Genomic DNA, 144,179 nt, shown 5'->3' with positions numbered 1-144,179 from the left:
TCAGCAGTGCTTTGCAAACATTACACGGAAAATTCCAGAACTAAATAATTCTCAGACTTTCAGTTGACTACTCTCGGAGCCACACGGCGGAGTCTTATGAAGTCTTGATTCGTGCCTCACAGGAAGGAATCAACCCCCATACGGTGTACCCTACTCTCTCTGCCGCTCATCCATCACTTAGCGGTCTCTCTCATCATATAGACCGTCAAAGAGCACAGTACCCTTTGGTGGTAACTTAATGCGGCGTCATACTTGGGACTACGCCATCTAGTGGCGGGATGAGTGCAGCACTGGAAGGAGGAAGGGAAAAGGAGGAGAAACAGAGAGCACATGTGTTTTCGTTTATTACCTTTATATTTAATCTAAGTGCGCACGCCACGCGTGCGTGTGAGTGCACAGCGGGGGGGGGGAGCACGTGTGCCGCAGCACACAGGTGGAGATCAGAGGATAACTTTGTGGAGCTGGTTCTCTCCTTCCATCTTCCCAGGATCTAATTCAAGTCACCTGACTTAGGAAGCAAGTCCCTTTACCTGCCATCCCTTTATCTGATGACCCATCTGGCCGGTTCTTGTTTGTTTTAAAATGCTATTTATTATTGCGTGAGTAGGCATGATGTGTGTGTGGGTGCACAGGCCACAATGAGGACCTAGAGGTCAGAGGACAACTTGCCAAGAGTCATTTCTTTCTCCCACTTTTACAGGACACCTGGGGATTGAACTCGGGTTGCCAGGCTGGCCTCGAGCTCACAGAGACCCACCTGCCTCTGCCTCCTGAGTGCTTGGATTAAAAGCTCACGCCACCACTGGGCAGGAGGATCTCTGTGAGTTCAAGGACAGCCTGGGTATATTCTGCCCTGCCATAGGCCAAAGCAGCTTTATTCATTAACCAATAAAAATGACACATAAACATAAGGACATCCCACATCAAAACACCACCAGATACAAAAGTGTCAGAGCTTTATGACATAGGGGTCACTGTGTGTGGATAGGAAACTCTGTGTCCCTCCTGGTGCTGTTCTGTGCTTCTGTCTCTTATATTTTTTTATACCTCTGTTCCTTTTGCTTAATAATTCTAATCCTCAGGTTCCTGCCCTGGGACGTAGGAGTTACGTCGAAGCTGGACTTCGACAGATGTCAGACCAACGTGGTGCCTTCGACAGATAACACGCAATGTTTGGCTTAGGATGCACAGCAGAAAACACATGGACGTGGGGCCAGCGATACAGGAGAAAATGTGAAGAACCCTGCCAAGCGGATATTACACCACAGGTATGGAGGTGAGAATTAAGTGCCCGATAGTTGTCAATAATAGACAATGAAAGATAATAAGGAAGAAAGGCGGGGGTGATTTATAGGGAGTAAAATTGTATATAGCTGTAGATTCGGGACATTTACTTGGGTATACTTGATAAACAGAGGGCCTGGGGTGGAGCAGAAACAAATGCAGAGATATTTAGAGTTTGTAGATAATATTAGGCTCCCTCCTCCGCACTGACTACAGACAACTCCAGCTGCAGGACTTGGAGAGGTCAAGGTGTGGCCTCACCTGTGCCACAGCGAGGGCTGCTGAGTGGGCAGGGCAATGAAGGAAGCTCAGCCCAGCAACGACCTGGATTGCCACTGAGAGTATGGCTGCCCACACACGCGTGCTATAGCCAGCTGAGCCTGGCCCGTGCTGTGCCTGCCGTGGAACCAGGAACGGTGGGAAACAGGAAAGTTTGGAGGGCTGTGCGTCGCGCAGCCAGCACCCAAAGCAGGGAATGGCTAGAGGCTATAGACCCGTGAGCCCAGGAGCCTATAGGGGTAGATCAATAACTTTTAACAGAGGAGAGAAAGCAGAAATTCTCCTAATTTTGTGATTACAAGATTTAAAATAAGAAAGCAGGGAGAGTAAAAACAGCGTGGCTCTACCCGCCTGCGCGGCAGTCTCAGAGCCCCCCCCTACGCCCCCGCAATGGTGAGCACCTGGAAATCTGACCTAACTTCGCCATCCGGTCCAGGTCTATGACGGGACCGCCGAGAATAGTCTGCACCTGGGCACAGGTGCAGGAAATGAGGGACCAGAGCCTCCTGGTCCCAAGTCCCCAGTGGGACAAAACCACGTGGCGTGAGAATGACTTGCACCCCACCCTACTCCCAGATTCAGCTGCATCCTGGTACCCAGCCTAACAAACAGGCTGCAGAGAAAGAACCTGCAAGCAGTCAAGTGTCTGTCGCAATGCAAATACCTCGACCCAGGTGTCTGTGGAAACCCATCAGCTCCGGAGACTGATGGCTTGGATTTGTTTGTATTGTTTTCTTGTTTTCCGAGACAGGGTTTCTCTGTGTAGCTTAGGAGCCTCTCCTGGGACTTGCCCCGTAGACCAGGCTGACCTCAAGCTCTCAGAGATCCACTTGCCTGCCTCTGCCTCCTGAGTGCTGGGATTAAAGGCGTGCACCACCATCACCCGGCTATGGCTTGGGTTCTTAAAAAAAAGCAATGACCCAAATTCCACCAGAAAGCTTACGGAAGCTGCCAGACAAGTACTGGCGCAGGAGGAACACGCAATACAAAAACATCAGGTATATTATATTAATTATGGTCAATCTTGGCAAGCATGTATATTACCTACAATGTTCCCTCCCAGAGCAGTATTACGGCAAAACAGTCTGTTTCTATGGCAACACCTTCTCATTTCACCAGTCGAGGTATTAAACCCTTATTTTGAAGCAGTAGCTTGCTTGGTACAGAAGAGCAGGATGGTGATATTTTGACAGAGAACCCAATGTGATCAATGTTTCTTAGACTAAGCCACAGATCGATTATTTCAAAATAGTGATTCTTGAGCAATTGCCTCTGCTCAATTTGAAGGCCAGATTAATAATCTTGCCCCAGCTGATCGATTGCTGCAATTCACACAACTATATCCCTTTATTTTCCCTAAAGTTGTATTGAAGGACCCCTTGAAGGATGCTATGTTCATTTTTACGGATGGTTCGTCCCATCGACGAGCAGAGCAAGTTGTGAATGGTAAGGGACCATCTAGAGCAAACAGAACTAGCCTCAGGTCAGATGGTTGAGCTGTAACTGTGGCTGTGGTATTCCAGCTTTTTGCCACGTTTCTTAATGACCTCTGCACAAACTGGAGAAGCCACTAAGCGTGTGATAACTCGTTGCTTAATGCGCTTTTCATATTTGGGATTTCATGGGAACCCCAAAATTGTAAAGACGGACAATGGGTCCGGATATATTAGTAAAGCATTTCAGCAATTTCGTTCCCAGTGGAACACTGAACATAAAACCGGCTTTTCTTACAATCCTCAAAGACAAGGAATTGGGGAGCGTGCCCATGGCTCCTTGAAATCACAATTTCAAAAGACAAAATCAGGACTTATACCCTCGATCACCACTAATGCCTTAAATCATGTCCTTTTTACTCTAAATTTCTTGCATATGGATGCCCGTGAGCAATCTGCCATAGGCAGATTTTGGCATGACGGCACCAAGGTGACCTTCGCTAAAGCAAGGTGGAGAGACCCTTGCACTGAGTTATGGAAAGGACCCTGTATTAATTTGGGGTCCAGGATTTGTCCGTGTTTTTTCACAGGAGGGCGGCGAAGCACAGTGGTTTCCAGAACGTCTGGTCCGATACGTACAACAGAAGGATGCCAGCCCCGATGACATCGTAGAAGGGTCAGAGTGAGGTTCCTGACTCTGGCTTCCTGACTGTCTTCATGCCATCATGCTGCAGAAGGAAGGAAGATCGTGGTGATGAATGGGGATTCCTAGCTTCTTGGTGAGCCCACTGCACAACTTTCAGACCCTAGTGAGTCCTGTTGACCTCAAAGTCGGTTCACAAACACTGACTGCATGTTTGACAGTTTACCCATATTCTATCTTGGGACACAGAACTCATTTTGCTAGTATGGTATCCAATCTGCTGTTGAAATCAAGGACCTGAGAACTGAGATCTCAGAAAATTTCCTCTCGGGGGAAAGAGGCGTGTTGAGGCAATGGAACACTACTGTGGAGGCAAAGAGGGACTGAAGCCCCCTTCAGAAATGATGAGGAATGGCCTAAGGGCTTTTGCTGCTGCTCAGAGACCAGGACGGTTCAGACTTATCTTTGACAGTTAAAAGCAGCAATGCAGTTGGACTACAGGCGAGAAAAAAGACTCACAGCCCAGCCAACACAGAAAGTACCTCTTGTCTTTGGTTAGGATGGATTTAAGAGAATTGTGATTTGACAAATTGTATGTTTACGCTAAAATTATGGTATTGACCTGTTAGTGTTTGTAGTTTATTATGAAGACGTTACTGATTAGAACAAGATTAGAACTTGTGTGAGAAAAATTTGGTATGGTAAGTCCTAAAAAGGCAATCCTCTCTCTGGTCTTCCTCCACTCCGTCATTAGGAGATATTGTAGCCATAGGAGTAAATGTGTCCAAAGCATTATCTGCTTACATGTGATTAACTCTCTTGACAGAAAATTGGCTCAAAGATGCACAGCGCCTAGAGATGCTTCCTCCCTTAACCCTTTCCTCTCAGAGGCTGGTAGTCAGAGATGGGTAAGATCTCCCCGGCCCCAGGCAACCTAAGACAGGACATACATGACTGTATCAGAGTGTGTGTACCAATGACAGGTAAGTCTGGAAAATGAGAAAACGACTCCACCATCATTTGTCCTATAGCAGAAGCACAGGCTTTATTAAATAAAATTAAAAGGGAGGACTATGTGGGGGCTGACAGTCGTGAGCCTGTTCCACCTTGACTGGAGGCCAGAGAGTCTGAGCTTACTTTTTCTCTCTCAAAGTTGCTGGCAACAGGTGTGGCTACAAATGAGAGATTCTGACCTAGGGCGTGGTTAATTAGTATTTTGGGTGTAGAGGTGGATCCACTCCACCTGGACCAAAGTTGGAAAATTCAAGTCTCTTCCTTATAGCATGATAATGAAATCTGTTGCATCCCCTCCTCCTTTGGAGTGAAGTATATAAGCATGCGGAAAATAAACGAGGCAGACTCAGTCCCTCCCCGAGCTGTTGTGTTTCTTATTTCTCTCACATCTATCACTGTTCCTTTTGCTTAATAATTCTAATCTTCATGCTCCTACCCTGGAACGTACAAGTTAAGTCAAGGCTGGTCTTCGACAAAACACCACACACGTAGGGGTCAGTGCTTTGTGATGGAGGCTCCACAGGGCATGTGTGAACAGGAAACCCTATTGCATAAACGGGGTCAGTGCCAACTCAGCTTTGGGCTGCTGCCCACCCCCACCTGAGAGCTCCCCTCCCCCCAGAGCAGCTGATGAGGACATGCAGATTAATGTGATGACATTTACTGTTTTTTTTTAAATATGTGCAAGAGGTAACACATAATGTTTTATGTGTCAGTTTATCAGCGTCAGAACTCTGGATGCTTCTGTGATAGGCTTTTTCTTCTATTGCTGATGATATTAATATCCACATCCAAATGGATGCTCTCCAAACTTCTGGTGGACCTCACACAAAATCTCTTGACGATCTGAAGAGAACAGAGCCCCTGAGCAAGAAGGAACTCTGCCAACAGACTGACTGCCTTTGACCTTTAACCCATAGTTCTTCCCCGGGTCTCTGCTAGATTTCTGCTTTTCAAAGCTGCCACGATGCTGTGAGCCAAATATCTATCTCACCACTCCCAGCTATACACACATGTGCACACACACATGCATGCCCACACACTCTCTCCTGGCTACATGCACACACACTTGTGCATACATGCACACACATGTATACACACATGCACACCCTCCCCTGGCTACATACATGCACACACACATACACACTTTCTCCTGGCTACACACACACAGACATGCCTTCCTCTGGCTACACACACACAGACACACATGTATACACACATGCGCACACACACACACCCTCCCCTGGCTACACACACACACAGACACACACATACGCCCTACATACACCCCATTGCTTCTGTTTCTCTTAGACCCTTGTACAATCTGTTACATGAGAATGAATAGACAGACAGACAGATGGACGGACAGACAGGGAGGCAGAACCCTCTAGCGTACAGAGACTTTGCCAAAGATGCAGAGATCAAAAGCAACACCTGCCTCATCTGTGCATTAAATCACCTAAGACATGAGCAGAACTCCTAGCTCACTGTTCGTGGAGAGCCAGCATTAAAAACAAGCGGGCTTGGCTCCCATCAGGGGCACTCCCACTGGGGCTGCCTCTCTGCCTTTGGGTTGTTGTTGTTGTTGTTTATTTGTTTGTTTTTTGAGACATACGCTTACTATGTAGACTGGGCTACAGAGTTGCCCTTTCCTCTGCCTCTGAGTGACTAAAAACCCGTGCCACCATACCTGGCTGCCTTTGTTCTTCCTTCGTGCCCTGAACACCCACGACCACATGAAGGGAGCTGTTCACTGCAAGCCCCGTCGCTCTACTATTCCAGCCTGTGCTCCTGGGCCATCTTGAGAGGGCAGCTCCACCTCTGTACAGGTCGTGGCTCAGGGGAATCTCCAGTGTCCTTAGCTCCCCTGTCCCCAGGGCTGCACAAGTGTCCTAGTGACTGCAGAGCCACTTAGGGTGAATCCAGTGGAATAGGAAATAAGTTGGAGGTGGTGGCACACATTCAGGAGATGGGGGCAGGGGGATCCTGAACTTGAGGCTAGCCTGAGGAAAAAGGCAAGCTGCTGTCTGAGAAAATAAATCAGGGCAGAGAGCTGCAGTAAGCAACGGTGCTTGCTGCCAAGGCTGACAACCTGAACTTAGCACTTAGGAACCTGTATGGTGAAAGGCAACAACCAACTCCCTCAAATTGTCCTCTGACCTCCACACTTATCCTACGGAATTCATTAGAACACACGTGTGCGTGCGCATACATGCATACACACGATATTTGAAAATAAAAAAACAACAAATACATAGCAGGAAATTCTGTTGTGCCCTGCCCTGCCTGAATGAAGCCATTCTGATATCTCCCTCCCCATCCCCAGGACTAAATTAGAGACCCCAGGGCTTCTGCATGGTGCCAAAATGAAATTCATAGAGAATCTCACCTCCACACACGTACGGTTTTAAACAAATCAATAAAATGTCCTCGCTGTAATGCGAAGGAAGAATAAAAGTAATTTGGAGTGAAAATAACAGTAATTTAGAATAAAACGATCCCCACACATTCAATCATCCCACAAATGTTTATGAGCGCCTTCTGCCAAGTACGGTGGTGTCAAGCAGCAAACAAAGCCAGCAGAAAGGAGGTGCTCACACAGCCCAAGGGTGGGGCAAAGTGCAGGCCATACCTGTCTGGACGTCCTAAAAAAATAACTAGGTGCCTGTGTCTCATTGAATTGATGACTCCCATAAACACTTACTAGCGTTGGTGGGTCAGGCTTGGTTCTCTGTGTCCCCAGGGTGAACGACCACTTCCCTGTGGAATTGTCCTGGACCGTTGTGAGGAGCTGTGGGCAGGCCTGCTTTTCATCCCGCCCAGCTCCCACACGACTAGCTTAGCCCCAGAAATAATAACACACAAGTTGTATTCATTTAAACACTGCCTGGCCCATTATCTCTAGAGAGTTAGTTACTGACTAACTCTCATATCTTGATATTAACCCATTTCTAATAATCTCGTGGTAGCACCACGAGGTAGTGGCTTACCGGAAAAGATTCAGCATGTCTGACCTGGTGGCTGGCTCCATGGCGTCTGCCTCATTGCCCTCTTCCCAGCATTCTGTTCTGTTTACTCCACCTACCTAATTTTCTGTCCTATCAAAGGGCCAAGGCAGTCTCTTTATTAACCAATGAAAATAACACAATAGACAGATAACCCTCCTCCATCATTTCCCCTTTTTCTGCTTAAACAAAAAAGAAAGGCTTTCATTTTAACATAGTAAAATTACATATAACAAAACAGTTATCAAGCAAGAATTATAATTACAGTATTTATATCTATTTTATCTTTTATCATCATTAAGGAAAACTATAACTATAACCAACCATTCTTCAACTCCATCAAAGACTTCAGAAGAATATAATATTACCTAAGCAAATAAGAAATAAACAACTTCCAAAACTCTAGAAATGACGGAGACATCTTGCTGCCTGAACAGTCACCCAAAGTTCCTCTGTATCGCTGGGGCACCCATCTTTGGCCTTCAGGCCCATAGTATCCAGCAGACATTTCCACAAAGCAGGAAATTTCAAAGGCAGTTCAGTTACTATCTGCTGTGTCCTGCAGAATGTCTCACATACTCTTTCATGAATCAGGAACCCCAAAAGATCATCTCACCTTTAGGCAAGTTCAGCAATCCTCTCTCTGCGGGTTCTCTGTGTCCAGTTTATACAACAGTCCAGGCAAGAGCAGTTTCTTGCCAAAAATGGCTATCAAACTCCATAAGGAGCCTCTTCGATGCCCATCTTCCTCTTGAAGTAGATTGGTGCTGCCAGGATCAGACTTGTCTCATTGTCATGAAAAGTCCTAAGTTATTAAAACATTAAATGCCATGTTCTGTAGTCTTTGAAAGATATGAAGAATGTCTCTCTGAAATATATCTATGCACATCTAGAAAATCAAACTAACATTACTACAAGCTTGACTATTATCGATGATTATCCATTAACAACCTATATTTTTAATTATACATTGCATTTTTAAATGAACTATACAATCACAATACATCAATCAAGATCAGAAATATATACACATATAACAAAATTGACCTTAAAATCCATACCAATGCAAATTATTTATATCTATATCATATCCCCCTTTTAATGTAAAAGAACATTTATAAACAATATTTGGGAATATGGGCGTAGTTATTTCTCTCCAAACTTCTTCCTGCTGTATAGGGGCACTGTTAATCAGGTCTTTCATGGTATAAACTGTGTTAGATTCATCTCAGTTGGCAGTTGAGCAAAGTAGTTTCTTGAGGGTGTTCATAGCAACCTTTCAGGAGGATGGGGTCTATCATACCATATTGGGATAGAAGCAATCCACAGGGTCTCATCCTCTGTGAAAACAAAAGAAGAACTTTTCCAAAGCATCATAACCTTAGATACAAATTTTGAAGTCAAGGTATTTTTAAAATACCTATGTTGGGTTAGTTCAGCAGCATTTATAAACAAAAGTCCTTTAGCAGCTGTTGCTCCTTCCTCAGCATTCAAACAATTTAAAGAGAGCATAATAGCATACAATAACAAGATTCTCTGTGTATTTTCCATCTTTATGTGGCTTTATTTCAACCTCTATTTCTTTTATTTTTACTTTTAACTTTTGACTTTTTGAGATAGGTTCTCTGTATATATCTTTGTCCTAGAATAACTCTGTAGACCAGGCTGTCCTTGAACTCACAGAGATCCTTCTGTCTCTGCCTCCCCCTGTACTGGGTTCAAAGGTGTTTGCTACCGTACCTTGAACTCACAGAAATCCACGTGTCTCTGCTTCCCCAGTGCTAGGATTAAAGGTGTGTGCTACCACACCTTGAAGTCACAGAGGTCAACTACCTCTGTCCCTTAAAGTCTCAGAGGTCAACATACTTCTGCCTCCCAGGCATTGGGATTAAAGGTGTGTTTTACCACACCCAACTACTCTCTTTCTTCCCTTTTTACCCTAAGAACTTTAACCTTTAACCTGCATGTGTTTTTAACACATAGTAAACCATTTAGAGGTTTTTTTTCATCTTTGAATCTCTCTTTACTTCTGACCCCACAAGTCAAAAACCCGTGACTTTGACGGCTAGATCTAGCCCATTCCTTAGATTTCCAGCCCCATGGCAGAGGTACTGCAGGAGCCATTTTTATTACCACAACTCTGTGGTGTTTCAAGGTCCCTGCTGGCAAGCAAGCTGCAGCATTCTGCTCACAGACCACACTCAGACTGCCTGCCTGAAAGAGTCAGAGTTTGCCCTGGCAGGACAGCCCAGAAAGCCAGCATTTTAAAATGGCACAGCTTTTTTCCTGATATGGCTGAAAACCGAAAAGCATGCGTTCAGCTTTTCATCAACACCGTTTAAGTATTTCATGACAGGACCTCTTAATGAGCTGCAGGGGTTTGCAGCTAAAGCTGAGTCAGGAAGCCTCTCTTAGACGAGAGCCTTGCTTGCCTCTAGCAAGCAGAGCAGACCCGAGAAATTGCTGCCACCAAGAAGCCATGCTTTACTCTATTCTTTTCCAAGCTTTCTCAGGCTTTCTGTGGATTCAGTTATCCACGTGGGTGCCATATGTTGTGAGGAGCTGTGGGCAGGCCTGCTTTTTATCCCGCCCGGCTCCCACATGACTAGCTTAGCCCCAGAAATAATAACACACAAGTTGTATTCATTTAAACACTGCCTGGCCCATTATCTCTAGAGAGTTAGTTACTGACTAACTCTTATATCTTGATTAACCCATTTCTAATAATCTGTGTAGCACCACGAGGTGGTGGCTTACCGGAAAAGATTCAGCATGTCTGACCTGGTGGCTGGCTCCATGGCGTCTGCCTCATTGCCCTCTTCCCAGCATTCTGTTCTGTTTACTCCACCTACCTAATTTTCTGTCCTATCAAAGGGCCAAGGCAGTCTCTTTATTAACCAATGAAAATAACACAATAGACAGATCACCCTCCTCCATCACTGGACAAGACCGCAGGGGACATCCGAGGAAGGAAGCTTTCAGGAACTGCCTGAGAGACTGGAGGAGCTGGCAGAATGTGGGGACCTGAGCATGAAAATGAGGATTGTCACACGCCTTCAACAAATGGAGGGAGAGAGAGCAAGAGAGGTGTCAGCCAGGGCAGGCCGGCTTCCCTAGCTGTCTCCGAAGATGCCATAACACCCTCTGGATCTCAGGACTCCTGAAGCAGACTGGAAGCCACTCCCAGGCTTCTTCTTATCCCCTCCCACCTCATCCACATTCACTCTAGGCTGGCTTTTCTCCCTCTCTCCCCCTCTCTCCCCCTCTCTCTCCTCTCTCATATTCTTTGCCCAGATATTTCCACGGACTTACCCTCACCTCACATTTGTGCTGATAACACACCTCAGAGAAGACAGCCGTGTCCACGGTCCCAATGCCCCTGCCCATCCCACTTCACCCGTACCCCTCGTCTGATCTCCTTGATGACACCCTCTGTGTTGTTCCCGCTTCTCCTGCTCTGGGTATAACTGAACAGGACTTCTGTCTGCATCTAGGGCACTACCTGAGGCGCAGGAAGCCCTCAATGGGTGTTTTATTGTTTTATTATTGTTGTGATGCTTTAGGTTTGTTTGTTTGTTTGTGGAGACAGAGCTTCACCTAGCCCAGGCTAGACGCAAACTTTCTGTGGAGCCCAGGCTGGACTTGAACTCCTAATCCTTCAGTCTCCGGCTCTCAAGTGCTAGATTACACCCAATAATATAGCAGTTGAAGATGTCATCATTTTTTTTTTTAATCTATAGCATCCTAGGACCAGTGTATGCAGGCGGTGGCATACGTCTGACCCCGGACGCTTATTCCACAATGCTGTGACGAGATCTTCAAGTCTGCCACAGCAGAAGTAGGAGGTATTCAGGAAGCATCCCCCTGGGAAGTGGAGCACCAATAATAAAACCTCAGAGTCAGAAAAACAAAACTTGAAGGTCAGAAAAACAAAACATCCAGCCACTGGCTCTTACCTCTACCTCAACCTGAAATGGCGATCCTGCTTCCAGGAATCTCAGAATGAGACTGAGCCTGAGAGCTGTCTCCTCCCGTTTTATATTCCTCTCTAGTGCTGGATTAAGGGTGTGCACCACCACCGCTCTGTTTCTATGGTAAACTGGCGTGGCTCCTGGGATTAAAGGTGTGTGTCACCACTGCCTGGTCTGCAAGGCTGACCAGCGCAGCTGTCTTACTCTCTGATCTCCAGGCAAGCTTTCTTTATTAAAATACAAATGAAATGCCACTACAGGGAAGTGAGCAGTTTAAACGTTTTCTAGTGCACGCTGGACATAAGGAACAATGGCCTTTGTCCGGGCGTAGGTTCCCAGGAACAGAAGCCCTTGCCTGCTCTACCTGGGCTCCTAGCAGGGGGGCAAACACCGTCAAGCACCTCCTGTTTACTCTCCTTGTGATACATTTTGATACAAATGTGCAAATGTGTTACTAATGACACCAGAGCCACCTCAGCTAAGGGATAACATTTTTTTCTTTTAGTCCTAGTAATTAAAACATGGCAACCGCTCGTCATTAAAATGGGGAAACAGATAAATAGCGGCGGTAATCATCCCATTTTTCTCTTCAGAGAAAACAGCAATGCTGGATGTGGTCGTTTTCAATAACTATAGAAAATAACTAATTATTGCCAGAACTACTCATTAGGAATCTCTGTTCCCGCTCTCCCTGCTGCAAACACATCCATTGTTTAAAACGATCACGAGGAAGGGCGAAGGAAATGTCTCATTACCCGCTGACGGGCACCGCTGGCAAGGAGAGATGAAGATGCTGGGGCTCCTGAGAAACTGGGCATCTCAGGACAGCTTGTGACAGGTCACAGAAGCTGGTCTCACCCAGTGAGGAAGAAATGAAACGAACAAGGCGAGAAGAATGTGTTTTGGTGTGTTTCAGTGTCAGTGTGACAGTCACAGGCGGCTATAGCTTTGGAGAGCTAATTAAGAACCTGGTAAAAGCAGAGGGTGGATGGATTCCGTCCCCTTGGCCACAGAGGTTGTTTTTTTTTTTTTTTTTTTTTTCACGTCTAATCTTGGCTGAACCACGCTTCACAGAAAGAATGCTGCCCCTAATGGAAAATAAATTCCTCTGGATTCTGATAGAGCCATTTAAGGCTCCCTCCTCAGTCCCTGAAGCATTTAAATGCTTTAAAGCTCACACACTCATCCTCATTCTGCTAGGAAGCCAAGTCAGGCCTGGGAGTGCTTATCTCTGTCCAGACTCCTAGGACCATGCGGAGCTGCCCTCCTCCCTAGCCAGGACTAAGCTCCTGGAGAGAAGGGATGTGGAGACCAGGAACAAGAAATGGGCGCTTACAAGCTCCGCAGGAGAGCCCCTAACACCATCCAGGGTGCTATAACCTACTCAGCACATGTAACCTCAGTCCCTCCGTGGTCTTTCTTTCTGATCTGAACAAGACACACTTCAGACCGACAATCCCCGATTGAAAATGCTTGGGACCAGAGGAGTTTCTGGCTTTGGACATGTTCAGATCTTGAAGCATTTGCATGTACAAATGAGACATCTTGGGGCTGGGAGTGAAGAACAAACATGAAATTCATGCATATTCTACACATACTATCCACATAGCCAGAAGGCAATTTTATACAATATTTTTTAATAATCTGGACCATGAAATAAAGTGTTGGGGTGCAGAAGTTTTTATTTGCATCATGATATTAACATGTGAACAGCTTTGGATTTGGGGTCAGGGATGCTTAACTTGTATCAACCATGGGGAAAGACAATCAAGTAACTGTAGAGATCCATGTCCAAATCCGGGCTCTGACTCGTGTTTGGATGAGTCCCCCTCACTCTCTGGTCAAACTGTTCACTGAGAGATATGGTGGTTCACAGTGGGGTGCTGGTCCACAGTATGTGGAGGGTCACAAGGGCAACCTTGATGCTCACAATAACTAGGGGTGCCAGCATTTCCAGACCCTGATGGGGGCACTGATGTCTTCCCAAGCTCAGGCAGCCCCTGCAGTACACACTGTCCATTTTCCCTGCAACTCAGACATTTCACGCGTGTACTTGTGCCCATGTGACCCTCCAAAGTCACTGCACTTTCAGCTCTGCTCATCTTTGGCCAAGAAGTATTTCTCTCAAGTCATGGGCCGGGTGGGGTGTGGAAGAAATCTACGCAAAAGATTAAAGTAAAAATGTTGCAGGCGTGGCGGTGGTGCACACCTGTAATCCCAGCACTCAGGAAGCAAAGGCAGGAGGACCTCTGTGAGTTCAAGGCCAACCTAGTATACAAAGCAAGTACCAGGCCAATCAGGGCTATGCAATGAGGCCCTAACACACACACACACACACACACACACACGCACGCACGCACGCACGCACGCATACACGTATGCACACATACTCTCTCACACATGCACACACATGTGCATGCACACACTCCAACATGCATGCACATACACACACACTTTCTCGCCACATGCACATATGCACATGAATGCACATGCACGCAAGCACACACACACTCTCTCTCTTTCTCTCTCACACACACATACACACACTCTTCCACAAGTTCTTGACTATGTACCACATGCCTGTTTGTAGGCTGGCTTTGGGCTACTAACAGAGCCAGGCAGCATGGGACTCATGGCCCTGTGCATTGAAATTAGTGTTTCTAGAACATACAGACATTAATATCATACCACCTTGAAGTTCAAAACCTACCTATAGGGGCTGGAGAAATGGCTCAGTGGTTAAGAGTATAGGCTGCTTTTCTAGAGGAAAAAAATTTTTGAAATGTATGCCCTGGCGATGCTGCAACATACATGGGCAGCCCATATATGGCAGTTCTGCTGAACTTGTCCATATTGGGTTTTAAGGTCTAAGTTGATGAGGATGACTGACCAGGTCTCTCCCTCACTCTTCTCGAGGACCTGGGTTCAATTCCTAGTGCTCACATGGTGGCTACAACCGTCCTCAACTCAAATCCCGGGGGATATGACACCCTCTTCTGATCCCTGTGGGCGCTGCATGCATGTGGTACACAGACCTATAGATGTTGATATATAAGCCTGCTTGTCTCAGTAAGAACAAGCAGTAAGTGGTGGGTGCCAGGCACTAACCCAACACTCTGGACTCAGACAGAGCTCAGGAGTAGCAGGGGTTAAACAAGCACACGGATGGGTGTCCTGGCCACAGAGGAGTAAACCCAGGAATGCAAGTCTGCGTCCAACTGCCAGCACCACGCAGCGTGCTAGACTGGAGATGACGCTGCACCTGTGTGATGTCATGTCAAGGAGCCCATGTGTCACCGCTTCTGCCTAATTCCTACACTACTGGAAACATTTTTGGTGAGGCTTCCATTTGTTTTAACAGGCAGGCTCTCAGTGGGTAAGCCAAGGCTAGCTCCAAACTCTCCACCCTCCTGCCCCTGCTGGGGTTACAGGTGTAGGCAACAGGTCTGGCTACTTGATGCTTTTCTTTAGCCTATTTGCAATCGTTAAGCCAGTCTTTATCCTAAGTGATCTTTAAAAACCAAAAAGAGTAGGAGGTGGTTTGTGGGTTTTAATGCCGTTGTTATTTCAAAATGTCAGCTGTTGAAATCCTCTCTCCCACAAATGTTGAAATCCTGACTCCTACTAGCTCCCATTAAATGGCGATAGGTTATGACTTTGGGAGGAAATAGGGCCATGAGAGTCCCAGGAATGAGACTGGTACCTGTATTGGCTTCTTTTCTCGTTCTTGTGATTTAATACCCAACAGACGCAGCTGGGTATAATTTGCTTCACAGTTTCCGCACGTGCCATTCGTGATGGTGGGGAACGCAGGGCAACTGAGCCTGTGGGGCCTGAGGCACGGCTTATTTACAAATTGGCAGTTTAGGAGCTCAGGAAGCAGAGTTCAGAAGCAGTGTTGGTTAAAACCCTCCCTAGCGGATCACCAGCCAAGTTTCCCACCCAAAAGCTCCATAATCTCCCTAAACAGCACTCCTAGCTTGGAGTCAAGTGTTCGGACACATGAACCTGTGGAAGGGAATTTCACATTCAAACTTTTAATCAAGCCCTCCAAGAACTCAGGCTGGAGAGATGGCTCAGAGGTTAAGAGCACTGGCTGCTCTTTCCAGAGGTCCTGAGTTCAATTCCCAGCAATCACATGGTGGCTCACAACCATCTGTAATGGGATCTGATGCCCTCCTCTGGCCTGCAGGGATACGTTCAAGCAGAAAACTGTGGACATAATAACAAATGGAGGAGGAGGAGGAGGAGAAAGAAAGAGGAAGAGGGAGAAGGAGGAGGAAGGGGGAGGAAAAAAAGGAGAAAGAGGAAGAAGGAGGAAAAAGGAGAAGGAAGAAAAAGAAGAAAGAAAGAAAGAAAGAAAGAGGAGGAAGAGGAAGAAGGAGGAAGAAGAGGAAGAAGGAGGAGGAAGAGGAAGAAGGAGCCCAAGAACTCTCCAGTCTTGTTCCCATCCCACTATGTGAGGTGCCAGAAGAGGGCACCGAGCATCTGGTCCCTTCCAGGTTACTGCCTGACCTCACACTTGAGCATCCCAGAACGAAGAGAAGCTTTATTTGTTATAGCATAAACAATACAATATCACCACAACGACCTGAAAACGACCCTGAAGCAGGGGGTGATCATCAGACTAACCTTAAATTCCCTCCACTTTCTAATGAGGATTTCTAAGAGAACCAGATGCCAACTTTACAGCCTAGGCAAGCTAGGGCGCGGCAGGGAAAATGAATTCATTTCCCAATGCCTCCTGGTCTCATGAGCTGTGCTTGGTGTTGCCAATACACTGACCAATCTATTTAAAACTCGAGAAGTTCCGGGCAGGGCGGTGGCAGCCCACATGCCTTTAATCCCCAGCACTTGGGAGGGAGAAGCAGGCAGATCTCTGTGAGTTCAAGGCCAGCCTGGTGTACAGAGTTCCAGAATAGGCTCCAAAGCTACAGATACCCTGTCTCGAAAAACCAGAAACAAGCAAGCAAGCAAACAAACAAACCAAAACCTCCAGAAGCAGAGATGGTGCTGAAAGCCCTCATGTATTATCACAAGAGGAAGAAAAGAACTACCGCTACTTGAACCCAGACTGAAAGAAGCATGTATGTACAGCATGGGGTTTTCACTTCCTTAAACGTACTTATTTTTCCCACTAAGTTGTCTACTAGAGGTATCATAGCATAAGAGACTCTACCTTTGGAATGGATTTATTCACACCAGAAGGGCCATCAACTACTAATAGTTTTTCTTACTATTCTTGCTCAGTTAGTAAATCAGGGGAAAGAGGACCTGATGTCAACAATTACATGGATTTGGTCCTTGCTGTTTTATATTACTCTTAATGAACAACCAGTGTTTTAAGAGCCTTACAGAACTCTATGGATTTTCAAATTCCGTTTGCATATTACTGTGGAAGGATAGGAAATCGTTATCCAGCTGGTAAACTATGGAGTTTTCTCACAAGAACTGAATTCGTGATTACAAAAATGGCCCAACCTTTACCCATCTCACAGGCAGATACTTATTCTATTGGTGGCTTATCTAAGGGTGTAGGAGGGATTCATGGCTCAGATATCATCAGTCTATTAATAACTTCTTTCTCCTCAGGCCGATAGGTGGAACTGGTTACAGTCAGTTACAATTAGTTCAAAACCCTTAAATATTGTTTTGGATTCTACTTAGGTTGTGGGATTATTTCCAGCAACAGACTCATACTCAAACACACGCTAACCTCCCTGGTTTCGTGGCAGAAGGAAATAAGCCAGCTGTGCATTAGCCTGCCCTGTTTTTACTCCCCAGAAGAAAACCGGGAAGGGATACGCATCTGTCATTGCAGATGGACCCACTGAAACATATGGGCTCCCCTTTGGCTCCTCCTGCCCCAGGCCATCAAAGACAATGGGGGAGGGCGAGGAGGGAGCAGAACTCACCAGAAAGATAGCAAACTTCCAACTAAAGGGCAAAGGGAGTCAGGTCTGCCCATGGGGCCACGTCACCTCCCTGTGCACCAAGCAGGGAGTTATTCTATAAAACACATGGCGATCTACGTCACCTGGGAATCTCTTTTCTGGCGAAGCTAGCTGCTTTGACCCATCATCTGCTGCGAGTGCCTCTAAAAGCATCTATTGATCTTACGTTTCTCATCATCCTTTGACTTGTGCATTTGCAGGGCACGCCTCTGAACACGTCTGTTGGTCTGGCGTTCCCCATCCTCTTGTGACCTGAGCACCTGCAGTGGGTGCCGTTGAGCACTTGCATCCACCTTACTCATCCTACTTCGCCTCGACTCGTAGATTGGGTGGACCCAGCTCCTGCTGTCTTTATTAATGACTTGTTTATGACTGGACCTCGGGACCATAATGGATTCATTCATTCGTCAGGAGAATTTTCATTCATCTGCTTTTAATTTTAATATATCCTGGGGATTTGAATCACTTCCCATTTGCATGGGATGTCATAACATTTGTATTTCTATTACAAGGAAAATACGGGCTCTAGATTTTTTCTGATCAATATAATAATGTAATCAATGGCACTGAACATCATGTGATTCTGCTCTTGGTGGTGGAGGATTACACACAATGCTTGTGCTGTTCTAAAGTTATTCATTATATTAATAATTTGCTTGTTTATAAAATACTCACACATCAAATGACAATTAGATTTATCTATGACTTCTCAAATCAAAACAACTCTGGATACCCTGTACTTAAAAAATAAAAAAGGGGAGATGTCAGAACACGGTCCATCTAATGGAGTCACGTAAGAAAACTCCAAGAAACCAAGGTAAGAAACTTGTGACCTCCGTTTCTTCAAAAACACAGAACTGTTCTTGGAATGTGCTTTTGTGCCCCTCCCTGGTGTAGCAGATAGGAGTGAGTTTACTTCAGATCATTCGTTACAACTGGCTATTGTTATTTGTTTGTGTGCCTCTATGGGAAAACATGCTTTTGGCCCATGCAGCTTGTGTGTGGCTTGTCCACCACGTGCAGCTTGCCCTGTGATCCTGAACTTTATTCAGGGGACTCCTTTGGCCCTCAGAGGATAAACTGACAGATGTGCTGAATAAAGTTGGCTAAGGCCTGAGACTTTAGCCAGCCTCCTTTATCAGCTCCAATCTCCCCACACCCAAAGTATCTCTCCGATCTCCCTGCATCTAAAGTGTCTCTCAGATCTACTTTCTTTTTTTGCTGTCATGATAAACATGACAGAAAAACTTTGGGAGGAGAGAGTTTGTGTCATCTTCCAGCTTCCAGCCTGTCACTGAGGGTAGCTGAGGCAGGAGCTTTTACCAAGAAATTACGCAAGAGCGCTGGCTCCCAGGATTCCATTCAGCTTCTTTTTTGATATGGCCAGCTGGTACCACCCACAATGGCTGGGCCACTGTCACTAACAAGCAATCAAGAAAACGTCCCACAGACCAATGGGGGGGGGGGAGGCAATTCCTCTATCAGGTTTCTCTCTTTCCATCTATTGACAACCAAGATGGACCATGACACTGCCTGCCCCTGGATTCTCTCCATCACCTGAGAGGTGAGAAACAAAACAGTCAAGCATCCCATTGTTCAAAATCCATTCATGTGATACTTACTATCTTAGGGCTGGGACATGAGGTTGGTCACTGGTCTGGAGGGAAGGCACGCGAGCTGAGGCGGTCTATCACACCCCAGGAATTTCTCCTGGGTGAAGTGGAGGCTGTCAGTGTCCTGGCCTAGGTGACACAGGAGTAGGCAAAGCTGAGATCCAAACTCAGGTCAGACCAGCCTGGCATCCACCCGTTCACCCCCTCTGGCCAGGGTTCCCATGCGCCGTTAGGAGTTCACCAGCGCTCCCCTCAGGCTGGCTACCTGAACACACGCTGAGTGAGCCTGTCTCAAGCTGAGCTCACCTTCTCCTGTATCTCCTGTGGTATACAATGAGCCCATTGGCCATGCCAGGAAACTGGACTATCTCATAGGTTCTGGCTGCAAGGAACAGAAAGTCCAGCTCAAAACGCGGCTGGAACCTTTGGGAAGTGACCCTTTGCCTACTAAATAAGTCTGTAACATCGATTCTAAAACCAGAAATCATGGTGGCTCAACCTCGGATCAAGATCCTGAGCCCGTCTGTCGCTCTTTGACCGCTTGATTGCACCTGTATTAATTTCTTCTCTCCTTGCTGTGACAAGTGCTGTCAAAAGTATGATATTTTTGACATACTTAAGGAAGGATATTCGAGGGTACAGTCTTCCATGGTGAGGAGACGTAACAACAGGGTCATGAGGAACCTGGTCACATTGAAGACGTAACAGCAGACCTACAAGGGCACCTGGTTACATTGAAGATGTAACAGCAGGCCTACAAGGGCACCTGGTTACATTGAAGATGTAACAGCAGACCTACAAGGGCACCTGGTTACATTGAAGATGTAACAGCAGGCCTATAGGGTACTTGGTTACATTGAAGATGTGACAGCAGGGTTATGGGACACCTGGTTGTGTTAAAGACATAACAACATTCCCACCTCAATTATCACCCAAACCAGAAACATCATCATAGACAGTCCCGGGAGGACTTTGTCTCCTACGTGAGTCCAGATCCCCACAAGTAGATGGTATTAACCATCACCACACACTCATGGTCTCAAGATGGCTGCCCTAGCTCCAGGTAGCACAAGCAGATAGCAATGTCCAAGGGTAGAAATGACAGTGTCTGCCCAAAGGCCTCTAAAGAAGAAAGCCCTCCCGAGGTGCCCCCATCATCATCTCTTTCAGTCTCCTGGCCACAACCACACCAAATGTTTGTGCTCAATCAGCCATGGGCAAGGACTTGCCGTGCGATCAGAGCTGCCGGGTGAATTGTGTTTCCTCTGGGGTCGGGTGGAGACCTGCCTGTGCTCTTGGAGCTGGTAACCCAATTCAGGAACTAAGCACAAAATGGTGCCGTCTTGGAATGGAAGCTGAGGTGGGCGACCCGCACTGCATAGCAGCTTCCTCCCGCTTCCTCCCGCTCCTTCCTCCTCGCCCATGGTTTGCAGATCTCGCCTCCTTTGTTTCCTCCGTCTCCACACCTGGGCTACTTACTTCCAAACTTCAGTAAGTTGGAACAGCTTTGCAACAAATTGAGTCCTTCTCGGGTGCCGAAATGACGCATTCTTTCTCTCCAATGGTTAATACTGTCAAATAGATCCCCAAATCTTTCCCTCCTAGATATACCAACCGTCACTTTTATCCCAATTTTTTCGTGCAAACTACTTGTTTAAAAATGAGCTGTCGGAATTTCGTTTCATTGGTGCTGTATCTGATGCTCTTGGTTTCAAGAAAATAATTATACCCAAATTATTATAGAATCTGATTTTTGAAGATGCCTCAATTAACTCTGGTTTAAAGTGTTTCATGGGAGGGAGACCGTGGATGTTGGTAGCTAATTGCCACTTGAAAAATGCAAGAAAGATGCAACCACAAAACAGAAATATGTGCATATCACACACATGAGAAACCAAGCTCGCAGTGCCCTCCCCGCTCACCCCACACCCCATCCCCTGCATTCATCCACTGTCAGAAATGGTGACTTCATTCTTCTAGTTGCCCTGACCAAAAACCCTTGTGTGTTAATTATGAACCGCTGCCTAACAAATCACCCATAATTGAAAATACATGTACCAACTCCTGAATCCTTGAGTGAGAATCTGAATCTGGCTTAGCTGACTCCTCCTTAGGGCTCTCCCAGTCTGCAGTCCGGTACTTAGCGGGTGCCAAGAACACATCTTAAGGCTCACCAGGGCCAGAGCCGCGGCCTCTCAGGACTCACCAGGACCAGAGCCACGGCATCTCAGGGCTCACCAGGGCTAAAGCCGCGGCATCTCACCAGCTGTTGACATGATTTCATCTTTTTATTGGACTAAAGCCTCAGTCCTCCCTGACTGCGGGGCGGGTCGGGGCTGCCCACCCCAGTTCCCTGCCACACAGACCACCCCAAGGCAGCTTGCTCCGTTGACAAGTGCAAGCTTGGATAGAGAGAGGGAGCCCAACAGTGAAGACCATTTGCTGTTCTTCCATAGAAGCCACGTTCAGTTCCCAGCATCCATGCTAGGTGGCTCCCAATCATCCATAATTCCAGTTCCAGGGAATCTGATACCCTCCTCTGCCTCTTCAGGCACCTGAACATGTGTGGCCACACTCACATAGACATAAATAAAAATAAATCTTAGGCAAGAGGAGGGGCTAGCCAAAAAAGTAAGTGAACTTACCACCGAGAAGGTAGGCAGGCCCTGGGCTCGTCATGGGAGTGAGAACTCATAGACTTAGGTAACTGACCAGCCTGCACCATGTCCAGTGAGCGACAAGTTGAATTTGGATAACTGGTTGTTTGTTGTTGTTGTTTGTAAACGTTTATTTATTTTTATTTTATGTGTAGAGTGTTTGGCCCACATGTATGTCTGTGTGCCTCGTGTGTCCAGTGCCGGTGGAGGCCGGAAGACAGCAGCAGGTCCCCTGGAACCAGAGTTACAGATGGTTGTGAGTGCCTGTGGGTGCTGGGAATTGAACCCAGAGCCTCTGGAAGACCAGCTAATGCTCTTCACTGCTGGCCAACTTCTCCCAGTCCTAAAGGGTTCTTCATCTTGCAGTTAGATGCCGTCCTGGGCCCTGGGAATTTGTCAAGCTTGGGTTGCTGTATTTATGAGAATGTAGCAATACTAAGCCACTTTCATGATTCTAAGATAAAAACACACTCCACATTCTCGGCAGCTATGTTTTCAAAATGCCTCCCAGTCTTTGATTTATGGTCAGTTATACAAAGTCACAACATCATTGCCATCGTTCAATCCTTTCTGGCGAGCTCCACAAAGCTCCAGTTACAAATTCCCATTTTACTTTTTTTTTTTTTTTGAGATAGGGTCCCTCTCTGTAGCCCTGTCTGCCCAGAAACCCACTCCGTAGACTAGGCTGGCCTCGAATTCACAGAGATCCTCCTCCCTCCCGAGTGCTGGGATTGATGGCATGTGCCACCACACAGGGTCAGTTACAAAATTTTAAAGTGAGCCCCAGCAGCACCAGAGAGCACCTGAGGGTAGAAAGTCCCCTTCTCAATGACATGGATGACATTAACGGCATGGGCCACTGCTGTCCAGCAATGTGTAAATTCTAACGAACACAGGTTTTATCTGCTTTGTTTATTGCTGTGCCTCATACCTGAGGGAAGGTTTCTCTGTGGGAGAACAGTAGAATACATAGAAATGTTCTCTCTGTCTCTCTCTCTCTCCCTCTTTCTCTCTCTTCTAATACAATGAAGAAACTCTAAGATTTGTGAAGACTCCATAAGCATGGGCTCTACCAGTTCCACAGGGCTCCATGCTGAGTCCATCTTAGGTCTAACCACTCATCCCAACTCCAAAGCCAGAAATTCCCCTTCTGGATCAAGGGTGGTCTCTGACTTAACCTCAGAAACCACACTATCTGGTCCTTGGCTAAAGCTGCAGGGGACACTCTGCCAAGATGCGGGCAGCTCTGAAGACACCGTCCACCAACAGACAGACGCTGGGAAGGATGAACAGCCATGGACAGCAGCCCAGGACAGGAGGAACTAGGTGTGATTCTCTGCCTAATGACCCAAGGCCAAGAGAATCAAGGGGCTCTTTGTGAAAGGAACTAGTCAAATTTTTCCATAGCAGCGGGCCCGGAGCAGACAAAAATGACCCCTCAACTCTGAAGGCTTGCCTTGTTGTGTCTGAGGTTGACCAAGAAGCCAAAAATGTCTCCACTAGCTTAAATCATATTTTAAAACTCCTTGGTAACATAGCTGCATTCTGTTTAATACAAAAACAATGTTTTGTTTGTTTATTTGTTTGGAGATAGCCTACTATGTGCCCTGGGTTATCCTTAAATTTCTTTTAGCTCTTATGTGTGTGTTCGTATGTCTAAGTGTGGGGACGCTCATGCCACAGCACACGTGTGCAGATCAGAAGACCATGCATAGTTCTTTCGTACCAGAAGGATCCTGGGGATCTAACGCAGGTCGCCAGGCTGGGTAGGAAGCTCCTTTATCCTGACTCCCAGTGTAGGGCCTTAAACATTTGATTCTCTGCCTCTACCTCCTAGGCACTGGGATTACAGGCATGTGCCACCGTGCTGAGCCCCAAATGTTTTAAATTCTCTATACAAACTTCCTGAAAATTTCAGCCTCCTTCTCCTTGTCCCTTTCCTCTTTGTCAGTCCGTGATTAGGGAGCAAGAACGCTCAGGGATTTGGGTGAGGTTGGTGAGCGTGTGTTCTACGTAGTGGAGTCGGGACCCAGGGCTCCTTTATCTCTTCAAGCATTTACTTTAGACTTCCTTAAATTCCTCCTTTAGACCTAACTAGGTCTATCATGTGTTATCTGGGGGTACATCTAAAAAGAGAAGTATGGTTCAGATAAATTGACTATGTGATCTCCAGCTCTTCTCGTGGTTTTCAGCTCAGCCCTGCTGGCGTTGGTATTTTTCCAGGTACAGTCACTCCCTGGCCATCCATGGCACTGAGAAGGGGACTTTCTACCCCATGTGCTCTCTGGTGCTGCTGGGGCTCCCTTTATAATTTAGTAGCATTCTGTGTGGTGGTACATGCCACTAATCCAAGCACTCGGGAGGCAGAGGCAGGAGGATCTCTGTAATTCGAGGTCAGCCTGGTCTACGGAGTGAGTTCCAGGACAGCCAAAGCTACACAGAGGGAATGGAAATTTGTAACTGGAACTTTGTGGAGCTCGCCAGAATGGATTGAACGATGGCAATGATGTTGTGACTTTGATAACTGACCATAAATCAAAGACTGGGAGGCATTTTGAAAACATAGCTGCCGAGAATGTGGAGTGTGTTTATATCTTAGAATCATGAAAGTGGCTTAGTATTGCTAAATTCTCATAAATACAGCAACCCAAGCTTGTCAAATTCCCAGGGCCCAGGACGACATCTAACTGCAAGATGAAGAACCCTTTAGGACTGGGAGAAGTTGGCCAGCAGTGAAGAGCATTAGCTGCTCTTCCAGAGGCTCTGGGTTCAATTCCCAGCACCCACAGGCACTCACAACCATCTGTAACTCTGGTTCCAGGGGACCTGCTGCTGTCTTCCGGCCTCCACTGGCACTGGACACACGAGGCACACAGACATACATGTGGGTCAAACATTCTACACATAAAGTAAAAATAAATAAATCTTTTACAAATGGCAACAAACTCAATTAGTTGTCTAAGTTCAACTTGCCATTCACTGAGCACAGCCCTGTCTGGCTATACTTTGGCTGAGGCTGGTGGAGGCTCCATCAAAGCTGGGGTGTACGGGTCACCATCCAAAGAGCAGTTTAGTTGTTTTGCCTGAGTTCGTTTGATGGTGAATTTGAAGGAGAAGGAAGTAAGCTTTAGTTGGTTCTCTTGGGTCAGCTCCTCCCTGATCCTCAGGCTGTTCTTGCTGGGGATTCCAGACTCTTGCCCCAGAGGGTCTTGCACCCCACGGTTCCCCTGGCTGGTTGTGATGCCCTTACTAGGTGAATTAGCAAAAAGGCCAAACTAAAGATCCTGGGAGGCTGGAGTAAACCCTGGTTTGGCTCTGGAAATGAGACCTGGGATGTGTGGGGTTATCTGTCTCTTGGGAACAGGGTCTCACTATGAGCTCCGTATGTAGATCAAGCTGGCCTTGAACTCACATAGATCCATCTGCCTTTGCCCCCTGAGTTCTGAGATCAAAGGCACCTGCGACCATGTCCAGTTAGGAATGTGTTGGTAAGAACTGGCTCTTTCTGGTGGTGCTGCTGATAACTAGAGTTTGCCTATCACAGCTCTAAGAAAATATAACAGGATATGAAAATGAACCCCAAAGGCGGATGCCCAAGGATGAGACACAGACTGTGGACAGGGCAGGTGCAGAAGGCTGTATCTGAGGAGCCTATTCCTAAACAATGGCTCCTTTAAGGAGTTGGTGATTTTGTAAATGCTATTAAGATTCCACGAGAGGGGCTGGGGAATGCAGCTCAGTTGGTGGCGCACTTGCCTCATGTGCACGAAGCCCTGGGTATTATCGCCAGCACTGTAAAAAAAACCAGATGTGGTGGTTTATGCCTGCAATCCCAACACTGGCAAGGTAGAGACAGGAGGATCAGATCAAGGTTATCCTTGGCTATAGGGGAAATTCAAGGCCAGCCTTGGCTACGTGAGACCTTGTCTTTAAAAAAAAAAATATGCCCTCCAAAAAAGAGGAAGGAAGGAAGGAAGGAAGGAAGGAAGGAAGGAAGGAAGGAGGAAGGAAGGAAAAGCCAGGTGATAGTGCACGCCTTTAATCTCAGCACTCAGGGAGGCAGAAGCAGGTGGATCTCTGCGAGTTCGATGCCAGCCTGGTCTACAGCATGAGTTCCAGGACAATTAGGGCTGTTACACAGAGAAACCCTGTCTCGAAAAACCAAAGGAAAAAAAATGTCCTAAGAGATATGGAAAAAGATGCTGTGGGTAGGACTTGGGACGTGATATTTAATCCAAAGTCATTAGAAGATAGAAGAAGTAACTTGGAAGGGTGACGTCTCACCAGAGAGAAACCCAGGGGAGCCACCTCCCCTGAAATCATCTGCTGAAATCACGAGGCACCTTGCCCCGTGCCACCTCTCTCCACAGGCAGCATCCCCTGCATCTGAAGGCTGTGGCCCACAAGGGTAACAGCAACTGCTGGGGAAGCCGCACTCTTAGGAGGTGTAGGGCTTTGTTGGAGGAAGTGTGCCATTGTGGGGGTGAGGGGGGAATGGGCTGTAAGCCTGCCCCAGTTAAATGCTTTCCTTTGTAAGAGTTGCTGTGGTCCTGGTGTCTCTTCACAGCAATGGAAACCCTCACCAAGACAGCCTTCTTCCAGGTAGACCTTGAGAAATAGCAGCCCACTAGATCAGCTGTTCAGAGGCACTGTGTTCTTCAGAAGACGTGAATGACGGAGTCCACTGTGGAACAGCCTCGAGGACAGTTTTTAACCACTCGTAATCCGGGTGGCCTTGTAAAGTGACTCTCTTTCACTTATTAATTGTAATTTTCTAAATATAATTTTAAAAACCCGCGTAATGTTCACACAGCCATCGTCATAATGTGTACAAGTTTATGAGCGTTTTTCTTTCTCTTAGTGCCACTCTGTGAACCGGTCTTCACCTTTTATGACCACTGTATCATTTTAAATAACAGCAGGATTTTACTTTTAATTGGCAACACCATAACTTGCATAGCAAACACTCCTGCTTCTCCCAGGTCTCCTCTGTCGCTGGCTCCGATGGAAATCTTTCTTGTGCCATTTTTAGACACTGACTGCTAAAACCCATTTTCATGTTCTTTCTGGTCCTGTGAACGAGGGAATTTTTTGAGACATCGAGTCCTATGTTTGTTATTGAACCTGCAGGACAGCTGGAGCTCTCTGTTCTCGGACACCAATCAGTCCTGCCCCAGAGCTGTTCAGAAGAGTGCCGGTTACTCCAAACGTGAGTAAGAAATGAACGAATGGCAACACACCTACCGAGCATGTAAGACCATCCTGGGATCCTGCTGTTCCGAGCCTACGGCATACCTACACGGCTGCGTTGCCTACTTCACGTACGGCAGAGAAGCTGACCTCTTTGGGGGAAGCCACTGAACTATTTCAACTATGCAGAAATGTATTTTTAACGTCTCGTTGCAGGCTCTCTCTTCTGCTTCCCGGCGTCTTTTACTCATCCCAGGAAAAAATTCCAGTTAATCATGGTCCATTAAGGATGCAGAGGTGAAAGGAAAAAAAAAAAGTAAGAGGAGGGGGAGAGGGAGCCCTGATCCTCCCTGGGGAAGGAAAATCAGCAAAGTGTAAAAGATCATCTGGGGCTTCTTTTTTTTTTTTTTAAACCGGCTTCATTAATTAACAACACATCGCTGGCATTATTAGCTTTGCCCTTGATTAGATTTGATCAGATTAGTTTGATCACTGCTAGCACACTGGACATTAGTACAAACAATCCTCCTGTCTCATGCTCGTCCTGGCTCGTTCTGAGGAGGGCCGTGGCGGTACTGCTGACGGTGACGAGGGTAGTGGCACTCGTGGCGCTGCTCGGGGTGGCGGTAGTGACAAAGGTAACGGGTGTGGCGGTCATGATGGTGCCTCTGTTGCTGAGAGTGGTGGTGGAGATAACAAGGGTGACAATGAAGACGACACTGAAGGTAGCGTACACATATGGAAACATTGTCACTCTATGCCCCGAGTCCTTCAAATGCATTGACCCACAGTTCCAGCAGTCTGCTCAGTGGGTATTGTCATTCTGAATTTACAGAGTGGAATCTGAGGTTGGAGCGGTTACACAGTTTGGGAGAGACCCTGATGCGGAGGGAACTATCGACTCCCTGACACACCGGGACTGTGGGTTAGGACACTGGCACGTCCATTCGGCCACTTGTCTTGGTCAGGATGGGATGGGACATGGACAGTAGTAACAAGCTTTGGCCCAAGTTCCCGAGCTCCTTCCCTGTTTGTGTGACCAGATTCCTTCAGTTGACAACTGGGGACAGCTGTCCTCCATGCAATGACTGGCTATCCAGGCTGCCTGGTCCCATCTCTGAGAAGCTGTCCATGGTCTCTGCCCCCGAACCCGTCACTGCTTGTGTGTTCCCACCGAAGGAGAGAGGAAGGAATGGGAACTGCTGAAGCCCAAACATGTCTACCACATTACACTCGGGCACCATCCCTTCATCTGCCTATGTTCACGGTTGGCTGTCTCCCTTTTCTCTTTCATTCAGTCTGGGAGTATACTCACACTGAGGGTGAGCTTCCCTCCTACAATGTCTGTTGGAAGTACCTTCAGGTGCCCCTCCAAAGGTCTGCCCCACTTGGAAGTTGATAGCCGAATTAACTGTCACACCACGGTGGGAGTTCACTGTGTCCTTGGTTAAGCTTGGTTATCTCCCCCAAAGCCACACCTCCTATCATAATCTTGGGGGTGTCAAGATTTCATCATCTGAACCAGAAGGGAAAGGAGGCACAGACACTCAGACAACAGAGATCTAAAGACAACAGGACACCGTGCCCTTTCTCAACAGTCTTCCTTTCAGAACTCAAATTTAGAACTAGGTGTTGTGGTGCAGGCCTGGGATCCCAAGACTCAGGCAAATTGGAAGCTGGAGGAAGCCTGGGCTTCAGAATGAGACCTCATGTCAAAACAAGCAAATCTACAGTAAACCAGCAAAACCCGAAGCATTCTGAGCTGCCTGCTGCTAACTATCTAAATGGACTCCTGTTGACTGAGGCTGCTTGTTCGCTCCTGGCTGCCCAGACCACAAAATAATCACACAGAAACTATGCTATTTGCAATACGCTTTGGTCAGTAGCTTAAGTGTATTTCTGGCTGACTCTTATATCTTCAATTAACCCATTTCTATTATTTTATATTTTATCATGAGCCTCGTGGCCTACAGGCAAGGTTCCAGCTGGCAACTCGCGTCTTTCTCCTTTGGTGGCTGGCATGGCTTCTCACTGACTCCATATATGAATATTTCAGCCTAGCTATATTCTGTTAAGCCATTGGCCAAAAATTAAAATTAGCTTCTTTATTAACCAATAAAAGCAACACATATACAGAAGGACTTCCCACACCAGACTCTGACCTTGGGTCTCTCCCAGCATCTCAAGTACCTCTTTGGAGACTTTGGAGACCTGGCTCCTCTTAATATATCTCAACCCACCCCTACCCTACAATTCTCCAGCCCTGGAGTGTCCTTTCCTCCCCTCTTTCCTATATAACTCAGCCATTTTGGCTGTGCAGTCTCTTGGTTCTGCTCCTGGACCTCTCTTTTCCCTCCTGCTCTCTCTCTTCTTCCCTCCCTGACCTCTCATGGCTCAATCTATTCTGCTGGCCACGTTCAGTCTGGACCCTTCCAGATGCTTCTTCTGGCTATTTTCTCCCTCATACTGACAATAAAAAACTCCTCGACCAGCCCTAGAAGCCGCCGTGACCTCATTTTCATTTAAAGCTAGCTGAGGGCCCCCAGAGATGGGCACAGACCAGCCTGAAACTTGAATGTGGTGCCTTGTACGGTAAAAGGTAATGTACTGTCATTGCCAACTTAAGGATACAGAGATGCACAATCATCCTCGATTTCCCAGATGGACCCAAGTTAATAGCGAGGACCCTGACAGGGAGGAAGAGGACCCAGATGGCAGTAGGAGATAGGACAACAGAGCAAAAGGTTGGAGTGGCGCACAAGAGGGGTCGCAAACAGGCAGGGCAAGAGGAGCAACAACCTCTGGAAGCCTAGGGAGGAAGGAGCTGGTGGAATGCAGCCCATGCAGCCCTGACTGAGACCTGCAAAAGAGCTAAACCGGCTGCTTTAAGGCGCTGCGTTGGTGGTGACGTGTCACGGCAGCCCTGGGAAGCACACTTCGACTGCCCCCAGGACATGTGCCAGCTGCCACTGGCTCCTCACGTGGACCTGTGCAAAGTGGAATGGGAGCCTGACCCTGTGGCTGCATTCTGCGTGTGTCTCCTGTACTTGGACAGCGTAAGACATCGGCATAAGGCTACTGCAAAAAACGCTCAAGTGCGCATCTCCTGTGAAGCCGGTACTCACGCCTGCACGCATCTTATGCTGCCTCTACGTGCCTCTTTCTTGTAACCCTGTGCATAAGTTCCCTCCCTAATAAACTCCAGCTGCATCTCCTATGGGCTCATCTGAGAACCTTCTCCGCAAGGCAGCCAGGAATCCCCGGCCCAGAGGTCTCTGAGAACTCCTTGCCACCGCGGGGTTGGAGATGCATCTCTGCCCCATCACTGCTGTTGCAGTGACACTGGTCACGTCTCAAAGGGCTGCTAAAGAATTCTTTCCTTCTCTCATTGTTTATTAATTTACAGGCAGGGTCTCAGGTAGCCCAGGCTGGCCGCTAACTTAATTTATAGCCAGGGAGGCCCTTAAGCTTTGCTACTCCTGCCTCTGCCCCTCCACATTGTGATTGTAGACGTGGATCACCATGACTGCTTTTCTGTGTGCTGCGGACCCAACAGAGGGCCTCCAGCACCCTGAGGAAGTACTCTACCCATTGAGCCACATCGCTAGCCTTTTTTCCTTCCTTCTCTTCCTCCTTCCTTTCCTCCCTTCCTGCAGCAAACGGGATCATAGAATGGTCCCTGACGCACACTGAGTAGGACTGCAGATGGTCCCTGAAGCACATTGCGTAGGACTGCGGACAATTAAGTAAAACCATGGGTCACAAGGGTTGCACACATAAGCTAGGACCCGCTTTTGCTGTGGATGAAGGTTACAGCCATGTTTGTAAGAATCCCAGGCGTACAAACGGAGAGGAGAAAGTGCATATACACTCAGGCTGTTAGCATGTTCACTGCTGGTCTCACGTTCTTGTTTGAGACCACTGTGAAGAGACTGTTGTATGCAGACAAGGCCACAGCCAGTGCAGTCAACTATGATGGAATTCTTCGCTCACAGCCGGTGAGAGTTCAGATTCCTGAGCAAGGAATGTCCCTTTAACTTACCCTGTCTTTCTATCCTGTTTCCATTGTCCTTTTAGGTCACCCTGGGGTCCAGGAACAACAGAGTAAAAGTCCTGGTGACAAGAGACCAAGGCCACACCCAAGTGGGACAGACCACCCCCAAGATGAGCCACAATGGGAAGGCTTAATCTGAGGAGAGATTTTCTCCAGAAGCCAGATCTGTCCCTTTCCCTGATCATTAACAATGGATCTGATGACCCCACTGGACCCGAGCTGAGACAATGCTAGGGAACAGAGGTCAGGACCCAAGTCCCGACTCCTCCTAAAGTTCACCTGGGTTCCCTGAAGATCTGTGGGCCTCGGGCTCTACTCTGGCTGCCCTTCTGCCCTCTGGATGCTGACTAGGTAACTCTGCCTTCACCACCACGCCTTTCTTTAATTAGTGGGTCAGGACAGGCGACTGGGCCCTGCCTACTGAGGAGGCAGAAGTTGGGCTTTTGGGCTGAAACTGTGGGCTACGCTGGGAGGTGAAAGACATACAAGGAATCAGAGCGGTAGCAACACTATATGGATATCTGCCAAGTGCCCAAGTGCACTCCTGCCTGTCTGGACAGGAACCCCACAACTCCATGGAGGAGGCTGGTCTTACCTTCACCTTAGAGTTTTCCTGAAGGAATAGTGCCCCCTGCTGACAGGGCAGTAAACAGTCCAGATGGATTTTTTTTAATGAATTTATGTATTTATTTATTTATTTGGTTTTTCGAGACAGGGTTTCTCTGTGTCATAGCCCTAGCTACCCTGGAACTAGATCTATAGACCAGGCTAGCCTCGAAGTCACAAAGATCCACCTGCCTCTGCCTCCCCAGTGTCGGGATTAAAGGCGTGCGCCACCAACGCCCGGCTCCAGGTAGGATTTTAACATAAGCCAGAATCTGGAGAAGATTCCATATGCATCTTGCCCAAGGCATGCAGCAAATCTGATCAGGGAAGTTGAGGCAGTCAGCTGCAATTCCAGTTGAGTTTTCTCTCCATGGCTGAGCTCCTCATAGCTAAACAACTTGTTATTATCCCTTTTTTTTTTTCTCTTTTTTGAGACAGGGTTTCTCTGTGTAGCAGCTCTGGCTGTACTGGACCTCGCTCTGTAGACCAGGCCAGCCTCGAACTCACAGAGATCCGCCTTCATCTGCCTCCCGAGCTCTGGGGTTAAAGGCTTTCAAGCTGCTTTCAGGACAAGGACACGGTGTTTTTACTCTTGATCTGTTTGCTATTCTCTTTCCTCCCTGTTACTGAGTTGGGGCGGGCAGCCAATCCCTAGCCAGACAGTAGCCTTGAGGTGACTCTGAAATAAACATGCTTGGGTCTGAAAAGGGGCCAGAGGTGCATCTGCACTCCCAAAACTAGCAGCTCAGAGTTCAAACAGCACACGACAGCTTCCCAATACCTGCACTGCCACCCGACCAGAGAGGCAGCGCTCTTCCACGCTGCTGACTTCTTACAGGGTTCCAGCCGGCACCATCTCTCCAGGGTCCTCCCTCTATCTGCAGAGACCAAGCACAAGCTCAGAGCTCGGGAGATTCTTACAGATTCTAGTCTCAACGTGCATCTCACCCAAGGAACAAAACACTCCACAGACCCTTCCAGCTGAACAGAATTGCTCTGAACTGCAGGTGGCAAGTGTATGTCCTGAGGGCCACCTAGTGGTGGTACCCGAGTCCCGGTTATGTAAACCTGGCCTGGACAAAGTCGCCTTACCTGGCCCCAGGACATGTCCAAGATCGCCGAGCCTTGTCATTTCTGTGAAATCCCCCAAGTTTCTGCCTGGATGTCCAGGAGGTGTTCTGGATGGAGGTCCAGACTTACCCCATTTGTGGGGCATCCCCTTGAGAGAGTGGCCAGGCTCTGGGGAGTCGGCATTCACTTTGGTGTGAGGAATAAAGGAGAGAGAAGCTTAGAACACTCTCTGAGAAAACATGTTTGTTGGATAACTTAGAATATGCTTGAAAAATACAATTCATCCTGCGCTGAACTATGAACAGAGCCACGACTGCTACAGAAACTGAATCCCTAATTTAAAAACTCACAGAAATGAAGTCTCCAATTCCAGATGGCTCCACTGGAGAATTTACCAAATGTTGAAAGAGGAGTTGGCCCAATCTCTACACAGTGTCTTTCAGAAAACAGAAGAGGAGGGGGAACTCCCAAGCCGTTTTATAAAGCTAGCATGGGTTCTGATAGTAAAACCGGAGACAGGACAAAGATCCACAGCCAAAGCTCCCTGGTCTCCTCGGACTTTGAAAGTTAATAGGATGGGGCCTGGTTAGTACTTGGATGGAAAGACCCATAGGTCAGCATTCCTCTTGAATATGGATCCAAGCATCCTTAATAAAAATATTACTAAATAAAATTCAGCAATATGAAAAAAAGTCATAATGGGGTTTGTTTCATGGATGCCAGTTGTGGCGGTTGTAATAGGAACGGCCCCCATGGACTTGTATAGGTGTGGCTTTGTGGAAGACAGTGTGACCTTGTTGGAGGCTCTTTGTCACTGGGGGGTGAGCTTTGAGGTTTCCGAAGGCCATGCCAGGCCCAGTGTCTCTCTCTGCCTGGGGATCAGGATGGAGTTCTCAGCCACTGCTCCCATCGTGCCCCCGCTGCAATGACAATGGGCTGACCCTCTGAAACTGTAAACGAGTCCCCAGTTAAAAGCTTTCTTACCAGGGCTGCCTTGGTCGTGGTGTCTCTTCGCAGCAACAGAATACTGACTGAGAAACCCGGAGAGCGGAAAACTTTAAAAGCGGCCCAGTAACCTGCCATACTCACAGCTGAGCTTACAAGAGAGTATATTCATGTGGCTGTGGTGTTGGACACAAGGCGATACCCACTCTGCGTTTTTTAAAGAGCTCTCAGAGCCGGATGTGATGGTCCGTGTCTTTAATTCCAGCACTGGGAGGCAGAGGCAGGCGGATCTCTGTAAGTTTGAGGCCAGCATGGTGGTCTACAGAGTGAGTTCCAGGACAGCCAGGGCTATATACTGAGACTCTGAGCAAAATAATAATTACCAGAAAAATGAGAATAGAGGAACATTTTTTCAATTTCATAAAGAAATATATAGAAGAAAAGTGTTTCAGCCAACATACTTAGTGGAGAAAGGCTAGGGGCTTTCCCCCGTAGATTGTGACGGAAGGAAAGGGCTCACTCTCCCACTCCTGCACGGTACAGTATTTGGGTGGAATGAGGTAAGAAGAATAAAGCTAAGGTGCAGAGACCAGGAGGAAAGGTGTACTCGCAGACAGCAGAGTGTGACTGCAAGCCTCAAAACCACCAAAGCAAACAAACCCCCAACTAACAAGTTTAAGGTCACAGTAGTTGGGTGCGGTGGCGCACACACGCCTTTAACCCCAGCAGCCAGGAGGCAGAGGCAGGTGGATCTCTGTGAGTTCAAGCCAGAGGTCTACAGAACGAGTTCCAGGACAACCAGGGATACGTAGAGAAATCCTACCTCAAAAATTCAAAAACATATAAAATAAAAAACACACACAATAAAAGATGGAAAAATCCAAAAACAAAAGCAACAAAAAACAAAACAAAAAAGAAAAAAGGACACTATGTAAGAATACAATAATCAATTCTGTAGTTAAGCAATGAGCACACTTGAATGCCAAAGTATAAAATACAATATTGCTTGTAATTACACACCAAATTTAAATACTTAGCTATCAACCTATCAACACACAGTTTGTGAGTTTTTTATACCCAGGCTGGTCTCAGATCTCTTACGTAACTGAAGAAGAACTTGAACGTCTGATCCTCCAACCGCTACTTCATGAGCGCTAAGACCACAACCAGTTTACAGGGTGCAGGGATCAAACCCAGGGATCTGTGTACACCAGGCAAGCGGCCCGGTTTCAGCCCTAGCCTGTATACCGATCTCTTATGCTGACAACTATAAAATATTTATGAAAGGAACTCAAGAAGTTATAAATACATAAAGAGACACCCCGTACTTGTGATTGGCAGGTTCATCATAGTAAAGAGGTTGTTTCTCTGTTAAGCTGCCATCAAGAATGCTCAGCTATGAATAAGATTATTCTAAACTTTATATGGAAGGGAAAAAGAGCAGGAATAACTCAGACAACTTCTTGAAAAGAAGAATAAAGCTCAGGAGAAATCTGTCTCCCCACTTCAAGAGTCATTACCAAGTCAAAGTTACCCGAAGTGTGTAGGCTGGCAAAGAAAGAAACTTGGAGATCAATGGGATGGGATAGCAAATCCAGACGGGGACCCAAAAATACACTCAATGAGGGAGGGGGTGTTTGTTTGAGACAGGGTCCTGGCTGGCCTGATACTCACCGTGTAGACTAGGCTGACCTCTAGCTCACAGAGATCTGCCTGCCTATCCCTCACGTGCCGGGATTAAAGGTGAGCACCACCTTTATTTTTGAGAGACACAAATGTAACTCATTAGAGAAAAGAATATCTTGACAATAGATTGTCTGGCTCAGCTGAATATCCGCAGGCACCAAGCAACAACAACCCCAAACCACGCATCTCATCCAAAATTACATCACCCCCAAAGTACAATCTATAAAAAAGAAAATCTGATACACTTGACTTATCAAAACGAAGTACAAGTTTTGCAAAAGATCCCGTTAAGAGATTGAAAAGAGAGCGACAAAAAGTATCTGTAAGCCACATCCCCAACCAAGAGCCATTGTCTCCGTTCCAGCTTCCCTGATAGTTGGGAAGAAACAGAATGACGGGAGAATAATGCAAAGCCACTTGCTACCTGTCCTATAGTGGAAGGTCTCAGAGAAGCAGGGGCAAATGCCGAGCTGCCTACTAGCATAGCAAGGCGACCCTGGCCTCCAGCTTCTCCCAGCGTGGCAAGTACCTGTTGTGGGGTCCTGGCTTCTTTTAGCACTTGTTATTCCCACCCCACCCTAAACCTCTCCAGCCCCTGAGCTGGGCTTCCTTGCCCCCAGCTTCTGGTTCCTATATAACAGCCATCGTGGCTTCGTGATCTCTTGGCTACCCTCTCGGTTCTCCTTGGTCTTTTTTTTTTTTTTTAATGCATACAGCCTCCATGTATGCCTGCACGCCAGAAGAAGGTGCCAGATATCATTACAGATGGTTGTGAGCCACCATGTGGTTGCTGGGAAGTGAACTCAGGACCTCTGGAAGAGCAGCCAGTGCTCTTAACCACTGAGCCATCTCTCCAGCCCCTCTCCTTGGTCTTTTTTCTGTCTTCCTCTCCTCTCGTGGCCTGGGCTATTCTGCTGGCCATGTGCTGTCTGGACTCCTCCGGATGCCTCTGGCTGTGTTCTCCCTCAACCATACTGAGGAGATAGGCTAGACACAGGCTAGACAAAGACTTCCCACTGTAATACACCCCAACCTTTCAGCCCCTGGGTTAACAAGCCGGCTGTATTTTGCGGGGGCAAGAGGGGCGTCTGGGAATCTGGGACTTTCTGTACTAACTCCAGGAAAGTTCCTGGCAAATCAGACATAGTTCGCTGTGCTGGAGGCTCTCGGCTGTGCCATCACTGCTCCCTCCCCAGCTTCCCAGTAGAGGGTAACCTGAAGGGCACCACTGTGTTTACATCACAGCTGTAATGTCAGCCTTGACTGTTAGATGCTCATGAAGTATGTGGAGACAGAAGGAGCAAAGGGAGACCGAGGAGGACGAAAGACGGTGAAGTCAGTGGCAGTCAGCCTGCCTTCAGGATCTCCTAACTACCTCTTCAGTTCAGGAGGGCCCCATGCACAGCACCCTGCGCTGGCTGCCTGCAGTTATACACACATCCTGCGACCGCTTCTGAGGATCGCGTCACACCTAGCTTTTATCCGCAGGGTCTCTCCCAGCACACCAGGAGCAGGCCCTCGGCACGACTGTCTGACACGTCATCCATAAGCCAAGGTGGCAGAGCCCAGACATGAATAGGATGGTTCTGAGCGTGGTCAGCCTCGATTCGACTCCCAGCTGAATGGGTTGCCAGCTGTGTGACCTGGGACAGCTGGTTTGATGTTCTCTACCTCAGAGTCTTCACCTAAAGTGGATTTAGGAATAACAGGAGATCTAATCCCCATTAGAGAGGCTGCAGCTGACTGCACATTCTGGAAGGTAAGCAGACAGAGGTTTCTGACACTCGGAAGGTCAAGAGAGGGTATTCTGGGGTGAGGAAACGACACAGGAGGCTGCAGGTCCCCGCAGTCTATCCCTTACGAATGTCCCCTTTCACGTGTGCCTGCTTGTTTCCACAGAAGCCAGATAGCCCAGTGCCCCTGAAGTCCTCTGGGCACCTACCTACACCCACACTTCTGCATACCTTGTTATTCGACCCGGCCAGGGCTTTCGTGGGGAGGATTCCTGTTCAAGGCTGGGTCCTCAGAGTCCAGGATCCTTCAATAGGCACCCAAATGATTTAAATGGCTATTGGGATGGGTTTAAGTGTTTGGTCCCTGTTGCCCATCAGTACCTAGGCCTGCCTCATAGCCTCGTCTCCAGACCTGTGCTGATTAAGATCCTCCCAGCTATGTTCTTCCTGTGGTTGGGTCACAAAACAGAAAGCAGAATGTTCCTGCACAAAATGGCTCCACTTTTAAGCTCCTCGCCTGTACCATCCTCCCCAGCTCCTCCCCTGTACCACCCTCCCCCAGCTCCTCCCCTGTACCGTCCTCCCCCAGCTCCTCCCCTGTACCACCCTCCCCCAGCTCCTCCCCTGTACCGCCCTCCCCCAGCTCCTCCCCTGTACCGTCCTCCCCCAGCTCCTCCCCTGTACCGCCCTCCCCCAGCTCCTCCCCTGTACCGCCCTCCCCCAGCTCCTCCCCTGTGTCGTCCTCCCCCAGCTCCTCCCCTGTACCGCCCTCCCCCAGCTCCTCCCCTGTACCGCCCTCCTCCAGCTCCTCCCCTGTACCGCCTGCCCCCAGCTCCTCCCCTGTACCGCCCTCCCCCAGCTCCTCCCCTGTACCGCCCTCCCCCAGCTCCTCCCCTGTACCGCCCTCCTCCAGCTCCTCCCCTGTACCGCCCTCCCCCAGCTCCTCCCCTGTACCGTCCTCCCCCAGCTCCTCCCCTGTACCGCCCTCCCCCAGCTCTCCACCTGAGGGACAGTAGCAGAATGGATAACACACTGGATACAAATCCAAACTCATCCGCATCACCATCCTTTGTTTTTAAACGATTTATTTTTTTTTTTATTTTATGTGCGTTAGTGTTTTGTCCGCATGTAAGTCTCTGTGAGGGAGTCAAATCACTTGGAGCTGGATTACAGACAGTTGTGAGCTGCCATGTGGGTGCTAGGAATTGAACCCAAGATTACTAGAAGAGCAGCCCATGCTCTTAACCACTGAGCCATCTCTCCAGCCCCTATCACCACCTTTTCTAGGGAGTTAAAACACCCCCTTTGTCTGCAGACCCACTGAGGTACACAGATTAATTTCCTCTGCTTCAGGTACTCAATAGCCTGAAACACACACAAACACACAGGTGTATACACCACACACACAGAGCATTTACCCACACAACACATATATAGCACATGTGCGCGCACGCGCCACACACACACACACACACAGAGCACAACACATGAAATTAGAAAAAATAAATAAACCAGGCTGTTTCCCAAATGCTTGCAGTGTGGGTTTCTCAAGAGAGGACCCTAGAGAGTCACTCAGCTCCTGCAAGGGACACTGGCTTCGGGGAGGTCGTTGTTTGTATTTTTGGTTGTGAGCCTAGCCTTTAAGGGCTGAGCCATCTCTCCAGCCTGGCTTAGGGGAACAGAGGAGGTGAGTACAGGGTAAGGACAAAGTCCCCTGCTCTGAAGGAAACTGGATCTGTGTCTGAGTCTTGACCTTTGACAGGTTGGGTGACTCCAGTTTGTCCTTTGCGGCTTCGGTAAGGAGCACATAGGAGCCGGAGCTGCAGAGATGACAAAGAATGAAGTCTCAGGGATATTGAGACTGTCCTTGCCTGGTGCTGAAGCCTAGACTACCACAGCTTTCCCTGCCATGCCAGGATGGACCAAGGGAATGCGGAGAGCCAGGGATTTGGATGGAAGGTTAGCCGACAAGAGCTACAATGGCGCTTTTCTCAGTGGCCCAAAATGGTTCGTCTGCCACGGTGGCCTGGGTACTCTGCTTCTTCGTTACCTACGTGAGCGGAGCAAGGGCCAGGTCAGCCCCGCTTGGACCTCCCAGGAGATCTATGTTTGTGTGGCAAAGGAAAGCCTAGACAAATCCAGGGGCAACCAACCAAGGCCCAGGCAGGACACCCACAGCTCCCACAGAAAGCCCACGTCTACTCCAGGATAGTGGCCTCCTGGGAGGGGCAGTGTGGGACTAGGCAAAGGTTGTTTGTGTCAGCCAGAGCAGGGTGCTGGGGCAGAGGAGGCGGCAGGTCCGTGGGGACAGAACAGCGTCTTAGAGAGGCAACCACACAGTCCTATGCTCCACAGTCCCCACAGCCCCGGGGAAGCACACAAAACCCTGGCTGTTAGTCAAGGCTTGGGAGAGGGAAGTGGGAAGAAACAGGGTAGGAAACGGAACCCCCCCCCCCCCGAGCTGCCTAGGGCCGACAGTTTACGGCTTCACCCACAGACTCCAGCAACCAGCCTGCCAGGGCCGCGCCGCACTGAGGGTCCTTTCTGAGCGCAGCTCATGTTTGCCAATAATAACTGCCAAGTAAGGGACGCTTTCCTCTCAGAGGTGGGGAGATGGAAAGTTCCAGAAAGCCCCTATGTAATAGGGCCTTTCACAGCTCACCCATCAGACCCCAGAAAACAGTAAACAACTGGACAGCCACAGGGTCCCCTGCAAGAGAGCCTGCAGCTGGACTCCGGAGCGACGTGTGTTCATGCGCCGACGTGGCTCATAAACGGTGATCACGGAGAACCATCCCTGAGGGTACTGTCGCGGTCTGAAAGGTCCCCACGGAAACTCAGGTAGGGGAAATGACTCAGCAGGAAAAGTTTGCATGCGGGCGTGAGGATGAGGTCCCCAGAACCCACTTAAAAGCCAGGTGCACGTGGCAGTACATGCCCGAGATCCCAGAACTCCCACTGTGATGGGAGGCTGAGGCAGGGGAATTTCAGGAAGCTCAAGGGCATGCTAACTGGCATTCGCAGTGGCAGCTCACAGGAAACCCTGTAGTCAAACAAGGTGGGAGGTGAGCATGAACACCCGAGGTTGTCCTATGACTGTCACATGTGTGCTTCGGTGGACATGCACCATGCATGTGTGGACCAAATTCTTACACATACAGCCACACAAACAATATATGTGCACATATACATATATAGTTATATATATATATACATATATATATTTAAAGGGGGAGGTAACAAAATGGCATGTGTGGGACCTTCACATTTTAATTAATTAATTAATTAGTGTGTGGCAGGAGAGAAGAGACAGTGTGAAGGTCAGAGGACAGTTTGAGGGAGTTAGCCTGGGGTCAGCACTTGGCAGCAGGTGTATTTGCCAGCTGAGCCATCTTTGCCTGTGCCTTGGTAGGACCTTTGAGAGGCAGCTGGGGAGAGGTGGCGAGGGTTCATCCTCAGACACAGGTCATCCAGTCATGGACTAGTGGATTAGTGGCTCCGTGTCCTTGTTCATTTAAGTATCTGTCCTTCTGAAACAAGCTGGTTGGGGGCTGGAAAGACGGCTCAGTAGTTAAGGGCACTGATTGATCTTCCAGAAGTCCTGAGTTCAATTCCCAGCAACCACATGGTGGCTCACAACCATCTGTAATGAGATATGGTGCCCTCTTCTGGCCGGCAGGCAGGCAGAACACTGCATAAATAATAAATAAATCAGGTAGGTGCTAACCATTGCTCCCAGGGCAGACACCAGGGGGCAGGCCATCCATCTCTTGGGCTCAGGAGTCACCAATCCCACAGATGCTTGAAGTCAGCTCCAGTAGGCGACTGAGGGCCTCCTAGGTTACCCTGCACAGGGCTTCCCTCCCTCCCGTGGTCTCTCAGGTGTGCATGACGGCTTCAGTCTCCTGAGCGTGTGTATTTCTGAACTGCCATCTTCCGGTACCCCAAACGCAGCCCCACAGCAAAAGGGGCTCATCTACGAGTGTATGGGAACTGGATCCATCTGACTCAAAAGGCTGAGATCCTACTCTGGAGGCATTTAAAGATCAGGCTGTTGCAATTCTTTATGTTGGGTTTGTGTCACCACCTTCTGAAGCTTTTTAAAAAGTTGAAGGCTTTGGCAAGTGCTGGGCCTTTTGTTCGTGGCACCGAGGAGTGGAGACAACCCAGCCGTCACTGTCTTAGCAGCACTAACGGTGTTCAGAGATGACGTTCACCTCGCTTCCCGTTACCCGCTTCCCCACCTTCTCCCTGGAGGCCCCCGCTGAGCCCTCCCAGACCCTGAGGATTGGAGGGCTGGGCACACAGCAGCCCGTGCCGGGTTGTTCTGCAATTTGCTCAGAATGAAGAATGCGAGCGGATGTTGGAAGGACGACACACAGGCGACAGAAATCGGCGAGAGATGCAGAAAAAAAAAGTCGAAAAGAGGCAGTTGCCGTGGGAACAAGAAAAAGGAGCAACACCATCTATGATATGTCACTGTGTGCTTTTTCAGTCCAGAGAAAAGTGTGAAATTCCTAGATGAGCTTGAGATCGCTGTGAGCGCTGGCTGGCTGGAAGCACGGGTAAGTTCAGGCATCTAAGACGACCCTGACGGGAGAGAGGATGAGATCCGGATGTTGGTACGATGCTTTGCTCTTTCAGCATCCGGCTGAACAAAAGGTGATCCATTTGCTAGCTTGCCAGGTAGCTCACATTTTACAGACGAGGGACCTGAGGCAGAATGAAGCCAGGCGGACTCCAGTTCTGGCAGCTGGGAGTCAAACCTAGGTCAGGATGGCAGCAGGAATTCCCTGTACCCAAAGCTGGCTGGGATAAAACGCTGACCAACACCAACTTGGGGAAAGAGAGGGTTTATTTCAATTTACAGTTCCAGGTAGCAGTCCATCACTGAGGCAAGGCAGGACAGGGACCGCAGAGGAACGCTGGCCACCGACTTGCTGAGTTTGTCTGGTTCAAGGGCCGTCAGCCTGGAGATACCACCCACAGTGGGTTGGACCTCTCCACATCAACCATCTGTCAGAGCAACGCCCCACTGACACACCCACAGGCCAGTCTGATCTGGACGGGTCAATTCTCTAGTTTGTGTTCAGTTGACAATGAAATCTAAGCAGCAAATACCCAGGGGATGGACGGGGGGTGAGGCAGGAGGAGGTGGCTCTCATGCCCAGGCAGCGGTGAGCACCTTCCTGTGTTCTGATGCCTCAAGTCGGGCTCCTGCTCTTCCAGACTACTACCCAGCCTTCACCACCCTCCCTTCCCACCACCTTTTACCTCAAATGCCAGCTATGCCCCCGCTTGTCTGCCTGGGACACTCTCTCCTCGCCTCTGCCCTTCACTACCAACACGGTCCCTGGGCATCCATCCTCCTCCACCCTTTACTACCAACACGGTCCCTGGGCATCCATCCTCCTCCGCCCTTCACTACCAACACGGTCCCTGGGCATCCATCCTCCTCCGCCCTTCACTACCAACACGGTCCCTGGGCATCTTCTTGGGGCTCTGTTCCTTCAGAGTCGCTATGGCTCTTTACAGTGTTTCTTCTTCCTGAGCTCCTGCCCTGGAGGCCTTTCCACCTGTGAACACCCCTCCTGGCTGAGGCTCTGACTCCCGTTCACCCCTCAACTCTTCCTTTCCTGAACTTCTGGCTTGCGTCTGCTTGACACCTTGGCTCACACTGACCCCCGGCTGAGGCTGCCCATAGACCTGCCACGTCTCCTGCAGTTCTCCAAAATGATACCTCCACCTTCTATCCTTTGGACTCTTCAGATGCCAGCGCATGGAGCCACCCTTGGTCCCTTTCCTGAACCAACACAATACCCAATCTTTTTTGTTTTGGTTATGTTTTCTGAGACGGTCTCACCAGCTCGCCTGGAACTCCACGAGTGAACCAAGCAGGCCTCAAATTCATTCACAAGAGGCTGACCTGCCTCGGCCTCTGTGATGTTGGAAGTGGAAGCATGCATCACCACACCTGATGTCAATACCCAACCCTGTCAGCTCTGCTCTCAGGTGACCAGGATGACCGACTCTCCACAGCCAGACAGGTGTCAGCAGCCCTACCCCACCCCCACCCTTGGGGAAGGTCAAATCTATTCCCGAGAGCTCAATGTAGGGCCTCAAGGGCTGCGTGGGGGCCCATCCACAATGGTGAGAGGAATCTTACTGAATCTAATTCAATGTACACACACACACACACACACACACATACACGTGCACACGCACACTTTGTTCTCTGGTAAGGTTATTCACCACGCTCACAACCGTGGAAAGTATAGTGGGTTCCTGACCCGGTTTTCCTCTGCAGCCACCTCCCATGGGTCCTGAAGTTGTACCTACCTGCCAAGACAGTTACGCCAACTTCCAGAGTACCAGGCCTTTGCTGGAAGCTGAAGGCACGGAAGTGAAAGCTCCATGCAGTCACTTAAACAATACCGTGAACCCTGAGAGAAGATGGTGGAGGCTGGGGCAATACACAGCAAGTGACCTTTTAGGGAAGCCAGCAGTGTATTTGGGGACAGAGAGTGGATGGCAAGCCCAGTGACAGAGCTGGGCCTACCTGCATGCCTGAGAGCTCAAGGGTGGTTTAGGAGCAGGGTCTGCTACGGTACGGGAGTGAGGCGGCAGGGGTAGGCCTGTTAGAGCGCCTCAGAATACAGTGGCTGTGAGAGGGCATGACCGCGCAGCCCAGATGCCCGCCTGTCAGAGATGCGGTGTGGGAAGGGGACTGAGACTGGGTTTTGGTGCCACAGGCCTGGCCTCTGTAGCTTGGTGTACCACAAACTGACGACAAAAATCCCAGAAGAAGGGACTCACACCTCCGGTCCAGGTGCTGGGGATCAAGCCATCAAATCACCACCCTCTCGGGGCTGTGGTGTTGAAGCCAGTCAGCATGTCTACCCGTGTCTGGCACATGCTCCAGGGCACGCATGGCGCTGACGGCAGCCTGCATTTGTTCACGGTGAAAAGCAAATACGTTTCGGAAAGGTACTTGCTAAGAACTAACCCCAAATGGGGGCTGCTTCTGCGTAATACCCGGTGCTAAGGGGACACGGTGCGCTGACAAAGGATCTGTGGCAGCACCGGCGTACAAGTCACTGAAACCAGAGACTGCACGTCCAAGGGTGGGGAATGTTGAGCTGGGTGACAGGAGACGCGAGAGAAACCAGCTCTCCCATACATTGTTGTGTGTACCCAGAGCGTGATTCAATGGTGCGGATGGCTTTGCCTCCTGGAAGACCAGGATGGACAGGCCAGTCAGAGCTGGAAGAGGTAACTGAAGGGCCAGCACCCTATAGGGAAACCTCAGCTGAGAGAGTCCAGGCAATAGCATGGCACCCTGGAGGCTTAGTACAAATGTTAGCCTTCTGTAAAAAGCCGTGGGGCCTGCTGGGCCCTCTGCAGCGTCAGAGAAGTCCGACCATCATTCAATAAGAAGGCACACAGTAACACCTTTTACTAGTTCATATTTTTTTTTCCCCAGAAAATTTGTAACAAAAATACATGGAATTGGAATCTGAGTTACAGTACATTGTGCGATTACAGAACATAAACAAGAAGACCATTCCTTCTCGTGGGGGTGGAACATTCCATTTCACTAAGAAAATCACAACATGATTCAGAACAGTTAACCCTACACTGTCGTTCTAGTCTCAGAGACTGGCACACTTGGGAGAAAAAAAATGTTTAAAAATAAATAAATAAAACTGAACAGAATCAACTCCCCTCGGGTCCCCTATCCTTGCTCCTCTTCCTATTGTCTTCACGTGAGCTGATGGGGTGAGGACGTGTGGGAGCCTCGTGGGGCCGGGAAGGTGCTGCTGGCTGAACTCTAGGCAAGCACGGGTTCCCTGAGGCGGCCCAGAGTGAGCTGGGAACACCACTCAGTAACTGCAGGTAGAGTTGGGTAAGAGGTGAGGGCAAGAAAAGAAGCCACAGGACCAGGGCCTGCGGCCTGTGGCTGTTTATAGTGGGAAAGACGGTGTGAACACAGACCTCAGCCTGCGTGTTCACAGTCATGTAACCCAGCAGCTAAAACCACGCTGCGAAAACACCAGCGGCGGTGCTGCCAGAGTTCCACTGGGTTCAAGAGAAAAAGGAAAAACCAATTGGTTTTTCAATGAAAATCCTTCACATCCACCTGTGTTCGATAATAATAATAACTTATGTTATGAACAGCTTCCTCACAAAAGTAATTACCTCAGAAGATTTATGTGCTGTGTCTGGAAAGAGCTGCTTGCCTATGAATGTAGCTCTCAGGGGACAGAAGCTTAAAACCAAATCCACCTCCCAGAAACCCCAAGTTTAAAGCAAATTAAGCGTTCTCCACTGCAGACAACCTCAGTTGGCTCAGACCAACGGACAATAAACCGTATCAAGAAAGATGTTTGTTGTCCATCATCCTGTGCTGGCAAAAATCTACCCTACGGCGAGGGCCACACAATGAAGCTAAGGAGACTAGACAAGTCGCCGCCTCCCTTCCTAAGCAGCTTCAGCGATGTGCGCAGCGGGGGAAGCTTGCAAAAAGTGGACCGAGGTCTCCTTGTTTTGGATGTAAGCCTTACTAAAACAGATGATGCTACACGGGTCAGCAAAACGATCAGTGTATTTTAGTCACAGGGCAATTGCTCTTTCTGGGACAAATGTGTGTGGCTCCCGTAAGCCGGTTCATTCCCCTTCTACACAGTAAGACTGTGGCTAGTCCAAGCCACGCCATGCTATTAGACAAAACTGATTGCTAACATTCCCTATCTCTAGTGTCATTGACCCCATGGGAAAAAAAACGAAAATGAGAATCGACATAAAACAGCTTGAGAAGGAACGTACACAATCTAAGGGAAGGTCGAGCTGGACAGGTCCGACAGCTGATCCGTCACTGCCCACCGCGAGGGCTTGAGGCTGGTGACTTCATGGACGCATCTCCAGGATGCACTGCCGATGTCTGTCTGAGTCCGTCAAGGTAACCCCAGTGTGATGCTGCCACCTCCTACCCACGAGATCCCAGGGACCTGGTGGCCGTAGGACAGCACCTTGTGTAGGTGCCGGGAGCTCAGGCGTCTTCCTGAACTTCACCTGGATGTGGGCAAGTTAACAGGTCTGTAGTCCTGCGGCAGCATCCACACCAGGGCTTAACCTCAGCAGCCAGTCTGGAGGATGTCTCCCCCAGAACGCTTCGTCACCGACAACGTGGTGAATATCTGCAGGAAAGAGGAAGAAGTTTCAAACTTCTGAGCAAAGGAGCCCACACGCAGCACCCTGGGCATTACGACTTAGGTGGCGGTAAAATGAACAGAGTGAGACCGACCCGGATGTCCTCTAGTGCTCCAGAGGACAGAGGAGGAGCTATGTGTGTAACCATTCAGGGTTAGGAGGGACTCACTACCCTTGTTCTTACACACTGGAAAGCTAACCCCAGCTCATACACATCAAAGCCATGGAAGGAACGCAGGCTGCGCAAGGACTCAGCTACCCCACTCTGTCGTGTCTCTTGCTGGTGTCACCCACCCTTTCCCCTGGTTCCCACAGCAGTGCTCCCGCGTCCTGGCCCTGTTCTGTAGCTATCTGCCCACGGCTGAGCTGTGGCGAGACCCTGCAGACCCCGGTCACCTTACAGGCTGCCCCGTCTGATGCACGAACATCACAATAGCCAGAAGCTTTGCCGAGTTCCACCTTAGCTTCCAGGTATTCGGTGCTGATTCTGGGAGCGGCTCCTTGTGGGTACACGGATACACACAATCTCCTGAACTGGACCCCCCAACACACACACCCGCCAATAAATTTACTGTAAGCATAGTGTGCCCACGGCTGAATTCTTCACAGCTCCTCTCAGGCAAACAAGTTTGTCTCACTCTACCCTCTTTTCTTGTGAAGTTCTCGGGGTTCAACCATCAGGCTGGCCCTAATGACTCTGTGATCACAAAAACTATACACTAACGACATGGCAGGCTCTCACTATTTCAGACATTAGCATGAGCCAAGGGGCCAACAGGTTCCAGCCGCCCTGCCCGGCAGACCCTCCTTAAACCAAAGGCCACGGTGCATTTGGAAGTGTCTGGGGGGAGCCAACACGGACTACATGTACCTCGCTAATATTCTGGAACATACTTTCCTGCCAATACCTTCACTGGTTCTCAAAACCTTGGATCTTAAACACTAACCTATTTATTGACCCACTTATCTGAGGCAGGACCTCACTGCTACCCAGACTTATTTGAAGCTCATAGCAGTTCTCCTGCCGGCATTCTGCATACCACGATTCACAGACGAACCATTACTTAGTATAAGGAGAAAAGAGCAAGAAATCAAGGCCATCTTTACATACATGGACCAAAGCAACAGGAATCAATCAAGCAGCCTATGTACAAACGGGGGTTCCTAATCCTTAAAAAGCCCTTGCTCTGGCTTAACCTTTGGGCAGAGACACAGCCATTTCATATAAACCAGCAGCAGCAGAGCGCAACTCCTAAAATACGACTGATCTGCATTCAAAACCAAGGGATTGTAATAGGGAACTCATCTTTGCTAGCAAGAATATGAAATCCCTGAAGTAGGCAATCCCTTTTGTAACGACAGAAAAAGGTCCATTCGCACCGAATTTCACAAGGCTCATTAGCACCCTTACATTCGATGCTGACACTCTGTGCGTCAGCCCAACTGTTTCTGAAAAGGAACACAATTCCTTTGTTTAAAAAATGTGCGTATGGATGAGCACAGGGACAATGTGTGATAATGAAGATGGTGTTAGGATAACGGCACTGTGTACAATGTAAGACGCCATCAGACGAGCGCTTCCCGTTGCCATGGGGTAGAAGAGGAATGAACAAGAGAATACATTTCCACAGACTCTTGGCTCCTGACACCTGCAAGTTTAATTTTGTTTCTTGGGGTGCAGAGAGATGGCAGCAGGCTGTTCAGTTACTGCTCTCCTGCAAGGCAGTCAATGGCCCGGGTGCTGTGGCCACTTCAGAACAATTCACGACAGCTTAGGACAGGCCTCTAATTTACCATCACATCTTCGGTGGACTGACATTTGTGAGATTCAATAAAACGTATTAGGAAAATGAAATTTTAAAAGACATGTAAATTAGCCCTCAATTTAGTATTATTATCTGTCAGATGGCTCCAGTTCCTGAACCCTTCTCTTTATTTCTAGCCCTTTCTCTCATGGGCACAGCAACCATCCCGGGGACCAGACAGGGCCACACTCCAAACACCAAGTGTCTGGACACTGCCTTCAGCAGACATGCCTTTGAGAGGCAAACTTCACTTTTCTAAATCAAGCCCTTTGCCATAAAAAAATTCTGCAGTCGGAAAGCCTTTGATTTGCTAAAATTCTAATTTCTAGTCAAGTAGAGTTCACAGGAAAGGATGATACATCAACAAACAAGCCCTTCCAGGGAAGCTGCTCCTTCTGTGTGGGAAGAACCCAGAGAGAGTGGCCACTGACTCAGCGGGCACAGTGACAAATGGTAGCGTCTAGATGCTTTGCCACGGGCTTTGCCACGGCCTTTCTGTCAGACCCACGCTGGACACTTCCTAGCTTAGCAAACTCTGCTGCAAGCCAAGCTGAAGAGCAAAGACCGCTGACTTCACTGAGAAACAGTTGCTGAATGAGATCACGACTCAGGCTGGGCAACGGTGGGCCAAGTCCTGTGATCTGTCTGTCACCAGGAGATGCTGCCCTCACCCTCCTGAGACGGAGAGAAAGGCTAACACAGGGAGAGCCTGGTGCCTGGCACACAGTAGGCCCTCTTGCCACGTCCAGTCCATGGGACCAACACTTCCACGGTCACTTCCCAACCAGACATCACCATTTGCTCTTTGTAAAAGAGGTATAAATTCTTAACTGCTAAGCCATCTCACCAGCCTGATTTCTGTTTTCTCACATAAGCCTGTTCATGGCACTGTTAATAGACTCTTAACAAACAAAACTCACCAGCACCTTCCGCTGCGGGCAGTCTGTCACTGCACTGATTGAAAGATACGGCCAAAGAGTACTGATCTAAACCAGATGGTGCTAAAACAAGCCTTCATTCCCACTCAGGAGACAGAGGCAGGCCAATTCTGAGTTTGAGGCTAGCCTGGTCTACAGAGTGGGTTGCAGGACAGCCAGGACTATACAGAGAAACCTTGTCCGTCCCCCGCCCCCAAAAAATCAAGCAAACAAATAATATTAATCTAGACTCTTCAGTCTTTCTAACTTTTTGCAGATCAGGCTTTTGGGTTTTGGGTTTTGTTTTAATGGCAAACAGCAGCTTCTGTGACCTGTTTGGAGAACAGGCCAGTAGCTGATGCTTGCCATCAGTCCGGAGCAGAACACATTCCTAATGACAGAAGCTCTGTGTTTTCCTGTGTCTGTGTTTTGGTTTGTTTTAAAGTTGGGGTCTTTAGCCTATGCAGTGTACAAATTCACTATGTAGCTGAGAATGACTGAACTTCTGATTCTCCTGTCTCTACCTAAGGGCTAGGATTACAGGTGTATGCTGCTATGCCCAGGTAAGTGCTGGAACTGAACCAATGGCCTTATGCATGCTGAGGTGAGCACTCTACCCATTACACCCAAGCCTTCTGTGTGTATTGTATGTATGTGTTTGTGTACATGCATGTGTGCGCATGCACACTTGTGTGGAGACCAGAAGTCAACTTCAGGTTGCTTTCCACCTTATATTTTTAGACAGGCTCTCACTGAACCAGCTGCCAGGATCTACCTGCTTCCATTCCCTGAGCCTTTGACAACCTCCCACCCTCCTGAGGTCACAGAGGCAGGCCACCACACCAGAGTGCTCAGGTCCTCTTTTGAGCAAAAGGCACTTGACCCACTGAGCCATTTCCTCACACACACCCCCTTCCGTGTCTTTTCAAAACTGGCTTTCACATGTTCAAAGAGTTCAGGTGTACAAGCACAACTGGAAACAGAAACCAACCAGTTATGAACTGCAGATACAACCACTAGGAATGCACAAACACAGGCCTCCTACGTGTGCACACACACACACACACACATACACACACACACACACACGAGCGTAGCATGCGACTGTGGCACACACCAACACTGCCATTATCAGCCCACATCAAAACCACAGAGTACTTCACTTAACACTCAGCTTATAAACCCTATACGGTAACAGCATTCAAGCTTGGAAAATCGGGGACAGTGAGCGAACACTGACTCCCAGAGGCCAGGACCGGGAAGTTACCACTCTTCCTCTCATTGGCTCAGTGTTTCTAAGCATCACTTCCCAGTATCCTTCTCGGATACCCACAAGTTCAGAGGCCCACACCATCTTCAGCTTCGAGGCTTTTCCAGACAACTAACTAGACAGAAAATAACCACCATGGGAAAACTTTAAGACATTATCATAATAAAAGTCGTGAGGGGTTTTGTTATTGTTTTTTCTTCCTTTGAGACAGGATCTCACTATGTAGCCCTGGTTGGCCTGGAGCTTGCTATGTAGACGAGGATAGCCTTCAACTCACACAGATCTGTCTCTGAGTCTTCACAAACTGTAATTAAGGGGCGTGCTGCCGTGACCATCGGTGAACAAAAGATTTAGGGTCAGCTTCTGTAAGTATTCTAAACAATTTTCTATCTGCAGTCTCTGATCTGTACTAGCAGCTGTAAATATGAAAGAAAAGGAAACCCCAGTCTAGAAGGTGAGCCTTCTGTTGAGGCATTATCAGTAGGAGGAAAGGGAACCCCAGTCTAGAAGGTGAGCCTTCTGTATCAATCACGGCCACACGGTCAGGTACAGAAGCAGCTGAAGGAGAAACACCAGTGACCCGAGGTCTGCCGCTCTGAGTGGCAAACGTGGGCATTTTTCCGGAGCTGGGAAGCGTGCGTGCTCACCTCCGCACAGACAGGGTGGATTCCAATAGTGCTGTCCAGCTGCTGCTTGGTCATTCCACACTTGAGTGCAGCCGCAAAGCCTTGTGTCACCTCCCCAGCGTTTGGACCCAGCACGTGAAAGCCCACGACACGTTCCTAAGATAGAAAATAAAGTGACACGGTTGAGCTGGTCTCCCTTCTCTCCCACAGCCTTTAATCCCAGCAGAGGATTTAATCCCAGGCAGAGGCAGGCGGATCTCTGTGAGTTCAAGGCCAGCCTGGTCTACAAGAGCAAGTTCCAGGGCTGGCTCCAAAGCTACAGAGAAATCCTGTCTCAAACAAAACAAAACCAACAAAAAAAGAAACAGGCCAAGGTCCCTCTGCTGCCAGTCCTGCTAATATGTTCTATATCAGACATATGGAATAAATACCAGAGATGGAGGAGCCTGCCTAAGGCTAAGTCACCTCTGTAGGGACAAACGTGTCTGAATTTCAGTCTGGAACCCAGGTGGCTGAGGGTCCAAGCAGCGGCAAGTCTGGGTTTGGGGGTATTTTTGGGGGGGGGTGTCACTTTTTGAGGTAGCAGAGGATTTCATGCTCTTCACTCAATACAGAAAAGCTCCAAGTGTCCTTGACTTCCCTCACTCCAGTGTGCTCTGACTGCCCAAGGTCGGGGAAGAATGAGTGGACAGGAGAGCCAAACCCTGGCCTCAAATGGTGCCTCTCGGACTGGGGACACCAGCAGGTGGAGCCCTAATGGCAAACACAGCTCCTGGTCAAAACTGAGCAGTGTCAAAAGCTAAACATTGTCAGAAGATCATCACCGCACTGACACCGTTTCTAAGGTCACAGGTCACCACTGCACTGCACTGATGCAGTCTCTAAGGTCACAGGTCACCACTGCACTGCACTGACGCCGTCTCTAAGGTCACAGGTCATCACTGCACTGACGCCATCTCTAAGGTCACAGGTCACCACTGCACTGCACTGATGCAGTCTCTAAGGTCACAGGTCATCACTGCACTGACACCGTCTCTAAGGTCACAGGTCATCACTGCACTGCACTGCACTGACGCCGTCTCTAAGGTCACAGGTCACTACTGCACTGCACTGATGCAGTCTCTAAGGTCACAGGTCATCACTGCACTGATGCAGTCTCTAAGGTCACAGGTCACCACTGCACTGACGCCATCTCTAAGGTCACAGGTCACCACTGCACTGCACTGATGCAGTCTCTAAGGTCACAGGTCATCACTGCACTGACACCGTCTCTAAGGTCACAGGTCATCACTGCACTGCACTGATGCTGTCTCTAAGGTCACAGGTCACCACTACACTGACACCGTCTCTAAGGTCACAGGTCATCATTGCACTGCACTGACACCGTCTCTAAGGTCACAGGTCACCACTACACTGCACTGACCCTGTCTCTAAGGTCACAGGTCACCACTGCATTACACTGACGCCATCTCTAAGGTCACAGGTCATCACGGCACTTACGTTGTCTTTAAGGTTACAGATTATCTTTGCGTAGCACTTATTGTTGTCTCGGGAAGGAACCGTCCACTCCAAGGGCCAAAAGAAACTGTGGTAAACCTGGGAAGACACAAGAACAGCAGGCGGCTGTCAAGCACCGGGTGTGGAGCCGCAGCAGTAATTGCGCTGTTAAACAACACAGTTCATCCACAAAAGGCAAACGACTTGAAGTTCTGTTGTCAAAGCCCCTTTGACTAATCTTGCTTATTTGGACTGACTAGTCAATCTTAGTAAAATAACAAAAGGTCAAGAAAATGAAGAAAGAAGTCATGTGATTACTGTCTTACGTAAGAATACAAGCCAGGTGGGGTGGCACACACCTTTAATTCCAGTGCTTGGGAAGCAGAAGCAGCTGGATCTCTGTGAGTTCAAGGCTAGCCTGCCTACACAGGGACTTCTGTGTATTAATGTTCTCCGCCCTACCCCACCCCCCAAAAAAAAAGAAAATGGAAAAAAAGGGAAGAATACAAAGTGACCACCTTGTTAGTGGTTCTCAACCTATGGGTCTTGAACCCTTTGGAGGTTGAATGACCTTTTCACATGGGTCACCTACAAATGTGGAAAACAGATATTTCCGTTACAATTCATAACACTAGCAATGTTATAGTTATGAAGTAGCAATGAAAAGAATTTTATGGTGGGGGTCATCAGCACATGAGGAACTGTAGTACAGGGTCGCGGCGTCAGGAGGGTGGAGAACCACTGGAGGAGTCACAACTGTAAATGAAAGCCCAGAAGACGGTAGGGACAACGGGAGCAGCCACCAGCTGCTGTCTCGCCGCCTCCTCCTGGGACTTCATTCGCCAGCACAGGAAGAAGGAAGGGGGTACGGGAGCCAGCAGACAGGGGCCCTTTGCGATGTGTCTCATGGCTGACAAAGAGGACTGTTTTCTCTTCTAACCAGCAGCTCAGTGTGAGGAAACCTTTCACAAGCTCCCTGGTTAGGGAGGGCATCAGACAGAGGGCAGATGCGTCCAAGTTCAGAGCACCATGAAATTCCATAGGGAAAAAGGTTAGGAAAAAAAAATCACTCAAAATTCTTATGTTCTTGACAGTCTATGTATGAGTAGATGTTTCCTATTTCCCTAACTAAATTGTTCAAAATGTCTTCAATGCAAATATATTACTTTTGTAAGGAAAATAGCAGAAGAAAATCAAAGACTATTTACATGAATGTGAACTCTTTACTAAGAAACTTAAGATATAAATACTTTTTAAAAATGGTGTGGTGGTTTGAATAGGAATGGCCCCATAGACTCCTGTTTGAATGGTTGACCCATAGCAAGGGGCACTATTAGGAGGTGTGGCTCGGGTGGAGGAGGTGTGGGCTTTGAAGTCATACACACGCTTAAGCTGCACCCATCTGCTGCCTGCAGGTCAGGATGCAGGACTCTCAGCTCCTCCTCCAGCACCATGTCTGCCTCCACGACACCATGCTTCCCACCAAAATAATGCACGAAACCTCTAAAACTGTAAGGCACCACCTCAATGACATGTTTCTCCTTTATGAGAGTTGTCATGGTAACAGTATCTCTGCACAGCAATAGAAACCCTAACTGAGACCCTTGGGGAGGTAACGTTTGTACAGGCTTGGATGCCCAGGAGAAGCCAGAGGAGGAATGCCACCAGGAATCCTCTACTCTCTGACTTATTCCCTTGACCCTGGAGCACACCATTGCTTGGGGAGGCTGTGAGCAACGTGGGGTTTATGTGAGGGCTGCGGTTTGAACTTTGATGCTGACACTGCTGGACAATCTATCCTCAAACAATGATTACAGAAATGGACAGTAGGTTCTAGGCATGTTAACAGATCTCAGCAGTACAAGCGGCACTGGTGGTCCTCCAGAGGACCAGGGTTCAAATCCCAGCCTCTACCTGGCAGCTCATAACCCCTTGTAACTCTCATTCCAAGGGATCGGATGCCTTCCAGCCTCCAGGAGTGCACATGTGGTGCAGAGACACAAGCAGGCCGAACACCCACACACGGGACAAAAAATAAATCTTTAAAAATTAAAGTAAAAAAATAATAAACATGCTCACTAATCTATTTATAACTGTAGTTTTCTGTACATTTGAAACCACGTTGAATGTCTGAAACAATAACATGAGAAGGGAAGGAAAACTCACTTCAATGTTTTCTTCCCCGAATTTCTCGATAGCTTTCTCTTCAGGCAGGCCACAGCAGCCATACTCCAGAGGAGTAAAGACAGTTGTTGGGACGTTTTCATAGTCACACTGTTTCAGATGGAGAAAAAACGGAGAAGTAAGATGATGTGGGAAGTCCTTCTGTATATGTGTTGCTTTTATTGGTTAATGAATAAGGAAACTGCTTTGGGCCTATAGCAGGGTAGGACAGAGCTAGGCAGGGAAAACTAAATTGAATGTTGGGAGAAAGAAAGCAGAGTCAGGAAGATGCCATGTAGGGGAAAGACATGGGCTGCCAGCTGGAACCTTGCCGGTAGGCCACGAGCCTTGTGGTAAAATATAAAATAATGGATATGGGTTAATACTAGGTCTAAGAGCTAGCTAGCAATACGCTTAAGTGGTTGGCCAGGCAATGATTTAACTAAGAACACTGTCTTGGTGGGTGACGGCACAAAACTCACCTTGACTGTGGAGCCTCCATACAGCCTCTGGGCCAGCAGCCGCCCCGCCTGGATGGCCACAGGTGTCAGTTCCAGCTTCCCCTCCAGGATGTCACCAATAGCATAGATGTAAGGCACATTGGTCTGCTCTTCATCCGTGACGGGTATCTTTCCAGTCCTGCAACCATCAGCAGCCACGATGAGTGAAGCAAAACCATGCCCTCTTTCTCCCCAGAAGAGCACGGCTCTAGCTACTAAAAATAAACCTGTGCACAGGAATCAAAGTGAAGATCCTGGCCACTGCTTTAAAAATCAGATATGGGAAACATTTTTAAAAACAAAACCAAACACCCTTTACCATGGTGCTCAAGACTGGGAGCAGTCGCACCCACTGCTGGGTACGGCTGGAAGAGCTCTCAAAGCTGGAAGTGAAGTTAACTGGATAAAGCAAGGTAGAGCGGAGCAATGAGCAACCGCGCCACATTTGCCTCCTTACTTCTCATTGATCTTCACGCCCACGGTCTCTAAGCCAATGGTTCTCGTACAAGAATCTCTTCCTACTGCCAGCAACACCTGAAAAAAAAACAATAAACTATTATCAAAGCCTGCTGTATAAATCATTTACCCCCAGACCCAGGAAACAAATTTCATTAATAATTAAAAATTCACGAGTGTAAGTAAATTAAAACCTTTTGTTTTTAGAAGTCTTTTGAACAGACACAGCGAACGTCCCTGGCAGGCCTTAAAAGAAAGGAACTCACTGCCTTAATTAAGACACATTTAAAACGAAGAGCACAGACCTCGGCTCAATTATTTCCTAAGTGACAGTCGGGGAGACAAAGGGAAGTACATGGACAGGAAGTCTACTCATGAACAACTTCTGCCGAAATAGATCCTACTATCAGAATCATTGAGATGTCTTAGAATGGACAAAGATGGGAGCATTTTAGAAAGAGGAGAGTCAGCCGGGTGGTGGTGGTGCACGCCTTTAATCCCAGTACTCGGTAGGCAGAGGCAGGCAGATCTCTGTGAATTCGAGGCTAGCCTGGTCTACAGAGTGAGTTCCAGGACAGGCTCCAAAGCTACAGAGAAACCCTGCCTCGAAAAAGGAAAAGACAAGAAAGAAAGAAAAGAAAAAAGAAATAAAAAAGAAAGAGGAGAGTCATTTGAAGTACACAACAGACGCCCAGTAAGGACGCCGCCAGACCTGGGCCCAGGCCTTACTGTGTTAAACTCGTCCTCGATGGTCTCTTCACTGGTCGTGGACTTAGCAGTTACCCTGAGTCGGCCTGGCATCCCTGCTTCAATTTGTTCAACCTATAAAAGGAATCAACAAGTTTTGCTCTTAGAGACACCGACAAGGGGAACAACTGTTTCCTCCTTTTCTACCTGCTCCGCCCAGTGAAACAGAACTCGGCCCAGCGAGGGCTTTTACACCGATCTCCCTCAGATCTCCCTAGCGTCGCAACACCAGGATAAGCATATTTCATTTACCGTCTGCTTTCGTGCTAACAGAACACTGTTTACTTGAGAAATGCAGAGAAGAAGGCACAGTGCACTCCCTGTAACGGATGCTGTCACTCCAAGAGCCACTGCCGCAGTCTGAGGGCATCCCTTCTGACTACCACTGCCGCAGTCTGAGGGCATCCCTTCTGACTACCACTGCCGCACAGTCTGAGGGCATCCCTTCTGACTACCACTGCCGCAGTCTGAGGGCATCCCTTCTGACTACCACTGCCGCAGTCTGAGGGCATCCCTTCTGACTACCACTGCCGCACAGTCTGAGGGCATCCCTTCTGACTACCACTGCCGCAGTCTGAGGGCATCCCTTCTGACTACCACTGCCGTACAGTCTGAGGGCATCCCTTCTGACTACCACTGCCGCAGTCTGAGGGCATCCCTTCTGACTACCACTGCCGCAGTCTGAGGGCATCCCTTCTGACTACCACTGCCGTACAGTCTGAGGGCATCCCTTCTGACTACCACTGCCGCAGTCTGAGGGCATCCCTTCTGACTACCACTGCCGCAGTCTGAGGGCATCCCTTCTGACTACCGGTGCTCACACGGCTTTCTCCGACAAACAGTCAAGTGTGTGAGTCAGGGTTTAACTGACACGGAGAAAGTGCTAAAAATCACAGTGGAGAAGATGTGTGGAAGCAGACGTGCCACAGTTGCTATGGATACAGGGAAGAAGATGAAGGCTTCTTCATCAACAGGAGCCCCCTGCATCAGCAGGAGCACGAACACCCCCAGCCTACTGTACACAGATGTTCACAACAACCTGCTGACAGGCTCAGGGCATCGTGTGCCACTGGACAGTCCACTGGCTCTCCACAGAAGCCTCTCAGACACTGACACTATTCAGGAAGATGCTACACTGAGGAGAAGCAAATCCTTCCCACCAGTACAACACAACTGTCTCCTAACCACAGCCTGAATGTAAATGGAAGTGCCACACCCGTTCCCTAAAGTCAGCTAGCCCGGTGGGTCTCAACCTTCCTGATGCTGAGACCCTAATACAGCTCCTCACGTTGTAGTGACCCTAACCATAAAATTATTTTTGTTGCTAAACCTTAGCTGTAATTCTGCTACTGTTATGAACTGTAATGCCAACATCTGTTTTCCAATGGTCTTAGGTGACCCCTGTGAAAAGGTCACTTGACCCCACCCCCAAAAGGGGTCTCGACCCACAGGTTGAGAATGCTGAAAGACTGACATCTTGGTAACCCCAGGACATCCAAAGCTCAGCCCTCACGGTAGGCCGCACAGGAGCCTTGAACTCTCTATGCCACGCTGTGCTCTAGCTCCTTAGACACATTAGCTAGCACCACCCTCACGGGAGACACTGCCATTACCCTCAATTTCCAGAAGAAACTAATCTCGGAGAGGTTAAGTAATTCTCCCTAAGTTGTAGGAGAACACATTGACAGAGTATTTGACAAGTGAGTCTGGTCTCCAAACGCATATCTCGCCAACACTAAGAGATTTAGTCAAAGTCAATTCCCTGAGAGAAAAACCCACTTAACATCCCTAAACTTTACCAAAACCAAAGCCCTCTCGCTGGCACCAGAGGGGCTGCTAGTGTGAGATGCTAAGTGATGACTTGCCCTTGTCGCGTGTGTTAAAGCAGACAGAGCCTAGACTGAGCCTTCTGCTCTTAGACACGCTCTTTACCACCGAGCTACGTCACAGCCCCATTTTACCACTCCTCTGTGGTAAGGGCAGCGAAGTCACAGACATGACGAGATGTACTCAGGAACCTTTGAAGCAAAGACTAAATGGAGTGGAAGGTGGCAGCCCAAGGACCACCTTGGTCTAGTGTGCAGGTGTGTGCACGCAGGGCTCTAGGGATGTAACAGTGTCTAGTGTGCAGGTGTGTGCACGCAGGGCTCTAGGGATGTAACAGTGTCTAGTGTGCAGGTGTGTGCACGCAGGGCTCGTGATGTAACAGTGTCTAGTGTGCAGGTGTGTGCACGCAGGGCTCGTGATGTAACAGTGTCTAGTGTGCAGGTGTGTGCACGCAGGGCTCTAGGGATGTAACAGGGTCTAGTTAGTGTGCAGGTGTGTGCACACAGGGCTCTAGGGATGTAACAGTGTCTAGGTAGTGTGCAGGTGTGTGCACGCAGGGCTCTAGTGATGTAACAGAGTCTAGTTAGTGTGCAGGTGTGTGCACACAGGGCTCTAGTGATGTTAACAGTGTCTAGTGTGCAGGTGTGTGCACGCACAGACAGTACCAAGTATGGCAGACCAGGGTCAGCAACATAAGCGAATGTAATAAATGGAAAAGAAACAAAGACAGGGTTACTGGTGTGTAAAGAACGATGGTATGGAGACGGCAGCCATGCACACGCTCGTGCACTAACACAGCATTCCTGATGATTTATAGCATTCAAAGGTCTTCTTCTACCGCCAATCCTGCCTGCCTCTTCCCAGGAACCTAAGACTTACTTTGATCGGAACAAACTGTCTTATAAACTTGACGCCATGTTCTTCCATGTGTTCTCCAATTTTGTTGGCCATGTCCTGGTCAAATCCTCGAAGGAGAATGGACCGCACCATCACCGTGACATCTAAGCCGATACCGGCGAGAAATCCTGCACATTCCAGAGCAACATAGGACGCTCCGACCACTAGGGTCTTCCCCGGGCAGTAAGGCAGGGAGAAAAGGTCGTCACTGAAAAGGTAAGGGGAGAAAAGAGGAGAAAGAGGAAAGAGTTCAGATATGGATGATAAGACAAGTGATCTACACTTCCCAAGAATTGGAACTTCTGGTAAGAAACTTACACACAAGGTGAGAAAACTCTAAAAGGTCTTACATACTGTTCTTTGTGGGAAATACCCAGCCAGCTTTCAATTATGGCAGGGGCTAAATACAGTCAGTAGCGTGACCTCTGGTGTGAGAGCCCACAGCCATTTTGTGCCGACTGGAAACATTACCCACGTGCAAACCCGCACCACTGATCTACCACTCAGTTTCATTCCTGGGTGGGTTTTACTTCTCACTGGGAACACCCAGTATCAAGAATGAGAGGGAGAGCGGGAAGAAAACCTTGAAAATCTAACTTTTGTAATACAAAAAGTTATAAAATTTTAACTCAACAAAAATTTTGTAGCACACAATAGATAAGAGATCATAAAATCAAAACACTCAAAAGGCAGAAGCAAGCGGATCTCTGTGTTCGAGGCCAGCCTGGCCTACAGATTGAATTTCAGGACAGCCAGGGCTACATGGTGAGACCTTTTCTTGAAAAAAACAGACGGGGTAAGGGGGAGAAGGATCAAAAGTATCATAGTACTAAAATGAGGTTTAAAAAAAAAAACCTTAAACGAGGTGTGACAGTACAAACTTTTAATCCCAGCCCTTGGGAGACAGAGACAGGAGGATCTCTTGAGTTTGAGGCTAGATTGGTCTGTATAGAAGGACCCTGTCTCAAAAAACAAAAAAGGGAGGGAGGACGAAAAGAAAGCCAAAATGACATCTGAAGACAGCTGGGTAAGGGAGTGCAGTTACAACCCCAGTACCTGGGAGACAGAAGCAGGAGGATCATGGAGTCAGAGTTGCCCTCAGCTATGTACTGAGTCTGAGGCTTGCCTGGGCTACACAACGCCCTGCCTTTACCAATCTCCAGCCCATCACTACCAAAATACTTAGTTGCCAGCCACACTGGCACATTCTTGTAGTCTCAACTTTTCAGGATGCCAAGGCAGGAAGATTGCTGGAGCCCAGAAATTCAAGGTCAGCCCAGGCAACACAGAGAATCCCTAATTCTAAGAAAATAAAAAATAGGAATGGAGCCTGTAAGGGTCTGAACGTTTGTGCGCCCAAACACCAAAACTCCTGCTAAATTCATCAAGTGTGCTGGTGTGAAGGGGTTTTTAATAGGTTAGGTCGTAAAGGTTCAGCTCCCATGAACGGGTCGGAGTCTATAAAGAATCCCACAGAGAGGTCATCACCTTCTTCACCACACAAGGACACCGCAAGAAGGTGCCATCTATGAACTAGGAATTCAGTCGGGAGTCACTGCCAGTGCCTCAGGCTTACTTTCCCAGCCTTCACAACTGTGGGGCTTGCTCCCTAAAGGCCCTGTTGGTCTCTGTGGTACAGCAGACAGCAGCAGTCTGGGGGCCGATCCTTTCAGTTTGTACTTCCCTAGCGTTAACAAGGACATGATCCTTGCTTTGCAAAAAAACAAACCTACATACGTGACCATACTTATTTTACAAAATGTTCCCGAATGCCCACCTGGTTTTCAGATACATATGCATTAATTTCAGTTGCCAAGAGAAGTGCACATCTATCTACTTATGTGGCCAGGGTAACGGGCTAACTGCAGGCCAGGAGGACCAACGCTTGCAGCGTCTAACTTTTAGGACGTTGTCAGTCCCTTGTTTCTTCCAATCTCCAAGGCCAAAACGAGTCCAAGCACTGAACAAGCAGGGCAGCCGTGAGCCTGCTCTCCCACCTGCTGATGCAGTACTCCTTGTCTCCAGGGATGCCCAGGTAGCGCGGCCTTTCACCTGTGGCAATGAGAAACCGCTCGGCTGAATACACTTTTTCTTTTCCTTTGTTGTTTGTCGCCTGCAAAGGAAACCACGTCAGTTCCAGGACAGGACACTTGACCTTGTCCCCTCAGTCCTCACTCACAGTGACAGTAAGGGACACTAAAGGCTGAGCAGTAAATCCAGGGAAGGCCCAGGACCTCAACGCTCCACCAACCCCACAGAAGGGCCTGAACTGTGACAGCAAAGTAACTGGACGGGACAATCTGGGTCTTGGTGGCCTTGCCTTGGACACTTTGATTTCTTTAAAACACATATTAGAAATGTTTTTCCCCCCTGCTAACACCAATGAAAACTATTTTGAAAGAACCGGGGAAGAATACAGAATGTAGCTTTACAATCACCTTAATCCTGTGCGGACCAATGAATTTCCCATAAGCGTTCTCATAGACGACCTTCTTCTCCCGGAGGGCCACCCGGTAGCCCCAGTTCAGCGAGCCGATGTGGTTCTGCACCGACTCTGTCATCTTCTCCCAATCGTGTTTGACTGCGGAGGACAAGAGGGACACTGAGCTTCCCGGGAACTCCTCACCCGGAGCCAGGCAGTTCAACCCAGAAGAACAAGTTCTCCGGGAGCACGAAAGCCACTTTCCCACGTTCAGGATCCAAAACCACAACACAGAGTCTTTTCTTTTCCATCGAGGTGTGAAGAGATAGTTTACTTTGGGTTATAAACCCTGACTGGTGGGGAAATTGGTGCCATTAAGGCCTAGGACCGCATCTGAGACAAGCTCAAAGACCGCCGTAGGCAGATGTGGGGTTACTATGCTGGTCACACACACGCTCGTGTGGGCACGCTGTGGCACCATGGGCCAGTCCTGATTTTGGTCAATGGTGTTTTACTGAAATACAGCCAAATTCATTTATATATCATCTCAAACTGTTCCACAATATGAAAACAGAGCTGAGTGGTGGCCACAGAAACTGTATGCTAAGATCCCCGACATCTCAAACACTTGCTTTATCTGCCAGTTTGCTGATTCCTTGTTCAGAGAACTTGAAATCACACAGTCCCCAAATCCCCACCTGGAAAAAAAAAATAAACATTTCCATTCCGTATTTAATCCTTTAAGTCAAGACACGAAATAGGATATTTCAATTCTTATCTGTGCCCTGTTTTCTTCAAGCGCCTGCGCCTGCACCTGCACTTACGAGGGCAGCTGAGCTACCTCAGTGCATTCCAGGCCAGCCTGGGCTACAGAGTACGCCTCTAATACCAGCGCTCAGGGAACAGAGGCAGGCAGGTCTGTGTGTTCGAGGCTAGTAAGGTCTACAGAGTGAGTCTCCAAACAGCTGGGGCTACACAAGGAGACCCGATCTCAAAAACTCCGACCACCACCAACAAAAATCAACCTTTGGTCGTTGGTTAATGACTGTTATTAATGCCTTGAAGGAAACAGGGCACACAAAATACACTCAGGAGACAGAGAGAAGACAATCCTTAGGGAGGCTGTGTTAGAAGGAGAAACAATTATGAAAAAAGGCCTCTCTCACAAAAAGGAAGAGCATCTACAACACACTAGTCAATCAGCCTGGCCACCGAGAGCATGGTGAAGCCAGGCCTGAGACATAACGGTCTGCTTCTTCCATTGGAAAGACGCACAGCAGCAGGTCTGTGATTTTCAGAGAACAAACCGCAGACATACAATCCCCACAGCATACAGTGTTAGAACTAGAGCCAACTGTACAAGGTCAGTCCACCCTAGGGGCTCTGGCACCAACAGAACTAGATACTTGTGGGGGGGGGGGGGGGGCGGGAATGCTATAGGGAGCTGTAAGGCTTGCCTGGCTGGTCTCTGTTTATAAGAACAGAACCCACTGTCTACCAGGAGGGAAGAGGACAGAACCAACCTTGCTCCCGAGGCCAATCATCTAACTATAGGAACTAACAATGTTTTATCAACCTTTGTACCTCTGTGGGTTGAATATGTTTTTGATTTGCCGGGTTTGTTTGTTTGTTTTAGCATTGCATTTTAAGTAAATCTAGAAGACAACGGACTTGTCACGATGCTAGCAAGTGACAGGGGCAAGCCTCAAACTCAGGGAAGTCACATGATGTAGGTAGGGTGGGGACGTAGTTGTCACTTAATGCCCAAAACGCAATGAACTCATCACAACTAAGTTCTCTCCACAGCTGCGAGAGCCAGTCACAGCGTCCCAAGCTCAGAGCTCAAGGGCCTCTGAAACTGTATAACGTATGGCTCCAGGCTAACCCAGGCCAGCTTGGGCTACTAGCAGAACCCATCTCAGAACGAAGTTCTGGATGTTTCAATGGCACGCTGCAAGACCACAGCACAAAACCCGCCTTGTCTCCCCTTACCTGTGTCCTCGACTTTCCATCCATAGTTGCGGGAGTCCTTCAGGGCCTGCCCTAACAGAGCCGCCTGGTGCATCAGCTTCTTCGGGATGCAGCCCACGTTCACACATGTTCCCCCGAGACCTGCAACAACAGGGTGCGTAAAGTCAGTTCACAGCCCGCTTCAGGGCCTTCAGAGACGCCAAAGCTATTAAGATCTAACGAGACGTGACTATCATTATTATTAAAGCTTAGTGTGGTCAACACTGTAAGTTTGCTCCCAAGCCCCATCACATGTCTAAGGCCATAGAGTCTATGTACAGAGCACAGTAGTCATTCTGAAACAAAACAGATGGATTTCCACAACTGCTCTAACTTCCAGATCTAAATGGTTGAGAGCTACACAAACCTTGAGATCTTACTATGTGCATAACGCTGTACTTGCTACTGAACCTACACACAGAAATGAAGAGGCTCTTATACACTGCTAGGTGCAGGTCTGAAGCATGTATAAAATTTGGTATCTACATGAATGTTTGAGGAAGCACCCTGGAGTTTTCACTGATTTCAAAAAACGACATTGGAACTCCTCTCTCCTAAACAGTCTTCTCGAAGCTTTACCCTTTTCTATCAGGACAGCACGAAGGCAGGGAGGGGGTGGCTCTGGAGCTCTCGGTTCACAGGCATGTCCTCTGAGGAGAACGCCACCACAGTGTCACTGTGATGGCCAAACTCCACGGGTCAGTGCCCCATGGCGTGTTCAACACTAATCATTTCCTGAATGGACGTGTGAATAGATTGAGAGGCCCCATATCTGTCACTTGTCACTGCTAACACAAGGACCTGGGCAACTTCCATAAATGCACTGATCACTCATCTTGCCTCAAGCTCCTCGAAGGAGCCGTTATCTATCCTTCATCTGCCTTCACGGACCAAAGTTCTCAACCTGGCCTAGAAAGTGCCGTACAGTCAGACCTGCCTTTCCTTCCACTTTTACTTTTGTCATGTCCAGCTCCGACTACCCCGCTATGCCCACAACGGACTCTTAACTGCCTTGGGACTCATGAATCCACTCTGAGAAGGCCAGCAAATACTGCCTGAAGTTCTGCCTCAGCTGTTAGAGCACCTACCCATTTCTCTGACAGTGATTCCTCTAGTGGGGACTTCTTTAGAGACCTCGCCTCACTCACCCCACTGCTCACTACGCTCTCCCCCACCCAAGAGCCCCCTCTTGAGCTCCACTCACCACCAACAGTACAGGGCTCACTTTTGTTTCCCGCTGAAGTTCAAGTCCACAGGGACAAGAACCCCTTCTACAGCGAGTTCGTCTCTGCGCCCCCTCACCCCTGCCTGACAAGAACTGACAGCAGTCAGCGAAAGAGCAGCCAGCATGTGATTCACCAGGACGCAGAATGGCCACAGCCGTCTCACTCAGGTATCTGAACGCGGGAGGTGGGTTTAGGGGAGGACACTTAAAAAGCTTCCAAGCCCACTGTGTCACGGATCGTGTCCCATCTACCCCCTTAGCCAGCTTGTGGTCAGGGTTCCTGCTGAACATAATCTGTAGCATTTAGCTGGGCCCCCACATTCAGTTCTCGTGAAGTGCTGGGTTTTAGGAGTCAGCACACTCCCGCAAGGGGACGGGACGCGCTTCTAGCAAACTACATGTACGGTGTCTCTGAAGCTCACCCCATCGAGTGCCAAGAGGAGTCGGTGTGACAAAATCCAAGACCAGCACCTTCTTTTCAAATTTGGCTGCCTCCTGGGGAACAAAATGATGAAAACGAGTTAAGGACAGAATGGAAATGGGGCTGGTTCTATTACGCTCTAAAACACAGCCACCACAGGCTAACGGGTGGGACTCTTACAAACTGCTGACCGGTTCCAAAGATCACACACCACAGCTAATGGAGGGGGCTCTTGTTTTGTTTTTCTGAAACTGTCTTGTAGAGACTATTTTCCCTGACAGAGCAAGCATGGTGTCCTGGTCACTGGACCTGCAAAGGTCACTGGAGAGCAAGGACTGAGGCTGTGTGTCCTTCAGACATGCCACCGTCACAGAACAAGTGGCCAGGTGCTGCTGCTGAGTCCCCTTTACCAAAGCCATGCTCCACACCAGATACCCGCCTGCTCCTGAAGTGGGAGGTTCCTGGGACTGCCTCACTGGCTGTCCACGGCAGCACCTCAGAGGGTGTAACCACCTTCATCTTTCAGAGATCTTGCTGGAAGATGGCAGCCCCGAGGGCCATCACACGGGCATCTCCTGTACCTCAAGCCAGGGCCAGAGCCTCACACTTAAGTAACTTTCCTATTAGCAGATCTTTTTCCTAGGCAGGCCCTGGACTGACTGACTGTTCTCAAATCACCCCAAATACAATAGAGGCAAATCCATTCTAATTAAGTTTAAGAACACTGTTTGGTGAAGATTAATTACAGAGAAATCATCAAAGTGAAAAAAAATCAAATGTTTAAAAAAAACAATGTCTATAACTTCAAAACATTCCCATATACCTTTATTACCCTTGAAAAAAAAAAAGCAAGCAAATTCAGAATGAAACAAAATGTGCCTTAACTCAGGGGACTCTGACTTTTTACCTGAGGATCCTACATTTCAGCCTGGAAAGTGACTTAAAAAGTGGTCCCTCTATTCTTGCCTAAGTTAATGGGAAACACACAGCCTGTACGGAGCAAATCCAGAGAAGATGGAGCACTATTGACCAGGGTAGGAGCACCTTTGGCCAAGGTGGGAGCACTGTGCCCCAACCATCGCCCAGGTGCCACGGCACAAAGGGCCCTTGCCTTAGCTGCAGCCAGGCCTCCGGAGCCTCCTCCAATGATGATGAGGTCGAAGTCGTAGGACTCGGGGGGATTTTCAGAGCCATCCATGGTTGGCAGCTTCTCAGGTTGGCCCTTTTGACAGGTCTGCAGGAAAACAACAGAAACGGGAAGAATTTAACTGAGAAGCAGCCATGATCAAAAAGCTTTGGAAATCTTTCTTTAAAGAAAAGCAAAGGTCGTTTTCAAAGAGAAAATGTTGACTGTTGCAGCAACATCTGGAAGCATCCAGCCTTCCTGCGGGAACCAGCGCCCTTCCCCATCCAGCCTTCCTGCAGGAACCAGTGCCCTTCCCTACTCTGGCTATCACATACTGCCAGCTCATCCCAAGCGACTAACACCAAGCGAAGTTAGATTAACACTCACCTCCAGGATTTAGTGTTTTACAAGAATGTATTAATTATGCACGATGTGATATTTTCATGCCGATTGCCCCGAGATTTATTTTCCTTACCTGGCTTTATTTATTTACTTATTTGTTTATTTACTTGTTGGGGGGAGGGGAGCCTGCCGCAGCACAGCTGTGGGAATCAGAGGAAAACCTGCCGGAGTCTGTTCATCAGCTCTGTGGCAGCCCCTTCACCTGCTGAGCCTTCTCACCAGCCCTTCCTAGAGTTTTTAAACCAGGTCTTAAATTAGGTTTCGCTAACCTTGGGGAAAATGAGACACAGAAACAAAACACTTCTGCTAAAATTCTTCCAGTCGCCCACTGTTGAGACTATTAGATAGAAGCACCCAGCGTGTTCTTACTGGGGCCAGCACTGAGGTCTAGCAATCACCTTTACTTTCTTACAAAAACACAATCAGTGGGCTATGGTCTCAGGCTAAGAAGAGAGTCTGGTAAATTGTGAACATAAAACTTTAACACAGTGATTGCAAAGCTGGCCGAGATTTAAGACTTTATTACACAGTGTGGTTGAGACGCAAAAATCTAAAATCTCAGAAAAATCACCAACCAGTACTTTTCTACAGGGAAGTTCAAAGCGTCTCCCTCTACAGGGTGTCTGACAGGTTGGGGGACTTTGTTTCCTGAGCCACTGCTTCCCTACGCAGCTCTGGGTCTCCTGACACTCACGATGTAGACCTGCCACAGCCTAAGTGCGGGGATTAAAGGCCTGCGCTGCCGCACGCTCAGTACACTCAGCTTCCAGCCCTCGGTCTTATGCGTGCACTCTACCACCCAGCGCTGTAGGACATTTTACACAGGCAGGGTCTGAAGTTGCTTTCCCTGCATGTCTACCGTTCTGGTCAGCTGTTTCAGTGCTGGCCTGTATCAGACTTTAAAACCGGGTACTAAGGCAGCATGTTAAATACTTTCCTTCTACTACAGTCTACACTGTTTTAGCAATACATTCACTACTACCTTATAGTAAAACCCTGGGCTAATGAGGCTAATAACTAAAAAGTCAGTAAGTACAGTAAAAATATTTTTAATCCAGTTTTACCCTTAGTAACTAAAAAGCCCCAGACTTACCAGCCCAGACTGCGTGTTTTTCTCCTGCCTACCATCAGGTGTAGAGGGTGGAGGGCAGGGACGGGGGTCAGCAGAACCGGGCGTCTGAGATGTGGAGGGGGGTGCCGTGGAGGAACGTATAGGAGGACGCACAGTCCCACGAGTGCCCCTCCAGAGCACATGGGGCGCACGCAGTGGCTGGGGGGCTGGAGGGAGGAAACCCGGAAACCAGCAACAGTTGGGACAAGTCTGCGTCACCCAGACAGTCTGCATGTAAGGGCTAGCTCGAGGTCTACCCCGGCAAGCTGGGAAGCACCACCAGCACTCATCGGCTGGCATGATGACCAGGGCTTCTCCGTCAAAGCAGAGCACTGTGGGGGGAAAAGAAGCTCGTAAAAACAGCCCCTCGGATCAAAGCAGGGTCAGACAAGCAGCGTGACTCCTTCCTCTGGGACCCAGAAGCAGCATCGCTTGGCTTTAAAGGGTAAACAAAACAAACAAACAGATATTCTTAACAACCCTTGGGGCTGAGGCATGATCAGTGTCCTGTTCCTAAAGAGTCTGCTTCCTAGACACCAGCTTTCACACGCACGCACACACTTAAAAATCTTTTAAATGGAGAGGCGTTACAGTTCTGTGGTTAACAACACTGGCTGCTCTTCCAGAGGACCTAGGTTCAATTCCCAGCACCCACGTGACAGCTCACAATTGTCTGTAACTCAACAGGCACCAGGCACACAAGTGGTACGCAGACAGACACGCATGCAGACAGATACTACACACACAAAATAAAAGCAAAATAATAGTAACTTGTAGCTCTCGTGTGCGCTTTTGTTCAACTGGTGAACAAAGGACAGGCTCCAAAATAAACCCTCTTTGGGAACCACTGTTCAGTGCGAAAGGCACAAGAACACCCTCACAGAACACAGCACACAAGAACACGCACACAGAACACAGCACACATGAACACCCTCACAGAACACAGCACACAAGAACACCCTCACAGAATACAGTACACAAGAACACCCTCACAGAACATAGCACACAAGAACACCCTCACAGAACACAGCACACAAGAACACGCACACAGAACACAGCACACAAGAACACGCACACAGAACACAGCACACAAGAACACGCACACAGAACACAGCACACAAGAACACCCTCACAGAACACAGCACACAAGAACACCCTCACAGAACACAGCACACAGCACGAAAGGGACGGCGGTGCTGGGACCGAGGTCAGCTCTCAGAAAAGCTCATGATTTCAAAGCACAGGGACTAAGAAAACTAAAATGTCCAGATCAACATTCCAATTTTAACTCAACGGACGAATACCCCCGTCTGTGGACACTGTCTAACCCGTGAACGGACGCTTGTTTCCATGTGGCAGTACACAGCCCAACCACCCTCCCCCCCCCGTCTGTGGATACTGTCTAACCGTGAATGGACGCGTGTTTCCATGTGACAGTACACAGCCCACTACACCTCCCCCCCCCCCCCCCGTCTGTGGATACTGTCTAACCGTGAACGGACGCTTGTTTCCATGTGACAGTACACAGCCCATCTACACACCCCAGTATCTGAGTAAGATAGGAACACACGGCACCTGGACTCATTCCCCCTCTCCCTGCCTTCGGTTTTTTTGAGACAGGGTTTCTCGGTAGCTTTGGAGCCTGTCCTGGAACTAGCTCTAGTAGACCAGGCTGGCCTTGAACTCACACAGACCTGCCTGTCTCTGCCTCCTGGGTGCTGGGATTAAAGGTGTGCGCTATCACGCTGAGCCTGAACTCATTCATAAGAGACCAATGTCAGCGAGCAGAAGCAGATCTATCCTAAAGTAGACTGAAAAGAACTGGAAGCCAAAGACCTCCAATGGGGAACTTTAAAGTTGCCACAAATGCATCCGTCTCTAAACCACTCTGGTAACAGAATCATAGTTATGGGCTCGCGTCACAACTAGATTAAGCATTTGTTCTTTGAGGAAAGGCTATCTTAGAAATCTTGAACTTCAGTGACCACAATGGACAACAAAAGAAATCATTTGAAATCCCATAAGTAAAAATTTGACTTAAAAAATAACTATCATCATCTCAAATTCATTTTAACTGCATGTTCTTAGGGCAGATGGGTACACAACCCGACCTTTTGCAATACACCTAAGCAGAACAGGCTAGAAGAAAAGCACTCCCTCTCCGGGTGGATGCGATGGCCCCCATGGACTCATAGCGAGCTGATGGAAGTGTGTCACTGGGGGCTGGCTTTGAGGTTTCCACCGCTCCAGCCAGGCCCAAGGTGGCATTCTCTTCCTGCCACCTGCCAATCCAGACATAGGGCTCTCAGCTCCTCCAGCTCCATGTCCGTCTGCTGTGCCATGCTTCCTGCCATGACGATAAAGGACTGAACCTCTGAAACTGTCAGCCAGCTCTGATTAAATGCTTTCCTCTGGTCATGGTGTCTCTTCACAGCAATAGGAATCCCATCTAAAGCAGTTTAAAGTGTTCTTTACTAAACTGTATCTACAGGATAAATCTACAGGATTTTACAGTTCAAGTTTTAAATCAAATGATATCAACCAGCTTTAAAAAAAAAAAAAAAAGTGTGCCGAAGGAGCCTGAATCTGTAAGGTGTAATGGAGAGACGCGAGCAATCGGAGCACCAAGAGACCTAGGACTGAACACTATACTTTCATTTTAACCCTACTTAAAATTAAACTGGCTCCAGCTAAATGGTGCTCCACTCAAAATGTAATCAATGAGAACAGCTCCCCAGGACAGGAACCAGACTGCCGATGTCCCGATTTTAGTCTAGCCAAACCCGCTTTGGACACCCAGCTGCCAAGACTGCTACGGTCCTACTGTCTAAAGCTACTGGGTATTTGGCGATGTGTTACATCAGCAGAGGGAAACTGGCACCCCAGGACGCTGTCCATCACGCTCTGCCACTCTTCTCCAGCAACCCAAGCAGCGCCTGGCACAGCGGGCACCTGCCAGCCGCTGAGTCAGTCAGCAGTGTACACACAACAGTCCTGGCAATGGAGTGCCCCAGAGCAAAGGTAAGGAAGCTCAAAAGTATGAGACTCAAAGTGAACGTCAACAGAAACATGCAGCGCCCTACAATGTGCTGTGTCCACAGGGAGACCGACGTTGTGCTGGGCATGCTTTGTGCACATTAAATCCCACCAAATCCACGCCAGATGTCACTTAAGGTATGACAGGCTATGGCATTAAACCTGCCCAAGCTGGTGAGATCAATCAAGTCACCTGCCACCAAGCTCAACTTAAGTTTAATCCCTGGCACCCACATAACAGAAAGAGAACCAGTTCCCAAAAGTTGTCCTCTGACCTCCAAATGACCATGTGTATCAAATAAATTAACTAATTACTTAAAATGTTTTTTAAAAAAAATATGGGGGAAACTTGCCCAGTGGTGCAGTCAGTAAAAGTGCTTGCTGGACAAACCTCACCATGACCAAGTTCAATCCCCAGATCACACACATGAAAAAAAAAAAACTTTCAAAAGTTGTCCTTTTGTGGTGGCACACGCCTTTAATCTCAGCACTCGGGAGGCGAGGCAGGTGGAGTTCTGTGAGTCTGAGGTCTGCCTGGTCTACAGAGTGAGACCCCGTCTCAAAAATTTCAAAATAAATAAATAAATAGAAAATAGGAAGAGGTTGTCCTCTGACTTCATACATGCAAGCATTACAAGCATGTGCACACACATACAAGCATGTATACACACATACAAGCATTACAGGCATGTGCACATCCGCGCACACACACACCACTCAAACACATCTTTCTTTTCATCTCTTACTTTTCCCAATACATCATATCTAGTAACTCTATTTAATCCCATACATTTTTCTAATTTAACCCTGTGTGTATGTGCACCACACATACCTGGTGCCAGAGTTCAAACTGTAAAACAAAACCCACACAATTAGAAGAGTCAGGCCCCTTCTAATGAACCTTGACAAGCAGATTCGCGATTCGGTTCATTTCTGTGACTGAATTCATCTCCTATTGCTCAATGCTCTTCCTAAGGTCCCTGGTTTAATCCGAAATAGTGCAACAAACTGCAAAATTACAACTAGCGAAAGCACAAGCCAGAGGCCAAGTTCACCTATGTAGAAACACCATCCCACCCGCTGACCAGAAAATTAAGCTCTCCCCAAGCCTCTTTATTTTCTAGCGTGTTTTTAAGCCGTCTCTACAAGTCAGAACACAACCAGGCAAAGGCATTCAACAAAGCAGTCAGCTGCGTAAGGAACTGAGTCATGTCTTGTAACCCAGCTGCATCTTCTCTTCCCACAGCAGATGGCCTGAAACCCCGGGGCTTTGGCTGGGAGACCCCAGGATGAGGACCAGCAAGACCAAATGATGCTGACCTTCACCTTGAAGGGTGGCCAGTGCTGGAAGGGTGAGCACTTCAGGTCTGAAAACGTGGAAACAGCTATTACAGGAAGCGGTCTCTCTTCATTCCCAAGGGGCGTGTTTTCTCCTCAATTCTCTCTACATTACCAGTGTGATGGGAAAAACTTTCTCCACACCAAGATCCCATCCCTCCTCTCAAGTTTGGTATCATTTAGACTTTGGATCTCCCTCCCCTGTACTATCTTAGATCCAGGAGGAAAATTTACTGTTACTATTAAGCATAGCAAAAACACCACTAACCACACCAGTGGCAACATTTTCCACCACCAAAGACTTACATTCATAAAATGGTAAGAAACCACTCAGGCCACGTCTGCTGCCTCTTCTGGAACTATTTTAATAACCCCAATTTTCTACACTGATCACCAAACAAACCAAACAATATAGACAGACAGACAGACACACCACTGATGCTGAGGACAGAAGCTCAGGCAGCACTCATGCTAAGAAAGCACTCGACCAGTGAACTATATTCCCAGTTGTCCTGGGATTTACGTTCTTCGAGACAGGGTTTTTCTGTGTAGCTTTGGAGCCTGTCCTGGAACTCACTTTGTAGACCAGGCTGGCTTTGAACTCACAAAGATCCACCTGCCTCTGCCTCCCAAGTGCTGGGATTAAAGGCGTATGCCACCACCGCTTGGCCCGTAATTTACAGTCTTAAAACTGCAAAGCACCAAAGAAAGAAAGAAAGAAAAAGCATGCAATATCCAGAGTACTGCTTCCTCTGACAGCATCTTCCAGAAGCAAAAGGCAATACTGCCAGCAGGACTCCTCAGATCAGCAGCTGGCTCCATCTAACTTAGGCCCACAAGAAACTGGGTGTTTGTGGCATAAGCCCTAGGGGTGGATGGAAAATTCACAAACCTTGCTATACAGGCCCAGATACAGAGCAAAACCCTTTAGGTTTTTTTTAATATTTATGTGCATGAGTGTGCTACTTGTACGGCAGTGCCTGCATGACAGAGCCCGCCAGAGAGGAAAGAGCACTGGGTCCATTACACGGAACTGTGAGCACCATGTGGTTGTGGGAATTAAACTAAAGACCTCTGGAAGAGCAGCTGGTGCTCCTCACCATTGAGCCACCTTTCCAGCAACCCCTCCACTTTTTAATCAAGATTATTTGGGACGTGCACCCCAAGTTGTTACATGACAAACCAGCGCCGAGTCTAAAGGACACTGTGTAGAAATCAGAGTGGTGAATTAGCCAAAGATAAAGGCCACTGGGTGTGATAAAAACATCGTCTACCTCTGAGAAGACTGGAATGGCGGCTACCATTCCTGCCCAGCTTAGCACTCAAGCAGAAAAGTTTTCTATGAATCTGCACGTCCTCTCCTGACTTGCCAGTCACACTCGACCTTGTTGTCTTACCCAGAATGCCTTCTCGAAGCGAGGAGGTGGATATGCACATGGGTAATCCCAGCTGGGAGGCAGGTGCAGGTGATCTGTGAGCGCCAGGACAGGCAGATCTACAAAGCGAGACCCTGTCTCAAAACAACAAAAACAAAAATCCCAGAATGCCTTGGTTGCTTGAGTCTAACATCACACACACACACACACACACACACACACACACACACACACACACACTCCACATTTTATTAAGTTCATTCAGAAAAGAAACTGGAATATGGAGATCTACTTTCTGAAAGGAAGCATGTCACCTATGTTTTTCAGTCTCAACACTGCCCAACCACTGACCCACACTGTTTTTTTTTCTGGTTCTTTTTTCTCACCCTCTCCCCGCTTGGTAAAAAGCCCCCTTCAGCCCCCTTACAGGACCCTGGGTTCACCAGGACAGAGAAAGCAGTTCAGTATCAGGGAGACCCGGTTTTTGTTTTTAGCAAGTCGGCTAATACCTTCCAGGAGACTCAAGAGCTTACTAAAAGTATCGTGTGAATTTGAAGAACTTCCCGTAAGATTACAGCCTTATAAGTTATCAAGAAAAATACACTGCACAGCAGACAACTGAAAATAGTTTACTAGGGCATATGCTTCTGTTCAGGTTCTATTTTAAGAGCGTCAATGCAAGATGGAGTCACGCACTACAAACAAAAATCTTTAATATGGGTTTTTGATCATGGCCTCTGAAATTTCAAAAGTGGAGACAATATTTTTCCAGTCCTGTAAACTCAAAGATATAACTCCTTGCTTCCTGCCGAAGGAGCAGCAGTCACTTTCTTCCTCCCCATGGCTGACGTTAGTGGGCTCCAAGATGGGCAGCCTATCTTGGTCAAGCCGGATTCTAGCGAAGCCATCCCGGATGATAAAAGACACGTAGAAGATGTTCTCCACGGTGCGGGAGAACGAGTTCGGGTCGATCACAAACTCGAAGTAGGACACTGGAGTATCGGGATACTTTTGAAAGTAGGTTTGCAGCAACCCCAAGATTCTTTCTACTTCCTTTTCTGTCGTTTCCTGGTTGGCATGCACGTCCAGCTTCCTCAACTTCGTAGGCATATCTCCATTCCCTTCCATTTTGCAAGCTCTCTTGTGATATTCAAGCCGGGGCTTTCGCGCGGAACGTTCTGCCTTAAATGAGCCAAAAACGAAGTGGAATGTTTCAGCCCGCAGCATCCAGGAGGTTGCCTCCTTCTGCACCATCCCCCAGAAGGAGAGCACTATGCTGTCGTCGCAGTCGCTCAACTCCTCACGCTGGTCCTCCACCCAGTTCAGGCCCACAAAGACCAGCAGCAAGTCACAGAACGCGACGTGATTAAAAAAGCTCATGTCAGAGTTTAACTGCTTTGCTTTCTCTTTACCCAGATCAGAAGCCAGAACCAAGAACTGGGCGTCGAGGGCCGCCTCTCTGGTTCTGCTCACGCCATCGAAGAGCACGTTGGCTTCCTCCAGGGCCTCGGTCAATGAGTCGCTGGCTGTGTTCACGATGTCCTCGCGGTTCTGCTGCACACTGTAGATGAGCTGCCGGTACTGCCTGCGGATGCTGCGGCATTTCTCTCGGTCCACCGTCAGCTCCAGGAGGTCCGGGTGCACGCTCAGGTCGTCGGAGCAGCAGTCCTGGCCCTCCTCCTCCTCCTCCTTCTTCAGCACCTCCTCCTCCCCCTGCTTCACCAGGCGCCGCCAAGCCAGGCTTCTGACCTGCTCCTCTCCTTTCTCTTTGCCTCCAATCAGGGAATCATCTCCTTTAGACATGTTGGTGACCACGCAGGCTAACAGCTCTCCCTCCGAGGGCTACCTACCGACAGTGACCACTGCGGCGATGGCAATTGAAGATCGTTGGAATGGCAGCCCCTGCGCATGCGGCCCCGCCCCCAGCCCACCCCGTGACCACTCCCCCAGCTCAGGCCCCAACGGCAGCCCTGGTGTGGCCTCACCCCAGCCTTCTTTTTAAGCTATGCTAATTCACGCACCATTGGGTGAGGACTATTGTGTCACACAAAAGCGATCTCAGAGGCGGCTCCACTCAAGGGTGGAAGGGCAGTGGGCAGGATTATGGAAGCCTGCCAAAGGCTAAAGAAAGGCTTTTATACTCTATGAGGTGGTTAACCTGAATCCCAGACAACCTACGAAGATTTTAAACCGCATCCGGGTTATCATCCACTGGGTGAATTATCTGCTTCGGAAAACCCACACACCAGCTCACTGGAGACCCATCGGGCAGTTAAAGTGGCTCAGGTTATCAGGACATATCGATGTAACAACCTAAGGAGCATTGTGCTCCTAACGACCACTCAACACCACAGAAAGCTTGATTGGGGACTGTACACTGGGTCAGTCCAGAGTCCGTGGAATAAGCAACTGTTAGGCCCCTTTTTCTTTTGGTTTACCTAAACCTTGGGGAGGGGACAGGGAGACAGGACAAGCAAGATTCTTTGCGATGAAGAGGGAAAGAACATCTATGGCTATGCTAAATCATTCCAAAGGGCAATAATTTATTTTACCCAGGAGCAACTCAGAAACACTCAGGGTGGGCACGGTGACACAAACCTTTAATCTAGCACACACACACACACACACACACACACAGAGAGAGAGAGAGAGAGAGAGAGAGAGAGAGAGGCAAAGGCAGACAGCTCTCTGGGTTCAGGACCACCCTGAACACCTTAACCACAGGGTAAGTTCTAGGATAGCCAGGGCTACACAGGGAAACCCTGTCTTGAAAAACCAAAAGGACAAACTTTTCCTTAAATTAGAAAAAAGTGCTATTTTGTATGTATGAGCATTTTGCTACACGTATGTATGTGCACCATAGACATTCCTGGTGCCTGAGTAGGTCGGAAGAGGGCTCAAATCCTGTGCTTCCCAAGGAATAAGCGCTAACTTCTAGCCCTAGGAGTCCAAGTCATCCTGTGAGACCTTGTCTCAAAAAAAAAAAAAAAAAAAAAAAGACAGGAAGGTGGGCTAGAAAAATCACTAGCATATACAAAACATACTTCCTTGGAGGCGGAGGGATGTCTCGGGGTTTGAGAGCCTTCCCAGCACCCGCATGGGGTCACTCACAACCACTGCCGGGAACTCCAGCTCCTGAACTCTTTTCCAGCCTGGCCTGGCACATGTGTGTGGCGGACAGACTGCATGGCTTGACATGACCACTGCCGCTTGAGAAAGTTCCCGCACTTCAACACTGCGGACCAAGCTCTCCAGCACCGCACCTCCATTTCTAATGGGTTCTTGCGCCCTTTCCTTTGGGAAATTCGGGTGCGTGTTGGGGAAAGAAGACAATATACACAGCGGCAGTCTCTTTAAACAAAATTCTTTGGAAAAAAAATCCCCGCCACTCCCTCCCCCTCATTACACCAGGAATAGGGAAGTTAAAGATTTACTAACTGGGCACATCAGGTCCCAGAGATGAAAAACACACCCAAGAGAAACAATGGGTCCAGACCCAAGGCCCAAGGCCACTTAGGTAAGGGTTCAGTTAGTGAGTACAGAATAGTGCCCACGATTAGGGGCTTACGGGATGAGTGGCAAGATCCGGTCTGCCCTCTGGGGTAAGAAGTTAGACTGGCTTGACCCCCCCTCTGCCATACACGGGAGTACACGCTGGTGGCATCAGAAGGGCAATGGAAACAGAGTAAGATGTGAGGAGCGTCCCTTGGGGGAACGGGCCTGTAGTGAGGAAACACAAACTACGTCACGCCCTCTGGAGAACGGAAATTGCTCTTATGGGCTTGTTTCTCAGGTGTCTGACTCCTTCACACACAGACTCCACACCTTCTCTATGGGACCTGAACCCCGCTGGAGCTGGACTCTCCAGCACATGTGTACACACACACACACACACACACACACACTTTTAAAATTAAACTTTAAAAAAAGACAAACCACTGAAAGTGGACACTAACTTGTCCTCTGAACTCCACACATGACCATGGTACCTATGCCTATAAAGGTATGTACTCTGAACTCCACATATGATCATGGTACCCATGCCTACACACATGATACACACACCATAATGCTAATTTTTAAAAATATTCCTAATGGACTGGAGGGGCTGGAGATGCGGTTCAGAGGTTAAGAGCAATTGCAGGTCTTCCAGAGGACTGAGGCTCACAATGGCCTGTCCACCTCAGGGATCCTACCCTACTTGGTATCAGCTTAGACAGGTGGCTAAACCTTCAACCCACCACCATCCATCATTTGTGAGTGTGTTTAACTAGAGTCGGTACTGACTACGAGTCCAACGCATCTCAAAGACACTTTCACACACAAAGCCGTCACTTCCTTCCCACTGTCTTAGGAAAAGAACAATGTTTTTGGGCTGAGAGCGCAGGGCATTTGTCCTTGTTGATTGTACGACGCCCTGGGACTGACCCTGAGCACTGGGTATTGGGGTGCACACCTGTAATCCTAGTACTTGGGAGGTGGAGGCAGGAGGAGCAAATTAAAGTCATCTCCAGCTGCTGAGCCAGTCTGAGACCAGCTACAGATACTTGAGACCCTGACTTAAAAAAAAAAAAAAAAAAAAGGACAACCACTTTTCGAGGTTCAGAAGTCAGTGAGGGGTGAACATTAAGCATATTGCACGGTAGAGAATATCAATCAGTAGGAAGAAAAAAATCGCTGAAAAAAATTGAAAGAAAAAAAAGAAAACCCACTAAGATTTCAACGAACGAAAACTATGTTTAGAACCCTGAAGAGAGGCTGGAGAGGTGGCCCGGATGCTAAGAGCACTGGCTGCTTCTTCTGGAGATCTGGTGCTGCCCTCTTCTGGCACACAGGCGTCCATACAGGCAAAACACTGTATTCTGTGCACATAATTTTGTTGTTGGTGGTGGTTTTTTGAGACAGGGTTTCTCTGTAGCTTTGGAGCCTGTCCTGGAACTAGCTCTTGTAGACCAGGTTGGCCTCGAACTCACAGAGATCTGCCTGCCTCTGCCTCCCGAGTGCTGGGATTAAAGGAGTGTGCTGCCACCACCACCCAGCATAATAAATAAAATCTTAAAAAAAAAAAAAAAAAAAGGAGAACCCTAAAGAGCAAAACTCCTGACAGCTGTTCCAGGGCAGGGTCACAAGGAGGCTGGTCTGCATGCTCAAGAGTGAGTCCCTGAGAAGTACAGTGCCCCCAAAGGGACTCTGAGTAACTATTCTTTCAAATAAAATGGGCTGTGTTATTTTACAGTACTGGAGACGGAACCCCGAGCCTCACACCTACTATCACACAGGCTACTGAAAAGCCGCACATTCCCAGACACAAGGTAGTAGTGCGCTCACAAAAGACAAAACGCGGGCTGGAGAGATGGCTCAGCCTTTAAGAACACTGGCGCTTCTTCCAAAGGTCCTGAGTTCAATTCCCAGCAACCACATGGTGGCTCACAACCATCTGTAATGAGGTCTGCTGCCCTCTTCTGGCCTGCAGGCATACACACAGACAGAATATTGTATACATAATAAATAAATAAATAAATATTTTAAAAAAAAAAAAACAAAAGACAAAACGCAAGCCAAGTCACACTAAACACCTCGCGCCTAGACAGTAAGGCATAGAACATACAGAACCTCCACCTTCCTCTGTGGGAACTATACATACTTCGTGGCACTTAAAAACCAGTGACAACCCACACTTCAGAGCTCAGACATGCCAAGAAAAACGCCACTTTGACCAGCACAGGAGGTGAAACCCTGGGTGTGAGACTGTGAGAAGGTAGACTTGAACTGGGTTCAGAGAAAACTCACCTGCTTTGCAGGGCTGGAGAGAGTTCAGAGGTTAAGAGCACTTGCTCTTCCAGAGGACCCTTGGTTCCTAGGGCCCATGTCAGATGACTCACAACCATTGGAACTCCGCCCCACTAGGGCCCTGTACTCAGGTGCAGGGATCCACATACAAACACACACATCTCCCTATTGCTCTCGAGGAGTATTCGAGTTTCCACATTTGCAGTCTACTGGGTATTCTAGTCTCTCCTAAAATACCGTTGCTGACCTTTTCTCTTCTTTAATTATTGAAAAACATTTGCTGGGAGACTTTTTTTGGTTGTGGATTGGACTCAGGGCTTGAGGGTGCCAGGCAATCCCTCTACCACTGAGCTGCACTGTAAGCCCTAACCAGTTTTGAGACAGGATTTCTTTGTGTAGCCCTGGCTGTCCTGGAACTGTCCTGGCTGTCCTCAAACTCAGAGATCCGCCTGCCTCTGCCTCCTGAGTGTTGGGATAAAGGCATGCGCCAGCACCGCCCGACTATCAGAAGTAGTTAAGTGTATATACTATTGTACAGATCTGTGATAGAAATAACACACCAACGCCTAGCCTGGTGAGACAGCAGAGGTGCCTGATACAGCAGCTACTGCAGCCACACTTTCTTCCTGACCGAGAAAGGCTCACCTGCATGCCATGCTATCGGCACTGACTGTGAGATACAAAAAGTCTCAATTATTTCCCATGTGCCCCTGAGAACCAGTGCTGAGCAGCTCAGAGCTTCATGTCTGACAACCCATCTTTAATGAAACCAGAACCTTCAATGTCAACTGCTCCCATAGGGGAACCTTTATGTCCCTGCCACTCAAAGAATATGTAGAGGATGAGTATACGAATGACGTGTTCATGTATGGAATGCGTATGAGGAGCTAAGGGACATGTGGAAGCACATTGTCACGCAAAGGCTGACATCCTGCTGACTGAGTGGGCGCAGGGGAATGAAGGCTCATCCAGCAAGCCTCTACCGTGTGCTGGAGCTATGTTAGGGCAACTGGGGTTTGCACAGGCTCCTTCCCAACTCACACCCTGAGAATCAGATCAGGAGCAGGCATGTGTCTCAGGGAGCAGAGCCCAACTCCGGCTGGTAGCCAGCTGTGTGATCTGGGCACGCTCCTGGAACTCTGCAGGCCTTCCTTTCCTTATCTGAATACGGGATCACACCAGATCCTTCATCGGGCAGTTGTGAGAACGTCAGAGTCCGGCACACAAACCGCTGTTACTGCCACTAAGGTGTGTTCATCTAGAAAGAAGGACTCACATACCCTTGCAAACACAGGCACATAAAGGAAGCCTACCTCTCTCCCTTGATAAGAAAACCAGAGAATTATCTCTGGCAGGGTTCCTCCTTTCCAGAAATAAGGATGTGTGGGGGTGCTGTGAAAACAGAGGCAATGTAGCCAAATGATGCATTATTCCCTGAACAGGTAACATGGCAAAGTGGGGCTGCCCAGGAAGATAGGAAAGAAACCAGCAAGGAGGGGAGATCTCGGGAACTACAGGTCTGACCATTCCCAGGGGCCCACAGTAGCCTGGCAGAGGAAGAGATGAAAAGAAAACCACATTGGAGAAGGCACACAACACCGCACTGAAAAGTGGGCCCTTTATCCTGGACACCGATCTGGCAGTGAGAAGCAGCAAGCAAGAAAAGGGCCCCAGGCAGGTTAGAGGAGCCTTCGGAAGATGGGGCCTGCCTGAGTGGGATGCTTGAGGTGAGGCAGGCAAGAAACCCCAACACGAAAACTGGGCCCATCTTCCTGTGACTGTCACAACACCTTAGTCTGCCTGTCACCTCTTCTATCCCTGCCGTCCAGAAACTGCGTCTCGTGGAGCCAATTTTAATCTTACCACGACTCCTCTCTCAAACTACTGAAGGCGTAACTATGCCCAGTTGCATCCCAATGGGCACCTTTTCACCCACTTTGCTCCTTCTTCTCAGTGCCACCAAGGGAGGCATTTATTTACATGAGTGGTTTCCAAACGCTGGGACAGGGCTATTGAAATGGGTTAGTGTGGAAAGGCAGTAGCCGCTAAACCTGGCCATGGGAGTCCGATCCCTGAGGCCCTTGTGGTAGAAGGAGAGAACTGAATCACACAAGTTGTCCTTTGACCTTCACATGCACACCATGCTAAGTAGTGCACACAGGCACTCGTGTGCGGCCACATGCACGCACAAACACACACACACACACTTCTGATTCTTGCAATCTCGTCTGAAAGATAAAATAAAATGCTGCCAGGCTTAGTGACACACACCTGTAATCCAAGCATTCAAGAAGGCAGAGGCAGGAGAAAATTCCTAACTCTAAGGCCAGCTTGTTCTACATAGAAAGACTGACTCAAAAAAAAAAAAAAAAAAAGAAAAGAAAAGAAAAGAAAGCAAGAGAAGAAAACCAACAACACAAATGGCTAGGAATGAGGTGTGGTGAGCGGTAGAACATTTGCCCAACAAGCACAGGGCCCTGGGTTCTAGTCCCAGGGTTTCAAACAGACAATGCTAAAATGTTGTGCCCTGGGGTTACAGCTGTGTAGTAGAGCACTCACCCAGAATGTTTACCGCCTTGTTCAATCCTGGCACATGTGCACGTGCACGCATGCATACACATACACACAAAGGGAGGGAGGACAAACATCGGCACAGACTCCTCTAGAAGCAGTCAGTGAACCAACCTAGTCCTTCCAAAGTTCTCCCTCCCTTGTCGTCCATAATATGCTCACTGCGCAAATGAGCACCACTTCTCACCCCCAGCCTCACCTGCTCTGCCTCCTCCCGCTTTTAGCGCCACTCACTGAGACCCAAAGAGAGCACGAAACCCACCAGCTCTGTGTGTGTGGTAAATGGCGGCGCCCTTCACTCACGGCTCTGATCCTCACCAGAAGCCTGAAGCTGCCGGGTACCGGGACACTGAAACGGTCAGAGGAGCTAGTCACCTGACTAAGTCACCGGCAGTTCAAAGCTTACAAGCTGTTCTGCTCCCACCGACGTCAGAATCAAGAGCGTGAATAATATCACGTAGAAACCAAATGATTACAACTTCTCAATATACACTTACAACAGAAGGGGGGTTACCCCCATGAAGACGCGCCAATCGGTCTTTGTGTGATTTTCCTTGCAAACTCAAGGTCTGAGTAACACAACTGCTTGAACCAAAGGCAGAAGCCTTTTATCTCCCTTAATTACTTTCCGACCATCTGCTGTTTGTCTTTGAAGTCCAGCTCCAGACCCTATATTCACTCTTCAAAAATGTATGTTTCTTTTAGAAGCAAGCAAAGACTACGTATAAACATGAATCAATTGTTAGCATCCTTAACGACACATCCACCTAAATGTTTTTACACTTTGCAGGCCTCGTGTTGACTAAGAGGGCAAGGTTTCCGCGTAGGTCTCGTGAGGGCTGGTGAGACGTCTCCGTAGGGGAAGGAACTTGCTGCCTGGCATGGACGCTGGAGTTTAAGCCCCAAGATCCACGTGAGGAAAGAAAGGAACAGACTCCACAGTGCCCTCTGACTTCACACACTACCTGGCGTCTCCTCGTGCGTTTTGTGATTTTTTCGGCTGTCACCCCTCCACCCAAGTGGGTAAAAAAAAAAAAAAAAAAAGATATCCGGCATACTTGAGACTGGAGGGTAGATCTAGCTCCACTCCTTTATGTCCACTCAACTGCTAACTCTGGGCTAGAAAAAGAAATGCCTGAGGGAAACAAATCCAACCCAGGGATTCCTGCCGCTTCTCTCGGAACCTGGGGTTTCTGGGTGTCCCGTGCCTCTGAGAATTAAAGAGGAAGGTGAACCCTTTTCTCAAGATTTCCCCAGGGCCATTCACCCTGCCGCTGCAGGCTGTAGGAGGGGGCACCTGAGCAAAGGGCCCTTTGAACGGTCCCTTTAAAAGAAAAGGCTCGGCTCTGCTTCCCGGTTCAGGATCTGAGCACGTGGGTCGGTAGCCTTTAGTGGCCCGGGGCTGGGGATCTGGGGTCGGGGCTGGGGAGCGCAGCGCGCGGCTCCTACCTTCAGGGCTGGACCATGGCGACCCTCCGCCGCTCGCTCGCACCTCCCGCCGGCTCGCCGCCTGCCTCGCCGCCTCTCTCCGCTCGCACCCGCGCCGCCGCCGCGCAGGCCCTGCCGCCCTCTGCAGCACAAAGCAGAGCGGCAGTGTGAGCCTTCCTCCTCCGGGCGGGGCTTCCGGGACGCCGCGCGCCCTCAGGGCACTCCCGCCGGCGGACTCCGACCCTCCAGGGCCGCCACAACTCGGAAGAGCTCTCAAAGGCGGCTAAAGACGCCGACCTCGCGACCACAGAGCACTAACACGTCCCAGTGTGGTCTGGCTTTTGACACTGTACCCGGAGGATGCCACAGCCAGGGCTTCCTGGAATCTGAAACCGCGGTCCATCCACGCTCTGGATGAGGTCAGGGGAGGATGGTCCCATTTCACTAAGGGGTGAACTCACTCGGTGAAGTCTGGGACAGGAGCCCACAGCTACACTGATACCAGCCCTTAAAAGAATAGTTATTCAGTACTAATACCAACAGTTAACATGGCCATAATGCAATATATTTATGATATATATACAATGCCATCTATATATAAAGACGTGTGTGTGTGTGTGTGTGTGTGTGTGTGTGTGTGTGTGTGTGTGTGTGTGTGTACTTTAGATGTAGGTACTACCACGTCCTTTCCACAGGTAGGGAAACTAAGCTGCTTATAGCCAAGCTATTTGCACAAGATCGAGCAGCTTGTCAACAGTGGAGGCAGGACCCAAACCCACTCAGAACAGTCTCTGCTCTCCAGCGCTAGCCTGCACCGCCTCCTTCAGTTAGGGAAGGGCTGTGTAGCATCTCAGCTGCCCTGTTTCACAGCCTGGGTCAAGAAGGACAAGGCCCTTGGAAAACATTACATACACCATGACAATTTCAAGGAGTTTCTTAGGACTTAGCCTGTGAAAACATTTGTAAAGGTGTCCAATTTCTTAATATTATCACGGTTCCGCACTGATATTCCTCATACTGTCATATATGTATAAATCAAGACCCTTGCTCTGCAAATGATACCCATTTTCTCTGGTAGCCTGCAAGCCACCAGTTGTCAAGGACCAGACATCAAGTCCCACATTCTGAAGCTTTGTGACCCGGGCGGTCCTCTACACCCCGCCAAGAGCTTCCCCTGGCTTGCCCCGCGGAGACCCAGCCCTCTCGGAGACACATTAAATGTCCCCCTCCCAGGCATTTCCAAAGCACCACCCGGAGCGATGCTCCCCTGACAGAGAGCTTACGTGAACAAGCAAGAAGCAAACAGCAGTTCTCCTCGCACTGCGGAGTCCCGCACCTCCCGCGTGGATGCAAGGCCTGACGGAAGCAAACTGAGGATAAAGAGCGGCGGGTTCCTAGTGGCTCCAGGAAGCCACGCCCTGCTCTTAGGAGGCGGGTGAACTGCCAGTGTCAGAATGACAAAGCAAAAATCCAGTCCTCGTGCAGCCCTGGCAACCTGTCCCCGGTGGCGGCTCGGGCAAAGTGACAGCTCCTAATAGGACGGTACCACATCCTGCAGCTCAGAACCGCCCCCGACCCAAAGCCGCGGATGCAATTCAAAGAATGCTGGGAACCAGACCCGAGTTATGAGTGAGTGTGAACTGAGTCAGCTGGCCTCTGCCCTAGGCGCTGCTCTCCAGTCTTTCCTAGTCACATGAGGAACTTTAGAAATATTGACGCCTGGCACCCACACAGATGATCTGACGTCCTCGGTACTGACTGTGACCCTGGCAACTAGGTTTTTAAAACTCCAAAAGTGACTAGTTGACAGCGAAGTTAGGGACGCACTGCCCTAAGGCACTGGATTAGTCAAATTGGTAATTCCCTCAAGTCACCTGGGTTTTAAAGCACTGTCCACTTCTGCCTGACTAACCCTGAAAAGAGGTGACTAATTCTCCTAACAATACTGCCTCCTGGCCCCGCTCAGCCGTGGGGCTGTCTTATTCACTTTGAGGAAAACTGAGAGTTTATTTAGCCCTTGGCACTGCCCCACCAGCATCTGCCAAAGGAGGCCATGGTCTGTCGTGCCTCCCTGCCCCTAGGTCAGTGAGACTTCTTGGTGGATGAATGAATGAAGCGTTTGACCTAAGCCTCTGGTTAATGCCAGGGTGGAAAGAGAACGAGGTGAAAGGGTTGTTGGCTCCTAACTGCTTAAAGCCACACCTCCTGGTACCTGGGTGACCTCCTACATTCCTTCTAGACTCTTCTAAGGTGAAAGTGAGAAACTTGCATAATGTACACACACCAGGCAGGCTGACCCAAGACTCTCCCACACTTCCCACCCCACACACTTCTCATGCAGCACCGCCCGATTCTGAGGTGTGGGGACTGTGACCAGCTGCTTCTCAGCTCCTAAGTGGTCAAGACAGCATCAGTAAGGACCAAAGAAAGGAAAATGCCAGGAAAAGAAGCTTTAGCCCTGGCTCCTCCCAACCAAGTTCTGCATTACGCCTTATCTCCGGCAGCCCATATAGTGACAGTCCATACAGCACAGTCATGAGCACCTCATTCTTAAATATAGACAGTGTCATTAATTTCAAGAGCACGGCCCGGGGTAGAGAGCGACTTTAAATCGCTGAGGCTGGACCGAGAACGGAATGTGGGGATGATATGTGTGTCCAATAGCTCGACACTGGCAGAGCCTTACAGGGATCGGTAGGGAGATCAAGGTGATTTTCTAACAGCGTTATCAGAAAAGACTATGTAAGCCGTTCCAGCGTCCCGCTGCTCTTAAGATAAGCAAATCTTAAAATAAGCACAGGTGAGTGGAAGGCTTCCCCTTTGTGGGGAGATATAGAGATTTAGTTACAGGCTAAGGGAAGAGGCCCCTCCTGGACTCCCACCACGGTTCACGTTCTAAGCTAACACCCTAAATACCTTTGACTGAGCTCCTGCGTTCTTGTCTTTCTTCCCCAAAAGCCTGGGTAGTCTGTAGTCTGTCACCTCCTCTGGTGGGGTGCCCTCATTTTCGCCCATTATTAATTTTCCCTCCCCTCTTTGTAGCCCCAAGTACCTTACTAATAATTACTTATCTTCTAACTCTTTCAGAACTTTGGGAAAGCAAACCCTTGTTTGAGATCAAGTTCAAGCTTCTCAATGGCACAGTCAAGTCAAGACCCACCCTTGTTTTTGTTGTTGTTTTGTTTGTTTGGTTTTTCTTTTTCTTTCTTTTTTTTTTCTTTTTCTGTTTTTTGTTTTGTTTTGTTTTGTTTTGTTTTGTTTTGTTTTGTTTTCCAAGACAGGGTTTCCCTGTGTAACAGTCCTAGGTGTCCTGGAACTCACTCTGTAGACCAGGCTGGCCTCGAACTCACAGAGATCTGCCTGCTTCTGCCTTCCCAGTGCTGGGATTAAAGGCACATATGCATGCCACCACCAACCAGCTAAGGCCCACTCTTATTAATGCTAGCTGTCCACACAGTCTGCACCCTACTTAGGCAGCAAAACATTGTTGGAGAAACACTTGGAGAGTAAAAGTGATTTCCACTTAAAAGTCAAGGCCACAAACCTCAAATCTGTCCTCAGCCCTGCCCAGCAGTCCTTGTACCCTGGCATATTTTCCCAGCAGTCCTTGCACCCTGGCATATTTTCCCAGCAGTCCTTGCACCCTGACATATTTTCCCAGCAGTTCTTGCACCCTGGGATATTTCCCAGCAGTCCTTGCACCCTGGCATATTTTCCCAGCAGTCCTTGCACCCTGGCATATTTTCCCAGCAGTCCTTGCACCCTGGCATATTTTCCCAGCTGCCATTTTTCTTCTTTTGTTCTAGCATTTCCAACAGCGCTGCTGCATTGGCCTTCCCTCTGATCATAACCTAGTTTCTACTTAGGAAAACAGAATTTCCCACTAATTCCCCATGACCACCAAACTACTAAATTCTTTCTCATGGGTCCAGGTAGAGGAAAAGCAGGATCCTTCTGCTCCTGTGTGTGTGCTCACCAATTCTCGCCTTTCTGCTCAACAACTTCATCTGGAAAGATGCCCCTTGAGCATCATCAATTTATCGCTCTGTATCTGATCGTGTCTATCCTCACACAAACACCCTGTGTTTTCTCTGCTCACAGAAGTCAGGGCTTCCTTTCTCCAGGCAGGGGGATGAGATGGGAGATGAAAGAGCTCTCTGCACTCTGAAGAATAAAGGAAGTAGGAAGGTAAGGAACTAAGAATGTGCCCGTGGGGCTAGACGAAAGGGAAATAAGGGCCCACAAACCAGAGGAGCAGCTGCAAACCTTCTAAGCAGAGGAGACAAGAAACAAAGAAGATGCCTGCTGTGCTTACCCAGCCAGGCAGCCAGGAGCCGGGAAGAAATGGGGGCACAGGCACCAGGAGGAAGCTGCTATGGCAGCTGAAGTGAGAAGCCATAAAGGCCTGAACTGGTGAGGCAGCAGCTCAAAGTAAACACAGTCTGCAGACAGTGGCTGAGAGGTATCACAGGATGGTAAGAATCTACCATCCCAGTTGTTGGGCCTTGGCAACTGTGTGAGTGGAGAAAAGGTTAGTTTGGTACAAATCCATAGACCAACTTGAGGGTTCTATGTTGTTGGGGTTCTTTTTGTTTGTTTATTTGTTTGTTTTTCATTTTTTTGTTTTCCTAAAAGGAGATTTCCAATAGGTAACTGGCTATATAGATCTGGAAGTCAGAGCTAAAAGTAAAAATCAGACATTAGGAGACTCCAATACAAATGACATCATATACTCTATGTACTGGCTGAGTGCTGGTGGCACATGCCTTCAATCCCAACACCCAGGAGGTGGAAACAGACAGATATCTGTAAACTTGAGGACAGCCTGATTTACAAAGTGAGTTTCAAGCCAGTCAAGACTAGCCAGTCTCAAAAATAAATAAACAAATCACTAAAATAAAAACTAGGGCTTTCTAGGGGGAAAAAAAATCCATGGGCGATGTGAGTATACAGTGGAAGGAAAGCTAAAAGAGAATCCACTAACGGGGCACTTGCCTGTGATCCTGATGTTGGAAGTGACGGCCAAAGGATCACAAGTTCGAGGTTATCCTTTGCTTGGGAGTTTGAGGCCAGCCAAGACTACAGAAAACTTTGTCTCAATGAACTGACTTAGTGGTTTGGAAAGCCAACAAATCTGCAGTCCACAGGCTGGAGATTTAAGTAGCACTCTGCAGGCAGGGTACTTCCTCTTCAGTGGGCCTCTGGCTTTTCTCTTGAATTAGCTGGATAAAGCCCACGAGCATTTTGGAAGATAACCCATTTTCCTCTGAGTCTCCCAATTTCAGTGTTAATCACAGTTTTTAAATCTCTTCACAGCAACATCTACTGTCAAATGAGTGGGTGACCCCGGCTGGGCCTTGCTGACACAGAAAGTTAATTCTCACACAGTGGTACAAGATGAAATCACCCAGAGAGTTGGTATATTCGAGGAAATGAAGGTGGCCCAGAGACAGAGTCCTGAGCACCATGTTAGGGACAGAAAAAGGGTCCAGCCGGGGAGGAGGAGCCAGGAGGATGAAGGCAGAAAACAGAAGCCAATGGATGGGCTCCTGCTGATGGAGATCTAGATATTCAGTGCTGCTGAGATGAAGATGCGAAGGGAGACAAATCCTCAGCTGAGGTCAACAAGGAACAGAAAAGGAGCTGGAGGTGGGGAGTAGGGCCAGCCCTTTCATTCTAAGGCAGCGAAGAGCAGGGAACAGGGAACGGGGCCTGAAGAGGACGCAGGAGAGGGCCAAGTGCTGGGGTCCTTTGTATTTTTGTTTCTCTAAGAAACAGATGATTATAGTGCGTTGTCATATTGACATACCGCAGGAATAACCCAGGCAGGGTAATATGACGGGTCCCAAGGGGGAAGGGACAAGGTGACCACGGAACCTCTTTGAACACACATTAACAATGCACAGGACTTTGAAGTAAAGCCCAGGTTCGGTCTAACTAGAGGCTTCCCAGCTCTTATCTCCTTCCCACCAGGTCCTCCGTGGTCCTTCCACTTCATCTCACCCAGACCTCCTCCACCCCCAGTCATTAGCCTGCCCTCCATCCCTTTAATTACTGAGCTTCCTCTCACCACAAGGCTTCCCTGACTTCTAGATACTCCACAAAACCAGTTCAAACCTGTCTTCCTTGAGGATGCCATCCAAGAAGCCACAAGTCCTGTGGCATGTGCCACACTACCTGGCTCTCACAGCGGCACTTACACTTTCTCCGGGGTTATCTGACCCGCGTCAGCCTCCTCTAGAGCGCAGCCCAGGAGAACTTTCGCTGAGACAGAGATGTTCTGTGCTCTCACACCTCACTATCACGTGACTATTAAGCTCTTAAAAGACAGTTTGCATGAGTACAGATCTGTTTATTTTATTTAAGTTTAACTGATTTCAACATAAACAGCCACAGGTGAGCAGGAGCCACAATTACTATTTTTACCCCTGGATGCCCGGCACTTAATACAGTGGACACACAGAGTGACCACTCAATACATATTTGCTCAAAGATGAAATCTGTAAATTAAGGATATTACTAGTTAGTTTATATAGATTGTATCTTTTCCACAGAGAGTTGTAGGAGGGTCTTCTTTCTATGTGTTGCTTTCATTGGTTGAATAAAGAAAACTGCCTTGGCCTTTTGATAGGGCAAAACTTAGATAGGCGGAGTAGACAGAACAGAATGCTGGGAGAAAGGAGGCAGAGACAGAGAGCCGCCATGGAGCCAGCTGCCAGGTCAGACATGCTGAATCTTTCCTGGTAAGCCACAAGCTCGTGATGACATACAGATTATTAGAAATGGGTTGAATCAAGATGTGAGACTGTGTGCCCATGGGAAAATCCTGTTACGTTGCTGTGCCTCAGTTTACCCCTCTGTAAAGTGCTGATAAGCAATCGTCTCCATACCTCATGTGGCAATTGTGGGATGGGAGGCATAAGCAGAGAAGGACCAAGAACACAACTGGTGATCAATACTGGCATCACTGAGGTCTCCTGACATGGTCTAAAGCTGGAGCACTTTCATTTCCCTACACAGTAAGCTACCAAGACTGCATTACACTAGACCCTGTCCACAGTCTAATTAAAGGGAACATTCACCTTCCTCTTCTTCCCAGTCTGTATGGAACATGTCATTTTATTTCGTTTTCTTGAGATAAAGTCTCACCGTAAGCCCTACTGGCCTTGAACTTGCTACATAACTGAGGATGACCCTGAGTCTCCTGATTTCTCCTTGGAAGTGTTGGGATTACAGGTGCCAGGCCCTTTCTGAGGTACTGGCGAGCAAACCCAGGGCCTCCTGCATGCTAGGTAAGAACTCTGCCAACCCAGCCTGAAGCATGCCATTTTCCACAGTGCACATCTTTCCTGGGGAGAAAGAAAAAGCACGCTTTGCTTAGTCAACCTGTTAGGCGTGGAAACACTATGTGAAATTTGTGTTACACCTACATACAAGGCTAAGGTGTTCACACTACTAGAGCAGGCAGAAATACACTCCTGTGTGCTATTCAGTTTAGATCTTTTCACTATCCTATTTTAGTCTTAAAAGAAGGGAAACGGTTGTTTGGTCATTTGTTTGTTTTTGAGACAGGGTTTCTCCTGCAGCCCCTGCTGCTGCCTTGAACTCACAAGCCCTGCTCTAGCCTCAAGGGCTGGGATTCTGGGTGTGTGCCTCCTCAGCCAGCTGGGAGAGAACAGGTTTAGTGTAGAAAATACTAGCCTGAGAGCCCCAGGAGGCGTGGGCTCCACTCTAGTAAACTCTTAGATGTCTTGTAAAACTGGGGATCAGTCACCCTCACCCCCAGCCAGGCAGTCATGCACTGATTGCTAATGGCAGTTGGCTTTCAGGGCCTATACATCAAAGAGGTAACAAATCACTTATTACCCTATATATGTACTGTAGGTACCCAGGTCTTTTTCCCTTTTCTTCCTGGCGATTTGCAGAGCTGTTTGACCTCTGGCTCCCTGGCTCTCCTGCACTAGTACCGGCCTGAGGGTATAGCTTAGAAAGAACTTGGCTCTCTTTTGTTATGGTAATTCCACCTGTGAACAAGGTTCCAGCAGCGGGCCCTATACGCCTGCCACGCCTGCCTCCCACAGCTGATTCTGCCTGAGGCTCCGGGCACCTGTCATCTTCTCCCACTGCTCCTGATGGGAGAGGGCCTTGCCCTTTTGCCCCCTTTGCCCACTAATATAAATACCCGACTTGAGTTTAATAAAGTTGCCATTTGCTCTTTGGTGAATGAGCAGGTCTCTTTGTGTCTGTGTGTTTAAACCCTTAGGACAATCGTCCATTCTCGTGGACTCGAGTCAGGAAAGCACGCGCACCTGTTTCGAGGTCTGGGTATTCACAGAAAAGTGCGGAGGCTAACAGATGGCGTCCCTGCGTGAGCACTGAAGAAGGACAACCGCGTTCTGCGCTGTGCCGTCTGTGGACCCACCACGAGAACCCCAAAAGGTAAGGGTCACCCCATGATTAAACTGGCCAGTTTTGTAGAGTGCAATTGTGCACGTGTGATAAGGGGGTGAATAAGCTTGGTGTGTAGAAGTATGGGTGCCGAAAGGTCTGATCCGGAGCTGAAGGCCAGTGGGCAAATCAGCTGCTAAATTTCATAAAGAGACTAGGCACCAGGATTAAATGACACTGCACTAGAGACCACTTAGACTATTTTAGAACTCAGTCCCTGGCTCTCACATGCAGGGAACTTTAATTTTTACCAAGAGAACAGGCTGGGCGCAGTTAGCTCCCAGCGGGAATCTGTTCCCAAGACTATAGGGCCCAATGTAACTGGCGACTAGCAAAATAAATAGCCGAGGGCCCATATAGGTGCGGACCTCGGGCTGAGAGAGGATTCAAAAAATATATTTGTAAGTTCTATTAAGAGTTTTTGAGTAACAAAAGAACAGCTTCACAGAGCTTGTCTTTCAGGGAGACTAGAAAGCTCCCATGCATGTTTGAATGTGGGTCACAGGACCGCACTCGGCCCCTCACTGTGGCTGAGGTTCTACAAGGTACACTTAAAAACAGAGAGACGGGCTTCGCAACGGCGGCCGGAGCACAGAGGCTCGGATGCAAATTTAAATTATGCCCGATACACTTAAGGCATAGAGAGAAAGTTACAAACAGGACCCGCGACATGTGGACTCACAGAGTCCGGGTCAAGCAGGCCTCAGAAGCAACAACTAAGGTTAGGAATGCTGCCTGCTCTTCCAGGGGTTGCAAGTTCGATCCCCAGTGACCACATGGTTTTAAATCTAATATTTTCCTTTCTAAAGGAAGGTTGTTTACACATTTTTAGAGGGCTCCAGGCTAGGAGCGGGAGAACGGTTTTCTCAAATTATATTTTTAGAGCAATAGCTCAATTATGCCAGATTTAAAACAATTTATTTAGGACTTAAGTCTAGACAGTTTTAAGTTGGAGATTATTGTAGATTCAAGGGATCCTTAATTATACAGGATTTTAAGTTTACATTTTCTCATAAGGGTAATAATTATTTTGTTCAAAGTCTAAATTTTCATCATAAAATTTGATGGACATTTACGTTAAACTCATGGATTATTTTCAATAATATTGTCCATTTGGCTTATTTGATACTGTTTTCACAAAAGAATAAGGATCTCTCCATTGTCTAATGGCTTAAATTTCTTATAAGGTTTAAAGTCTTGTTATACAGGTTTTTTAATTCATGTATTTAGAATCATTTAAAAATGTTTTATAACATTTATGGCTGTCTCGTCTATCAGGCGTATTAGAGATATACATTTGGGTTGTTTTCAGGTTCTATATTAATAAAGTAATTCTGCCATATACATGGTTAAACACATGTCCTTGTGACATGGTTAAACATCTTTTATGTGTAGGCCCAAAAGAGGTATAGCTAAATTTTGAGATGGTTTGTCACCTAGTTTTCTAAAAATCCAAACTGTGCCAGTTTGCATTTCCACCAATGGTGGAGGAGTTTCTCTTAAATAAAAGTTATGAGCAGTATTTGATCTTGATCATGTCATTAAGATTAGATGGAGTCTCAAGAGTTATTTTGATTCACACTTTCCCTATGATTAAAGATGTTATAATTGAGGATTTTTTAAATGTCTTTCAGTCATTTTAAGTTTGTCTAATGAGAGTTTTCAGTTTAGGTCTGTTACATATATTTTTATTTTATTAATTGCTCTTTGAAGGACTATTTCTGAAGTCCTTATATTTTTTGTATGGATTGATGACTGACAAAGAATTTCCATATCTATAGCCAGATATGTCGATCCTATTAATTATTTCTCCAAATGTTGGCGGGAGGCAATGTGCCCCCATAAAGGTAACAATTTTAATAATTCTATCCAGTTATGTAAATGTTCACGTACTAGATCAGATAATTATTTTCTGCCCCTGAAAAAGTTCCAGGCGAAACTAATTCTAAAAGATGTTTTGGGGCTGGCCATTCAGCCCAATTCAAGACCTGCTACAATGGTACAAGCCAATAAAAAATTATGTTTTGAGGTTGGCTAATTCAGCCCAATATTTAGGCCAGTTGCAGTGGCACAGGCCAATAGAATTTGCTCCTTGGAGACAGAGACATACAGATCTCTATATGTCCAAGGTCTGCTTGGTTGTAGTTTAAATCCTATACAGCTAAGCACATTGCTCCCAGAGACCAATGAGGGAAGCCAGTTTCAATGGCGCACGCAGGCAGGATTTGCCTCAGCTAGCGTCTGGCATGGTCCAGGTCATGTACTAATGTACATGGTCCGGACCGGGTTTTAATTTGGGGTAGAGAAGCAGTTTGTGTGTTTCTACAGGATGCAAAGCACCTCATCTGGGTCCCTGAGTGTCTCGTGCGGACCGTGGATTCCTCTATTCAGGGACCTGAGGACGAGGCGAAATCAAGAGATCCCACGGACACGGCGGCGGAGGCGGCATCAGAGTTGACAGATTCCTGAGAGATGATCCAGCGCCTGATTTTACCCCTTTTCCCAGCTTCCTATCCTTGCTCTGCCTTGATCTGTCCATTTCAGCCAAGGCTGCTTGACCCCCTGAGGGGAAAACAGCTGCTTCCCCTACCCTGTTTGCAGCCTTGGGTGCTCGTGGCGAAAACCTTGCCAGATAGACAGAATTACCATAAATATTCAAAGTATCTAAATTCACAATTGGATGCTGTAGTTAATCTTTACAATCTGGGTGTGGATTTTGACCTCTGCTGGTCGCAGGATAAGATTTTGCTGCTTTTTCTCGGACCCCGGAATACAAATTTGCTAATTGGCTCTAATTTAGTTTGACTAGTCATTCCAGGGGTCCCATTTGCCGGTGCTGTAGCCCTACTCAAGGGGCTCTATTCTAAGCAAACGTTTCAGATATTGTGCAAGCACTGTCTCTTCCAGGAATGCTTATGTGTATGCTGGAGTGTCTTCACCTGGCCAATGGCTTTCAGGTCCACCATGGCCTGGCCCTAGTAGGCATTCGCCTCGGAGTACCTTTCAGCATAAAACCGGCTGAACGTTTTGGAGGATGACTTTAACCAGAGAGGGGTCTAGACCATTTGGGCAGGCTTAGCCAACCTAAGACATGGGAGACGTCTGGGCCTGGGGCGTCATCCTGACGACGGGTACGGATTTGAACTGGTTCCCGATGGCGCCTAAGGCAGGTTTCTGTCATCATATTTTATATATATTTAAAGGGAGACTTGTAGGTACCCAGGTCTTTTTCCCTTTTCTTCCTGGCGATTTGCAGGGTTGTTTGACCTCTGGCTCCCTGGCTCTCCTGCACTAGTACCGGCCTGAGGGTATAGCTTAGAAAGAACTTGGCTCTCTTTTGTTATGGTAATTCCACCTGTGAACAAGGTTCCAGCTGCGGGCCCTATACGCCTGCCACGCCTGCCTCCCACAGCTGATTCTGCCTGAGGCACCGGGCACCTGTCATCTTCTCCCACTGCTCCTGATGGGAGGGGGCCTTGCCCTTTTGTCCCCTTTGCCCACTAATATAAATACCCGACTTGAGTTTAATAAAGTTGCCATTTGCTCTTTGGTGAATGAGCAGGTCTCTTTGTGTCTGTGTGTTTAAACCCTTAGGACAATCGTCCATTCTCGTGGACTCGAGTCAGGAAAGCACGCGCACCTGTTTCGAGGTCTGGGTATTCACAGAAAAGTGCGGAGGCTAACAGTATGTACACCTGCTGGGAGGTACTTGCTACTGCGAGGAGCATCTTCCTTCAATTTCTTGAAAAGCCAAAACTGCCAACGGCTGACTACAGGTAGTTGATGGAAGACCACAGTCACCTCTCGAGCTAGGAGCCCTGGATCCTCCAGATGGGTAGCGAGCACTCTGCTAGTCCAAACGTTCATTTGTTTTCTGTTTTTGTTTCTTGGGTTTTTTTGTTTGTTTGTTTTGAGACAGTGTTTGTCTGTGTAGCTTTGGAGCCCATCTTGGAACTCTCTCTATAGATTAGGCTGGCCTCAAACTCACAGGGATCCGCCTGCCTCTGCCTCCCAAGTGCTGGGATTAAAGACGTGCACCACCGCCGCTGGGCTACTCCAACCTTTTAACACTACAATGTGATGTGATCTACAAAGTTCATGCTCAAGAACCAGGCAATCAAGTTATGTTAAAAAAATGGGGGGGGGTATTCTCATATGGTTTCAAGGATATACGGTTTAATATTGGGTCACATGCAGCATGAAGGCTGGACAGACCTCCAGGCCCTGGTTTCAAATGAGGCTGACCTATGGCCAGGACAGAACGGTTTTCCTTTTCAGGCTGTGGGTAGCTCAGTGGGAGAGGTCCTGCTGGGCGTGGATATGACTCCACAGCAGCTAGCCAAAACAGAAGATCAGCCTTCCCACTCACCACAGAGAAGAACCTCAGATGGCCCACCTCATATTTTATAATCCTCCTATCTATAGACTGAAAGTGTTTATGTAATCATTTAAACTCTTAGGAGCTCTGAATCAGTGTAGTAGATAGGGACCCTGGGCTACCTGCTGCTATTCTGGACAGGGCTCAAAGTTAATCATTAGCGGATTTCGTCTTTTTCAGAGCAAAGACCTGTGCTGGGCTTCCAGTTCAGCGTGCAGGCACTGGTCTTTCCAAAAGGACAAGGCACAGGCACATACAGCGACACTATAAAGCACCTACGTTTATGGCTCTTGTAAACTGTTTGGCTTCTGGCTCCCGTTTCTGAGACAGGAGGCTCACTGTGTTGGCTAAGTTAGTCTCACACTGAAGCACAAGTGATCTTTGTCCCTAGCCTCTGCACCTGGCTTACACTTGCAACTTAAATTGGAGACATATATATGACCTAATATGGAAAGTGTTGTGTTGGTTTTCCAGATGAGCCAGTCTGAGCCCTTCCCCAGGTAGATACAAGATGTTATCAGCATCACTCACTGGACACCAGGACACACAGCAGCCTAAAATAAAGATTTTGTTTCTCAGTTTCCCTTCGGCATGTACATGGCTAAGTGACTACATTTTGGCCGGTGAGTCTAGGCAAATGGTTATGTGTAATTTCGAGAAAACAGTCTTACACTGAAGGGGCATGTTCTCTTTCAACCCTGCTCCCACTTTAAAGAGCAAGTTGGAAGACAAATGTTGAGGGCTATGGGAAGCTGGGTTTCCAGTGTTAGTCTAGACTAACACTATTAGTTAGGAAAGAAATCGAGGCTTCTACTACGTTAAGCCATTTCTGTCTGGGGTGTGAGAACATTTGTGGCCAAGCTGAATCATAACCAGACCAAATGTACTACATTATAGGGAATCTTTCTGTTTGTTTGGTTTGTTGGTTGGGTTTTTTTTTCTTTCAAGACAGGGTTTCTCTGTAGCTTTGGACTGTCCTAGAACTAGCTCTTGTAGACCAGACTGGCCTTGAACTCACAGAGATCTGCCTGCCTTTATCTCCCTAGTGCTGGGATTAAAGGTGTGCACCACCACCATCCAGCCATTATAGAGGATCTTAAAAGGAAGGTTCTCCTCACTGTCTGGATGCAGTGAAGACCCAGGCTCTGGTTTCATCACACAGACTTTCATAGAGTTCTAATTCATCCATCCCAAAGTTTGAACCTTATCTATAGATTAAGCCTTTTCAAGCCTGCACCCCCAGCTCACCCAGACAGGTGCACTTGCTCCCTATATAGCTACCTTGGACACCCACAGCATGGCCAAGACAAAAACCACTCTGTCCCTTAGAAGTCTCGCCATCTCCCCTCTGAGAGAATGGCACCACAGCCCACACTTCTTGACAGAAATCTGAGCAACACCCTGGATTTCCTCCATTTCTTCCACCCCAGACTGTAATTCTGTCTTCTATTAAAATTCTTTCCCATGGATGGAGAGACGGCTAGGTGCTCCTGCAGAGGAATTGGATCCGTCTCCCAGCACCACACTAGGTGGTTCACAACTGCCTGTGAGGTCCAGGGCGACCCGACGCCCCTGGCCTCCACTAGTCACCTAAATTCACACCTACACACTCCACACTGATACATGTGTATCCACATAGTTGTAAAAACTAAAATAAATATTTAAAAAACCTTTCTCCTAAAGAGAAACTGGGTCTTATTCACCTATATTCCATAATGCCCAACACACTGAAGGTCAGGAGCACAAACACCAGTATTTTCAACTACCTTTCTATCCTTTAAAAAAATAGATTTATTTATTTTATTTTATGTATAAGCATGCTTTGCCTACATATATTTATATGTACCACATGGGTCCATGGTGCCCATGAGAGTCAGAAGAGAGCACCTGATCCTCTGGAACTGGAGTTACAAGCCACTATGTGACTGCTGGCAACAGAACCTGGGTCCTCTGCAAGAACAAGTGCTTTTAACCACTGAGCCATCTCTCCAGCCCTCCTTTGCTTTCTAAAGTGAGTGTAATATTTCACAAAAATTTATTTTAAAATTTTTGCTTTCTTGTGAAGTATTATGATGTAGAAAACTTCCCAAGCTATTAAACTTCTATGAATCATTTTATGGGTCACCTGAGCTAGCAGCTATTGCTGTGATTGTGTGTCAGGCACTGTGGAGGTGTTTTATGTGCACCCTCACTCTGTCTCCAAGCCACAAACAAGGAAACGGAAGCTCAGGAGCCCTCGACTGTGGTGACCGTGACTAATGACCACAAACAGAGCAGGACTCCCATCACCTACATCTAAGAGAAGGCCTGCATTATTTACTAGCAAGACCAACTGATGAGGATATTGATTAAATAAAGTTTATATTAGGAAAACCTTAGTCTGAATCTGTCCAATTCACAACTAAGCAGCTGGAGAAGGGGCATTAATTAATTACCACATATACACAGTATTCCCTTAATTTGGATCTAACAATTTAGCCACAGTGGGTGGGTGGCTGAGGATGTCCCTCTGCAGTAAAGCACTTGCCTGCCGTGTACAAGTTCCTGGGTTTGGCCCCCAGCACCACACGAAAATAAAACAAGCAAAAGGACGGAGATGGGTCACACTGGTCCCTTTCGGCACAGAACGGAGATGGGTCACACTGGTCCATTTCAGCACTGGGTCGCAGATGTGTTTGATACAAAGACAGATTTCCTATTTCCTACTTTAGATTTAGAGCAATCATTGTGAGAAACACAAGGGCTGTTTTCAGCCCCACTCCTTGTACTTTTTAGAAAACAGAAATGTGCCCAGAAGAGGCAGATATGTTTAAATTCCTACATGGGAATTATGCAATCACTGATATCTACCCCTCTTTATCAATTTATGTAAGAGTACACCACACATTGGAGAAGCAGGGGCAGGAGAATACTGTCTAGTCCAGCCTGGGCTACAAAACAGAGCTCCAGGCCAGCCTGGGCCACAAAAGGAGCTCCAGGCCAGCCACAGCTACAATGTAAAACACTGTCTCAAAAATAAAGAATAGGGCTGGAGAGATGACTCAGAGGTTAAGAGCATTGCCTGCTCTTCAAAAGGTCCTGAGTTCAATTCCCAGCAACCACATGGTGGCTCACAACCATCTGTAATGAGATCTGGTGCCCTCTTCTGGCCTGCAAGCATACACACGGACAGAATATTGTATACATAATAAATAAATAAATATTAAAAAAATAAAGAAATAAACAAAAATAAACAGAGCACAAACCAGGGCCCCAACAAGTGCAGCAATTATTTCTATGGACAATACCAATGCAGTTGTGTGGAATGTATGGGGAGGAGCTGGTGGGGCCAGGACCTATCAGCACTCACGGGGATCCTGGACTCTGCAAACATATTCCTCAATGTAAGTTCCAGCTGTTTTGCTGGGTACATAACCTTGAGTGACTTATTTGACTCCTTGAGCGACTTATTTGACTTCTTGAGCCTTTCCTTATTGCTGACAGCAACCTCGGCCTCACTGAACTATGAGTAACTTGCAGGTTTACAGCAGGGCTCGTGGCCATCACTGTTTAAGGGTTCTCTCTAGGACTAGTGCTCCACGAGGGACAAGAGTAACAAGAGACAGCGAAGCAGAACAGGACACCATTCTGACCAGGCCTTAGGACACGGCGAAACACTGTACCTGCATCAGCACACGGGAAAACACTGTAGCTTGTCAACAATCCTAGAAACATAACCTTTCACCTCTCGAGTGGACAGCAATAACACTTAGGAGCCTGTTATTATTTCCTACTAATCACTAAACACAAAGTCATTGATAAAATGGGGTTATTATGGACCAACAGTTCAAAGGTTCCAAAGCCTCAAAGGTTCCAAAGCCTCAGAAATGTTCAGACTCAGATACAGAAAGTCATCCTGGTAATCTGTTTCAGGGTTTCTCTTGTGTAACAACCCTGTCTGTCCTGGAACTCTCTCTGCAGACCAGGCTCATCTCAAGCTCACAGAGATCCACCTGCCTCTGCCTCCCAAGCACTGGGATTAAAGGCGCATGCCACCACTGCCTGGAGGAAATAATTCTTAATACAGCAAAAGTCTACATAAAATAAAACTAATTCTTACCTGTTATTTTGTCACATGAAAAAGAAAACGACATAAACTAGGCATGCTGGCTCTCATTTTTTTAGTAATAAACATTTTTAATCTAAATCACATGGCCAAACACATGTAGAGATGTACCACTACATAAAATTATTACAATTTGTTTAGTAGCTCAATAGAAAAGTGTTTACCTTGAATGCCCAAGGCCCTAGGTGTGATCTATATCAGTGTCAATATATATATATAATTATATATTACTAGATATTGTTTATATATAGACAATGTTTATATTTGAATATTATATATTAATATAACAATTATATAGTATATTAATATATATACAATAAGTGTATGTGTAATATTAGTACATATTTAATATTCCAATACAATATATGGTTAATTACTTCAAGTGGTTTGAATGTGAAGCACTCTCAGTTAACTACGGTGTTAGGAAGTAGCATCTCAATGGAGGAAGCGTATTGCTAGGGGTGAGCCCTGAGGTTTACAGCCCTACTCTACCTCTGGATCTAGCTGTGGATGCAATGTGACCAGCTGGCCTCCTGCTCCTGTCAGGACACCTTCTCTACTGCTGTCATTTGCTGGTCACATCTTTAACTTCCGCACTTGGGAAGGTGAGGCAGGACTGAGCGCTCTAGGCGGGCCTGGGTCTGTGTCTCCGTCTCCGTGGCTAAGAACACTTGCTGCTCCTGCAGAGGACCCAAGTTTAGTTCTGAGCACCCATCTTGTTTGGCTTGCAACTGGAACTTTTGCAACTTTTGCCTTGCTAGAACTCCAGCTCCACAAGAGCTGACAACCTTCTTACCCAGACAGGCACCTGCATGCATGACACATGGTGCACACCCAGAGGAGCAGGTATGCGCGTGCACACACACACACACACATACACACACACACACACACTCAGAGAAGATTTTAAATTTAAAAGGGGCACCAGGGTGCTGGAGAGATGATTCAAGGTTAAGAGCACTGGTTGCTCTTCCAGAGGCCACAGGTTTGATTCCCAGTGCTCCCATGTTAGCTCACAGCTGTCTGTGACACTAGCTGCAGGGAACCCAACACCTTCTTCTGATCTCTGTGGGCATGCGCACGGAGTACAGACATACTTACAGGCAAAACATCCATACGCATACAAATAATAATAAAAATTATTTTTTAAAAATTAAAGGGGACTGGCAAGATGGCTCAGTGTGTAACAGCACTTGCTGTGTAGGTCTGATGACCTGAGCTCTACCTGAGGAACCCAAGTGAAGACCAAAGCAGAAAACTGACTCCACAGAACTGTTCTCTGACGCGTGCCTGCGTGCCTGCGTAAGTGCGTGTTCCCGCGCGTGCGCAGAGACCAGAGGACGTCTTTCGCCTTATCCCCTCACAGAACCTGCCTCACACGTCACAAGTTTCCTTGCTACTAAGTCATCGCCCAAGCCCATCTCTATTTTAATATTTTTACAAATAAATCCTAAATATTTAATGACTATCTTAAATTTCATTAAGAAAAAAAATACACAGAGCACTGAAGAGCTGGCTCAGTGGGTAAAGTTCTTCGTAAGTCTGGCCTGAATGTAATTCCCAAAGCCCACAAAAAAGCCAGATGTGGTGCCACGCATCTGCTATTCCTGCACTCCTAAAAAGGAATGGAGGCAGAGACAGGAGAACCCGCCGGAAGCTCTCAAGCCAGCGAGTCTGGAGCAGCTTCACCAGAGCGAAAACAACAAGGGAACAGCACCTCAGCGAGGTCAAGGTGAGGAGCGCTCTGAAAAGATGTCCTCTGACCACACAGGCGCTGTGCGTGCACGCGTCTGTACTCACACACACAGATACAAAATTATAAACAGACACGATCCTCACTTCCTGTAGGGCAGAGCCTCCCTTCTTCCTCCTCCGCCCCCCCCCAACTCAATGGAGATGCCATATTTTGCAACTTGTTTCTGCTTGTCATCATCGATTGCTAGCCCCTTACCTTTTCCTGAGAAAACACCTATCCGCCATCTCCTCACGCTCGTCTGTGATCCCGCGGCCTTACAGATAGCCTAGGGTGGCAGGTACTCAAGAGTAGGACCACCTTACGAATGACGTGTGCCCCATTCACCTTCTCTCTCCTGCCAGCACCAAACAGATGCCCAAAACACACCTGCTGAAGGAACAAACAACCTAGTGGGGAAACCAGAGCTGGCTGGGGTGTCTGTGCTGGTGAGGAGCTTTATTTGCTTAAGAAAAGCAATCCCTATGGAGACAACAGGGACAGCGGACAGGTCCGGGCTTGACAGCAGCGGCGAACAGGTTCCTCAGCCACTGGCATCTACTTGCCCCTGTGTGAGACAGGGCGCAGTCCAACAGACATGGCTGTGGTGGAGATCAGTGAGAATGATGAAAAGAAATGAAAAGATGAAAAGAAAACCCTAACACTGGGCTCTCCCCGCTGCTGGAAACATTGAAGCGGGAACTGAGGACATGAACACCGGAGCCCCTGCTGGGCACTTGTAGTGTCTGGACAGATACTGTGGGCAAACTCTCACACAAGTACTCTCAAAATTGAAACCGGTTTTCCACGCCGACTGCTATAAGAGGGCAGCCAATGCACAACAACAGGAAGTTCACAGTCACTGGTGCTAACTGATGCTCTGCTTGGTCTTCAGGCCAAAGACTAGAAAGCTATCCCCCAGCAGCCACAGGGCCTCCTAGGAGCATCGGCAAGTCAGCTGAGAGACAGCGCATCCACAGGCATGGCTAAGATGTTGCTGGCATGATGGTCCATTACACAACGTCCAGTTGCAAAAGCCATCATGACTTCCAGGAACACCTATCGTGGCGTCAATACCGCAAGCACCATGCCTAAGATAAGTGGGGTGCACCGGCAGGGTTCTGAAGAAGCCGTCAAAGGAAGCTAAGGAAGCAAGCAGGAACTACCAGTGTGCTCACCAGAGAGCCGGCCACCCTGCCCGGGAATGCCTTTCTACCCTCCATTTCCTCGTCATAAGAAGGTGAACTCACCGCCTACGTCACCAATGGCATTTTAGAGACCTAGAGGAGGGCACACGTCATCTCTGGCACAGAGGATTGTGTTAATGTTGTGGGCCATCACACGGGTGCCTGGAATGGAACCTGGGTCCCCTGCAAGAGCAGCCAATGCTCTTAACCATTGAGCCAGCTCTCCAGCCCCAACGGTAATTTTTATCATTTCATGACGACACCTCCTTATACTATGTTGGTGGAGAACACCATGGCAACCAGTGCATGAGATAGCCCTTCCCTTGCTGAATGCCATGACCATCAGGGCAGGAGATAGCCCTTCCCTTGCTGAGCACCATGACCATCAGGGCAGGAGATAGCCCTTCCCTTGCTGAGACACTAGCGATTTTGCCACTATTGCTTTTACACAATAAAGGCCACAGCAGTAGAATGGCAGACAGCACCAATCAGGTTTGAGTTTGCGGGTCACTAAAGGTCATGGACACCTCTGTTCCCACAGCAGCTTGTGTTCATACCGCGAGGGAGACTGAGGGGAAGAAAGCTGCGCATACCAGCTGGCTCTCTGCACGTGGCAGCTGTTACCTGACTCTCCATGTTGGGAGAGGATCTGCCACACATCTACTTCCTCCTGCCCAAAGAAATGAACTTCACCCCCAAAGCTCCTCTCTCCTGACTGTCGCTGTCTCTTTCTTCTCTAGCTGAGACCCTTCTCTGGCAACCAGTGTAGGAGATAACCCCTTGTAGTCTAGGTAGACTGTACATGCCCAGCCTCACTCCCCAAGCTACAAGGCCAAAGGCTGGTATTTTCTGAGCACTGGGCACTCCACTGCCTTCCTAACGTTGGCTTTGAGTCCTTGAGCTATCTTGACCCACCAACAAAGCCATGAGCTCCATGGGTCGAGAAGCTTCCTTCCATTTTCCACCACCAACCGTTCTGCTCTGAGAGTGTAGACTCATGCAATGGATCCGCATGGCTCCTTCCATGGAACTTGGCTTCACTGCTTTCCATGTCCCTGATATGACCACTAAGTCCCTCTCAGTTCGTGTTTGATTCCCATATTTTTCAGAACTTGCTAGGAGGAGACAGATTTGTAAACCAGGTCACCAGAAGCCAGCAAATACCGTACCAGAAACTAGGTTGGCGATTATGAGGCAGTGACTTTGACCACAGGAAACGCCCGGTACACCACGGCCATAAACCAGGGAGAAGTTAAGGGTGAAGCGAATCCCTATGGGTGCCTTCTTAACAGTCACACAGAGAATTCGTCAGCCAGCAAACCTCACTCAACAGGAAACGGTACAAAACAGACAAAACAGACAGACCCACAAGCAGGCAGAACACTACATAAAACATACAGCCAGAATTACAATTATAAGAAGAAAAAAAAGACTCTTACCTACTTGGTCAAGTTGAAGCAAAAAACAAGGGATGCACATTTACTTAAATGACTTCTTTACCTGGAAGAGGTTGAAAAACAAGGGGAGAGTGAGAAACAAAGTGACGACCAATAGGAAAACCTCCTCCAGCTTCACGTTCTTCTGTGGCCAGCCTTCCCTACGCACTACCTAGTTCAGTGAAAAAGGCTTATTACATGTATCTATTCACATGACACATGTGTGTCATGATGCATATGTAGAGTGGCTCCTCTCCTCCCACCAGCTGGGTCTGGGGGACTGAACTCAGATGGGCAGGCTTGATGGCAAGGCCTTCAGTTGCGGGGTCAGATTACCTCTCCATCTCCAGCCATTTTTATGTAACTCAGGAGATTCTGCCTACTAAAGGTAATGATCTTAATTTGAAATATGTTGAATTTATCCTATTGTATTGATTTACCCATACAGCTACATATTGGACATTATACATGTTTGGTGACTCAGTGTACCAAACCATGAAGTGGGTTCAATAATGACCATGTTTTTAAAATCACTAGGATACTTAATGTTTCCAAAACACTACATGATATTCGAGGGGAGGGAAAACACATCCTTATAATATTCAAAGTATTTTTGACTAAAAATACCTTCAATCAACACATCTATAAAAAACCACATGCTCATCTAATTATGGTGCAGCATGCCTCCCAGCCTAGACTAGCAAGAGGATTACTGATTACTGCAAGTTCAAGGCCAGTTTGACCTGCATAGTGAGCTCCAGGTTGATGGGTTCTGTAGGAAGACCCTGTCTCAAAACATAGAGCAGGAAGAGTCTGGTGAGTCGGCTCCATCAGTAAAGAGATGGCTGTGCACAAGAACGAGTTCAGGCCCCCAAGGCCACATTGTAAGCTAGGCACAGTGGTGCATGACGGGACAGACAGACTTTCCCGGCACTCGCTGGCCAGCCTGCAGAGCTGAATCGGTACACTCCAGGTTCAGTGAGGCCTTGTCTCAAGAAATAAAGGGGAGAGCAATTGAGAAAGACATCAGTCTGTGTCCTCCACACAAAAGCTCGTGTCATAGACACATACACCCAAATGCACACATGCACACACACACAAACATGTACATATGCATACACCATATGCCAACACATGTAAACAACACAAAACAAATACATATGTTCAAGATTCTGAAAATTATATTAGTAAAAACCAGAAATAAGTTACTTTTACCAATTTTACACAACTAAATGGCATCTGAATTTGTGATAAAGAGGGGCTGTTACATAGAAGCAGTTAATAAACCCACACATATTCTATCATTAATACTTCAAGAAACTTCAGAATCATATCCCTTTATCACACAATAAAAACTTTTACAGACCAGGGTGCCTAGAGTTCATGGAAATCACCAATTAAGCGAATGTTTCCTTGGAGCTGGAGAGACGGCTCAGCAGTTAAGAACACTTGCTGCTCTTTCAGAGGACAGGAGTTCAGTTCTAAGCACCCAGGTCAGGCAGCTCACAATTGCCTATAATTCCAGCTCTAGTGGGTATAAAACTTGCTTCTGACCTCGACAGGCATGTACACATATGGCATTCCTTCACACACACAATAACAATAATACAGATATTATGCATGGCGGTGTACATCTTTAATCCCAGCACTGGAGAGGGGGAGGCAGACAGATCTCTACGGGTTCCAAGCTAGCCTGGTCTAATAGCCAGTTTCAGATTAGCCAGGGATATACAGTGAGGCCAGATGCTGTCGCAAACAATTAAGGGAGGGAGGAGGCTGGAGCCTTGCCTTTCCAGAGGATTCTAGTCTGGTGGCTCACAGTCTCCTGTAATTCCAGCTCTAGGGAATCTGATACTTTGGGCTTCCATGGGCACCCACATACATGGCAGACACTTGCATGTGTACATTCTCTCTCTCTCTCTCTCTCTCTCTCTCTCTCTCTCACACACACACACACACACACACACACACACACACATTTTTAAATTGTAAAAATAAAGTTGAAAGAGAGAGCTGCATCCTGCCCCTTTCTAAATTCAACCACTCACACAACCGAGTTCTGTGCAGAAGCACACCAGGAGTACTGCCTGGCCAGGTACTACATCCTGATGGAGATGGAACAAAGGGCTCAGACAACCTAGGCGGTGTCCCTCTTGTGCTCCCGGATGACACCTTAGTCCCATGATAGTTCAACTCCCTTAGCAACACGCATTTAAAGAGAAGTTCCTCCTGAAGAATGACGCAGGGAAACTGGGCAGTGCGAGGAGCCCGGAAACCAGGAAGCTCCTGAGACAAACATCAATTCTTCCGAGTGCCCACCTCCTAAGACTAAAAGGGCTCAAGTCACATACGGTACATGCCTGGAATCCCAGAACTTGGGATATGGAGGCAGGAGGACCAAGAGTTCAAAGCCAATTCCAGCTATGCAAAAAGGTCAGGGCCAGGCTGGGCTACATGAGAGACCCCATCTCAGACAAACAAATAAACAATAAATAAATACATGTTTTCCTAGCATAGAAGACTACAGACCCGGGGGCTGGAGAGATGGCTCGGTGATTAAGAGCATGTAAGTTTGGTTCCCAGCGTACAGCATGTAACTCCAGTTCTAGGGGAATCCAGTACCTCTGTGGGCACCTGCACTATGTGTACATGCCTATCTACAGACTCACACATGTACACACAAATCAAGAATAAACCTTAAAGTCACAGACTCTTGTGACATACTTTTAGAGACAAAAAAATATATAGGTTGTTCCTTAAGAAGGAAAAAAAATGTTTTTTAGGTTCAGAGATAAAAATCCTAAAAAGAACTTCAAGAAGTCAGTGTCAAAACTTGTGAGACAGGGGAGCTGGAGAGACGGCTCAGTGGTTAAGAGCGCTGACTGCTCTTCCAGAGGACCCCGGTTCAGTTCCCAGCACCCACATGGCAGCTCACAACTGTCTGTAACTCCATTTCTAGGGGACCCAACACCCTCACACAGACAGACATGCAGGCAAGACATCAATGCACATAAAATAGAAATAATTTTTTAAAAAAAAAAAAACCTTGGTGAGACGGAGAAATACACTCTTTAGACTCTGCAGAGTGCACACTGTCCCACCTCAGGAAGCTGTCACCGTGTGAGCTAGTGAACTTCAGCATAGTTCCACAGTACAGGATTGGAGATCTGTATCGAACAATGCAAGGGACATGTTCTAGAATGCGCTGTGACACACGGCTGGCAGCGGATCTGGACTTCGGCTGCAGTGAGTCACTCGACAACTCCTCGGACGTGCAAGCTCACTGAGCTTTCTTTCAGAGGAAAAAGAACTGATCTTTGCACTTTAAACCCGCGCTTCTGAGAAGGATATACTCAAAACTCGGGAAGCCGCTCTGGAACGTGGGAGTTAACTTCCTTGTGGGCGCGGCCCACTCTGGACTAATGCAAATGATATGCCGCACCTCAGAGATAAGGGTGCAGTAAGCAGGCTGGGCATGGAGGGAAAAGGAAGTTCCTCCTCCATCAGTCAGACTGCAGTTACTAAATGAAATGGCAAAATCAAAGAAGGAAACAGCGTGGGGAAATTCTACTTCAAAGTAATTTATTTTAACATTAAAACTGGGTGTGGTATATACCTGTGGTCCCAGAGATAACTCAGGAGGCAAAAGCAAGGTGATTCTGACTTCAAAGACAGTATGGGCTACACAGTGATACCCTGTCTCAAATAACAACAAAAGCAGAAAAAACATTAATAAGAATAGCTAAGCATACAAATTATGCCCTGCAAGAAAAATTCACTATTTTTGCCAAAAGAAGTGTTTGTGGTTAAAGACCTTGAAAACAGATTTTCATATCAATTGGCATAAGTCTGAAAATTGCTTGTATGGAGCTAGGCTTAAAGGTGTCCAACTGGGAAGATGAGGTAGGAGAATTGCCCTTGACTGAAAGCCACCTAAGGTTACATAGTGAGACTCTTTCCTGAAGTAGAAAAGGGGGAGGAGCAGAAGGAGGAAGGAGACGCGACGACAAGGAAGAAGGAAATAGCTGGTATATTCAGAACAACTAAAGAACTGATATTTGGAACAAGATTGGGGGGGCAGCTCAAAGTCCTTGCCGTGCAATCCCGGCCACCCGAGTTTGGCCTTTATGGTCTTCATCGAGGCAGAAGAGAACCGGTTCCACATGTACCCTCCAACTTCTGCACGCTTGTGCCCAACCCATCACACAGAAATAAATACACTTTGGTATGTGCAAAGACAAAGCCAGTCTATCTGTCCATCTTGAGATGCGTAGGATTATTCAGATGGTGGCATTAAATAAGGCTTCTTAGAAAACCTGTACTTTCTAAGAACACAGACAGTGAGCACAGCTTTACGGACATCTCTCATCAGAACAGATTTGCTCAAGTAAGACTGGGGTGGACAGAAGGGACGCTCCGAGCAAGTGGGCCGTCTAGGAAATGGCGGCATCGGTACAATCAAGAGATATGAGTTACTAAGGGTAAGAGCTACTACAGGCCAACGATCTGGGACCCCTCCTAAGAATCCACCTTCCCATCACTAGTGAGGCTACTGCGAGACTACTCTTTGTATAGAACATCACTAGGGTCACCCATCATCCCGGGAAGCAGCACAGCCTGGGCAGAACCTGAGCAGGGCCAGAGTGGTCCTCGCCAGATCCTCCACAGTGCTTAACTGGAAGCTGTACCAAGCCATCAGGAGTGACTGAACTTGGGATTCACTGTACTTGGAATGAATGGTGGTTACTTGGAATTACGCCCAATATTTGAGGGAATGGGGAGGTGGCTCAGTCAGTACACTGCTTGCTGTACAAGCGTGAGAACCTACGCTGTGATCCTCGGTATTCACTGAAAAGTCTGGCTGAGAAAGTCTGGAAGTCAGCACTAAAGACAGACACATGCCCGGAGCTCGTCAGCCAGCCAGTCTAGCCCAGCCGATTAGCAGCAGGTTCAGTGAGAGACCCTGTCTTCAAAAATAAGGTGGCAGCGATTGAGGGAGACACCTGACTTCCACCCTGGGCCTCCACATACACACACGCACATACATATATACAGACTTACACACATATACCCACATACATGCTCACGCAAAAACACATACAAACACCTCACACAACAGTCAGATATTGGAAATAAGTCTAAGATTTTTCAGTCCTGATAGAAAAACAGGAAAAGTAGTTAGTTGGGTTTGTTTGTTTGTTTGTTTGTTTTGTTTTTAACAAACAGTTCTGTGGCATTTTCTACGTGCTAGGTGTACTTATGGCTCCTATAAATAGCAACTAATTTAAACTTCACAGTGAAGACATGACATAACAACTATTATTATACAGATTTACTGATGAGGAAACCGAGGCATACCTGGTTAACTATGGTCACTTGGCTAACAGTGAGCCAGAGGCCAGAGCCAAACTCTAACTTTGAAGTCCAGGCTCTTACCTATTATTTGGTAACAAAAGATCAGAAATCTTAATAATTACAGAGCTAAAAGAAGCCAGTAATACATTAGCCTAGGCCAGTCATCTTTAAGATTTTTTTTTAAGGTGAGGGGTTGAGGATCTTCAGGCAAAGTAGGCAGGGCTGTCAGGCCTAGATAATTAAGTCAAGAACCACACGGCAGATTTCTAGTTCCCAGCCCTTCTCTAACTTTGATAACTTGTATGGCCTGCATCCCTCATTCAGTACTGAGTTCAGCACAGGTTATCCTAGCTACCCACTGAGTGGAGGATGGGGGTGGGGTGAGAGTGGGGGTATGTGTGTGGGGGTGCAGGTGTGTTTGGGTAAGTGCTCAAGTGGGTATGGGGGCCAGAGGTCAGAGACAAGTGTCTCCTCAATCATTCTCTGCTTCCTGCATCACCATCATCATCATCATCATCGTCAGCTGGTGCTGTGGTTGCTGTGGTTGGTGTGGTTGGTGCTGTTGCTGTGATTGGTGTGGTTGTTGTTGTTGCTGTGGTTGATGCTGATGCTGTTGTTAGTGTGATGTTGTTGATGTGGTTGATGTTGTTGTTGTTGTGGTTGGTGTGATGTTGTTGTGGTTGATGGTGTTGTTGCTATGGTTGGTGTGGTTGGTGCTGTTGCTGTGGTTGGTGTAGTTGGTGTGGTTGGTGCTGGTGGTTATGGTATGGTGTTGAGAAAGGGCCTCACTATGTAGCTCTGACTTGGATGAAACTCATTACATAAACTAGACTGGCCTTGACCTTACAAAAATTCTGCCCCTGCCTGTGCCTCTCTTTCCTCTTCTCTCTCTTCCTCTGCCTCAGTGCTAGAATTAAAGGCGTGCACCACAAACCCTAGTTCTACCTTGTTTTTGAGACAGGTCCAGTCTAGTCTGCCTGTCTTCTCAGCACCGAGATCACGCATGCCGTCCAGCTTTGCATGGGTGCCAGTGTCTGAGCGCAGGTCCTCAAGCCTCTGACAGGCAGTTTACCAATCGCACCATCTCCCCAGTCCCCACTCTCCTTTATAAACCTACATTCTACCTTCCCAGTCTGACTGGAGACCCTCAGGATAGGACTGATGGCTTCTAGCTCTGTAACCTCTTTCTCAGCACACTGTCCCCCCCACCAAAGCATCGCTGTCACATTGAGGGGACGAAGCAATGATGCAGACTGCATTCACGAGTGACAGACGAAAGGCTCCTCCAGACACAGGTATTCTCATGTCTTATACACCTTCCCTTTCTCCTTACATACACGCGCGTGCACACGCACGCACGCACACCAGTTCCTAAGGCTGAACCTGAAAAGATGGTTAGGCAAAACCATCTTTTGTACCTTGCCGAGGTACAGTGGTGCACATCTGTAATTCCAGCACCTGAGAGAGCCTGAGGCAGCGGTCATCCGTGAGTCCGAGGCCAGCTGGTCTACAGAGGGTTTCAGGACAGCCAGAGCTACATACAGAGACCATCTCAAAACAAAACAGAACAGAAACCATTGGCTTGGAAGGTGAAGGCCAGGGGATCAGGGATTCATCTTCTTGGCTATATAAAAAGTTCAAGGCTTCTCTCAAAATGACAATGACTGCAACAATTCCTCACAGGACACCGACCTGTGGGAGAGAACTCTGCTGCCAACACAGCAGCCAGTTTGTCTGGGACGCCGCATCCTCACCTGGATTTCTGTAGCTAAGCTCAGTCGGATTAAACGAGCCAGCTAAGGATGCGATCACTGCCCCTTTCTCCCTGATAAAAATCTAAAAGTATGAACCAAATAAAGACACGGATTTTATATATATATATATATATATATATACATATATATATATATATATAAAGACACTGTCACAACAGTGAGCTAGCTAGAAAAAGCTGTAAACACCGCCAAAACCTTAGGAAATCTTCCCTAGGGACAAACTCAGAGGATACGCAGAGCAACCCCGCTGCGCTTCCCTGGCCTCTGTGACTGCATTTTGAAAAAGGCTCAGAAACAAACACTCAAGCAAAACTTTATTCTCAAATCCACACAATTCCTCTGAAGAGTCAGCCACCTACACACTCTTTCCGAGGTGCAGCCCAGTCAAATTCCCCAGCTGAACCGCTTCTCACTCCCCTGAGTGACAGCCTTACCTTACAGTCCAGCGGTTCTGGTGGCACAGCACTACTGTTCCCGGAGGCCAGCCGCCGGGTTCTGGGGTCTGCAGTAGGTAAAGCCGAGTCCTGACGGGGTGGTGACCCTTGGCTGCAAGCAGTGTGGGCAGAGGTAGCAATTATCAGAGAGGAAAGCAGGACGGCACACTGGCTAATATCAGGGTCACTCTGGGAGCCTCACGATTTTAGCCCAAGGCCAAATCCTGGCTCTGAGGATGGACGCCAGTGTGGAAGGTCCGTGCTCTGAGGATGGACGCCAGTGTGGAAGGCCCATGGAGCTCTCCGTCCCTGGGGACCTCTAGTAGCTTACTATTCCTGGAACAGTGTCCCACACTCTGGGTCTGTTCTCAGGAGAGTCCGGCAGGCAGAACTGTGAGCCTTCCCTGGGAGCGCAAAGCAAGGTCTGAATATGGGGCCTGCACTGTGCCCATCTGGTCTGTGGGTTGAGTGCAGAGAGGGCAAAAGGTACCCAACCCTCCCTCACAAAAATGCAGAGACAAACAACCGAGTTCCTATTTCCCAGCAAACTTCTGGATAAATTGACAGGATCTTCAAGCCCCAGAGGGCTAGACTGAAAAGCAAGACAAAAATAAACAACAAAATGTCTTCCAATTTTCCATTTCCTCTGATCAGGCCCAGTCGGGCATCAAAGTGAGCAAGAGGGGCTGGGGAGCCAGCCTAAGCTAGTGAAGTACCTACCGCCCAAGCTTCGACTGAGTTCAGACCCCTAGGGCCCACATAAAAGGTGGCACCCCTGGCACATGTCAGAAATGGGAGGACCCCTGAAGCTCGCTGGTCAGCCAGCCGAGCCAAAGTGGTGAGCTCCAGGTTCAGGAAGAGACTCTCTCAAACACAAAGTGGTGAGCTCCAGGTTCAGGAAGAGACTCTCTCAAACACAAAGTGGTGAGCTCCAGGTTCAAGAAGAGACTGTCTGAAACACAAAGTGGTGAACTCCAGGTTCAGGAAGAGACTCTCTCAAACACAAAGTGGTGAGCTCCAGGTTCAGGAAGAGGCTGTCTCAAACAGTAAGGTGGAAAACAAACGAGGATGACAACTCTGGCTTCTACACACGTGTACAAGTGCACGCACATGCACACATGGACATGATACACACCCTCACATGCACAGACATGAAAGGTGGACATGGAACTAAAACCTCAGCATGGAAAAGCTCTTGCTGCCAAGCCTGACAACCTGACTTGCGTGCCTGGAATCTGCACGGCGGGAGGAGAGAAGTTGATCCTACACGTTGTCCTCTGACCTCCACATGCATAGTGTAACACATGCGTGCCCACACATACACAACACATAAATAAATGCTCTGGCTGGGTGGTGGCGGCGCACGTCTTTAATCCCAGCACTCGGAAAGCAGAGGCAGGTGGATCTCTGCCAGTTTAAGGGCAGCCTGGTTTACAGAATTAGTTCCAGGACAGATAGAGCTACACAGAGAAACCCTGCCTCAAAAAACCAAAATAAATAAATACATACATACATGCTCTTTTTTTTTTACAGTGAGCACCAATCCGGCTTGGTGAAATGCCCTGCTACATAGCACTGTGACCCAGCACTATCACCACCAAGGACAGCCACTTCCGGCTTGTAAACCCTCTCTTCTCCAGAGCCTGCCCTGCCTTTAGTCCTTGCCTGCAGTGACTCTAGTCACCTAAATCTGGAGTGCTCCTCCTTCTCATTCTTTTCTCTGTGTAGCCCTAGCCATCCTGAAACTTGTTCAGTAGACCAGGCTGGCCTGAACTCAGAGATCCGCCTGCCTCTGCCTCCTGAGTGTTGGGATTAAAAGCCTCCTGGCTTCAAGCATGCTTTAGTCTTCTTAATATTTTCATAGTTGATACTTGTGTTTGCTCAGAACTACAGCGGCAATACACTTCAGTGCTTATTTTCGCTTATTTTCAGGGCCCAACAGTATTCCCTTGGGTGGACACGTCCCATCCTCCCAGGTTATGCCTCAGCTAGTTAGTGGACAATGAGGCTGTCACTACTGGGGCTATCATGAATGATCATGTACATGGACTTGTCTGAACACTGTTTTAAATTCTTTTGTGAAAATAACTACAAGTGGAATTACTGGGTCACATGACAACAATGATGAACTTCTCAAAGAGCTGCCAGAAGGCTTCTCAAAGCAACTACACTTACTTCCGTAAGCGATTCGTGAAACAATTTACCCATGACCCTGCCAGCACTTACAGGCATTATTTATCCTCTCTACCCTATCTGTTCAGAGGACGGCCTTGAGTTCCTCACCCTCCTGCCTTCTCCTAGGTGCCAGGACTGCAGACCTGAGCCACTGCACCCGGCTCCCCAGCTCTGTTATGTTCCTCAGTAGCTAAGAATCTGGACAACTATTCACGCTTTTCATATCTGTCTTATTCTTTGGAGAAAAGTCTGTTTATCTTTTATTATTCTTGAGGCACTGGACTTCTTCATGTAGTCTGGGCACAGCTCTTTATCAGAGATAATTTACAAGGGTTTCTCACAGTCTGTAGGTCTTTTCATTACATGAGACGATGCCCTTGTCAGCTTTTATAACTTTGATAAAATCAAATCCATCTACCTCCTTCTCATTTTCCCTTGTTCTTTCTGTGTTACATCTAAAGATGATGGGGCACCAATCACAAAGGTCACATTTCCAAGGTAATGAGAATTCCCTACTGTTTTCTTCTACGAATTTTACAGATTTTTTTTTTATATTTAGATTATGGCCCATTTGGGTTAGTTGCTTGTTTTGGTGTTTTGAGACAGGTTTTCTCTGTGCGATAGCCCTGGCTTTCATGGAACTCACTCTGTAGACCACGCTGGCCTCAAACTCAGAGATCTGCCTGCCCCTGCCTCCCGAGCACTGGGTTAAAGGTGTGCCCACCAGTGCCTGGCTTCAGCTAGGTATTTTTATCTAGTGTGATGAAAGAGATCTAGCTTTATTCTTTAGTGTGTGGATTACCAGTTACTTCTGTATCCTTTGTTGAAAAAAGCACCCTGTTGGTATATTTACCATCCTTGGTGAAAACCAGCTGATCGGAAATTAGCCTATATTATTAACCGGTATGTACACCATGGCTTCACTTAGGCTGAATTTAAACAAAATCGGGTTAATTTTCCCCAAACAGAAAGCCAGACTTCTGTCCTTCATCATACACTCTTTATAGTGTTAGCCCATGAATATGTATTGTTTTGTAAAAGCAATTTTAAAGCTAATTAATTAAAGATAATCTCAATTACACAATGCCAAGACAGGATTAGTCAGTCAGTTTTTACACCAGACATTAAAATACAGAAATGGTGACCAAGGAGAGAGCTGAGGGGGAGAGCACTTGCCCAGCATGCGCGTGAGTCAGTTCAGTTCCTGCTAAAAGGAGAGCAGGGATGCGTGGGTGGGCGGATGTATGGACAGACAGACAGACAGAAGTGCACAGTGACGTAGACATTCCCTTGACATTCAGATACTGATGTTGTGTTTTAAACACTTATGGGGAAAATATCATAGTTTGAAATACTAACAGCCAAAGGGAAGGTGTTGGGAGACAGGTCTCTTTGAGGTGAGCAAGACCCCCTCATTAGTGGGGTCGATGCAGGTATAAACCCCCACTAAGGACACAGCAAGACTGCATCATCTATGAACCGGGAAGTGGGATCGCCAGCCGTGACTCTGCTGGACACTGACAGTGGAGTCCAGAGACTCCAGAACGTGGGGAACAAACACCACGGTTTGTAAATCGCCTGAACTTTACAGTAATCTGCAGTAGACTAGATTTGAAAATATACAAGAAGGAGTGGATTCTCAGAGAAAAAGCAAAATCTATACCACTTAATTACAGGATCCCAAAGATCAGTGGGGTTGGTATTTGCTGCAGAGCACACGGGACCAGACTCCAGTCTGTCTTCCGTAGCTGATGCAGAGGCAGGCCTTCCGACACTCTGCCAGCACAGCGTAGCTCCCTGGGTCGCATCCCCGACCACTGAACCACAGCTTCAGGGCCTGGAGCTCAGGCACATGTACGCTGGCATATATGTGCGGATTTACGGACCTATACACTGTCATCTTAAAGCTCATTCAAGTTCTGATTTGTGCTCTTAATCAACAACCAAAGCACCTTAACACTGTTCCACCAAGGAGACTTCGGGCATTTTTAATTGATCTTTGGTGGTTTTTTTCTATTTTCTACTTTTATTATTCTAAAGTCAACACAGAAATCCGGATTCCTAGTGGGAACAGCTATGGGAAGATTGTGCTATGGCATCCCAGGAGAGACTTCTGGAGTCAGTAGGTCAGCCACCCTACTGATGCAGAATCTAGGGTCAAGGCAGGTAATTAGCTGGTGTCCGAATTTGCTGTCAATCAAGCTCCTAATTCCATTGTGCCTGACTGCCTCCTCCACCTGATGACTGACTCCAGAAGGTGATAAATCCCCACATAGCATCCATGCCAAGGGCACCACCCAGCTAACTTATTAAGCATGGATATTTGCCAATAGTCAGAACCCAGCACAAAGGGACATCACGAGACCGTCTATGACTAAGAAAAGCTGCAGTCTCGCCAAGGACTGTCTACCAAAACAGACACACAATGGAGATACATATTTATATGCCCATCATCACTCTGTAAATCACGGATTACTCAACTAATTTAAATCACTGGAATTTTCCCTTAAAATTGGCCTATAAAACTAATTTTTGAGTTTGTCATTTGCCTATCTTTCTTCTTTCTAGATTTTTCTTCATCAATCATTGAAAATTTTTCTATTTATTCTTTGACAAGTTCACACACACACTATATATATATATATATATAAATATATATTATATATTATATTGATCATTTTCTTCCTCAATTTGAAATAAAATTCAAAGAAGTATTCAAAGAACTATATTTAGTAAATGTTGCAAGAACATCACAGAAACAGGTGGTCAGAAAAAGCTGTAATTACGGTTTCTTCTTTTTTTTTTCTTTCTCCAACTTTTCATCCAGGACCAATTTCTAATACTTTACTTATTTTTATCCTATTTTCCATTGATAAGCTGTAACCCCAAAGGTACTAAGAAAATATGCTCCATACTTTTATTTATGAAAATCAGTATAGAGATCAACAGATGAGATAGACTAGCTCAGAAATAGACAAATACATAATAATTGATATAAAAAGCCATTATGAAGAGAAAATATGCAAGGAGTTATATTTTTTTGAGGCAAAGTCTTTTTTCCTATGTACCCTAGGCTAGCTCCACACTGTGACTAGCAGTCACGGATGGACCTCAGCCTCCTAAATTCAGAAGTCCAGGTGTGTAAAACCATTGATCATTTGGTGAAAGGCTTTTGTTTTATTTTTGGACACAGGATTTCTCATCTCTGAAGACCCTGTGGGACACCAGAACCTGCAGGTTTAGTGGCAGTTTCCCTGAAGACCCTATGTGGAGAATCTGAACTACAGCCCCAGAACAGCTTCAGGATAGGGGCCTCCCACCTCAAACTGTCTTCAGACCCAAGGTTCCCTCCTAGACAGTGGAGAAGCACTGAGCAAAAAGGACCTAAAGGAATTGGAGGTGGTGGTGGCGCACACTTTAATCTCAGCACTTGGGAGGCAGAGACAGGCAGATCTCTGTGAGTTCAAGGCCAACCTGGTCTACAAGAGCGAGTTCCAGGACAGCCAGGGCTATATAGAGAAACCTTGTCTCAAAAAGGGGGTGGGGGGGACCTAAAGGCAAAACGACCTCAGGGCTGATACTTGCAGCCGTGGTGTGCTCAGATCTGCTTGTCGGCTAACAACACTCAGGCAGTGTTCGGATGACAGTGCACAGCTTTGCGCAAGCTTGGATTCCATGTTAGGAATCCTTCTTCTGGGTTTTGCCACCTTCTCAGTATCCAACCATCAGGACAATAGCCTCAGTCAAGAGATGTTGCCTTTTTCATTATTGTATTATTACTACTATTATTATTATTACATTACTGTGCGTGTGGAGGCTTCGTCTTTGTTTTTAATAACATTCCCCATGTTCCCCCTGGCCTGCCCCAGTCTGAGGACCCAACCTAGGGCACTGGTGAGGCAAATGCCCTACCACTGATCTAAATGTTGGGTCCCGAGGTTCACATCTTAATGCTGCCTTCCCATACTAAAATGAGTACATAGCCCTCAAGGCTGCCACTCACCACGGCCGCCACTCATCACGGCCACCACTCACCACGGCCGCCACTCACCACGGCTGCCACTCACCATGGCTGCCACTCGTGAAAGCTTACACAGAGCCAAGCCATGGACTCTGATGTTGATCATGTCTGCAGCTCTTCTGCGGACGGACTAGACCGCTAGAATCGCTGTCTGGGGCAGCAGATGTCAAGGCTTCCCCATCAAGCTCAGGATGGCACAGTCCTGCTCACACTGGGGTGGGGGATCCTTCACTCCATCACCTCCAGTCAGAGCCCTCCACCCCGCTCAAGTCTGGAAACATCTGAAGTTGAAGGCGGGCGGGCGTCAGGGCCGCTGAGGACTCGGGAGGACTGACTAGACTCCTCTGACCGCACAAACACCTCTGGAGAGCAGAGCAGAACCACTACCCTGACGTTAGCTGCCTTTCCACTGTTGGGCCTTAGTCATGGGGAAGAGTAAAGGATCAGGTGCCATTCAGTACTGCCAACTTGACAGCCAGGGCAGGCCTCCGAGCACCTCTGTGAGAGCTGTCTGGATCAGGGTTAGCCTCTGAGTAGTCTGTGATGGGGTATCTAACTGATGTGGGGCCTTTACGTAAGCAGGGAATCACAGAGGTGCAAGGCAAGCACCAGCAACCATGCACTGTGTGTTCTCTGCTTCCTGGCTACAGATGCAAGGACTTCCCTACCACAACAGACTGCACCCTGGAACTGTGAACTGGAAGAACAATTCTCCCCCCACCCCCTTTTCTTTTATCACAGCAATGGGAAAAGAAACCAAGATCGTGCTGAGGACAAAGACGACCACCACCCAAAATGCCGTTTCTCTAGGACTGAAAAAAATAAGAAACAGCACAGGGTCACACGCCTCAATCCCCGCACTGGGAGGCAGATTCAGGTGGATCTCCATGAGTTTCAGAATAGCCTGATCTATGGAGAGAATTCCAGGTCAACCAGGGCTACACAGCAAGGCCTTGACTCTAAATAAGTTAAATAGCTTTAAAAACTCTTCTGTTAGCTCGGCAGTGGTGGCACATGCCTTTAATCCTAGCACTCGGAAGGCAGAGGCAGGAGGATCTCTGTGAGTTCGAGGCCAGCTGATTTAGAGAGTGAGTTCCAGGACAGGCTCCAAAGCTACAGAGAAACCCTGTCTCAAAAAAAAAAAACAAAACAAACAACAACAACAACAAAACCCTCTTCTGTTCAATTTACGATGACCCTCACTCGTCTCTGAAGGATGCAAAGCACAGGGACTTGGGAGCAGCACGGAAGGACCACGTGGTCTGTTCTGTGATCACAGACACCACCAACAAAACCCAGCAGACATCACTCGATCTCATGACTAAGACTTTTCAGGGGACGAGGTCAAGGCTCGTTTGTGCCTTTCAAAGAGCGCTGCGGGCTTCAGAGAGGGGAGGCGGAGGGAAGCCCAGCTAGCACACCGTGGCAAGGCTGCCCCGGGTTGGAGCCTGAGTAGTGGCTGCTGCGAGGTGGGAAGGTTCTGACAGTACTTATGCCCTGCTCTCACGGCGTTCTGGCTGTAGGTTTGTCGACTCTGTTGCCCACAGTGAAGAGCACACAGACAGTGAGAAATCAGAAGAAATGAAGAATTTCTGGAGTCCCATTACCCCTAAATAAAACGTATCCAGTCAAGAGCAAACCATTTCACCCACAGATCACTGTTCTCAGGGGACCTCATTTAATAAGGTGATAACGATGGATAGCGTCTTATTAATAATGCAGGACGCACTGCATTATTCTCCTGTAGGCTGATGAGGCCCCATTACCCGAGAAGTTACTCCATAAAAGGGTGGGGAAGCTTTCATGGATAAGCATGACCCAGTGTATAAAGGGAAGACATGGATAATTATATGTACATTTAAAGTCTGCAAGGGGTGAGACATGCTAGAAAAATAAAACAGAAATACACAGGGCAACACAAGGAAAAAGACCTTTAAGAGGCATGAGGACGAATTTCTACCATTGAGAACAATACATACATATTGATCTTTAGTATCACCTGGGATCATTTGTCAAATTGGGAAAATGCCTTGTTCTTGGGCTTCACACTTCTCATCTTTACGAAGAACTCCTCAAACAAGCACTGGCTGTCAAACAAGTTCCAGAACAAGGACTGCAGTGGCTGGGGAGGAGTCTCACGGGGGTTAACTTTAAACCTGGGCTGTGCTGGGGGTGTAGGCCTGGCAGGAACTTCCCACTTGCCTCCCTTGACAAGCCTGTTCTGACATGATTACAGACTACATCCAAGACTCCATGCTTGCAGGAGATCAAGAACATGTATGCAGAAAGGATGTGTCTCCTCCAAAGACCTGGGTCTTTAAACCATTTATGTTGTCAAGGGCAACGGCAGACATTCAAGAGCATTGGTCACTGTTGGCAGTTTCTCACATCTCTCTGTCTCTTTACCTCTCCCTCCCTCACCCCTTTCTTACTGCTCCCCCCCCCCCATGTGAGTGGGCGGGTACAGGGGGAAGCTGGTTTACTGGACAGTCACACTAGAGATTAGCCTATTACGGTTTGAGCCTAGCACTGGGAATCTGGAAGCAACATTGAAGGACCACAGAGAAGGAAAAGACCAACTTCCATTTACCTGCCTAATTTTGTGAGGGCAGGGAGACTTGAAACAGGGCCTCTTTATGTAGCCCTGGCTGTCCTGGATCTCACTATGTAGATCAGGCTGGCCTCGAACTCACAGGAATCTGCCTGCCTCTGCCTCTGAGTGCTGGGATTAAAGGCGTGCGCCACCATGCCTGACTTTGCTGGCTATAAAATTTAACATTGATGTTGCTAAGAAGATAAAACAGTTTAAGAGGCTGGAGGGAAGGATCAGCAGTTAAGAGCACTTGTTGCCCTTGCGGAGGACCCAGGTTTGGTTCCCTGCGCCCACATGGCAGCTGGCAGCAGTGTGTACCTCCATCTCCAGGGCACTGGCCCTTCCTCCTGGCACTGCACACACAGAGTACACAGACAAGCAAGCAAGACACTCACACACGTACAACACAAATAAACTCTTTAAAAATGTTGTTGAATGACCGGAGAGGGTTAGAGAGATGCTCAGCAGTTATGCTTGTTGCTCTTCCAGACGACCCAAGTTTGGGTCCCAGCACCCATGTCAGGTGGCCAAATAAACCCCTTTCTCACCTAAGATGCTTTCTTAAAAATTTTTATTTATTTATTTACATTCACTGGTGTTTTGCCTGTACGTATTCTGAATGAGGGTGTCGAATACCCTGGAACTAGACTTACAGACAGTTGTGAGCTCCATGTGTGTGCTGAGAATTGAACCTGGGTCCTCTAGAAGAGCAGCCAGTGCTCTTAACTCTTGAGTCATCTCTCCAGCCCCCTAAGATGCTTTTTGTCCAGATATTTTTACAACAGAGAGGAGACTAGAGGAAATAAAGAACTAATTCATAAAGAAGGGACTTAGATGTAAGGGCCACTCCCTCCAGAAGAGGAGCCCAGACACAGAATCTGAATCTATGCAAATCGAACACAGCTGACAGCATCCGACCTCTGTGTGAACTGCTCTAAGACTTGTCCTTGAGCTACTGAGTTGCCCACATAGAATGAAGCGGGTGAATTGGAACCTTAGCTGTCGTTCAGACAGGCATTTTGGCAACCAAGGCCAGGAAAAACTACGTCTTAAATCATTCAAGGGCAATTACCTCGAATATCATGTAACTTATAAAATGCTTGGTATTTTTATTTGGAACTATCATATTCATTACACCTACATGTAGGGGCGTGGCGTCTGATTTTCTTTTTGTCAGATCAGAGGCTGAAAGGGCTTCATGTGCCCCCATTCGCCATTACCTGGCTGATGAGGAGACCACGCCCTGGGAGTGCTCCGGGATTATCTAAGGCGTACAGCTCCATGGTGCTGTATCAGAACTGAACTCCGTCCTAGCAGCTCTAATTTAGGATCATATACCGAGCCCCCACATACAACACACGCATTCTGGAAAGGCGGGCTGATAGCAGACCCATCTTAAGAGTGGCACTGTTTTCCGTCAGGGCCTTCCCGCTAAGGTTATGTTCCCGGTGGACATGAAGAGAAAGAAAGAACCCTCTCTGCTTCCCAGGCGACGTCCACAGCACTCGGCATGCGTACCCTAAACCAGCAGTTCTCAACCTGTGGGCTGCGACCCCTTTGTGGGTTGCGACATGCCAAATACTGGCTTTGTAACTAAGAACACCAGTTTCCAACAGAGACCTGGTACTGCTACCTGCTAGCTATGAGCCCTTCTCCTTCCTGGGCCTCATTTTCCTCCTCCACTGATGCAGCGATTAAATTAACTGATATACGGGGCAGAGACATGACTCCGTGGTTCTGAGCACCCTGTAGCTCTTGCAGAGGATGCAGTTTTGATTCCCAGCCCCACGAGACCATTCACAACCATCTCCAAGTCCAGTTTCTGGGGCTCCAATGCCATCTTCTCACCTCAATGGACACCAGGCACACTCGTGGTACACAGGCATAAAATGCAGGCAAACCATTCGCATACAAAATTTTAAAATGAAAACCAACCAGTATGGATTTAGATGAGTTCATGTATGTAAAACGCACAGCATAGGAACACATGGTACACACTCAAACAACCTTCCTGCTCTTCACTGGGTCCCTAAGGTCACGTACTGCTCTAGACAATGACTCCTCCGACAACACTATACGTGGGCGATTCCTAGGTATTGAATAGGGTCAAGTCAACAGAGCCACCTTCGGGCTCTTGCTCTCAAAAAATGGGAAGTATTGTTGTCACAGACAGGATGTCAGAAATACCCAAGAGTCTCCATTCTTGGCTGGCGGTGATGGCACCTGGGAGGCAGTGACGGGCAGGTCTCTCTGAGTTCAAGGCTAGCCCAGGCTACCTAATGAGTTCCAGGCCAGTCAGAACTACACAGTTAGACCCTATCTCAAAAATAAAATTAAAACAAAGAAAAAAGAAAAAAAAAAAAAAAAGAAGGTTCCCACACTGGTCTGGGAAATGGTTCAGAGGGTGAAGTACTTGTTATCTATCTGTGAGGACCTAAGTTTGAGTCCCAAGAACCCCAAAAAAGCCAGGTGTTGGGGCCATATGTCTACAATCCCAGTGCACCACGGGAAATAGGGGCAGAGGCTCTTGGGCCACTGCATACACAGATGCAAAATGAGGAATTCTGTGGGCTTGCCTGTGCACACACACTAAAGTAACAGGTCCCCACTCTTTTACCTTCATAACGGGGTCCATTTGATCTGTGTGAGCGGTCTCTCCATAGGAAGATTCAGAAGCAAAAGGAGGAGATAAAAGAGCTCTCTAAGAGGGAAAACAGAGGTTCCAGGATGATCACGGGGGACAGAACCCAGACGGAAGTTAGAACATGGCTGCTCAAACATTTTCTCAGCATCTGCTGTGCACCTAAAGGGGAAATTCAGCTCTTACAAAACAGCCTCACCACGCAACGTACTTCCCAGGACAGTGTCCGACAGCACCGCCCAGAAAGGGCATAACTCCTGCTCTCTGGGCCATCACAGAACTGCCATTTGAACTGGACTACAGGTGGGCTGAGTTTGTCCAGCAAAAGCAATGTCTTACGCAGAACCAAACATTTAAACAAGAGTGAGAGAGGCCGGCCATCTGGAATGGGGAAGTTCAAGAGAGACTTAGTTACACGTGCTGGCCTGGCCAACCTTAAGACACCCTGACAGGGCTTCATCCACCAAGTTAAACCTCAAGGATCATGTAACTGAGTTACAAAAGTAGATACATTATTCACGCAAACAAATCTCAGGTGTTTGTTGTTGTTGTTAATTTTTATTTTCCGTGCATGGATGCCTTCATGGATGGTGCCCGAGGAGACCAGAAAAAGACACTTGAGCACCTGAAACTGGGGTTGCCGACGGTTGTGAGCTGACATGCAGGTGCTGGGAGTTGAACCCGGGTCCTGTGGAAGAACAGCAGGGCAGAGCTGTTCCCCTTTAACTCCACACCCCAAGCTCAAGTCACAAAGTTCACTGGGAACTACACACAGCTTGTATCTAATCTATTAAGGATTATTAACCAGTGCTTCTGCAGAAGGAGATGCTCCTGTGCAGTGCCCTCTAACTTGACCTCAGCCTCCTGCTTCACTACTCTGTCCACACCTGGGGCCAGGGAAGCCATGCCCTTTCCTGTGGATGCTTTAATAGGACACAGTCAGGCCAGGGTGGTGGTGCACGCTGGAAACCCCAGCACCTGGGACAGACAAGAGGCAGGAAGTCTCGGCAAGAGTAAGACCTGTCGGGTCTCCATACAGAGTCCCAGGCCTGTTAAGGCTATGGCGTGAGGCCTTAGTTGAGAAAATAAAACAGTAAAGTCCCAGAAGCAAACCCACAGATCACTTGGTCACGTCCTGAGGGCATCCGGAGCTAAGCTTTCCCTGCCGAGACATCCAGTGTTATGTTTCTGATAAACGATACTTGGGGGTGGAATCTAATCACTTATGTCTTTTCTTCTTTCGCTCTTTCTTGCTCTCTCTACACAAAACGGAATGGAACCTAGTCCTGGCCCCAGAAAGCAAGATGACTTTTGCGATACTAAAACAAAGCCATGCTTAGGAGTGCTAGGGCTACTCTAAGCAGACCCCCGTGATACTGTACTGACTCCAGACACTAGACAAGACAGCTTCCTCAACAAGCGCTGCTGGTCGAACAATGGCTGCACGTAGAACCACAAAAACAGATCCGTATCCATCATCCTGCACAACACTCAAGTCCAGGTAAATCAAGGACTCAACATGAGACAGATACCCCCAAATCTGATAGAAGAAAACAGGTGGAATAGCCTTGTGCTCATTGGCACAGGAGACAACTTCCTGAACAGACACCCACAGCACAGTCACTGAGACCAACAACAGCTGGGACCTTGGGGCCTGAAAAGCTTCTGTATGACAAAGGACACTGTCATCCGGACAAAGCAGCAGCCTAAAGGGTGGGGAAATATCCTTACCAATTATCCATCGGATAGAGGGTAAGTATCTAGAATATATAAAGAACTAAAACAAACAAAAGCCATCAAGAAAATAAGCAACTCAATTTTAAAAAAGAGGCAGAGAATTCTCAAAAGATGAAACACGAAAAGCTGAGAAACACTTAGGGAAATGTTCAACCCCCTTAGTCATCAGGGAAATGCAAATAAAAAATACTTTGAGATTTTTATCTTACACCAGTCAGAATGACCAAGATCATTAAGACAAATGACAGCTCATGCTGGCGAGGATTAGGGATGGGGAACACTCATCCGTTGCTGGTGGGGAGTGCCGACGGGTACACCGACTATGGAAATCAGTGTGGCAGTTCCTCAGGAAGCCGTCAATCAATCCACCTCAAGAGCCAGCCTTAGCCATCCCACTCCCCATCCTGCCAGAGAGACACTTGCTCATCCGTGGTCACTGCCGCTCTATCCTTCTTAGCCAGGAACTGGAAACAGCCTATGTCCATCAGCTGACAAAAGAAATGTCCAGGTGAACGGACAGAGCTACAAAGGATCGTCCTGAAGGAGCTAGCCAGTCATTCCTTTCCTAAGTCACTTCTCAGTCAGAGCACTGCTTCCTGGCAGCTCGGAGTCTTCTCTAACGCACATAGTTATCTGAAGTGGATGTCTGGGTATACGTACCTTACCACAGCACTCAACCATGGCAAAATACCTTTTACACATTGACCAGTGTTGGTGGCATATTCGGTATGGCACACTGAGCACGCCTGAGAGTTGAAAACCATCTCACCACTGGTAAAGAGACAGGTACACAAGTACACTTTAGTCAGGTTAACATCAGTTAACAGACAGGTACACTTTAGTCGGGCAGTGGTGGCGCGCGCCTTTAATCCCAGCATTCAGGAGGCAGAGGCAGGTGGATCTCTGTGAGTCTGAGGTCAGAGCTACAGAGTCAGGCTCCAGTTTCTGTTCCCAGCACCCACAAGGCAGCTCATAGCCAACTGAAACTCTAGTTCCAGGGGATCCAATGCCATTTTCTGGCTTTCGTGGGTACCAGGCACTTATGTGGTCCATGTGCAGACAAAGCGCCCATACACATAAAATAACAAATAATTTTTTAAAAAGATAAGAGAAATTATTTCTTGAGTAAACAACTGTTATCACTTTACATTCATCTTACATTAATGGTAGACTAATTTCCCCGGTAAAGTCAAGAGCCCAGGGCTAGAAACTGGGCTAGAAGGAACGCTCACTCAATTATTCCCTAAGAAAAGTACATAGATTCCCAACTCCTTTCAGAAATTTAACCCACAATAAGCTGAAACTTTACTTTCAATATTAAATAATTTAGAATCTTTAAGTAGTCTACACAAAGACTCAAGTGAGAAGAGTCAAACAATGGACAGAGATTTAAGTTATGGCATTAAAATGGGCAAAAAGCCAGTCTTTTCCTCAACTGCCCGGCAGACCACGCAATGTTAACTTTAGACTGGGTTCCCAGGGTGATAGTCAGGAGGATGTCCACGCCCAGCTTCTCCACTTCCTTCTCTACCTCCCCAGTGACTTTCTCTGCAACCACCCCCCCCCCCCCCCCCCCCCCCCCCCCCCCCGCTTCGTGGCCCAGTGTCTGAGACCCAGTTAACAGGTTCAGGAAAGGGAGTGGGTAACATTCCCAGCTCACGTGTAATTAACTTTTGCAAGTGGTCTTGGGGCCGTCTTTTGAGAAACACTGGCCCCCATCTTGCTGAGAAGCTGGTCAGCGTTAACTGCGCCAGCGTTCCGAAGGCTCCACACTTGAAACTGCCCTTCTGCAGGCATGTGGAGCAGACAGATGCCTTTGCCCACCTGTAAGGCCCTGGGCCAACGGCTGTGGGAGTTACAAGAATGACTGAGATACATTCCTCGCCTTCAAAACTCCAGCAGGAGGAATTTTTATAGGTTAATTAAGAAAGAATGGGACATGTTAAAGCAGAAACACACGCCGACTGCGAAGCACCGAAATTTACTCCCTCTGCCCTTCTCCCCAGGCTGCTGCCGCCCCTCCACCTTCCTGACCACACAGCCCGCATGACACTGCATTTTCTCCAGCGGACTGCCTGTTCACGGGCTGAGGTCATGCCTTGTTTATCTGAGCTCACGGTGCCCGATAAATAACAGAGGCTTGGGTGCCGAGTCATCCTGTCGGTGGAGACACTGCATCCTTAGCATCTTGAACCATTGTGAGAAACTTCGCATTGGGCTCGGGAGGCTTGGAACTTAGCACACAGGAGGGAGACCACATGCTTCATTCAGCGTTAAAGTTGCGAAGCCGCTCATCCGTGCCACTCCAGGGCGAGGGTGTGCAGAACTGTTTATAAGTGTCAGAGAGGGAGCCACGTCGGTTGCCCGTGTGATTTTAAGAGCAGCACTTGGAGCAGGCCCAAAGTTAAGTTTCAAACGGTACAGCAGGGCTAGGAAGAGGTTCAGCTGGGTCAGCGCATGAGCAAACGGAAAAGGGGCTAGAGAAGGGGCTCAGAGACACAGAGCGCTTGGGGTTCTTGCAGAAGCAGTGGGTTCACTTCCCAGCACCCATATCCTGCTCACAACCAGCTGTAACTCCAGTTCCAGGAGATGGGGATGCCGGCTCTGACCTTGTGCTACGCACGCACGCACGCACGTACACACTTATACACGCTATACTGTTAGAAATCAGAGAAGGTGGTAGGTTAAGGATGTAGCCCCATGATAGAGTATTTGTGTAGCAGGGACGAGGAGGAAGTACTACTTCTAATGGAGAGGTGGTTGCCCTTGGTATGGAAGCACAAAGACTTCAAGGAGGTTCTGGGGAACAGGCAGTACTGTTCCCCAAACACGGCTGCTGACGGTGTAGTACATTCAGTGTGTGTGTGTTCTAGCAAGCTGCACTATGTCTGCATTAAAGCGAACATAGATTTCTGTATGTGTAGTAGGCCTCAATCAGCCAGTGAACACACCAGTTCCATAGACCGGCATTTCTCTCTGCAGTGGCCAGCAGTTAACAGAGACTCATAACTGGTTAAAGTGCTGGCTTCCCAGCCCTCAGTCAGTCTTTCATGTCACGCACGCATGCACGCCGAGGCTCAGGAAGCATCACTAAAGAGAGGAAAGAGAATATTAAGAGGCAGGGTGCGGATGGAAATGGCTGGCAAATGCTGTCTTCTGGACCCGACTTGGTGACTGTTACTGCCCTTGAGGACTCACAGCAGTAATGGTGACCTGGACTAGGTCAAACCCAGAGAGACAGACCACAGGAAGTGGATGGGAGATGTGCTCTGGGCACCTGGAGGGACAGGGGACTGGCAGTGAATATGATGGAGATGCATTATTTACATGTATTAAATCACCAAAGAATTAATAAAAGATATTCTGTTAAAATGTAAATGCACTGGGTTGAGGCTGTAGCTCAGTAGTAACACTTATGCAAAGCCCTGGATAAAAAATCCCCAACACTGCCCTAAAGAAAACCTTACTGTATTGAAAGGATAAACACAGTGTGGTTTTTTTTAATGTTTATTTATTATGTATACAATATTCTGTCTGTGTGTATGTCTACAGGCCAGAAGAGGGCACCAGACCCCATTACAGATGGTTGTGAGCCACCATGTGGTTGCTGGGAATTGAACTCAGGACCTTTGGAAGAGCAGGCAATGCTCTTAACCACTGAGCCATCTCTCCAACCCACACAGTGTGGTTTTAACCTAGAATGGGCTATTATTATTTAGACTCAAGAGGGAAGGAAATCTTGTCACACAATATAGATTAAACCTGAAGACGTTCTGTTGTTAAGTGAAATAAGCCAGTCATCAAAAGACTGTATCTGTGTGATTCTACTCGGAGACAGAACCTCAAAGCAGTCAGGATCTTAGAAACACAGAAGGCGCTGAATGCGGAGTTGGCGGGATCAGGAAACAGGAAGCGGTATTGGTCAAGGGGACTGCAGACTTTCGGTCAGAGGGTCCCAGAGACATACACCACAGCGCAAATTCACTGATCACCATTGAACAAACACCTCAACACTGTTAAGACAGTGCCTTAGTCAGGACTTCTACGGCTCTGATAAAACAGTATGAGCATGGGGAGGAAAGGGTTAGTCCATCCTACAGATCTCAGGTTGTCACTAAGGGAAATCAAGGCAAAAATTCAAGACAGAAACCTGAGAGCGTGAACTGCAGCAGACAGACGCCAAGGAGAATTTCAGACTACTGGCTTGCTCCCCTTGGCTCGCTCAGCCTTTGTACACCCCAGGACCACCTGCCCAGGAGCAATGATACCAACAAAATGCTATGTGCCCTCCCACATCAATCACTCTTAATCATCAATCAATCTTAATCTCCCAATTAAGAAAATGCCCCTACAGGCCCTTCTTATGGAGGCATTTTCTCACTGTCGAGTTAACATAAAACTGGCCAACGCAAACAGTAACCGGTTAATGTCTCCAACTGTGCATATAAAGTGACTGCGTTAAAAGAAAACTAGTTAAGGAATGAGATCACGTGGAGGTCAGGGGGCGTCCTGGGGTGCCCCATGGAAGGCGATCAGGGACATCCCCAGTTCCCTCGTCGTAGATGGGAAGAAATCGAAGTGATGGTCACATTGGCTACCAGTCCTTCACGGGGGAACTCTCCTATCCCTAGACCGACCCGTTTCCCATCCCAAGAGCTCAGCTCTTCTCGGTCCGCTGCAGGTTCTGCCCTGGGGCTGCCCTGGCCGCCGGGAATGCCCTTCCCTGCTCACCCTCCCTCCCCGGGAGGTCGCGGCGGCCTGCGCGGGTCGGGCCACCAACGCCCTCGCGAACCCGGGGCTGAGTCACCGAGGCGGGGCGGCCCGTTGGTGGCCTCTGCGCCCCACCCCGCCACCGACCCCTCGGAAACCCCCGGAGGGCCGCTCCCGGGTGGGCACCTGTCCCCGCGGCGTGGAGGACTGCAAGGCCCGGCTCGGCCGTACCTGATACACCCTCTGCCGCGCCTCCTCAGGCGAACGTCCCTCCTCCTCCTCCTCGCTCCGGGCGCGCAGTCCCCGGCTCGCCGGGAGGGGTCAGGGCGAGCGGGAGGGGAGGGCGAGCGGAGCACGCGCGCCCCCTGCCGGCTAGGACGAGAAAGCGGTGAGCCGGCGAGCGGGCGGGCGGGCCGAATTAGCGTGTGGATGGAGGGGTCGGGTAGGGTGTGGACACCGGTGGAAGTGCAGCTTTCTCGTGGTATCACATAGACCTGTTTTTGTTTGTTTTCTTTTTCTTTGACTTTTTAGAATCTCGTGGGGCGCGCACGTGTGTCATGAAGCACGTGTGGAGGAGATCAGAGGGCAATTCAAGATTCAAGGTCTCTCCGTTATCTGGGTTTCGGAGATCAAACTCAGGTCATCAGGCTTGATGGCAAGCGCCTTTATTACACAATGAGCTGTGTCTCCCGCCCTGTTTTGTTTGTCTGTTTGCCCTTTTTATTTTTTGAGAAAAGGTCTTGTCTCTAGCCTGGACTGTCCTGGAACTTGCTAAAATGTCTGGTGCCTGAGTTTTGCTTTGTTTTTTGGTTTGGTTTGGTTTGGTTTGGTTTGGGCTCTCAGCCTTGTACTAATCACCTGACTTTTCCTGTCATCAAAACCTTATCTGGCAATGAGTAGTAGGTACATTGGCCATCCTACCACCCTGCTTTGTTTTGCTTAAACAAGGTGTGTGTGTGTGTGTGTGTGTGTGTGTATGTGTGTGTGTGTTTATTAGGACCCAGTAAGGATCCTTGGGTTTCTGCCCCCTGATGCTTAGTCGTTTTTGTTGTTCTTTTTGTCTTTTGTTTCTCGAGACAAAGTTTCTCTGTCCTGGAACCAGCTCTTCTAGACCAGGCTGGCCTCGAACTCACAGAGATCCACCTGCCTCTGCCTCCCGAGTGCTGGCATTAAAGGTGTGCAGTGTGAGCCATCACCACCCAGCACTTACTCCTCTTTACCTTGTGGGGAGAGACATATGTGTGCAGGTACTTGTGCACATAGCTTCCATCTATCCAAAGAATGTCACCAGATAGCATCTGAAATCTGAAACCTGTAACAGAATTCTCTTTGCTTTGCTGGAACCCACCTACCCGATGCCTTTGCCGATGTATTTAGTGAATGTCTTGATTTATGACTGCCTGATCGTGTGGAATGTGTTCGTATGAGCATGCTCCCCTGGGGATGCAGGCGCCTGCCCCATCATTCACCTTGTTTTCAGTAGGGTCTCTTGCTTCCTGCAGCATACGCCAGGCTAATCGTCTGCAGTGCCAGAGATTCTCCAGAGTCTGTCTCCCATTTCGGAACCGAACCCGATGTGCTGGGCTTGCAGGCTCTCCTGTCCTGCTCTACTCAGGCTGACAACCTGGGCAGCACTTTCCCACGGTCATCTCCCCAGCCTCTTGGTTTGAGGTATTTTGAGACAGGCTCTTCGTAGCCTTCTGGAGCCAACTTTACAATCCTCCTGCTTCAGCCTCCTGAGTGCCCAGATTATAGGCAGGTGCCATCTTGCCTGGCAAACTGTTTCTTTTCTTAAAAAGAGTGTAAATACGATTGCAGCGGACATGTGGAACTTTAAGGCTGTGCTTACACGGTGCCAAGTTGCTTTTCCAGATTGGGGGACCCCATCTGTGTCCCCACTAATAAAAGACTAATTTTAGCCCCAGGCCCTCACAGAGCCCCACAGAATTGCCCTTCTGGGCCCCTGCAATGTTTTGCTTTACTTTCATTTAACTGTGGTACACTAAGTCTCAACCTCCTCCCACCCTGCCCTCTGCCTTGCTCTGTGCAGGGCCTCCAGAGCTAGCTCAGGTTTTTAAGGTGCTTCCAGCCCAGTGAGTCTTAGTGAGCTCATCTGGTCACCAGCTGTGTGACAGGTGTAGGCTGTGCTTCGGGTCAGCGACCTGCTTTTTCCTGGACCATGAAAGGATTGCAGAGCTCTTGAGAGCTCTAGGTAGCTGCTTGCTTAAATACAGAAGGCAAATAAAAAGCCGGACCAAAGTTTTTGTTTTGTTTTTGTTTTAACATACTGTACAGAGGGAAAATAGAGCTCAATATTAACCTCATGCAGGTGCTTGGCATCTGTTGAAACAGCAACTGACGTCAGGAGCCAGCCAGGCTCTTTCAAAGCAGAGTTCTCCCTCAGGATCTGGGCCACATCGCCTTTGTTCAGTGCCCCCCCACCCCATTGCTCGCTCACTCTCTCTCTTTTTTTCTCTTGCTTGCTTGCTCTCTCACTCTTGGATCTCAAAACTAGAATTCTCTTTGTAGCCAAGAGTGACCTTGAACTTCAGAACCCCCTGATGTTAGGACTCAAACCCAGACTTTGTACGCGGTAGGCAAGCTCTCTACAAATTGAGCTACATTCTCACACTCTATTTTTCAGGTTTGTTTGCTTGTTTTGAGATAAGATTTCACAAAGCCCAAGCTGGTTTTGAATTCCAGATCTCTTGCCTCCTCCACCTTCTAAGTGCTGGGATTACAGGCGTGCAACACCACGGCCAGCCAGAGAATGTTTTAGTGCAGTTTGTGCTAAGATTGCAGTTATCACAGCTGGGCGGTGGTGGTGCACGCCTTTAATTCCGGCACTGGGGGGGGGGCAGAGGCAGCTGGATCTCTGTGAGTTCGAGGCCAGCCTCGATGAGATGAGATGGGCATCTTACAAAGCCTTTTCCTGTGTCTTCTCTGACCGTCCCCTGTGATGCCGAGACCACTATTACTCTTCCTGTTTTGCTGAAAATAATCCCGACGGTCTGTGGTTACTCAGTCAAGATCATGGCTCTATGCTTAAATCCATATCCCTCAGCTTCTGAGCTTCCATTCCGAACCACTGACTAGAAGAGTGGCCTAACCAGTCTCTAACCCGGAGGTTCTCAACCTGTGGGTCTCGACCCCCTTTGGGGGCCTGACGACCTTTCCACAGGGGTCGCATATCGGATATCCTGCGTATCGGATATTGATATTATGATTTATAACAGTAGCAGAATTGCAGTTATGAAGCAGCAGCAAAATAACTTTATGGCTGGGGGTCGCTACATGAGGAACTGTGTTAAAGGGTGTGTTCGGAAGGTTGACAACTGCTGCTCGACGCCTTAGGCGTGAGAACCCCTCCTCCCTGGAACATTTGTTTGGACTTTTAATTTAATTACAAATGACTTGTTTAAAGGGTGCCAAAAGACGGGACATGGCCATTCCCACCCAACATAATTAATTCTCAGTTACAGATTTGGCATCTTCTCCTCCTTGGAATGACGAGTTCGCAGGGTACTCAGCTCAGCTCTCGCCCCGTCGTGCCGGGCTGCTCCTCAGCCTCCTTGGCAGTTGACAGGAAACTCCCTGAGGCAGGGTCTTCAGGTCACCTAGCCTTCAAGCTTTAAATGTCATCTCTCCAGCAAGGACTGACTGCCAAATTTTTATCTCCTGCCCTGACCTTGTCTGTGAATCACCCTCCGGTGTCCAACTGCCACCGTGCCTCTCCACTGAAGGTGTCTAATGAACACCTCAAACTTAAAGTGTCCAAAAGCATTGTCTCCCCTCAAACCCACTCTCTCCACTGTCCTCCCCACCTAGGAAAAGGGAGCTCTCATCTTCCAGCTGCTTAGGCCCAGGTCCCTGCGGTCACCCTCACCCTTCTCGTGCCCCACGCTCAACTCGCCCATAATTTTGCTCTACTTAAAAATCACATTTTATTTTATTTTTAATGTTTAGATTTATTTTATGTGTATGGGTGTTTTGCCATGTAATTTTATTTTATATGTATGGGTGCCCATGAAAGTCAAAAGAGAGAACTGGATCACCTGTATGGTGGTTTGAATAAGAGATGGTTCCCAGCCGGGCGGTGGTGGCACACACCAGCGCTAGCACTAGGGAGGCAGAGGCAGGTGGATCTCTGTGAGTTCAAGGCCAGCCTGGTCTACAGAGCAAGTTCCAGGACAGGCTCCATAGCTACAGAGAAACCCTGGCTCGGAAGAGACAAAGAGACAGAGAGACGGAGAGAAAGAAAGAACACTAACCCCCATATTTTTCAGTATTTGAACTCTTGGTTTCCAGTTGGTGACACCTTTTGGGGAGGTATAAGGAGGTGTGGCCGTGCTGGAGGAGGTGTGGCCTTGCTGGAGGAGGTGTGGCCTGCTGGAGGAGGTGTGGCCTGCTGGGGGAGGTGTGGCCTGCAGGGGGAAGTGTGTCACTGGGGATGGGTTTTGAAAGCTTAAAAGATTTTTGGCATTTTGAGTCTACTCTCTCTTTGCCTCTTGCAGTTTGAGATGTGAGCTCTCAGCTTGCTTCTCCAGTCATTGTGCCTGCCAGCTGCCCCCGTTCCCCCTGGAACCGTTAGCCTGAATAAACCCCTCCTTCTACAAGCTGCCTGGGTCATTGTGTTTTATCACAGCAACAGAACAGGAACCAATACACTCCGGAACTGAAGTCACCAGGTTGCTGTGTGTCACCAAGCGGTGCTGGGAACTGAACTCGGGTCTTCTATAAGAGCAACAAGTGCTTCTAACTAACTGCTGAGTTACTTCTCCAGTCCCATAGAAGAGTGTTTAAAACAAAGGTATCTCTCATGGGCCAGCAAGATGATTCAGCAGATAAAGGTGTCTACCCCGAAGCCTGGTGCCCTTCACTGAGCTGTGTACTTCTGAAGGTCGGACACTGTCAATTTTCATGTTTGAGCTTTAAAAGAAGCAGATTTAGGAAATAGAAAGAAATACAGTCCCAGCATTCTGAAGAGAGTCGAATTTGGACCCCTATAGTGGTATATTCTTTGTGTTTTAATAAATAAAGCTTGCTTGAAGGTCAGTGCAAAGCAGCCATACTAGTCAGCCAGACAGGCCAGGCAGTGGTGGGACACACCTTTAATCCCAGCAGCCACACTAGTTAGCTATAGAGGCCAGGTGGTGGTGATGCATGCCAATAATCCCAGCAGCCACACTAGTTAGCTATAGAGGCTGGGCGGTGGTGGTGCATGCCTTTAATGCCAGCATTAGAGAGGAATATAAGGCAGGATGAACTCAATCTCTTTCAGTCTGAAGATTTCAAAGAGGCAAGAGCTCTCTAGTGACTGGCTGAGTTTGCTTTTATTTATTTATGATGTATACAGAATCCTCAGTATTCTGTCTGTGTGTATGCCTGCATGCCAGAAGAGGGCACCAGACTCCATTACAGATAGTTGTGAGCCACCATGTGGTTGCTAGGAATTGAACTCAGGACCTTCGGAAGAACAGGCAATGCTCTTAACCTCTGAGCCATCTCTCCAGCCCCTGCTTTTGCTTTTTTGAGCTTCAGGTTGAACCCCAATATCTGTCCCTGGGTCTTTATTATTCGTGCTTTAGATCCCAAATTCCAATCTACCCTGAGTTAATTAATGAGGCTCTGTCCAAGAAGACAAAACATCACTTCCAGCTTCTCTCTAGCTGCCTCACCTCTCACCAGGAGTACAGCAAGGGTGTCTGCTTCTGCACAGCCTTCTCCCTCTACTCCCCCTCCTGCAGCAGGCCAACCAGAGGGACACACACACAGACACACTCATACACACACACACAGACACATTCATATACATACACAGACATGCTTATACACACACAGACACACACAGACACTCATACAGACACACACATACACACACTCATACAGACACACACACACACACACACACATGCTGCTTTTTGCCAAGTCAAGTCACAGGGAAGCCAGAGTTCTATGAGTGCATAGAATATTCTGTTCTCCGTCTAGCGTGGCATTTGGGCAGCCCTGTGATGTTCCCACAGAAAGACTCCCAGGGTCCCTCACATAGGGCAGAAGCTGGCTAAGAAAGCCTGGAAGCTGGGCCTGCATCTCACTCACCTGCGCCCCTTCCCACCCACACCACACAGCTGGCCCTGTGCCTAAGAGAACCAACATTGGCAGTCTCTAATAGAACCTTGGTCATCCGTTACTCATTAACAAGACATTCTGATCCATTGAGCTCCCTGGTGGTTTGAGCTTTGCCCTGGAATTAAAAGTTATATTAAAGTTATTTCCCTCAATCTAATTTGACTAATGTTAGAATTATTGTCACCAAGCCGGGAGGTGGTGGCGCACGCCTTTAATCCCAGCACTCAGGAGGCAGAGGCAGGTGGATCTCTGTGAGTTCAAGGCCAGCCTGGTCTACAAGAGCTAGTTCCAGGACAGGCACCAAAGCTACAGAGAAGCCCTGTCTTGAAATAAATAAATAAATAAATAAATAAATTAATTAAATAAAATAAAAAGAATTATTGTCACTGAAGTTGGATACGAATTCCACAGTGCCTTTTGAAGGCACCCAGGCGGGGTCACCTATTGGCAGGACGATCTTCGGTGAACTAAGTGTGCCGGACAAGAGCATGCCAGAGCAAGCCCTGGCTGCCTCATGGTCACTGTTATTGGTGAAAAGGAAGACTTCCTGATTCTCCGGAAAGCATCCAAGGGTCCCCCAAGGCCAATGACTGCTGTTGAGAACTGAATTCCAGGCAGGCTGGCTAACAAGGTGGGAGCCGGACTGTGTTATCCCACAGACCACATTGGAATCCTACTTCTGAGCCTCCCTGGCTGTGTGACACTCAGCAGGTGTCTGAACTTCTCTGAGCCTCCACGTTCTCATGGAATGAGAAGAGCGGTATCTCCCCTGCAACAGAAGGTGTGGCGGTAAAGCCAGATCATGTCACACATTCAGCCTGTAAATGGCAGACAGCAAACACAAGGATGCCGAGGGGCTCTCCCTTCCAGGGTGGCTGCGATCGAGGTCTCTAGGGAAAGATGGCACCCACTCTCAGAGCCTGGGTAATGACAGCCAGGCACTGCAACTGCATCTCACGAGTGAAGAAGCCAAGGTGCCGGGTCTAAAATATGACAAAATTTTTGCTCCTGTGAAAGGGGGCTGTGCATCTGCTTCGTGACTTCCCAGGAGGAAAAAGCAGATTTCCCCCCGACTTTACAAATGCCATAATTCTCATTAAGAGTAACTCGATGTAGTTTGAAAGGTATGTATGTACACACACACACACACACACACACACACGAGTACACAAGTGGAGGCCAAAGGTCATCCTTAGTTGGTCGCTACCTTGTTTCTTGAGACGAGATCTTTCATCGAACCTGAAATTCATCGATTCATCTACACTGGCCATTGTCTCTGCTTCCTTGTCTCACGAGTACAGGCATTTGCGGCTGGACCCGGCTTTCTGTTTTGTTTTTAGATGTGAGCTGGGGCTCGAACTTAGGTCTTTGTGCTTGCACACTGAGTCCTTTACCTACTGAGCCATCTTTGCCAGCGAGCTACCTTGACAGATCTTCTTGGTTTTGTTGTTAATGTTTTGAAGCAAGGTCTCTGTCACCCCGGCCCCTGGCACCCCTATACCCAAAGAATCTGGAATGTTTGAGTTAAGGCCACACCACAGCCCCTGACATCTATATATCCAAGAGGGTCTGGAACGTTCAGGTGGAAGGTCCATCTCAAGCCCCCTCCCCTGGGAGTTGCCTCAGTCAAGACTCCACCCCGGAGAAAGCCCACCAAACAATGACCCCTCCCCAGAGATGCTCAAGATCACCCCCAGAGAACAAACATGTGGTTTCTCTGGTCTACCTTCCCTCGTCCCCCATCTCCCCACTCCTCCTGGGGGGCTGGAAAGCCATCTGGGAGCATTGGTGTCCATTAAACCTGGGCTTTTTCTAATCCAGTTTGATTTGGTCTGATTCGGATTAGAGGTTTATTCAGGTACAGAAACTTTTCAGTCTCTTGTATCGCAGGCTGGCCTTGAACTCACCGTGTGTCCAAGGGTGACCCCGGGTGAACCAGCAGGGACACCTGCGAGTCTAATCTCAAAAACAAACAAAGGAACTTTAAGGATAAAGGCTAATAGAGATGATTAAATGTCATCTATTTGTTGTGCTACAGTTTCCTAGAGAATGGAAACATCCCACTCCCAGAGCAGGAAGATAAACAACTCAAAGGAGCTTCAAAAAAGTCCCTGAAACTGACCAGATTCACGAGTTCCCCCTCCCTACACCCTTAGAGTAAACAAAAGCTGAGAGTCTGTCTCAGACAGAAGAGTCAAGCCACAAAAGACTCTTAGATCTAGCAGAGCAACTCTGCAAAGACCATGAGACCCGACCAGCTGTGTGAAAGTTTAGGCCAATGAGCCGCTTTGAATGGATACTTTTCAGTGTCTTCAGATGACTATAGGCTATACATTGTTGTCCAAGTCCCCAGCGTTTGTGAGCTGTCACCCATGCTGGGGTAGGCTTTGGCGACACAGTCATTTCTGCTCCTCTAAGTAACCCCTCACACACACACACACACACACACACACACACACACACATACACTCCTATGTAAAACTCACAGTTCACCAAGTTGGGCTTTGGTGGGATCCATACTTTGGTCTGTTGTGGGCTCCCTATCTGGGACGAGCAAACGCATGCAGCATCCCCCCAGGAAAGTCTGATACACAATACTATCTGGGAACAGACTGAACTTTTTTGTTTTTTGAACTTTTTTGTTTGTTTTGTTTTGTTTTTCAAGAGGGTTTCTCTGTAGCTTCGGAGCCTGTCCTGAAACTCACTGTATAGACCAGGCTTGCCTTGAACTCACAGGGAAGCACCTGCCTCTGCCTCCTGAGTGCTGGGATTGGAGGTATGTGTCACCACTGCCTGGCTTTGAGCTTTTTAAAAAGGTATTTATTTTCCTGTGAGTTTGAGGCCAGCCTGGTCTACAGAGCGAGTTCCAGGACAGGCTCCCAACCTACAGAGAAACCCAAAACCACACAAAGACACAACCAAGAAAGAGAATTACAGGCCAATCTCACTCATGAACATTGACGCGAAAATTCTCAATAAAATACTGGCAAACCGAATCCAAGAGCACATTAGAAAAATTATCCATTATGATCAAGTCGGCTTCATTCCAGAGATGCAGGGCTCATTCAACATACGCAAATCTATCAATGTAATCCATCATATAAATAAACTGAAAGAAAAAAACCATATGATCATCTCACTAGATGCTGAAAAAGCATTTGACAAAATTCAACACCCATTTATGATAAAGGTGTTGGAGAGACTGGGGATACAAGGATCATACCTAAATATAATAAAAGCAATATACAGCAAGCCGACAGCTAACATCAAACTGAATGGAGAGAAACTCAAAGCCTTTCCACTAAAATCAGGAACGCGACAAGGCTGTCCACTCTCTCCATACCTCTTCAATATAGTGCTTGAAGTTCTAGCAATAGCAATAAGACAACATAAGGGGATAACGGGGATTCGAATTGGAAAGGATGAAGTTAAACTTTCGTTATTTGCTGACGATATGATAGTGTACATAAGCGACCCCAAAAACTCTACCAAAGAACTCCTACAGCTGATAAACACCTTTAGTAACGTGGCAGGATACAAGATCAACTCCAAAAAATCAGTGGCCCTCCTATACACAAAGGATAAAGAAGCAGAGAGGGAAATCAGAGAAGCATCACCCTTCATGATAGCCACAAATAGCATAAAATATCTTGGGGTTACTCTAACCAAGGAAGTGAAAGACCTATTTGACAAAAACTTTAAGTCTTTGAAGAAAGAAATTGAGGAGGATACCTGTCTTGAAAAACCAAAAAAAAAAAAAAAGAAAGAAAGAAAGAAAAGAAAAGAAAAAGGTATTTATTTTTAATTATGTATCTTTGTGTGGGTATAGGCCTGAGAAGGCCGCAGATGCTGGATCCTCTGGAGCAGGACTTACAGGTGGCTGTGAGCCGCTGGACACAGACTTTTAAGCACTGGGACTGCTCTCCAGCCCCTTGTTTGTCCTCTGTGATGCAGGGTCTCAACCCAGGCTGGCTTGACCTTCACTGTGTAACCTAAGCTAACCTCCTCCTGCCAGGAGCTGGGAAGAAGACTTGAGCAACTTCCCAGCTGTTATTTCTGCTTCCCTTCCATCTTTCGAGCCATTCTATGTTTGTTACTTTGAGTGTCCCAGAACCCTATGCAGCTGGAGAGGTGAAGTGTCTCCTTCCACGGCTTGTGTGGCAGAGTAGGGCTCAAACTCTGTCTCCCCCTAACGTGGCCGCAGCTCCTAAGACCTGGGATCCGAAATCTACAATAAAGGCTTCCGTGTCTCTAAGTAAACCTCTGATAAAATACAGCCACTCCATTTTCACCCTGTCCGTCGCGATATTACTTGCAATATTTAAAAAAAATAGTATGACATATTGTTGTATTGACAAACCATGAATAAGCAAGTGTGGTATATCATATATCATACAAGAGAGTATTTTTTTTAATATTTATTTATTTAGTATACAATATTCTGTCTATGTGTATGTCTGCAGGCCAGAAGAGGGCACCAGACCTCATTACAGATGGTTGTGAGCCACCATGTGGTTGCCGGGAATTGAACTCAGGACCTTTGGAAGAGCAGGCAATGTTCTTAATCACTGAGCCATCTCTCCAGCACCACAAGAGAGTATTATACAGCCTTTAAAAGGAAGACAGATCTGACAGATGCTACAACATATAACATATGCCAACCCAGAGACATGCTGATAAGGGCAATGAGCCAGTCACAGAAGGCCATAAATTATATGATCTTCTATTGTGGACTAGCATGCTAACTATGTAAAGATCTGACATTTGTTTAACAATGTAAAGATGTGTTGCGTTTGGTTCACCTTGCCTGCCTAAGGCACCTGATTGGTCTAATAAAGAGCTGACCGGCAGGCCCATAGCTAGGAGAGGGATAGGCAGGGCTTCGGGCAGAGGGAATAAATAGGAGGCAGAATCTAGAGAGGAAGAAGAAGATGAGGAGGATGAGGGAGAAAGAGAGGGATGGACACGCCTGGGGCCAGAAGCCAGTCAGCCGCCAGCCAGACGTGAGAAGAAGTCAAAGTAAGATGTACAGAAAGAAAAGACAGTAGAAAGCCCCAAGGCAAAATGTAGATGACGAGAAACAGGTTATATTACAAGAACTAGCAAGAAGCAAGCATAAGGCTGGACTTTCAAAACTAGTATTAAGTCTTCACGTCATGACTTAGGAGCTGGTTGGTGGGCCCAAGAGTAAAAGCCTGGCATAATTGTTCTTATATGAGGTAACTAGAGTAACCAAGTCCATAGAGACGGAAAGTAAACTAAGGGGACATGGGCTGAGGGAAGGGAGGAACGAGGAAGTACAGTCTCAGCTTTACAAAGTGGTGTTCAGCTGTGGCTACAGAGCAGTGTGAACGTGCTTAACGCCACTGAGCCGTGTGGCGTTACAAGGGGAAATGGCTTTTTCTTTGTTCCTTTGTTTGCTTTTGCTGCTTTTGCTGTCCTGTTTTACAGGACATCATACATGTTTAATCCCGGAGTTCCACCTTCCAGCCCTAAAATGGTGTGTTTTTTGGCCTATGCATGTAGAAGACTGCAGAGCCATCCATGTTAGGGTTGGGGTAACCTAAGGAGCGAACCACACCTCGAGGCACAGCAGGTGAGGCTGGAGGACAAATCTTCTAACACTGGGCGGAGCGTGGGCTCTCAGCCAAAGCAGGTCTGGACTACAGCCTCAAATCTCTGCCTCATACTGAAGGGATCTGCACTTGGAGCCAGCATGCCTTGAGGAGCATGTAGGGAACACCTGCCCCTGTGTGCCGGAGCTGCTCTCTGATTTTGAAACTCTTGACATAAAAAAGAAAGGCCTACTACATTTCAAAGACCCATTTTCCATGGAAATTTCCCATACTGCCTTTGTCCACAGAGGAGACAGGGACTGTGTTATTTATGTAGATATCTGTGCATGTGCACATTTACACGTGTGCATGTGTGTTTGTGAACATGTGTAAGCTTGTCTGTGGAGGCCAGAGGACAATGTCAGGTGTTATTTTTGTTTTATTTTTGAGACAGGGCCTATCACTCACCTGGAGTTTGCTAAGTCATTTAGGCTGACTAGCGAACAAGCCCCAGGGATGCTCCTGACTCTGTCTCCCCCGGCACTGGGACTGCAAGCAGGAGACACCACACGAGTGTGGTGTAATTACTTTATCAAGTGTTTATGAGAAGTAATGATTTTCTCCAGGTTGGTGACATAATACACTCATAATTCCAGCACCAAGAATAGCGAGGCAGGAGAATTGCTGTGAGTTCCGGAACAGCCTGAACTATATACCATGACCCTGTCTCAAAGAAAAAAAAATTTGCACCAACAAGGGCCGGTGAGATGGCTCAGTAGGTAAAGGCACTGTAAGATTTTAGACAATTCTGAAGTCATTTCTGACAATTCCAAACCTTCTCAGCCTCTGTGCCTCAGTGCTTCCCCTCCTCCCCTGGGAACCAAGGACCTAACAGCTACACATGCACGTACTCAGTTCCTGAACAATTACCCATACACGTATGTTTTGACTCAGTCCCCTGGGAAACGGGGTCAAAATGACCTCTTACCTCATCTGATCTGACAATAGTTCTCCAGTCAATTATTGGTATTAGCCCTTTTCGAATAAGTCAAACATAATGGTCAAGGAACAACCCCTCTTGTTTCTATGGGGCCTTCTCCTTTAAAAGTAGACTGTACCAGCTAGTCGGGGTCTCTCAGCTTCCCGAATGCTGGGGGACCCTGTCATGACAGAATTAATAAAATCCTCATGCTTTTGCATTGGCTGTGGTGTATGAGGTGGTCTCTGGGGGTGACTCCTTCTCGGTTTGGACACTAGAGTCCAACATTACTTGCGGCCAACCCTGGCAACCTGAGTTCAAGTCCCATGACCCACCTGGTGGAAGGAGAGAACGAACTCGTACAAATTATACTCTGATCCTCTATACACCCATCAAGGCATAAGTGTGTACATACACACACACCACCACCACCACAACATAAATAAATAAATAAATAAATGCAAAAACCCATGAAGTACCCACTCTCATGTCAAGTCATGACTCTCTAGGTCGTGCCGAGACAGAAATACTGGGGTGTCTCATAAGGAAGTGCAAGGGTTAATTTCCAGCATAGCACCTGAAATAAAAGTTATTCTCTGTGTAGTGGTCCACGCCTGTCATCCCAGCCCTTGGGGAGTGGAAGCAAGAAGAACGAGAACTTGATTAAGCCCTCTCTAGGAAGAGAATCCTAGTGTCCACCCGACCTTGGGACTGTGAAATGCTAGGAGCTTAGCCTAAGGGCGCCACTGGAGGGGACGAGCCAAGCCTTCTACAGGGGAAGCCTCTTTGATACACCAGGGTGGAGAGTTAGTCTTTCTCAGTCCTCCCTGTACAACATCTGGATTTTGAATTATGTGCACGTAAAACCTACTCAAAAAAAAAAAAAAACCCAAAAAATAAAAAACCCACAACAACAAAAACCAACTCCAAAGGAAAATCAACTATTTTTGCCTTTGTTTCCTCCAACCTTTGTGTGGAGCTGGACATTTTAACTTAAGAAATACAACAAATAAGCCCCTAAGAAAACCATTCAAAAAACAGTCTAGGAGCTGGGCGGTGGTGGCGCACGCCTTTAATCCCAGCACTTGGGAGGCAGAGGCAGGAGGATCTCTGTGAGTTCAAAGCCAGCCTGGTCTACAAGTGCTAGTTCCAGGACAGGCTCCAAAAGCTACAGAGAAACCCTGTCTCAACCCCCCCCAAAAAATATACCCCCAAAAACAAAACAAAAAAAAAACATTCTGGGGCACATACTCAGTGCTGGAGACACAGCAGGGGACAAAGGAAAATCCCCGTGCACAGGGCACGTCTATCACAGTGAGAAGAAAGCACACACAAGAATAAAAAGGTAAAATATGGGCAATGGTGGCACACGCCTTTAATCTGGGTGGTGGTGGCACAAACCTTTAATCCCAGCACTCAGGTGGTAGAGGCAGGCCTGTGAGTTCGAGGCCAGCCTGGTCTAGACAGCAAGTTCCAGGAC

At 47.9% G+C, this 144,179-nt stretch overlaps 2 protein-coding genes and 1 long non-coding RNA gene across 5 annotated transcripts; 1 reads left to right on the top strand and 2 right to left on the bottom strand.

The window, feature by feature from the left end:
- Positions 1 to 44,587: 44,587 nt before the first annotated feature.
- On the bottom strand, positions 44,588 to 104,647 carry Txnrd1 (thioredoxin reductase 1). Of its 3 annotated transcripts, none has more exons than XM_085683274.2 (15): positions 84,593 to 84,734; positions 83,331 to 83,451; positions 66,243 to 66,365; positions 65,133 to 65,205; positions 63,468 to 63,587; positions 61,492 to 61,634; positions 61,051 to 61,166; positions 59,036 to 59,261; positions 56,312 to 56,404; positions 55,584 to 55,660; positions 55,109 to 55,265; positions 54,630 to 54,737; positions 52,467 to 52,562; positions 50,988 to 51,122; positions 44,588 to 46,335 (listed from the first exon to the last, which is right to left on the bottom strand). In XM_085683274.2, the coding sequence occupies exons 3-15, from the start codon at positions 66,327 to 66,329 to the stop codon at positions 46,267 to 46,269; spliced, it is 1,500 nt and encodes a 499-aa protein (XP_085539400.1). In that variant the 5' UTR covers positions 66,330 to 66,365; positions 83,331 to 83,451; positions 84,593 to 84,734; the 3' UTR covers positions 44,588 to 46,266. The 3 variants fall into 3 exon arrangements, with proteins under 3 accessions (XP_085539400.1, XP_085539399.2, XP_048274087.2); XM_085683273.2 differs by lacking the exon at positions 84,593 to 84,734 and adding an exon at positions 67,753 to 68,102; XM_048418130.3 differs by lacking the exons at positions 83,331 to 83,451; positions 84,593 to 84,734 and adding an exon at positions 104,599 to 104,647.
- On the bottom strand, positions 74,216 to 75,424 carry Eid3 (EP300 interacting inhibitor of differentiation 3). Its single transcript, XM_048418131.3, has one exon. It carries the CDS (start codon positions 75,321 to 75,323, stop codon positions 74,232 to 74,234), a length of 1,092 nt encoding a protein of 363 aa, XP_048274088.3. The 5' UTR covers positions 75,324 to 75,424; the 3' UTR covers positions 74,216 to 74,231.
- LOC148117790 (uncharacterized) lies at positions 84,772 to 95,300 on the top strand. Its single transcript, XR_015736758.1, has 3 exons — positions 84,772 to 84,938; positions 91,573 to 91,748; positions 94,086 to 95,300. It is a non-coding gene; the product is annotated as an uncharacterized LOC148117790 (long non-coding RNA).
- Positions 104,648 to 144,179: the final 39,532 nt, after the last annotated feature.

The sequence above is a fragment of the Myodes glareolus genome, chromosome 26, assembly GCF_982192425.1.
Source record: "Myodes glareolus chromosome 26, mMyoGla1.1, whole genome shotgun sequence".
In the NCBI taxonomy this organism is placed as follows: Eukaryota; Metazoa; Chordata; class Mammalia; order Rodentia; family Cricetidae; genus Myodes; species Myodes glareolus.
The sequence above is the reverse complement of the archived record's forward strand: the minus strand, read 5'-3'. Positions and strand labels throughout refer to the sequence as shown.

Excerpts from the sequence above, each read along its gene's own strand:
- Eid3 (XM_048418131.3), bottom strand. The coding sequence starts at position 75,323 with ATGTCTAAAGGAGATGATTCCCTGATTGGAGGCAAAGAGAAAGGAGAG.